We start from the raw sequence: 110,988 nt of genomic DNA on the forward strand, positions 1-110,988 counted from the left end.
AACGGCAAACCCTACAAGAACAAGGCTTCCGGAAGCTAAGTCCGGAAGGGAGGGTGTGAGGGCCTATGACGTGAACACGTCCCAAAGGCGCCGGGCACCTCTTAGGGCAGGGACGGCAGTAGCTGCAGTCGAAGAAAAGAGAAAGGCTAGAGCAGAAAGGGGAAAAGAGAAGGAAAGAGTAGGTCCTTAGAGGTCGTCTGAAAAGTGTGAAGCCAAACTAACCCAAGGGACCGACAGCAAATTGTATCCCTTGCTAAGACACCTCACGGAAGCACGCCAACGTCTTTTGTAAGCCCCGCCCCTCGCCCATCTAGTCTAGTTCCGTGGTCTCATATTCAGGAAGCAGCCGGTTCCCTACATACTCCTCCCACGAGGAGCGGTCGCCCCTACTGGGTCCCGCGCTTTCTCCTCCCCTCAAACCCCTCGCGCACTTTCTCCCGCCCGTCTGTCAATCACCGCGCTCAGCTGTCCAGTAAGCTGGCCAAGAGGGCTGGGCCGTCAGGGCTGTCCCGTGACGTCCGTAATCCGCCGGTCGCGGAGCGGGGAGATGCGTGACGAAGGCGGCGCGTGACGGAGAAGCGGTTAGCCGACGCTGCGGCGGCAGTCCGTGTAAACAAGGCCTCGCGCCGCTGCTGGTCCTGCGACTGCTTCTCGCTGGTGGGTGGTCTCGCGCGTGGCGGTAACCGCAAGCTCTGTGGGAGGTGCTTCTCGGCTTCCTCCCTGCCTGCCCCCGCTTAGCGTACACACCCCCGGAACACCACGTGGGCGTGAGGCAAAGGGGGGGGGGTGTTAGGCCGAATTTTAACCTCATTGGTTGTTGCTGCCACCGGCTTTCGCAAGGGAGTGCTCTAATTGGCCGGCAAGGGGGGCGTCGAGGGGGTCTCTGAGTTCTAAAGCTTCTGATTGGCTAGATGGGTAAGCTAATGAGGCGCCTTTCCTTCCGCGAGGTGTTTTGATTGGTTCGCCAGAGAGGTTACCTGGGAATCCACCCCCACCCCAGGGACTTTGATAGGTGAGTTTGAGGTGGAAAACTGAGAAATTCCTGTTCAAAGGATTTTCACTAGTGAGCTAGGGTCAAGCCCTAGGTTTCACTCTGCTTATTTTGCTTCACAGGATTGGGAAAGGTTTGTGTTCCCGAAGCCTTGGGAGTTGTTACAGGCTGAGGAGAAGGGATCTCAATACCTAGGAAGGGTCGCCCTCCTAGAGATAGCTACTATCGATCTCAGGAAACTCTGGTGTTTCTAGAGCAGGCTTTGCTTTCACCAAACCCAAGGAGGTGACAGGAGGAGTCCCCATACAGGACTTAAGGATGCTGTGACCAGAAGATGGGATCACGGAATAGTAGCAGCGCAGGAACTGGGTCTGGAGACCCCTCCGAGGGCTTGCCCCGAAGAGGGGCTGGCCTGCGTAGGAGTGAGGAGGAGGAAGAGGAGGATGAAGATGTGGATCTGGCCCAGGTACTGGCCTATCTCCTACGCAGGTAACTTACCCCTTGGTGTGTCCCCACCAGGCGCCACCACAGTCCCTTGATACCAGCTGCTGTCGGGGAAGTTACAGAGAACAGGGAATGGGATCAGCCCAGGACAGCTGTTCTGTTTGAGCAGAACAGCCTTCTCTGCTGGACACTGGCAGCACCCGCCTAGGCAGGGTCAACAGGATGATTTGCTTTTGTGTTGAGGGGACTATTCAAGGGAGTCTAGCTATGACTACATACATGTAACCTATTTTCCAAGTAAAAGAAAAAAAGAGGGAGGTGGGAAGGAAGTGCTATGAGGGGTGAAGAAAAGAGTTGGGGATGTGGGTGTTGAATTTAAGTGAAGTCATTGACACATAATATGAGGCCATTTGGATTTACTTGAAAAACAAGTTTAAATTAACCTAACTCTAATCCTGTTCCTGAAGAAAGAATGCTTTGAGGGAAGTGACTACCAGCAATTGACTGGAAAGGGGGTGCAACTGGCTTTGGTTCTTAGCTATGGCTCCTTGAGGGAGAAGACAGGCTTGAGAATCCCTTCAGAAAACCATGTCCTATGCTAGACTCCTTGGGCAGAGAGACTCAGAAGGAAATGCTCTCAGAATTTCTAACTCTCTGGAAAGTCAACTTAGTAGATCAGTCAACATCCATGCAATGCTGGGGTTTTCTACTCCTCTTGTAAGAGTGAAAATTAGCCTCCTGGTGTGTCTTATAGGAGACAAAATAACAGCCATGGTCTAGTCAGCCTCAAACCTCAATATGGGAACAGTACAGGGGTTTGAGGACAAGGTGGTCTATGAACTACATAACCATTGACTCTGAATTTGGTTGGTCTGGGGAAGGGATCCTCCCCTTTATCATGGGGGGTGGGGCTCTCTCCACAGAGGCCAAGTGAGGTTGGTGCAGGGAGGAGGTGCAGCAAATTTGCAGCTCATCCAGGCCCTCTCGGACTCCGAGGAAGAGCATGACAGTGCCTGGGATGGTCGTCTTGGAGATCGATACAATCCACCGGGTAAGAGGAAAGGCAGACAGAGACCCTAATATCAAAGGATTTCCACTACAAAAGTTTTTAAAAAATTAATTTCGGCAAAAATTGAAAGAAAAAGATGAGATAATTCAGGGAATGAGGGAGTCTTTGCAGCCCCAGTATATTCAGCCATATTGAGAAGGCTGAGCACAGCCTTGCTAACTGTCTGCTGGGGCTGGAAAAGACCTAGGATGAAACTTCTCTTTGGTGCTCACAGTGGATGCAACCCCTGACACCCGAGAGCTGGAATGCAGTGAGATCAAGACACAAGTGGAATTGGCCACGGGGCGGCTGGGGCTTAGGCGGGCAGCCCGGGAGCTCAGCTTTCCTCAAATGCTGCACCAGGTAGGCCTCTCCTCATCCAGCCAGTCTAGCCGCAGGACTATCAGTGCAGCCAGAAGCCACAATCCCAGAGAAAAGGGAAGTAAACTTTCCAAGGAAGCCTCAAGTGCTGGGGCTGGAGAGCTCTCAACCAGCCTGAGTGGTCATTTGGTGGGACATATTACTATGTGCTGGGTTCGTTCCTGTAGCAAGAGCAATATTTTTGGAGGAGGGGGCTTGGTGTGGCTGAGGTGGCCCTCTGTTTCCGCTAGCAATATTCCCCAATCCCTTCCTTTAGAGAGAACGGGGCCTCTGCCACCAGGGAAGCTTCTCCCTTGGAGAACGGTCTCGAGTGATGTCTCAGTGAGTATGGGGCTTGGTGGAGAGATTCCAAGGGCCAGATAAGTCTAAACTTTCTTAAACTTTGAAAGGATGAGTGTTAAAGGATTCTCAGGGATATTAAAGTTAGGTTATGTGGGGTTGAGGCTTTGAGGATGAGCAAAGGGGAAAAGTATAGCAAGTGAGAGGATGATAGAATGAATCAAAGACAAAGGCTTATACCCAAAGCTGGGAATAATGCCCCTGTATTCACATCCAGCTCTGTTAGGATGCTGCTAACTGGGACAGGAACCATCCTGAGCTCCTCTTACCCTCACTTTCTTTCTGCTTCCCCAGCTTCTTGCCCAATGATCTGGGCTTCACTGATACCTACTCTCAGAAGGCTTTCTGTGGCATCTACAGCAAAGATGGTCAAATCTTCATGTCTGCCTGTCAAGGTACCATACCCTAGTCCTACCAACTGCCTTAGAATAAGAGATGTTCCTCTGACTGATGCTAGAAAGCCCCATCCAGGGAGCTCAGACCCTGGCTTAAGGATGCTTAGCTAGAACACATGTTTTGTCCCATGATCAAGGGAACATTCCACAGATCAGTGGTGAGTGAGAGAGGTCTGATCTAGGGAGGATTCCAGGAGGCTGTTTTCTAATTCTGCCTGATCGCCACTCACACAGACCAGACAATCCGACTATATGACTGCCGGTATGGCCGCTTTCGTAAATTCAAGAGCATCAAAGCCCGGGATGTCGGCTGGAGCGTCTTGGATGTGGCCTTCACCCCTGATGGGAATCATTTCCTTTACTCCAGCTGGTCTGATTACAGTGAGTGTGCCCCAGACCTCCATCTCCTCCGTGCCATGACTCCATGCCTTTTCCTGGACAAATTACTCCCTGGGTCCAACTTCCTTCCCATTTGTTCTGTCTCTTCCTGGCTCTACCCTCCTTAACTCAGCCCTGAAAGATTCTTGTTTCTCTTGCTTCTCTTAGTTCATATCTGCAACATCTACGGGGAGGGAGACACACACACTGCCCTGGATCTAAGGTACTGGCTTCCCTTCCTGGTCAGACTCATCAGAAACTACTCAAGAAAGGCTCTCTAGGAGCACACCACTTGAACTGGAATTCCTGCTTAGAGGGGAAAGTACACTGCTTGCAAGTTTCTCTGTGTGGACTTCTGGGAGAGAACCACCCAGCCTGTCAGCCAGAGGACCAGGAACAAATAGATGGCTGCAGGATTCTTCTTGGTTCCTCACTGAGGTGCCCCACATTCTGGCATGTGTGCTGGCGGGATTTCTTTTCCCCTCAGCAGTGTGCCTCACGGCCCCTGTCACATTCTGTGTGGATTAATCAGGGCTGAAGGGAAGTTCACTTAATGCAACTCCTCCTCGTCTCTTTTCAGGCCAGATGAACGTCGCTTCGCTGTGTTCTCCATCGCTGTCTCCTCAGATGGACGAGAAGTGCTAGGAGGGTGAGTGTTTGTGGGGATGCCTCCAGAACTTAATGAGATAGAAATTCTCCCAGAAACGGGCTCTACCATTACAGAGACTACAGCAGATACCCGTATCCAGGCAGCTGTGGAGAACAACCAGGGCTTGTCCAGGGCCAAGATTTACGAGTGGCTTCACTTCTCAAGCACCATTTCTCCAGCACGAGATGGGAGGTCACAGCTAACTCTTCTCCCACCTCCTGTATAAGAAGACACAAGGGCTTGCCCCTTAGCGGGACTTCGAGACACAGTGTCTCCAGAGCACACGTAGCATGGGTCCTCTCGGTCCTGGCTCCAAAGCCCTCTTTATCCCCTCCCCTTCAGGGCCAATGATGGCTGCCTGTACGTCTTTGATCGAGAACAGAACCGGCGGACCCTTCAGGTATTGCTGCCAAGATTTCAAGCCTCTGCCTCCCAGTCCTTGGCTTGTTGGAAGACCTAGAAAGAGGTTGTAAACATCCTGGCCTCTTTCTCCCCTAGATTGAGTCCCATGAGGATGATGTGAACGCGGTGGCCTTTGCTGACGTCAGCTCCCAAATCCTGTTCTCCGGGGGTGACGATGCCATCTGCAAAGTGTGGGATCGACGCACCATGAGGGAAGATGACCCCAAGCCTGTGGGCGCGCTCGCTGGGCATCAGGACGGCATCACTTTCATTGACAGTAAGGTGGGTGCAAAGGCAGGACTGCACAGCCAGGCGACTGAGTTGTGGTATCAAAGCAAACAGGTGTGGCAACTCGCCAAGCTCCTCCTTTAGCCACGGTTTGCAAGATCGGCACCACTCCACAAGGAGCAGGGCTTTCTGTACAAGAAGAGTAGAAGACAATCTGATCCAAGGTAGAACAGGAGCCAGCCAGTGTGCTGGACAAAGAAGGGGAAACCTAGCCAGGGTGTGTGGCTCGTGGTAGGAGACCAATGGTGAGGCCCACCTGGGTGAAGAAAGAGGCGAGCAAAGAGCAGCCTGCGTTCATACCCCTCAACTGAGAGAGGGGGGCTCTGATCCTCCTTATCCATCCTGGGATTCACAGGGTGATGCCCGATATCTCATCTCCAACTCCAAAGACCAGACCATCAAGCTCTGGGATATCCGACGTTTTTCTAGCCGGGAAGGCATGGAAGCCTCTCGCCAGGCTGCCACACAGCAAAACTGGGACTACCGCTGGCAGCAGGTGCCCAAAAAAGGTGAGAGCAGTAGAACCTGAGACCTGGAGAGTGAAGAGTCAGGAGTGGTAGTTAAAATATTTAACCTGTGGTAAGGCCCAGCATGGGCATGGTGGATGAAGCTGGGACCCCTCTCCTGACTCCCCCTTGCCAGGCATTAACTCTTTGTTTGCTGAACTAAGGGAAAGTCAGGGGTTACCAATGTGGGAACTGGGGATCACTCACTCCAAGCCAATGGATACCAAAGTACTGCAGCATCTTGACAATCAGCAGAGCCATACTGGCGTATATCAGCTGACTGTTTGGTGGGAAAAGAGACACCAGTTGGGGATTGGAAAGATGACTGTCTGTGAGCATCAGTGTTTGTTGAGGACAGGTGATACAGGAGAATCCAGACTCCCTAACCCCGGGTTTGCCCTGCATCCCTCCCCAGCCTGGCGGAAGTTGAAGCTCCCAGGGGACAGCTCCTTGATGACCTACCGGGGCCACGGGGTGCTGCACACCCTCATCCGTTGCCGATTCTCCCCCACTCACAGCACCGGCCAGCAGTTCATCTACAGTGGCTGCTCCACTGGCAAAGTGGTCGGTAAGGACTGTGTCAGACCATGGAGTCTCAGGAAGGGCAGGAATGTTCCCCTGGCATTCTACCTGTAACCACCAGTGAGCACCTTAAGAAATCCAGTGAGAACTATAATGAAATTTCATTTAGCCTGAAGCGGGGCGGCTTAAACAGAGAAAGAGAAAACATTCTATTCATTAGCATTTTAAATTAAGAAAGGAACACAGAATTCTAGTCAGTAAATATACTAGATCACCAAAAATATACACGGTTCTGTTTTTTAATCAGTCAGGGAAGAGATTACAGATGAAAGGTAGGAGGGAACAGAGACAGAAAGAAAGACACAAAAAGCAGCAAGTCGTAAAGGATGCACAGCCACTGAAGCAGGAGGAATGCATGAAAAGGAACACAGACACAGATGGATGGAGCTGAAGATAGACCTAGGGAGGTGCTGAGATGAAGGCCCATCCAGGGAGAGAGGAAGGTGCACCCGAGTCCAGAAGAGGAGCAGCAGGTTCACAAGTCTATGGAGACAAGCCCGTGTTCACCTTTGTGGTGTCTCCCGTATCTTGTGAGCTTTCAAAAAAATTGCTGCTTTAAAGCCACATTTCATTTTCTTAACTGTTGACCCTGTAACAGTTAGCTAAGGGCCAGAGATACCCAAGCTCTGCTAGATCATACTCTCAACCTGAGGTAGGGAAAAGAAACTAACAGCATCCCTAGATGTGGGCTTTGTTCCTCTGGGAAGGTGGGAGGTTGCCTGAGAGGCAGGGAGAGATGAGGGATGGCTGGAAGGTCTTCTGGCTGCCCTTCTCCACTCTGGCCTTCCCCGGACAGTGTACGACCTCCTCAGTGGCCACATCGTGAAGAAGCTGACCACCCACAAGGCCTGTGTGCGTGACGTCAGCTGGCACCCCTTTGAGGAGAAGATTGTCAGCAGTTCGGTGAGGATGCTAGAGTGAGGGTGGCCAGTGTGTGTCCGGGACCAGGTGAGGGCAGCGTCCCCTGATTACTTGCCACCTTCTACCCTGCAGTGGGACGGGAATCTGCGTCTGTGGCAGTACCGCCAGGCTGAGTACTTCCAGGATGACATGCCAGAGTCGGAGGAGCACCCCAGCACCCCTGCCCCAGTGTCCCACCCCTCTACAGCCTTTTCCTCACCCCAGTAGATCTGACCTCCAGGCCCAGTCATGGGTGAGCCTCTTCACCAGCTCTCCACCTTCTCCTCCCTTTCTCCCCTATGGGGGAATCTTTGGGGACTCACTGGCACTGGCTGGGGAGAAACAGAAGCCCAGGCTTTGGGCCCCTAGCTGACCCCTGGGAGATCCTCCCCTTGGGGTAGTGTGGTCCTCTCACATGCTCACACCCAATCATCTTGGACCTCTGTCTCGGGCCGGGGTCTGGCAGGACTGCCATTATCTGATCAGCAGGAGAACTGTCCTGAGTGTTTTTAATCATGTTTGGATGTTAAGTGTTAGCTCCTAGAGTAGATGCCTGGGGCCAGGTCTGAACTGTGCCATCAGCAAGGCCCATTGCCCAGGCCTTCACATTGAGGATTAGACTGGTCAGTCAGAGGGCCAGGAGTGCTGGCCTTTGTTCCAGAGGTCCTAATGGCTAGAGCTCTAGCCCCTCAGGGAGAGGGGGATGGATAAGCACCCTCCCATGGCGGGAATTATGTCTTCTCTCTCATGCATCTGGGTCTTTGGGGTGGGCAGGCTATGGTGTGAGAGGCTCTGTGTGGCCCCACACAGGGCAGGTCCTCCCCCTCCCAGAATGTTCCATCATGCCAGAGGCCAGCAGCTTCAAGGAGGGATGCTGAAGTAGGACTCCTTTGTCCTATCACTGGCTTTGGCTCCCTCAATAAACTCTGTGGGAACCTGGCTCAGCATCCGCTTGTCTCTCTCTTTATCCTATTGCAGATCTTTTATCCTCTCACTTTAAGAAAATGGTTTCAGCAAAGCTTTCAGATATATTCCTCTGTTAGAGAAATCACTGCTTTGATGCCCGAAGATGAAGGGGAATACCAAAATCATTTGTTAACTGAGCTTTGCAACAGGGCATCCCTCACCGACCTCAGAAACTTCTCAGCAAATGGAAATTGAGATAATAGGAAGGAAACACGTTTTAGATGAGAACCCAGAACACCCACATCAGCTCTGCCCTGGAGCTGGTCCAGTCTATGGAAAGAAGTAGCCCAGAGCCAGAGATCACCTGCTGAGCACTGACGGCAGGCCCCATCTGGGCACTTCACACTCAGGACCTCACCCATTCTCACAGCACCCTTTTTTCCAGGTGAGGAAATGGAGGCAGGCAGAGGTCAGCCACCATGCCTCAGGGGAGACCATGGTGTGGACAATAGGGGAGCAGCTTGGCCTGACCTTCCCCATTATCTCTAAGGCAGTTCTGGAACCAGAATGCACACCTCCAAGGGGTTTTAGAGACACAGCAAGGGGTTAAGAGATGTACCTGTTCAATAGCAAAACACTTTTAAAAGAATAAATTGTCCAGATGCTTGGCCTCCAGGTGATTTTCCTCCAATTGATCTGCCTGCATGAAACCATCACATGGATCTTCCCTACTGGCTCCTTTCATTCCCGCCTCTGCCTCTTCTCCAAGGAGGGACTCCCTGTTGCAAAGCTTAGTTAACAAATGATACCTATCTCTACCCCCTAACACCCAGAGATGCCACCCATCTCACCCAGAACTGTTTTACCTCCAGGATGCTAGAAGGAGATGCCAACTAAAATGATTAGTGTCCTCAAATCCTCATTCAATCAAGGCCCCAAGGGCCATCTATTCTCATTAAGAGATGCATTTCCGATACAATCTTATTGTATTATCAAACTCTGTGAAAGGTTTGTTGTACAAATAATATATTTTGTGCTACTAACAATTTTGAAATTTGTACTAATTTATATGGAAATTCCAGAGAAGGCAATGGCACCCCACTCCAGTACTCTTGCCTGGAAAATCCCATGGATGGAGGAGCCTGGTAGGCTGAAGTCCATGGGGTCGCTAAGAGTCGGACACGACTGAGCGACTTCACTTTCACTTCTTACTTTCATGCATTGGAGAAGGAAATGGCAACCCACTCCAGTGTTCTTGCCTGGAGAATCCCAGGAACTGGGGAGCCTGGAAGGCTGCCGTCTCTGGGGTCGCACAGAGTCGGACACGACTGACGCGACTTAGCAGCATATGGAAATTCAATGCAGAAGAAAAAAATTCAACTTAACGGTCACAGGAAATGTGTAAAAATTGTTTCAAATCATCTACTCTCTTTTTTTGGCAGAGACTTATGTATGATCAATGAAAGATTTTCAGGCATAAAAACATATTAGGATAAATTCTGTAGGGAGAATAGAATGGAAATATAATTTCTGTTAAGATCTTGTCACATTTTTAAAATGAAAAATGGTGAGGTATATAATCACTAGTGTTGTGAAAGTGTTAGTCACATGGTCGTGTCCAACTCTCTGCAACCCCATGGACTGTAGCCCACCAGGCTTCTCTGTCCATGGGGTTCTCTAGGCAAGAACACTGAGTGGGTAGCCATTTCCTTCTCTAGGGGATCGTCCCAACCCAAGGATCAAACCCTGGTCTTATTTGTTGTAGGCAGATTCTTTACCGTCTGAGCCACCAGGGAAAGAGTTATATAGATAGCTTTATTTTTGAAAAGTAAGTATATATAATATACTAGATGTTTTGTCCTTTGCAACTATTTAAAATTACAATGAAAAATTCTGTGTCAGCTTAAACATGTGTGAGTGCTTCTGGAGGTCTTCAGGTATAGAGTCCCTGAGCATGTGCTATGTCGAGGTATGGGCAATGGAATCTGGAAGGATCCTAATTGGTTAATCCATCTTGCTCAGTTTGCAGATGATGGCACTGAGGACCAAGGAGGGTTAGTTTATTTTCTCAAAGTCACAGAGTTGGGCCAGAATGCAGGTACACTTTCTTGTTCATTCCTTTCACTACTTCATGAGCCTCCACAAAGGTAGCCCCTGAAATCTCATTTTGAGAAATGAGAAGACAAATAGGGATCTCAAAACAGTTACTGAATGAATAACAGGGACTTCCCTTGGGTAAGTTGCTCACCGCCCTATGGCTCCAGCCTCAGTGGTCAGGCTCGGAGGCCACATTCTATGTGTAGCCAAGCCCCAAAGTAATTGAGGAGCACAACCCCAAGGATTCGATGGACTCCAGACTGGGATTTTCCTCCTAGGGTCTCCTCCACCCCCTATCATGTGGGAGTGAACTTGATCTTTGGGGCTCTGAGAGTCCAACCTGTGTGGGGTGGGGGTGACTTTGGCTGACCAAATAGGGACAAACAGACCCAAGCAAGCTGTGGACAAAAACAGCTCTGAACCACAGGAGTGGCCCTAAAACATGAACATGGTTTGACCTAGAGACATAGGACCTAAAGTCAAGGGACACAGGACTAACAGGGAAGGAACGAGACCGTTGTCAGGAAACACACCCAAAGTGAGAACCCTGCTGACGTGGCAACCCTCAGCCCTGGCCCCTCACTGCCCCCCGCCCCTCTCCCCCGCCTGCCAGCTGCCAACAGGGCTCTGCCCTGTGTCTGCCACACCTGTCACTGCCTGTCCTTGTCCAGGGGGGGCCCCATCAGCCCCTCCTCAGCTGCTCAGCAGAGCAAGCAGTTAGCGGGGAGGGGAGGGAACATGGAGCGGGGGCCGGTGGTGGGGGCAGGGCGGGGGGCTGGGGCCCGGATCCGGGCCCTGCTGGGCGGCCTGGTCAGGGTGCTGCTCTGGGTGGCCTCTGCCTTGCTGTACTTTGGAAGCGAACAGGCTGCCCGCCTCCTGGGCAGCCCCTGCTTACGGCGCCTCTACCATGCCTGGTTGGCAGCAGTGGTCATCTTCGGGCCCCTTCTGCAGTTCCACGTCAACCCTCGGACCATCTTCGCCAGCCACGGCAACTTCTTCAACATGTGAGTCCACTCAAGGCTGGGGGCGCTGGCTGCCTGGGCTCAGGGATCCCGGCTCCCTCCAGGTTTCTGTCCTCCTGCCAGTGTGAGACACTAAAAATAGACTAGGAGGTTGAGGACAAAGTCAGAGGGGGGAGGGGAACAGAGCCGGGGGGGTACAGGAGCAGGGCTGAAGAAGAAACATGGACCCTAGAAGACTGAATGGACCTCCAAGGAGATGGCCAAGTTCAAGTGGCTGTGGGAGAAGCGGGGCAGAGGGCACAGAAAACAACAGGGGTGACATGTGCGACTGGAGACAGAGCCAGGCTGGGAACACACAGGGAGCAATGGGGCTGAGGGGCCTCAATAGCCTTTCCTCTTTTCTGCCCACAGAAAGTTTGTGAATTCAGCGTGGGGCTGGACCTGCACGTTCCTGGGGGGCTTTGTGCTGCTGGTGGTCTTCCTGGCTACACGGCGCGTGGCAGTGACTGCCCGGCACCTGAGCCGGCTGGTGGTGGGGGCAGCCGTGTGGCGGGGGGCCGGCCGGGCCTTCCTGCTCATCGAGGACCTGACCGGCTCCTGCTTCGAGCCTCTGCCCCAGGGCCTGCTGCTCCACGAGTTACCGGATCGCCGCAGCTGCCTGGCGGCTGGCCACCAGTGGCGGGGATACACGGTCTCCTCCCACACCTTCCTGCTCACCTTCTGCTGCCTGCTCATGGCCGAGGAAGCAGCAGTGTTCGCCAAGTATCTGGCCCATGGGCTGCCTGCCGGCGCACCCCTGCGCCTTGTCTTCCTGCTCAACGTGCTGCTGCTGGGCCTCTGGAACTTCTTGCTGCTCTGCACCGTCATCTATTTCCACCAGTATACTCACAAGGTGGTGGGGGCCGCGGTGGGTACCTTTGCCTGGTACCTCACCTATGGCAGCTGGTATCATCAGCCCTGGTCTCCAGGGAGCCCCGGCCATGGGCTCTTCCCTCACCCCAACTCCATCCACAAGCATAACTGAAAGGAATAAAGGCACGTCAGACCTAGCTCCGACTGCTCATCACTGGGTTGGCAGGACCTGTAAAGGGTGGGTAGGGTAAGAAGAGAGTATAATAGTCGCCAGGGTTCCCCAGTCATTCCTTGCTGTCACTGACCTTAAATGTCCTTATGCTTGACCCCTATCCCTCCCATTGTCCTTTCAGTCTCCTGGTCTCTGCAGACGTCAAGCTATCTGGGGCTCTGATGTCAAAGACTGGCACTGCCAGGGCAGGTAACTGTCCTCAGGGATAGGCAGCATTCCCGCTAAGCAGATGCTCCATCTCCAGCTTGGTTGATCTGTTTTTCCTGCCTCCAGCACTGAATCCCTCCTCACCATCCTCAGGGGCCTTTCTATCTGGGCACCCTACTCAGTCACCCTTTCTACCCTGTCTTTCCAAAGAGGGTCTATACGTGCTCATTTTCTTAAAAGATGTTCATTGAGCCAAGCATAGTTCTTTGCCACGTGAATAAGAAAGACAAAGTTTTTGCTGTTTGGGGGCCCGTGGGTTACTGCCTGATGATAAACTCACAAATAATAATACTATTGTGCTTACTCTGTGTCAGGCACCATTCTAAGTATCTATAAATTCTTTATATAAATTCACATATTTAGCCCTCACAACACCATGAGGTAGTAGTGTTCCCACTGTACATTTGTGAAAATGGAGGTGCAGAGCTAAGTAAGTTTTTCACAACTAGTAAATATTGGAGCTAGAATTATTAACCCAGGCAGTATGGATCCGTTGTTTGTGCTCTAAAACAGAGATCAGCAAGCAACAGTTCTATGGCCAGTGTTTATATGGCCTGAGAGCTAAGAAATGATTTTACATTTTTTAATGGTTGAAAAAAAAGAATATTTCTTAACAGGTGAAAATTACATGAAATTGAAATGCCACTGTCCATAAATAAAATTTTAGGGTAACTAGCCACACTAATTCATTTAAGTATATAGCTGGTTTCCTGCTACAATGGCAGAGTTGAGTAGTTGCTACAGGTACTACAAAGCCTAAAATATTTACTATATGGTCTTTGACAGAAAAAGTTTGCCAACCCCTGCTCTAAACCACAGTATCCTCAAAAAAGAAACCAACTTCATAGAGATAGTGCGTGAAGGTACTAAAACAGGCTACTTTCTAATAGACTCGGAGGGAGTTACTTTATAGGCAGAGTTCTTTCTGAAGAAGTGATATCTAAGCTGAGAACAGAATGACATCCTGACGCAGGGTAGGTTGTGTCAGGCAAAGGGATTAGCAAGAGCAAAGACCTTGAGGCAGGAATGAACAACGGTGGCAGGTTTGAGAAACAACTGGAAAGTCCAGGTATTTATAACTGAAAAGAGGGAGAAAACTGGAAAGCAAAGTTGAAGGGGAACAGGTGCCAGATAGGCCTTTTGGACCAGGAAAGTCCTTTGGATTCTAAGGTCAACAGGAAGTTGAGAAAGTTTTAAGCAAGAGCAAGGTGGAATCCTGCTGCTGCGTGGTGAGTGGGTTACAGAGGAATGGAGTCCACAAGGGTCTTAAGAGAGCTGACCGGGTCCTCTGATGGGATGATGCCAGAGTCTGAACGTCACTGCGTGGGCCAGACGATGCCCGTGGAGCCAGGGGTCCACGCTGGCAGAGCAAAGGAAAGGAGGCCAAGTCTTGCTTCACTACCCAGAAAAGAAGAGAGGCAGGTAAGGCTAATCACTGTCCCAGGCGGTGCTGGGAAGAGAGCCCGACATCTGGAGCAGGGGGCGGGAGGGGCGGGGAGTCCAGAGGCGGGCCCCGGCCCAGTGGCCGGGGAGGCGGGGCGTCAAGGGCAAGGCGGGGAGGGTGGGGCAGGTGGGCGGGGATGTGGGCGGGGAATCGAAAGACCCGCAGCTATGGGGATGCGCGGAGGCGGAAAGGCGCCTCTCCGACTCTAGGGGGAGCCCCGGCAGGGCTGCCTCCCGGCACTCCTCAGCTCCTCGCCTCTCTGGTCTGTCCCCGCCTCCTCTAGTACCTCCACTCCCACTACCCAGGAAGGCCGTGCGGGGAGCGAGCGCTGCTTTCACTTTCCCTTCCCCGTGCCCACTCCTCGCTCCTCGTGCGGCGTAGGCCCCTACCCCGGCCATGGCCACGCTCAGGGTCCTGCCCGAAGCCCAAGCCAAGGTGAGCGCTGCGGGTTCTAGGAAGGGTCTATCAGGGAGGCGTGCCTCCGAGACGTTGAAGGAGTCCGTGACCCGCCCCCCAGCCCCTCGAGTAGGGGTCAGTCATCCGAACACTCATGGGCCCCTTACCCAGAGCACCTGAGCCCCGGGAGCCCCGCCAGGTCTGCCTGCGGGAGGAGAGGCGAGGCGGCCGAGGTTCAGCGGGGTGAGGTGAAGCGGAGCCCTGGCGTGGAGGGGAAATCTGCTGGCCCGGAGCCCGGGCCCACACACAGACTGGGTTCGGGCCCTGTCCTGCCACCATGGGAGGCCCCGCTCCCATTCCACAGGGCACTCCGACCCTGCCCCAGTCGCAGCAGCTCTCTTACATCCCTCCTCCCACTGCCCACCGAGGGATCTGTTCCCTCTTGAATCCTTCGCCCTTCCCTTCCAGGAATGTTATTCCCCAAATCCCACCCAACCCAAGTCAGACCCCATGCAACCCTAAGGGTTCTCGAATAAACTGGCCATGAAGCCAGATGTCTGAAGGGCTGCTTGTGTTCCACAGGTGGATGTGTTCCGTGAAGACCTATGTACTAAGGTAAGACCTGCGTGGTCATCACCCCACCCCTCCCTAAGCCCGCTGCTCAGCCCTCCCTTGCTAGGCAGCGGCAGCCCTTCCTTTACTGCCTAGGAAGGGAATTTGATTCTGACCCCCATCCTCCCTTACCGTTACCCTACACACAGACAGAGAACCTGCTCGGGAGCTATTTTCCCAAGAAGATTTCTGAGTTGGATGCATTTTTAAAGGTACTGGGGATGGGCAGGGAGTAGAGGCCAAAGGGAGAGCTTCAGGGGCTGTGAGAGTGAGGAGGTGAGAGCTCGCCCCTGCCTCCAGCCCTTCTCCCACCCTGCACCAGGAGCCAGATCTCAATGAAGCCAACCTGAGCAATCTGAAGGCCCCATTGGACATCCCAGTGCCTGATCCAGTCAAGGAGAAAGAGAAGGAGGAGCGGAGGAAACAGCAGGAGGCAAGATGGGAATTCCTGGGAGGAGGGACCCAACCGGGGGAAAAATCAGCCTCAGGCCTGACTCCAAAGAGCCTCCCTTTCCCTGCAGAAGGAAGACAAGGATGAAAAGAAGAAAGGGGAAGATGAAGACAAAGGTATCGCTATGGTGGAAGGGACTTGTGTCTCACTTCCCAGGAGCTCCTCCCTAAGGATGCCTTTTCCTTGCCTGGCACAGTCCCAGTCATGTGCCTGACCCAGCGCCCACCTCCTAGGTCCTCCATGTGGCCCAGTGAGCTGCAATGAGAAGATTGTGGTCCTCCTGAAGCGGGTAAAGCCTGAGATCAAGGATGTCATTGAGAAGCTCAACCTGGTGAGTCCTCCCACTTCCATCCACACACTTCAGGTCAAACCCTGTCCCTACCAGTTGGGCATGGCACCTGCCAGGTCTTAGCAGAGAGGGCACAACAAGTAAAGCCAGAATTCCAGGCCATGGCATTTAGGACAGACCTGACACACTCCCATTCACTGTGAACAAGGGAACAGGATAGGAAACTGGGAATTGGGTTTGGGACTGATGGGGCTTCATTGCCATTCCCTCCTCCCAGGTCACCACCTGGCTGCAGCTGCAAATACCTCGGATTGAGGATGGGAATAATTTTGGAGTGGCTGTCCAGGTGAGAGCACTGCCCCACTCCTCTGCCATCCTTATCTCTCCAGTCCTTGCTACTTTCCACATTCCCTCCTGCTTTCTTTCCCCAGGAGAAGGTGTTTGAGCTGATGACTGCTCTTCACACCAAGCTGGAAGGCTTCCACACTCAAATTTCCAAGTGAGTCGTTGCCCACTGCTCTGCCTCTGGTGGAGACTGAGGCCTCTGCTCCCTCCTCCTCCTGCTCCATACCCTTCTGCTTCCCACAGGTATTTCTCTGAGCGCGGTGATGCTGTAACCAAAGCAGCCAAGCAGCCCCATGTGGTAGGTGAGGCCTCAGTCTGGGTGCAAGGGAGGAGGGACACCCTTGAAGTCAGGCCTGATCCAAGTCTCCCACAGGGTGATTATCGGCAACTGGTACACGAGCTGGATGAGGCAGAGTACCGGGATATCCGGCTGATGGTCATGGAGATCCGCAATGCTTACGTGAGGAGGCGGGGGTGGGCCGAGGCAGCTTTCCACACCCACTCCCTGACCCTGTAGGCTGGGGGTGAAGGGTTACAAAGTTCAACCTCTCCACAAGGCTAGAAATGGGGTACAGAGCCACTGGGGGCTGGTGGCTGACTCCTACTCCTCCCTGGCCCCATAGGCTGTGTTATATGACATCATCCTGAAGAACTTCGAGAAGCTCAAGAAGCCCAGGGGAGAAACAAAGGGAATGATCTATTGAGACCCTCCTCTCATTCTGTGATGGCTCCAACAGAGACCTTCTGACTTTTACAGGGGACTCCAGACTTTCCCCACCTTCTGCCTGTTGGTTTCTCCCTCACCTTGCCTCCCAGGCACAATAAATATAGTCATACCATTGCCCAACAACCCAAGTCTCTTTATTGGATCCTGAGCCTCCCCTCTGGCCCTGGCTCAGGTATTTCCATTTGCGGGACCAACCCACTGAGTGATTTGGGCGTTGAGCTGCTGGTTGGTCCAATCCTCTCGGATGTCGTCAAGGTGGCAGTCAAAGTCCACAAGGTGCTGGTGGGCCCGGCCCTCTAGTAATGCTCCCACCATCTGCCGTGACTCTTCCCAGTCCCTCCACATCACTCTGAAATAATAACCCCCATGGCAGTCAAACTCAGCAAGGAGTGGGGCCAGGTTAGGGTCTAGAGAAGGACCCTTGGGACAGAACCAACAACAGAGGAGGCTCAGGAGCTGTGGGCTTCCAAGAAGAGGTGGAAGGAGAGGGGCACTCACAAGTTCTTGTCCTTGGGGACCCAGCGGAGACCGTGGTTCTCCAGGACGATAACTGGGGGCACGTGAGGCTGGGGTACCAGTTTCTGATTATCCAACTGTGTGGACAAGGAAGGGCTGGTAAGGGTTTCAAGGGTTCCCCCTTCCTACTTTCTTTCCAACTCCCCATTCCGAAAACCAAGCCTCACCATAATAAGTACTGCATCAGGGAAGAATTCAGCAATCCGCCCAGCGATTTTCAAGGCCAGGGGCCCAGGGCTGTGTGGAGGGAAGATCAGAGGTGTGAGGAGCATACTGTGGGCAGACCGCATCCATCTGAGCTGGGCCTCCCAGGTCTCAAAGACGTGGATGCAGCGATGGCCTTTCCCTGTATCTGGCCTGGGGGCGCCAGGCCTACTTGATGCTTCACACATGACTGCCTGATGCTTGAGTGCTGTGGCAAACAGGTGCTCAGACACTGCTGGTGAGAGTGGAAATCTAAGATGGTCTTTTTGGAGAGTAATTTGGCATAACCATCCAAACTTATATTGTATACTATACATATGCTGGCCCAGAAATTCTACTTATAAAGAATTTACTGTGTTAATAGGACAGTGTGTAATAACAACAAAAAAAAATGGAAACAACCTCAATGTTTACTGTAAAGCATTAAATAAATTATGGTACACCCATATCGTACTATATAGCTATTAGGGTAAGGTAGCTATTAGTGTAGAGATGGAAAGATGTCAGATATTTATTAAGGTGGGAAAATCAACTTACAAAACAGTATAGTCTGATCCGAATACTCGATTATAACTAGATAGCTTTTTCTATATATAGTTGACCCTTGAACAATGATGGGGTTAGGGGCAAAGAGCCTTCGGCAGCTGAAAATCTGCAGATAACTTTACAGTGGGCCTTCCCTATTCTGGATTCCACATTGGAATTCAACCATTGGGTCCTGTTGTATTGCAGTACTTAGTGAAAAACTTTTGCCTGTTTGTGGCCCCAGGTAGTTCAAGCCCGTGTCCTTAAATGGTGAACTGTATACATAAAAAGAAACTTCCTTTTAAAAAAAAGTTTCCAGTTGAGCTTTCTTTGTGTTTTCAGCACTTGTTGGGGCGGGACGGGGCGGGGGTATCTCAGTTACAGCAGGTGTCAGACTGATATTGTCCTACCCACCCCCACCTACCTCCTTCAGAAAAATACGTTTCTATTTCCTCACTGCGTACGCAGCCTAGTGCCTGCTTTACAGTGCCTAAGGCTTGAATGAAGGGAAGATGGAAGGAACGACCAAGAGAGGTTCTCTTTACACCCCCCACCCCATAACCCTTAGCCTTCTGCCTCTGGCTACCCCACTCACCTCTGGTCGTCCAAAGCTGCATTGGCATGGTAGTACCCTGCCACTACCAGCCCGGCCTGCGCGCCCCACACATCCACCTGCCATGGGAAAGGGGCCATCAGTAACTAAATCGTGCCGCCCGCCCTGTGGGTGCGCACTACTGCCAAGAGACCAGGGATGGACTTGGGCTAGGGGTGTTAGGGGATTTCGCGGTGGTCGATGGGCGTCCGGCGGCGGCACCTGGTTGAGTGCGACCTCCAGCATGACAGACAGGGCCAGGTGGCTGTGGAACAGGGGCACACAGTCGGTGAGGCACAGGCATTCTCCCGACCGCGGCGCCGGCGCCGGCGCCAGCAACAGCCCGTTGACAGCGGCGTGCGGATACCGGGCGGCGTGCAGGCTCATCTTCACGTAGGCCCGGGCCGAGATCTCCACCTCCCCCATGGCGAGCGGAGCCCCCTCCAGAGCCCCAGAGCCCTCCTGGGCCCTTCCCCGTGCCCCCTCACTTAGGTTCGACGGTGACGCTGACTCGACTCGAAGGCAGCCAGTCAGCTCAGGCCGACCTCGGCCCGGCGCCCGGCCCCTTCTTGGCCCGGAATGCAGGCAGCCGAAACTGCATGTTGCAGCACCGAGCTCCGCCTCTCCCGCCCCCAAGCGGCGCAGCCTCCCACACGCAAAACCCGGGCTCCGTGTCCGAGCAGCTTCTGGAGTCACGCCCACATGGTACTCTGATAGGCTTAGAGGGTCTCGTTTGCCCAATCACCGGCAGTATCCAACCTTGCCCCGCCTTTGACTGGAAACTAAAGAGAGTTGTCCGCGGGCTGATTGGCTAAGCTGTCCCACTTCGGTTCTTGATTGCAAGATGGTTGCGTCTGTTATCTCTGCTTCCCGTTCGTACAGGCTCTGTTGAGCCCTCTGGGTGGAGCCCGCACCCAAGTCGGGAGTCTACAGGAGCCGTGGAGTCTCGAACTTGGGTATATAGCGGACAGCATGGTTCCTACTATGAAATTAGTGGGTCTATATTCTAGAGTGGTTCTGCCACTTACTAAGCCGTGTTACTTTCGCACTTCAGGTTATATGGCCCTTGGTTTCCTCGGGGAAGTAATTGCAGAAAGGAGGAGGTAAAGGTCAAAAAGAATTTTATTGACCTATCCTTCCCATAATGTCCTGTGGTATAATTTCCTTCGCCTTAATGCCTTGGGAGTGTTTTTTACCCTCCCAACCCTTGAGAAGAAGCCCAACCATCTACCCATAATTTTCGCAGTAAAACCTCATTCTCCCTCTGGGCTTCCCCTGAGCTGATGACAAGGGTTGTACCTTTCTTCATTCCCTGACCTCAGCCACAGAGCCTCCCAAAGCCTGATTATTCTTGTAAGGGCTCTGCCCAAATGCCATCTCTCCCAGGAAGCACTCAAGAGACCTCCAGATGGAAATGATCTTACGAAAGTCCCAAATACAGATTATCTTCATGGCTGTCATGGCATGTAACAGCCCCCACCCTGTTCTTTAGGATGACTTCCTAAGAATAGGATGGATCTCTAATTCATCTTTGTCTTCCTGGCACCGCTGCCTTTCCTATCACCACATCATTCACATTTAGTGTCTGGACACAGGTGACACTTGAAAGTAAAAGTGTAATTGCTCAGTCGTGTCCAACTGTCTGTGACCCCATGGACTGTAGCCCACCAGTCTCCTCTGTCCATGTAATTCTCTAGGCAAGAATACTGGAGTGTTGTGGTCACCAAGCACCTGGTCGCCTGAGCTGCTCAGACCTGGGAAGGGCACAAAGCGCAGGCCCAACCGAGACTGTGCCTTTGTGGAGTACCCGAGAAACTGAACCTGAGCAGCTTAGACCTGGGAAGTGCATACAACCCAAGGCCCACTTTAGACAGTTCCCCTGCAGAGCAACCTGAAGCCTGAGCAGTGTAGACCCGGAAAGCACACACGCCGTGAGCTGGGACAAACCCAGTGTGGCCCAGACACTGTGAGCGCTCCCCACACACACCAGTGATATTTGTTTGCAGTGTTCCTCCCTCCCCACAGCACGACTGAACAAGTAAGCCTAAAAAAGTGTCCACCACCACCCCCTTGCGTCAGGGTGGAAATCAGATACTGAAGAGACTTGCAAACAGAGGAAGCCAAAATAAAGAAGAGGGAATGGTTTTGGAAGTGACAGGTGCAACAGATTAAAACCCAGTAGTTAGCATTGACTACATCAGAAGGGGCCTATAGACCTTGAGAAGTATAAGCTAGAACAAGGAACTATCTGAAACTGAACTGACCCCACACTGCCCTCAACAGCTCCAGAGAAATTCCTAGATATATTTTACTATTATCATTTTTTTAATTTTTAAAAAAATTAAGTTATTACTCCTTTAATTTTCATTAAAAAAAACCTATTAGCTTGCAAAAAAAGACCCTATTTTAAAGCATATTTTGTATATATATTTTTAATAATTTTTGCGATTTTTTTTTTAATATTGTATTTCTGAGAGTCTAACCTCTACTCTAGATTTTTAATCTTTGCTTTTTGGTATTTGTTATCAATTTTGTACCTTTAAGAATCCAATCTTCAGTACCCATTTTTTACTTAGGAGTGTGATTACTGGCTTGGTTGCTCTCTCCCCTTTTGACTCTTCTTTTTCTCCTCCAGGTCACCTCTATCTCCTCCCTCCCCCTTCTCTTCTCTACTTAACTCTTGTGAATCTCTTTGGGTGTTCCGGGCTGTGGAGAACACTTAGGGAACTGATTACTGGCTAGACTGGTCTCTCTCCTTTTGACTCCCCCTGCTCTCCTGGTCACCTCTATCTCTTTCCTCCCTCCTCTCTTCTCTGTGTAACTCCGTGAACCTCTCTGAGTGTTCCAGACTGTGGAAAGCAGAAAGGGAATTGATTACTGGCTAGATTGCGCTCTCCCCTTTTGATTCCCCCTCTTCTCCTGGTCACCTCTATCTCCCTCCTCCCTCTTCTCTTCTCCATGTAACTCTGTGAACCTCTCTAGGTGTCCCTCACTGTGGAGAATCTTTTCATCATTAACCTAGATATTTTATCATCAGTGCTGTATGGATGGAGAAGTCTTGAGGCTACTGTAAGAGTACTGGAGTGGATTGCCATTTCCTTCTCCAGGGGGTCTTCCTGACCCAGGGATCAAACCTGGGTCTCCTACATTGCAGGGAGATTCTTTACCATCTGAGCCCCAAGAGAAGCCCAGGTGACAGTACATGTTTTTTGAATGAAAGACACACACCAGAGGTTATCTACACAAAGTATAGGTCATTTATTTCCCTTCTAACCCTGGGCTCAGTACATAGATGGCTTCTCTTCACCCTTTGGGTTGACAATTTTCTCCAGGTTGCTGCTGATAATATGGTAAAGCTCAGCCTGGAAGAAGGCCAGAGGACAACAGTCAGTTTCTTGGCCTTTCCCCTGCCTCCCTCATCCACCTCCCTTAAGGGCTTACTCCAGACTCACATAGAAAGCTCTCAGGTCCAGCACCATGGCCCTGAGGTCCCCATAGACTGCCTCATCTCGTTCGTGCACCAGGGCCCGGTAGTCCATCTGGGATGTGAGAAGCAAAGCTGAGTCAGCCCCATAGAAGGGTGGGATATTAGTCTCATTTGCTCATATAGGGAATAGGTAACTTGAAGAATGAACCCCTTCTCAGCCAAGATATGGGATCACACAGGATCAGAGAAAGGGGTCAAGGTTTGTGAAGCCCAAATCAGTTTTCCTGGCTTAATATACTCCACATTGGAAAGGTCATAAACAAGACAAAGAGGACCTCTATCCCCACTTCCTCATCCGGCCCCACCCCAGCCAGCCTCAGCTAAAAGGCAGGTAGACTATGTACTTACTACATGGGTCTCCTTAGATGCCTTGGCCACAGCATCCCCACGTTCTGAGAAGTACCTGCCAGAAGCAAGAGGAATAACCACAGGAATGACTATTCTGAGAGAGAGAGAGAGAGAGTCCCTCAGACCCTTCCCAAAGCCCTGCTACATCCCAGTGGGCATGCTCAGCTTTGGGCATGTCCAAATAAATGTCCTTGCAGACCCCCATACTAGCCCTCCAACTGTTCTCACTTGGAAATAGTCGTCTGGAAGGCTTCCACTTTGGTCTTGACTGCATTTACCCTCTCCAACACCTTTTCCTGTGGTGACAAAAGAGATGGGAGGCAAAGAAAACACTTCATCTCCCTCCTTCGCTCACTATCTCCCACCTCCTCCTGGTTCATGTCCAGCTCCTGTCCCTTTCTCTCCAAGTCTCTCCCTGCTTTCAGCATCCTCACATACCCTTTCTTACCTGGATTGCCACCCCAAAGTCATTTCCATCCTCAATTTTGGGGATCAGGTGCTGGATCCATGTGATCACCTACATTAAAAGATATCATGTAGGAATCATTCAACAAACTCTCTGTTCTTATTACTGCTACTTCCTAATAAACCTACATTTAACTGAGTACTTATTATATGCCAGGCACTGTGCTATGTATTATATATCTCATTTAATCTTCACAACAAACTTTCAAGGTAAATATTCTTATTGTACCCACTCAACAGATGAAAAAACTGAGTCACAGGATGTCTAAGTGACTTACTTTAAGTAACCAGCTAGGTAAGTGATAGAGTCAGGATTTGAACCAAGGCAGTCTCCCTCTAGTGCCTAAGTTCTTAAACCAGCTCACTATATCATAGCACCTGTGCTGCATACCTGGTACAGCAGTAGGTTCAGAGGTTATGGAGGTGGATACAGCACCATCTGACTTGGGGATGTGATCAACATTGTGATAAACAAAAGGTATCTAAACACAAGGCACAGAAGGAAGCTTCCTAATTGGGGAATAAGTTCCTGAATGAAGGACTTGAGTATCTAGGGCCTGGCCTTGCTTGTCTTCTCTATGTCCCCCAGTTCCCAGGCTTACCAGAATGCATTTTTCTTTGAGAGTCCAGACTTCTGGCTTAACCAGGGCAAGCAAGGCCAGAACCTTCTCATTCCCAGGGAGAAAGCCGCACTTAGGGACTGTGAGAAAGAGGGGATTTAGACCCTTTCTCATCCAGCAGTCAATGTGCCATTTCCCTTTCCCTAGCCACCTCTTCCTCTTTTACCTTCTTTCTTCTCCTGCTTATCTGTTTCCATCTAAGGGAAAAAGGGGAAAAGTAGCGGAGGTTGGAGGGCCATCATTTACACAGCGTTTATAGCCAGAGCCCTACACCCTGAGTGCCTCACCTCATCATCCTTGGGTGGGGGGTCTGGAATCGGGATGTCCAGTGGGGCCCGGAGAGAATTCAGGTCAGTCACATTGAAAGAGTCCTCCTGCATAGAGCTCATTGTCAGGGGCTGCCCAGCCTCTTCCCCCTCAACCTGGGTCACAGACTTCCCTTCATACATCACACCCACCCTCTGCCTCGGAACCTAGGCTCAGGCTTCATGTTATTCTAATGTTCCCAGTCTACCACTTACAACTGTATTCTGCATTCAGAATGCAGTTGTTAGCTAGAGAGAGTGGATGAAGAGGAGAGAGGCCTTGGGATGGGCAGGAGGAGTTCACACTACTTACTTGCAAGAGCTGATTAAGGTATATGATTTTCTGAGGCAAGAATCTGTAGAGGAATTCCTCAGCCTGTGGGTTATATTGCAACGGTCAGAATCACAGAAGACATTCAGTGAGATGTCTGAGAAGTGGGACTGGAAGGGCCCTTGGAAATCATTGACTCTAACATTTACAAATGAGGGAACTGAAGCCCTGAAAAGTGAAGGGACTTGCCCAAGCTGGGACGCAGCAGAATCAAGAATTGTGGTATTCATTCCTACTTTGGGGCCATGGCTTTTCCCTCCACACCAAAAGAAGGGAGAGGAAGTGACGGAACTGAGGACGGTTTTAAGAGAGGTCAAAGTAAAAGTAGAGATCAACAATTAAGAGCTTATCTTGGGTGAAGGTTTGATAAAGTAGGGCACGGGGCGAGGGTGGGTTTGGGGACCAGTCTGAGAAGTTGCAACCCTCAAGTATTGGCTTTAGATTCTGGGTTAAATCGCTTGAATCCTGAAGATTTACTTACCTCCTGGAAAAGATTTTGCCTGAAGACGTCCACCTGCACAGAGAGCAGTACCCGGATGTCGGTTAAGGGTCTCGGTTGTCCAGAGTAAGATCCCACCCTCAATGGGATGCCCTCCAACTTGGCTCAGTTCTTTCGCACCACAAGCCAAATTTCCCTGGAAACCTATGCTCAGTGCAGAGATAGTCCAGAGAGCAGGTGGTATCTGTAATCCCCCGGGGCAGAAGTGAAAGCACTTAGAGAGCTTGGGAGATTTCTCTGGTGCGGCCTCGTTCCCCCGGAGCACCCAGTCCGGCCTCCGTTCAGAGGGGCTCCTCGGCCCCTTCCTGGCCTCCCGGCCCGCCGTTACCTGTTTGAGGGCTTCCCCGCTCAGGCGCACCCCGCAAGGTTTGGCCATGCTGCTCCAGTTGCTGCTAGATCTCCGGTCCCCCAGTTCGCCGCCTGGGCTTTCGCTTTCACTCCCGACGTCCAGGCCCGCCCCCCTCAGCCCCGCCCCTTTCCTTCTTTTCCCCCTCCCCCTGGAAGGCAGCAAACCGTAGGGAGCCCCTCTGCCATTCTCAGCCTGTGCGAGTAGGAGAGGCGGTGCCGACTGGTCACAAGCCCAGGGGCTGCCCGGGGGAGGGGCTAGGACAAGTGGAACAGGCGGAGATTGAACAGGGGCTGTCTCTCGAAGGGGAGAGGCTTAGAGGGAAGGGAAAGGACCGCCCAAGAATAGTCAGGGTTGGTGTAGGGATGAGAAGGGTGGGAGAGTGGGAAAGGGGGTGCTCAGTGGTGTGGCTCCCCCAGGAAGGCTCGACTGCGGGCAAGGGTCAGAGAGGGATCAGAGTGAGTGGGAGAAGTAGTAGGAGGGAGACAGGATAGAGGATATGGAAGAAGGAGAGGGGGCTTCCTCCTGAAGGGCCCTGTATCTTCAAGACTGACAGAGGGGCTTGACGGGCTCAGGCTGGCCAGAGTTGAGTCCCCAGCTGAGTGGGATTTCCTCAGTGGGGTGCGGATAGAGAGGAGGACTTTGAGGGGAATAAAGTAACCCCGCACCGGGAGCTACCCGGAGAAGGGTGGAACCAGCCTGGACCAAAGAGGGGAAGCGACCTAGAACGAGGTTTATTGCCTAGGCGCTCTGGAGGAGGAGCCAGGGACTATTTACCATTATAATTGGCTGGGTCTTCATGGTCACGCCCCCTGACTTCCTGGCCCCACCCCATCTGAAGTTTAAACCCCTCCCGTTCCCCTGAATTTGGGTCTCAATCCCGCCCTCTTTCCTAGTACTTCCTGTTCCCGCTAACCCTGGCATGGGGCCCGGGGCCGAAGAGTGACCGTGGTCTGAGTGACCCGGGGCGTCCGCACCGACCAGGGTTGGGCGGGGAAGCCAGACCCCAGACGCTCCGGGCGGTGCTCGGGCCGTGCACAGCCTGCGCCCGGTCCAGTTTGGCAGCGGGCCGGGGCTGACTCCTGTCTCAGGATGCCGGGGGAGGAGGAGAAGCGGGCCTTCCTGGAGGCCCGCGAGGAGCTGGCGAGCGCCCTGAGGAGGGATTCCGGGCAGGCCTTTACGCAGGAGCAGCTCTGGCCGCTACTGGGCACCTCTCTGCCGCCAGAAGCCCGTTACCTGCAGCTGGATGCTGCACGCCTGGTCCGCTGCAACGCTCATGGGGAGGTGAGGCCCGCCCCGGCTCGGGAGGAGGACAGAGGACCTGAGGCTGGGCCGGGGCTCACAGCTCTCTGCTCTCTGACTGCTCCCAGCCCCGAAACTACCTCAACACTCTCTCCACGGCCCTGAATATCCTGGAGAAATATGGCCGCAACCTCCTAAGCCCTCAGAGGCCTCGGTACTGGCGCGGGGTCAAGTTTAATAACCCTGTCTTTCGTTCTACGGTGGATGCTGTGCAGGTGAAGCCCCTGAGCCCCTAATGGGAGTAGGACTAATGGGACTTAGCCTTGGCTGGGAGTTGGCTAGAAGTCCCAGCCCTATTGGGAAGGGGGCCTGCTGGGCGGTAACTGGTTTGCCTGTGTGGTAGGGGGGCCGGGATGTTCTGCGATTGTATGGCTACACAGAGGAGCAGCCAGATGGGTTGAGCTTTCCTGAAAGGCAGGAGGAGCCGGATCAGCGGCAAGTTGCTACAGTCACACTGGAAGTACTGCTGCTTCGGACAGAGCTCAATCTGTTGTTACAGGTAAGGTATCTCTGGTCCTGAGGACTTAAGCACCAGAGCTGGGGAGACTAGCCTAACAACAAAGCCAGTCTGGGGACTCTCATACTGCTGAATCACAGGCATAGTCCCCACGGTAACTTGGGATCTCTCTGTTCTTTTCACTCTGAATGTTGGGAGACCAGGGCTTTGAGGGAGGGTCTTGTTCTAAGGCTATAGGTGGGAACTCTTCTCATCTTGTTTGCAGAATGCTCATCCAAAACCGCAAGCACTGGAGCAGCTGCTGAAAGACAAGGTTGAAGATGATGTAAGGAAGGCAGGAATGGGGCTTTGGGGCCTGATGAACAAAGGAAACCTGTTGTGGGCCTGTGTCCCCAAGCCCTTACTCATTCCCTGTCCTTTTTCCACAGCTACTGCAGCTCTCAGAGTTTGCCCCCTTACTGAGAGAGATTGCTCCCAGCCCCCTCACCATACCCTCTGCTGCAGGTATTATTGTTATGTATTAGGGGGAAGGAGTGCTAGTAGATCATGTTGATAGAAATTTCCTCTTTCTTCTTGATTATCTCCCTTTCTTTTAAAAAAGAGATTAAGATTGTTTCTTTGGGTAGAAAGATGTGTTGAAAAGTAGTCTGTGATTTGTTTCCCTCCACAGCTGATTCAAATGTAACCTGGTCTTTTTTAGAAAGATACTCTGTTCTTTGTCTCCCATTCTCCAGGCTCCACTCCTGCTCCCTGCTTCCTCTGTGGTTCTGCCCCAGGCACGCTCCACTGCTCAGCCTGTAAACAGGCCTTGTGTCTAACTTGTGATCGCCTCTTCCACGGACACCCAGAACGTGCACATCACCATCGCCAGACCCTGCATGGAGCCCCTCAGGCCGTCCACCCCAGGTGCGAGAGAGATCTTCTTTTCTGAGTGGGAGCAAAATTGAGAGAACTTAATATTCCTTGAATCTACTGTGTGCTGGATTTTGTGCTAAAGACTGTTTCATAGATGCCAAGCAGCTGGCTCCTGCCCTTCAGGAGATCATAGACATGCATACCAAGCAAGATATACATACCAGTCATAGCAAAATAGATTGTCATGGTGTGCGAATAGGTAGTGGGAGGATGCACCCTCGTCAGAAGGATCAGCTCAATCAGTTGGCAGTATTTTAAGTGTCTAATAGGGGTGAGGCTGAGATATTTACCAGGCAGACCTGAACTTTAAGCTGTCATTTCACTGATGAATAGGCTATGAGTGTGCGAATGTTCCAGGCAGAGAGGATAACATGTGCAAAGGCCAGAGCCATGTGCTGTCCTGCAGGGTATGAGGGGGGCCCATGGGTAAGAGGCCTAGGCAACCCCCTCAGCAGGCCATGTCTATTTATCCATTACAGCCTACCTGCCTCAGCTCCACCACGGCCTCAGCCAGCCTCCGGGCCGACCCTGGGAGACAGCTCTTTTTCTCCCCCCGATCCTGCAAGTGCCCGTCTGCTCTGGCCCTGTTCTGCTTGTGCCCTATTAAATGAACCTTGGGCAGTACTTTGTGTGGCCTGTGATCGGCCCCGAGGCTGTAAGGGTTTGGGTCCGGGAATCGAGGGTCCCCAAGGAACTGGGGGCCTAGAACCTGAGCTTTCTCGGGGTCACTGGGCCTGCCAGAGCTGCACCTTTGAGAACGAGGCTGCGGCCGTGCTGTGTGCCATATGTGAGCGACCTCGGCTGGCTCAGCCTCCCAGCTTGGTGGTGGATTCTCAGGATTCCGGCATTTGCCTGAAGCCCCTTCAGGTATCTTGTTCCTGGCCTTCTCATCTCTTTATTTACATCTGTTACCACAGGCCATTCTCTAACTTCTTCATCCTCTGTTTTCCCTTAGTTCCCCGGTATCTTCCCCCAAGCTTCCTATATTTCCATTTTGAGCCTTAGCCACCCTTTGATAGGATAATTCTTTCTGCCTTTCCAGCAGGGGGATACTGTGCTTTCCCCTGTCCAGACTCCAGCGTGGTACTGTATTCACTGTACCTTCTGCAACTCGGGCCCTGGCTGGGTATGTGCTATGTGCAACCGGACCAGCAGCCCCGTCCCAGTACAGCAGACCCCCCAGCCCCATGCCAGCTCTTTGGAAGAGCGACACCCTGAACCAGGGCCTCCACGACCCCTCCATGCCCCCGTGACTAGTTCCTGTGGGGACCTTGAGAAGCAGCGCCAAGACAAGATGAGGGAAGAAGGACTCCAGCTGGTGCTCAAGATCCGGGTGAGGACGTGGGCCTGGGATGAGCTTGTCGGGGAAGGGAAAGGCTGCAGTTGATTGATGGGCGTTCTCAAAACCTGTCATTGTCAGCAGCAGCTGCCTGAACCCTTCCCCCACGGCAGGTATCAGACTGTGCACTGCTCACATGATCCATCGTCTCAAGCACTGTCAGCATTTTGTTTCAGGCTAAGGGGGGGATGGGCTTCCCTGGTGGTTCAGACGGTAAAGCGTCTGTCTACAATGCGGGAGATCCGGGTTCGATCCCTAGGTTGGGAAGATCCCCTGGAGAAGGCAATGGCAACCCACTCCAGTACTCTTGCCTGGAAAATCCCATGGACCGAGGAGCCTGGTAGGCTACAGTCCATGGGGTCACAAAGAGTAGGACATGACTGAGCAACTTTACTTCTTCAAGGGGGGGATGGAGTGTGCCCTTCCTGATGGGCTCTCTATCTGAGCGGGGCTGTTTCTTAGGAAGGGGAAGCTGGAGGCGCCTGTCCAGAGGAGGTCTTCTCGGCTCTACAGTACTCGGGCACCGAAGTGCCCCTGCAGTGGCTGCGCTCAGAGCTGCCGTACGTGCTGGAGATGGTGGCTGAGCTGGCTGGACAGCAGGACCCGGGGCTGGGCGCCTTTTCCTGTCAGGAGGCCCGGAAGGCCTGGCTGGATCGTCATGGCAACCTGGATGAAGCTGTGGAAGAGTGTGTGAGGACCCGGCGGAGGAAGGTATAGCAGCCCTACTGGAGGTGAGGCAGGGTTGAGGGCTGTGGATCTAAGAGCCTCTCACGCTCTGATTCACTGCTTCTCGCCCCTCCCAACTCACAGGTGCAGGAGCTCCGGTCCCTGGGCTTCGAGCCTGAGGAAGGGTCTCTTCAAGCCTTATTCCAACATGGGGGTGATGTGGCACGAGCCCTGACTGAGCTACAGCGCCAGCGCCTGGAGCCCTTCCATCAGCGCCTCTGGGACAGTGGCCCTGAGCCCACCCCTTCCTGGGATGGGCCAGATAAGCAGGTGCTGGAAGGAGGTGAAGAGCCCACTTAGTAGGGCTGAGGGCAGGCTGAAGGGTAGGCTCCCTGGGGTCTGACAGCCACTTCTTCCCTTTCCGCCTGAATCGCCTTGCAGAGCCTGGTCAGACGGCTTTTGGCAGTCCACTCACTCCCCAGCTGGGGCCGGGCAGAGCTGGCGCTGGCGCTGCTGCAGGAAACACCTAGAAACTATGAGTTGGGGGACGTGGTGGAGGCTGTGAGGCAGAGCCAGGACCGGGCCTTCCTGCGCCGCTTGCTTGCCCAGGAGTGTGCCGTGTGCAGCTGGGCCCTGCCCCGCAACCGGGTGAGTCTCCACTGCCTCCAGCCTTAGAATCGCTCTGTTCCCTTTGGGCCTCCCCTCTACCCCGGGTCCTGTCTCTCATGTTGTCTTTTGCTCTGCAGTTGCCCATGTGCCCCTGAAGGCTTCTGGGAAGGGGAGAGCAGGAATAGGCCACCTCTCTCTCTTTTTCTTTTTAATGTTCTATTATGGGAAATTTCAAGTATGCAATAGTAGAGAAAATTGTATAAGAAATTCAGCCTCCCTCCCTCCACTATGTATTCATCATCACGCTTCAACCATTATTAATGTATGGCCAATCTTTACTTATCTACACAGGATTATTTTGAAGCAAATCTCAGACATCAGATAGTTCACCTGTAATATTTTCATATCTATCTCTAAAAGATAAAACTCTGTGAAAATACAAGCACAAATGCCACTGTCACGCCAACAAAAATTACCAGTAATTCTTTAATGTCCTGATCAAATACCCGTTTGGTAGGGATAGGCCCCTCTTATCTCCTGAGCCCCTTCTAACTTAACTCTAGGTCAGAAGTGGCAGTTCTTTGGCCAAATACAGCCCAGGTTAGTTAGGCTGGCTCTGTGTTTTTGTTTGTTTTTACTTTTTATTTTAAAATAATTGTAGGCTCACAGAAAGTTGTAAAAATAGTACAGTCGTGTGTGCTCTACCCACCTCCCAATGGTAATATCTTATACAATTGTAGTGTAGTGTCAGGACCAAGAAATAAATATTGGTACAACGTTAGCTAGACTGCAGACCTTGTTCATTTTGTTCGTGGACGTGGATGTTTGTTATTCAGTCACCAAGTTGTGTCCAACTCTTTGCAACCCCCTGGGCTACGGCACACCATGCCTCCCCGTCCCTCACCCATCTCCCAGAGTTCGCCCAAGTTCATGTCCATTGAATCAGTGACGCTATCCAACCATCTCATCCTCTGTCATCCTCTTCTCCTTCTGCCTTCAATCTTTCCCAGCATCAAGGTCTTTTCCAATGAATCTGCTGTTCACATCAGGTGGCCAAAGTATTGGAGCTTCAGCTTTAGCATCAGTCCTTCCATTGAGTATTCAGGATTGATTTCCTTTAAGATTGACTGCTTTGATCTCCTTGCTGTCCAAGGGACCCACCCTCAAGAGTCTTCTCTAGCACCACAGTTTGAAAACATCAATTCTTTGGTGCTCAGCCTTCTTTATGGTCCAGCTCATATCTGTACACGACTACTGGAAAGACTATAGCTTTGACTATACAGACCTTCGTTGGCAAAGTGATGTCTTCGCTTTTTAATACACTGTCTAGGTTTTTCATAGACAGAGAAGCAATCATCTTCTAATTTCATGGCTGTGGTCACCATCCACACTGATTTTCGAACCCAAGAAGAGGAAATCTGTTACTGCTTCCACCTTTTCCCCTTCTATTTGCCATGAAGTGATGCGACCGAATGCCATGATCTTAGTTTTTTTAATATTGCGTTTTAAGCTGGCTTTTTCACTCCCCTCTTTCACTCATGAAAAGGCTCTCTAGTTCCTCTTCACTTTCTGCCATTAAAGAGGTATCATCTGCATATCTGAGGTTGTTGACATTTCTTCTGGTTTATGTGTGTACTTGTGTGCAATTTTATCTCACATGTAGATTCATGTAACCACCACTACAATCAAGATATCACAAAAGAACCCCCTTGTGCTACAGCTTTATAGTTGTAACCTTCTTCCCCTCCTCCTGTCATATAGCAACCACTAGTCTGTTCTCCCGGAGAAGGCAATGGCACCCCACTCCAGTATTCTTGCCTGGAAAATCCCATGGATGGAGGAGCCTGGTGGGCTGCAGTCCATGGGGTCGCTAAGAGTTGGACACAACTGAGCGACTTCCCTTTCACTTTTCACTTTCATACATTGGAGAAGGAAATGGCAACCCACTCCAGTGTTCTTGCCTGGAGAATCCCAGGAATGAGGGAGCCTGGTGGGCTGCCATCTGTGGGGTCGCACAGAGTCAGACATGACTGAAGCGACTTAGCAGCAGCAGCAGCAGCAGCAGCAGTCTGTTCTCCATTGCTATAGTTTTATCATTTCAAGGATGTTTGTATGTTTGCTTTTTGTGGCCATGCCACATGGCTTATAGGATCTCAGTTCCCCAACCAGGAATTGAACCCAGGTGCTCAGCAGTGGAAGTGTGGAATCCTAACCACTGGACCACCAGGGAATACCCCCCCTCCCTTTTTTCCTTTTTAATTAATGTTTGGGTTTTTTTAAATTTTATTTTCTATTGGAGTGTGGTTGTTTTACAATGTTGTGCTAGTTTCAGGTGTACAGCACAGAAGAGTGATTCAGTTATCATGTGTTTGCTTTTAATTGACTGAGGATGCCTTTAGAGTGTCTTCTTCCATTTACATTAGGTCTCACCATTGTCTGCTTTTTTTCCATCTGAAGGTCTTCAGACATTTAGGTTGCCTGACCAGTTGTAGCAGACACCAGGCCACTGCCCCTCCCACCGGCTGGCAGCTGTAGCTTCTGACCCCTCCCCTCCCATCCTCTCCCCTCCACCAGATGCAGTCCCTGACCTCCTGTGAGTGCACCATCTGCCCCGACTGCTTCCGCCAGCACTTCACCATCGCCTTGAAGGAGAAGCACATTACAGATATGGCGTGCCCTGGATGTGGCCGCCCCGACCTCACCGATGACACCCAGCTGCTCGGCTACTTCTCCACCCTCGACATCCAGGTAGGGCAGTCCCTCGGACTCCGGGTGCCCTGGGCTTTGAACAGGAGCCTTGCCCACCCGCCACTTTGGCATCCTGTCCCCAGCTTCGAGAGAGCCTAGAGCCAGATGCCTATGCACTATTCCACAAGAAGCTGACGGAGGGCGTGCTCATGCGGGACCCCAAGTTCTTGTGGTGTGCCCAGGTCAGTGGGCTGCCCAGAGTTGCTGACCGGAAGGAGGGGTGGGGAGTAGCACGCGGTCAGGCCTTAGATAGCTTTATGCTCTTGCACCCACAGTGTTCCTTTGGCTTCATATACGAGCGTGAGCAGCTGGAAGCAACATGTCCCCAGTGTCAACAGACCTTCTGTGTGCGCTGTAAGCGCCAGGTGAGGCACGTCTAACCTTTTGGAATACCTGCTGAGCCACTGCAGGTGCTGTGTTAGGCTCGGGGTTTGCTACAGAACAGAACAGACAAGCTCTCTGGTCTCAAAGAGCTTACAGACTAGCAAGGGAGGGAGGGGGCAAGGTTGAGGAAGGGAGTGAGAACAGAAGTATATACATCACCTTGTGTTCTATGAAGAAAACAAATAGGAGTCTGAGGTCAGGAATAACAGGGTGGACCTACCTGGTACATGGGATTGGGAGGTTAGATAAGTCTTCTCTAAAATGGCTTGATTTAGGAAATTCCCTGGTGGTCCAGTGGTTAAGAATCCGCCCTGCAATCAGGGGTTCAGTCTCTGGTCGGGGGACTAAGATCCCACATGCTTTGAGGCATCTGAGCCTATGCGCCACAATTAGAGCCCCAGTGGCTTGCCACAACTAAGACCCATCAAAGCCAAAAGTAAATCAATATTTAGAAATAAATGAAATGGCTTAATTTAAGCTCAGGCCTGAAAATTTAAAAGTCAACTATGCAAAAAGTATTCGAGAGAGAAAGAACAAAACACAGAAAGGCCAAAATCCAAAAAAGTGTTGTATGTCTGGAGCCTCAAGAGCAAGGGCGAGAGTGCCAGGTGGTCCCAGAGGAGCTGGCTGCCAGGTCAGGAGAGGTCATGATGAGGCCGAGTGAGGAGGGCATTGGCCTTTCATTCTCTGTTTTGGCTGTGCCATGGGTCATGTAAGATCTTAGTTCCCCAGTTAGGCATCGAACTTGCACCCTGTGCAGTAGAAGTGTGGAGTCTGAAGCACCGGACCACCAGGGAAGTCTCAGGTCCTTTCATTCTAAGACTGAACAAGGGGTTGTGCGCTCTCATGTACCTTTAAAATGTTGAATATTTGAATGGATTCCTGGTCTGAGTGATCCCAATAAAATTGGCTGTTTATTCTTCATAAAAAAGGTTAAATATTTGATACCAAAAATTTGCGTCTGTCTTATGAAACACAATAATAAAGTGAACACCTGCCACCCTACCTCCAAACTTCCAAGCTAGAACACTCCCAGTGCAGTTGAAGCTGCCTGATGTGTGCATTCAGAGGCACACTGGCTGCCGGGTGGAGGCTGAACCACAGCGGAGCAGGAGTGGAGGCAGAGAGACTGGTCATCAAGGCAAGCAATCAAGGCGAGACCTGACCTGGCCTGGAGTAAAGGTGGTCAGAGTAGGGATAAAGAAAAGGGGAGCTGGGCTGGAGTGACAGAAATGAGACTTGCTGGTGAATGTGTCAGGTGTAAAGAGATGAGAGAACCAAGGCTGGCCCTGCAGTTTGGTGTTGGAGCACAGGGTGGATGGCAGAGCTGTACACTGAGTCAGGGCCCTCTGGATCTGAGTGGGGTGGCCAGCAAGAAGGGCCTGGCATGGAGCTTTCATGGGAAGCTTGCTTCCTTCTGGCAGTGGGAGGAGCAGCACCGAGGCCGGAGCTGTGAAGATTTCCAGAACTGGAAACGCACCAATGACCCAGAATACCAAGCCCAGGGCTTGGCGATGTACCTTCAGGAAAATGGCATAGGTAAGGTGCCCAGTAATCTCTCATTGCGTAGAATGACACTCTTCCTGGGGCCTGAGGAGCAGCCCCGACCCTGACCTGCTGACCCTTGCAGACTGCCCCAAGTGCAAGTTCTCGTACGCACTGGCCCGGGGAGGCTGCATGCACTTTCACTGCACCCAGTGCCGCCACCAGTTCTGCAGTGGCTGCTACAGTGCCTTTTACGCCAAGAATGTGAGCCCCCAGGACTGGGATGGAAGGGGTAGCAGGGTGGGGCTCCCATGAGGAGGGGTGGAGGCAGTGGAGGAGCAGCCCAGGGGAAGAGGAGACCAGGGCGGGTGAGGTCAAGGACCTCTCTCTGTCCCCTCCCCGCTTCTGCTTGCTCCAGACCCTCCAATGTCTCCATCTCCCCCACCCCTATACCCCTCATGCAGGGGTTCCTGAGAGGCCAGGACCCCAACAGTTTCCAACTGCCCCTCTCCTATCTGGGTTTCCACCAGAAATGTCCAGACCCTAACTGCAGGGTGAAGAAGTCCCTGCACGGCCACCACCCCCGAGACTGCCTCTTCTACCTGCGGGACTGGTCTGCTGTCCGGCTGCAAAAGCTACTTCAGGTCGGGTGGCCAACTTGGCTGGTTTGCCAGCTGCCCAGGAGAGGAGGCAGGGTGTAGGGTGGCAGGAAGGGAAAGGTCAGACGTGGAGAAATCAGCAGGTTGGCATCCAGGGAAACTAACTCCCATCCTTCTGTCCTCAGGACAATAATGTCATGTTCAACACAGAACCCCCAGTGGGGGCCCGGGCAGTGCCCGGAGGTGAGTGTCGGGACAGGCCTGGGAGGAGGGGCTGGCTCCCGCAGTGTGATGGATGAAGGGGGGCTTGGGTGTGGGGTTGAACCAGGATGCAGAGCCCGTCCTGTGCCTGCTTGCTGTGTCCTCTGGTGAGTCAGCCTCCCTGGGCTTGCTTCTTCCTCTGTGAAGCGGGCTCGTGTCCAACGTACAGCCCAGCTGTTTTATGTAAGGCCACATTCAAGCACCTGGTACCTTGATGCTAATTTTATTCTCCCATTCCCAAAGGATAGTGATTCATTAATTAACTCAATGCCTATTTAATGAGACTTACTAGTTGCACTGTTTTAGGTTCTGTGAGGACAACAGAAAAGATGTTACATGTGATTCTAATGTATCCCACTTCTCACCATCTACATGGAGTGAGACTTTCACAGAATAAGCTAACCTTGTAAGAGCTTAGCTAAACGCAAGGACAGCAGATCCCTGCTTCTGTATCACAAGTGGTCTGCATAGTGGCATCTGTTTCCCAACGCCCCCCCTGCCCCGCCCCCGTTAGAGCAGGGACTCCTCTCCTCAGTCCTCTTCCAGAGGCCGCCTCCCACGTTCTCCTGGGCCTTTGTGGTCAGTGGCCTCTTCCAGGCAAAGGGTCCCTTCCCTTTTCCCTAGGTGGCTGTCGAGTGATGGAGCAGAAGGAAGTTCCCAACGGGTTCCGGGACGAAGCCTGTGGCAAGGAGACTCCCGCTGGCTATGCTGGCCTCTGCCAGTGAGTGCCAGGCGGGGCATGGAGCTTGGTGTTGCGGGGAGAACTGGGGGTGTGCCTGGGCAGAGAAGTGGGCCTCTGGGAGTAGTGCGTCCTGTGAGAAGTGGGAGGGAGGGGGCCCTCCAGGCAAGGGCACGGCAGGCAGCACGCACAGGTTGGCAAGTGCCTACAAGAGCAACAGGTGAGGGGCGTCCATCTGGTTCTTCTGAGTACGCTAGTGCCCAGCATGGTGCTCAGCTCACTCAGTTAAAATCAGCCAAACAGAACAAATGTTCTACCCTTTCATCTCCCCAGGGCGCACTACAAAGAGTATCTTGTGAGCCTCATCAACGCCCATTCACTGGACCCAGCCACCCTGTATGAACTGGAAGAACTGGAGACAGCTGCCGAGCGCTACCTGCACGTGCGCCCCCAGGCGCTGCCCGGGGAGGACGCCCCCACCTACCACGCCCGCCTGTTACAGGTGAAGCCTCCCCACCAGCCTTGCCTCTGACTCCACTCTCTAGGAGTCCCCTTTCCAGCCTGTGTCTGAGTCCCAGGCTTCCAGCATCATCGTCTTCTCTCTCTTTCTGCAGAAGCTGATAGAAGAGGTGCCCTTGGGACAGAGTATCCCCCGCAGGAGGAAGTAGCTGAGGGCGAGGGTCCCAAAGAGGGGCCTGTGGTTCGACTCCCACAGGAACAACTCCAGCACCAATAAAGAGGCATTTCCTTGCCCAGGCTTCTTAGTAGTCCTTCTTCCTTCCTGACCTAACCATCCTGGGGCACCAGGGAAAGGGGAATGGGGTGAACACAGCTTTGTTAAAACTTGTGGGTAGCCAAGGGCAACCTCCCCATCCAGCCACCTGGCCTGGGCTTCTTCCTTCCCTGCCTCCTTTGTTTCTTTCATTGAATTCAGCTGATATCTAGGGTCACCTAGTAGGTACCAAGCAGGCACCATGGGGGGAATATAGATGGGCAAGTGGTACAGAGCTATACAGAGGCCCCAGGCCAGACTCCAGGACACTGCAGCCTCCCAGGGGAAGCAGCAGTGTCATAAAGACGTCAGATACAAGCAAAGGGAATCTTAAGGGAGGAAAGGGAAGGAGCCTGAAGCAGGAGAGGCCTTCCTCCACCTTCCGACAGCAGGATTCTAAATATAAGGTTCTCAGATGTTGCTTCCCCCTGGTGGTAACCAGTTGCCCTGCAACTCTGAGACCACGTGATTTCAGGGAAAGGGCCCTCCCTGGAGGAGAACTGAAACTTAGGGTGGGGACTGTAGGAAGGGGTGGAGAGATACAGAAGCTGCCCAGCTGGGAGCTGAGCTGAGCTGGGCTGAGCTGAGGTCGGCTGAGACCTGGAACTGCCTGCACAGCAGCTCAGGTAAGATTAACCAAAAATGGGTATCAGCTTGGGCCTAGGTTTGGAAAGCCCGGCCAGACTGGAGGTGGTGGTAGGGGCTTCTGGGGACGCCTCTGCTAGACTGAGGGATAGAGAGCAGAAGGCCTGTGAGCTAGGGAGCTAGAAGTTTGGCCTGAGTGAAAGACTGATCCGGGGCCAGTGTCCCAAGCCCTACAGGCCAAGGGCAGGTGGACCTGCTATGGGGCTGTTTGGGGAAGAAGATAGCCCCCATCTCCTGATTGTTTTCTTGCCTTCTGGCCCTGCCCACTTCCGCCCCAGCTCTGCCCCAGCCCCCAGCTCCCTGCCCAACCTGCTCCTGGGACAAGCACAGAGGAAGTTTGGGAAACATCAAAGGAGTTGTGGGTGGTGGGTGAAGAGGGTTCAGAAGCAGCTACTGTAAACACTGGGGATCTAGACAGGACATCTCACCTGGAGCAGGACACCAGGGGAATTCTCTTCCAAACAGTAGATTCCTGAAAAATATCAAGACCAATGCCTAGGATTTCCCTCCAGACGTCACAGCTTGGGATGTTAAAAAGAAAGCATTTTTGGTACTTGCTAGTGATGGCAGAAATGAAACAATTCAGCCTTAGAATTTTGAGATACGTCTGGAGGCAAAATATAAATGGGATCTCCAGGGGCCCTGGCCAGAAGCCAACCCCAAGGGCCAGGGTCTCACTCTTCCCAAAGTGTCAGTTCCCCTGACACTTCTGTTGCTCTTATCCCCAGGATGGCATCAGGCAGGACGCGCTGCACCCGAAAGCTCCGGAACTGGGTGGTGGAGCAAGTGGAGAGCGGGCAGTTCCCAGGAGTGTGCTGGGAGGATGCGGCCAAGACCATGTTCCGGATCCCCTGGAAGCACGCAGGCAAGCAGGACTTCCGGGAGGACCAGGATGCCGCCTTCTTCAAGGTGAAGCCTGGAAACTGGCCTCTCGGAGGGAGGGGTGGAGCACACGCTGGCACTGTCACCCTGTAGGGTGACAGATAAACGGGCGATTGGAGGGTAGGACCAGCCCCACGCAAGATGGAAAGGCAAAACTCAGCAAGGATCTCGCGGTGGCAACAACTGAGCATAAACCTAGCTCGAGCCCTTCTGTGCGAGCGCTCAGGCTGTACATCCATGAAGCCAGGCGGGTCAGTGGTCCATTACCAGCGATCTCTTCTTTACTGCTGCTGTCTTCTAGGCCTGGGCGATATACAAGGGGAAGTACAGGGAGGGGAGCTCGGAAGGCCCTGCCATCTGGAAGACTCGTTTGCGCTGTGCTCTCAACAAAAGTTGTGAATTTGAGGAGGTTCCTGAGATCGGCCACAGGGATGGCGCTGAGCCCTACAAGGTGTACCGACTGCTGCCACCAGGAACTGTCCCCGGTGGGTGTCCCTGTGCCCCACCACTCTTAAAATCAGCAGCTGGGGGTGGAGTGTGGGGGAAGGATGGAGTTCTGCGCCTCCCAGGAGGGTGGTGGGCCTCCCTCCAGGCCCCTGGCTCAGAGATCTGCCCTGTCCTTGGGAAGGAGGTTCCCTGCCCAGTCCTGCCAGTGCTTTCACTGCCTCCTGTCTTTCCCCTTCCTTCTGTGCCCACTTAAGGCTCTGACGTTTGCCTCCCTCTCAACGTTCCACAGCTCAATCAGGGACCCAGAAATTACCATCAAAGCGACCCCACAGTTCTGCATCCTCTGAGAAGAAAGAGGAAGAAGTTACCGCAAAGAACTGCATACTCAGCCCCTCGTTGCTCCAGGAGCCCCCTCAGAATGTGAGAGCTGGGGAGGGAACCGGATGGGTCTGAGGGCAGAGCAGTGACTGGGGGCGAGGTGGGCCAACCACAGGAACTGTGTCTGCAGGAGATGGTGGAGACCAATGGGGGAGCTGGCCGTTTAGACTTTGGGAGCACCGGAAGCAGCAGTAGCAGCAGCAGCAGCAGCGGAAGCAGCAGCAGCAACAGCCCTGAGCCTCAGGAAGGTACTGAGTGCCCTGCCTTTTTTGTCATCCTCCACACCACACCCTATGGCCCTTGGACTCCCCGGTCCACTCTGAATGACCAGTACCTCTGCCTCCCTTCCAGGTAGGGACACAGCTGAGGCTCTTTTCCAGGGAGAACTGCTGTCCCTGGAGGTTCTGCCCCCTCCAGATTCAGGTACTTGGCGTTTCTGACTCACCCCTGTCCCTGTCTCCCTTCATCGTCCTAAGGCCATGCATGTGTTATCTAATCTGTCAGGGCTTGCAGCAGGCTCCCTGACCCAGAGGCACTGGTTTCTAGGCAGCATGCCTGCCAGATTCCAGACTCCACACAGCTCACTTCTCAAAAATACCCCCTACACATTCTCTAACCTGGAAATCCACTTTGAGATGTTGATTCTGTGGGTTAAGTAGAGGCCTGATCTCAGGGACCCTCTTGTAAACTGTAAGACCCTGAGCATTAAGGCCTCAGTGGAAACCTATGTATTAGCTCCTCTCCTGAGTGCTGGGAGCCAGGGAATTCCCATGGTGTAGTGGTAAAGAATCTGCCTGGAATGCAGGAGACCTGGGTTTGATCCCTGGATCGGGAAGATGCCCTGGAGAAGAAAATGGCAACCCACTCCAGTATTCTTGCCTGGAAAATCCCATGGACAGAGGAGCCTGGCAGGCTACAGTCCATGGAGTTGCAGAGAGTCAGACCCATACGTAAGGGCTGGGAAAGCATGAGTGGAAGACCCGCCCGCCCCCTGCCCCGCCCCCGGCTGCTGAGGTTTGGGGGATGAGGAGAGGAAAGGCAAGGGTCTTCTCTGTCCTCAGAAGGTACAGCTGCTGCCCCCGCCTCGCAGCCTGCCTGGTGCTTACCAGCCCTCATTTGGTCTCTGTGAGGCCCACCTTCCTCACCAGCAAAATGAGGATATTGGATTCGCAAGGTGTCCCTCTTCATTTCTCCAGAACTTCCTGCCAGTTAGTGGGCCCCCTGGAGGGCACTGGTGCAGCTGGCCTTTCTCTGTCTGCAGACTACTCTCTGCTGCTCACCTTCATCTACAACGGGCGTGTGGTGGGTGAGGCCCAGGTGCAGAGCCTGGACTGCCGCCTCGTGGCTGAGCCCTCAAGCTCCCAGTGCAGCATGGAGCAGGTGATCTTTCCCAAACCCGACCCACGCGAGCCCGCCCACCGTCTGCTGAACCAGCTCCAGAGAGGGGTCCTGCTGGCCAGCAACTCCCGGGGCCTCTTTGTGCAGCGCCTCTGCCCCATTCCCATCTCCTGGAACGCGCCCCAGATGCCACCTGGCCCGGGTCCGCACCTGCTGCCCACCAACGAGTGCGTGGAGCTCTTCAGAACCAGCTACTTCTGCAGAGGTGAGGCTGCTCCAGCCAAGCACCTGAGCCCCTTCCCCCACCTCCACTCCCCACCTGTAGGCCGGCCGTCACCCTGTGCTCCCTCCAGCCAATCCCCCAGCACAGTCCAGGCCTGGCCCCTGCACTTGTGTGGTGCACATCCCAGGGCTCAGCCCTGGCAGCCCTCCTTCCTGGGCCAAGGCCACAGAAGGTGAGGCCCAGGTGGAGCTCACCACCATAATATTGCATCTCAGGAGCGCCACCACATGGGAGCGTACAGTAATTACAAGAAGGTGTGCTTTGCACCACACCCCTCTCCCCCGCCAGACACACTCGCACAACAACCATCCACACTTGTGAGAGCTGTGCATGTCACATGTTCTCACCCACTGCTCGAGCTGCCCTGGGGTTCCCCCTCTCCCAACCATGCTGAGAATTCTACTTCCTGCCTCCATTCAGCTCTCAACGGGACCTTGGGACTGGGGCCAGGAATATAGGGGATGCAGAGCGTGAGTGTGGAAGGGAGTGAACAGGCAACCAAGGTGTGGCATGGCTGTGTCAGCAGCCAGGGCTGCTGCCAAGCGGACCCTGAGCTCCCCCAGCAGAGGGGTTTCAGGGTGTGTGACGATCGGCTACCCCTAAAGGGGCCCTTTCCCTGTTGTCCTCAGGTGAGTAGCAGTTTAGCTCCTAGCACGAGACAGCGGTCCCACCACCCCCGGCTCCTGCTCTAGCCTTGGCCTCCGAGTGGCCCCATCACCACCCCTCTTCCTCCCTTATGGGTTCCTCCTTCGTCCCTCCCTGCCTGGGGCCTTCTGTCTTCTCTTTCTTCCAACTCCTGGCCTTTTCTCTCTCAGACTTGGCCAGGTACTTCCAGGGCCTGGGGCCCCCACCCAAGTTTCAAGTGACACTGAACTTCTGGGAGGAGAACCCTGACCCCAGCCACACCTCACAGAGTCTGATTGCGGTGCAGGTGAGTCAGCAGAGCCTGCCTGCGCGGGGGTGGTATGTTCCAGAGAAGGCATCCTGGGGAAGAAGGCCCGGGGTATAGCATCTGGCCCTGTGGTGCTCAGGGACCCCTCTCCCACCTCTCCGCACAGATGGAGCAGGCCTTTGCCCGACGTATGCTGAAGGAGACCCCAGAGGAGCAGGCGGCCACCCTGTCTCTGCTGCAGAGCCTGCAGGACCCGGTGCCTCCTCTCCTCTCTATCCCGCCCGTCTTCTTTGAGACAGCCTCAGCCTCCTTGCTGTCAACCTGCCTCCCACAGTGAGCGTTCTCATTGGTGGTCTGTGATGACTTTGTCCCTCAACTCCTCATGGACACTGATTGGTGGGAAACTCAAGAATGACTTTTTTTTTCCCAATTTTGAGATAAACCGTCTTTCATCTCTGAGGAACTGAACAGGGCAAGTCCAAATGGTGTGAACGCAGTGGGCCTTTCCCTCTGCCCCCAACCCTAAAACCTAGCACTTTATATTTTTGTCTTAGATCTTCACTAAGGATTTAAAATAAAATGTTACTGAAAAAGGACTCCGCATCGGATTCATTGAGAGAAGAAGGCAGCGGGATCACAGGGAGATGATGGAGATGTCACCTGAGAGCAGGGTTCCCAGGGTTTCTTACTGCTGGTGTCTCTGGGCCCCTCTCCCCTCCTCCACCCACAGGTTCTGGTGAGGGAGTTGTCCAGGCTCTGTGGGTTCTGGGCCCAGCTCTCTGTGTCCTCTGGGCAACCAGGACTGGAGGGAGGGTTGGGGTCAGCCACCAAGAAGGGCTCCAAGCCACCTTCTCTCATGGGAAAGTCCAGTGTCCACAGCCCGTGGCTAGAGGCCTCTGATTCAGCCCAGGGTTGAACTCCTACCTGGAAGCCTCAATGAACAGACCTGAAACCATGAGCTCGAGGCCCTGGGGCCTGGCATGGGAGGACATCAGAGGGATGAGGGGTTGAGCCTCCCGTGCCCGAGGCGGATCAGGTCCTGGAGCCTCTCTCCCAGGGTCTGGGGCACTGTCACCCTCACTGAAGGGTGCTCCCATGCTGGTCTCCTTGCTCCGCCAGAGCCCCACGACAAACAGCCTAACCTAGACTGCCCCGTCAGCAGCACTGTGTTTGTGGGGATCCCAGGGGCCCAAATCCACCAACACCTCTCTTACTTTGTGTTTATCTTGCTCCCAAATTGGAAGTTCTTCCCAAGGACGACTTGCCAGCGGGCCTCCTACCTCTCTGGACGTTCACCTTCACCAAACTAGTTCACCACTTACCAAACTGCCATAGCCTCCAGCTCCCCCCTCCCCATACAGGACACCAGATGGACAGAGAAGGAACCTCCCAAACCAGCTCCTTCCTGTGATGCCACTTATATAAGCTTTGAGTGGTTCAGCTACATCATTAAGTCTAGACAGACGTCTGGCTTCTTGAGGAAGTCCTTACTGTCTCACCTGACAAATGTCAGCGCTGCTTTGGCGCCTTCCTGCCTCCTTGGACCTTCCTTGTCCCTCCCGAGACAGGCCCTGCATAGGCAGTGAGGAAGTCGGGTGCTGAGTGCGCAGGGGCACAGGCCCTTTACTTCCTGTTCTGTCATACCCCACCTCCAACCCATCAGCTGGTTCTAGCATCCCTTTCAGAATTCTCTCCAGAATCTGGCCTCTGCTTCCCTCGCTAAGACTGATTGTTCAACCAGTTATCTCCCACACCTCTTCTTTCTGCTTCCTTCCACATCTTTTCTGCTTCTACTCTTGTTCACCATCAGTCCATTCTCAACACAGAAGAGATCCTCTTAACACATAAATCTCATCGCGTCACTCCTCTGCTCAAAGCTCTCCAATAGTTTTCTGTTCACTCAGGGAGGAGCCCAAATCCTCTCCTTGGCCTCCAAGGGGATGTGACTCCTATCCACCTTTCTAACCTCACCTCTTGCCATACTTCTCCTTAGTCACTTTGCTCTAGGCTCCTTGAACCTGCCAAACACATTTCTGCCTCAGGACCTCATTGCTTCTTGTTAAGTTTTTTTTTTTTTTTGTCAAAAACACTCTTCTTTCAGGTAAGCACTTTGACTTGCCCCCCTTCTCTTCAGAGAGCTTCCCTGAGCACCTGACCCAAATAGCACCCCTCACTCCTCTATTCTGTTACGCTGCCTCATTTTTCTTCACAGCACAGATTATGACCTCATACATTTCTGTTTGTCTATTTGATTATCATCACTCCTTTCCTATTCCTTGAGAACAGGGACTTATTTTGTTCATTGCTACACCCCCAGTGCCTGGAGGACTGCCTGATACATGGTAGGCATTTAATAAATATTTGTTAAATGAATGAACGAATTACTGTATCCCTTATCTCTTAAACTAGGTTATAAGTGCCTTAAAGGCAGATGCCCCCAACTTTATCATATGTGTGCCCCAGTGTGAACCCTTAGGAACATTGGCAACAATATATGATCAAAACAATTTGTAAGTATCATGAAGAAACCAGTTTAGCCAGGCACCATGGAAGGATTGGGAACACTGGAATTCAAAAGAGTTGAGTTCCCAACCAGGCTGCCACTGCAGAGCCGTGTGGTCTGGCAGAAACAGTCTGTATGGGCCTCTCTTTTCTCACCATGAAGGCAAGTCTTGGACTAGATTTTGGAATCCCATTCACCCTTAATATTCAGTGGTTGTAAATTTAGGGCAATTGTACATTCATTTGACAAATATTTGCTAAGTTTCAGGCACTAAAGGAAAAAACAAGACCCCAATCTTTTTTTTTTTTCCCCAAGACCCCAATCTTAAGAGCCCCTGGATTGAAGGAGCAAAATAAAATAGGGTTAGTTTGGCTCTAATAAGAGCTGAGGTGTTGTTTTTTTTTTTTTTTAATTGAACTACAGTTGATTATTGTTTTAGTTTCAAAAGTACTAAACAAGGTTATGTACATTTTTTTCAGATTCTTTTTCCACTATAGATTATTGCAAGATACTGAATATAGTTCTGTTATACAGTAGGTCCTTGTTTCTTTTAAATATAGTGGTGTGTATCTGTTAATCCCACAATCCTAACTCATCCCTTCCTCCCCTTCTCTCTTTGGTAACCATAAGTTTGTTTTCTATGTCTGTGAGTCTATTCCTGTTTTGTAAATAAGTTCATTTGTATTCTTTTTTAGGTTCCACATATAAGTGATAGCATATCATTGTATTTTTTTTACTTCACTTAGATAATTTCTAGGTCCATCCATGTTGCTGCAAAAGGCATTTTTCATTCTTTTTTATGGCTGAGTAATATATTCCATTGTATATGTGTATATATATAAATATATACCCCACATCTTCATCTGTTGATGGACACTTAGATTGCTTCCATGTCTTGCCTATTGAAAATAATGCTATGAACATTGAGGTATGTGTCTTTTCAAATTAAACTTTTTGTCTTTTTTGGAAATATGCTTAGGAGTGGGATTGCTGGATCATATGGTAACTATTTTTAGTTTTAATCACCATACTGTTTTCCACTATGGCTGCACCAATTTACATTCCCACCAATAGTGTAGGAGGGTTCCCTATACTCTACACCTTCTCCAGCACTTATTATTTGTAGACTTTTCAGTTATGGCCATTCTGATTGATGTAAGGTGATACTTCACGGTGGTTTTGATGTGCGTTTCTCTAATAATGTTGAGCATATTTTTATGTGCCTGTTAGCCATCAGTATATCTTCTTTAGAGAAATGTCTATTTAGATCTGCCCACTTAAAAAATATTTTTAAATTTGTATTTTTTTTTTTGGCTGTGCTGGGCCTTATTGCTGCGAATAGGCTTTCTCTAGTTGCAGTGAGCGGGGAGCTACTCTTTACAGTGCATGGGCTTCTCGGTGCAGTGACTTCTCTTGTTGCAGGGCATGGTTCTAGGGCTCGTCGGCTCAGTAGTGGCGCGTGGGCTCAGTAGTTGTGGCGCATGGGCTTAGATGCTCCACAGCATGTGGGATCTTTCCAGAGCAAGGATGGAATGCGTGTACCCTGACCACTGGACCACCGGGGAAGTCCCCTTTTGCCCATTTTTTTGATTGGATTGTTTGTTTTTCTGATACTGAATTGTATGAGCTGTTGTATACTTTGGAAATTACGCCTGGGTTAGTCACATCATTTGCAAATATTTTCCCCCATTCTGTAGGCTTTTCCCCTTTTGTTTATGGTTTCCTTTGCTATTCAGAAGCTTCTAAGTTCCATTAGGTTCCATTTATTTTGGAGTTTAATTTCTTTTGCCTTAGAAGACTGATCTAAGAAAATATTGCTCCAATTTATATCTGACAATGTTTTGCCTCTCTTCTCTTCTAGGAGTTTTATGGTGTCATGTCTTATTTAAGTCTTTAAGCCACTTTGAGTTTATTTTTGTGTATGGTGTGAAAAGCTGAGTCTTAGAGACAGAAGCACGCCCTGGAGTCAAGGGTGAAAAGTGCACTCTAGACCAAACAAATGACTATGCAGGAGGCATGAGGAAAGGAATATTTGCAACTACAGCCACACAATTTATAGCACATAAACAGTTGTTTGAGACAAACAGCTTTTGCTATGCTGATAAATACGCCCTACATCCAACAAAACTAAGGTCTCAGCCAGGAGAACATTCACACCTGGGAAACAGCCAGGAGAGGAATGCCTACAACCTAAGCTGTTCAAGTTTAGGAAGTGACTTGGCAAGTCCCTCACTGCTTGTGAGATCTTTCTTCCCCATCGACCTGTGGTGGCTCCAAGGCCACCTCACACCCGTTCACCATAGGCCTTAAGCTGGGCACAAAAGTAGACCAACCACTTGCTGCTCCGTGGGATTCGGAAAAAGGCTTAGGTCTAACTGCAAGTCAGGCGCCCTAAACAGGGCCTGGCGATTGCCCTTGTCATGACGCAACCTCCTCTGCTAGTTGAAGCACCCTTGTTACCAGGCTCGGTGCTCGGAGTCTCCTCCCCACTCATTGGTCCACGGGGAAGCACCTCTGAGGAACCTCTGTTACCCGGGCGAGGATGAGAGCCCATTGGTCCAGACACCTCACAATCCCTCCAACCTCCCCCCACCGCCTGCAGGGTTCGTCCCATTGGTTCGCTGCCTGCCTCGGGAGCCCCCTGTTGCCTTGGACTAGACTACTTAGCGCCCCGAACGAGCGCCCCCAAGTTGACCCTGTTCCCCATTGGCTGCTCTGGAGACCGCGCCATCTAATGAGGAGCAAAGTGCAAAGCACCAGAGCACGCGCTCCCCGCGGCGGGATCTAGGCTGCAGGAGCGGACCGGCGGCGGCCGAAGCTGCGCAACAGTCAGCTGCCGGGCCTATCTGCAGAGGACACCCGTTCTCCTTCGGACCGGGCCTGGGCTGTAGCTCGGACCCTCTTCCTTCGCGAATCTTGGCATCTCCAACCTGGAACCCAATCTGCAAGGCTCCCGTTAAGTTCGAAGCACCCACGTGGTGTGCAGACTGGCTCAGGGCTGACGTATATCCAGTCTGTGTCTCCATTTACTTATCCCCTTAATCATTTATCCACCCATACATAGTTCATCGGTTCCTTTATTTGGCATTCTGGGTCCACCTGCCACGCTACTTGTCCACATCCTTCTCTCCAACGGTTTGGGAAATTTTGTACCCTGAAGAATTTGGATTGACATCTGAACGGAAGTGGTGTAGACGAGGGTGAAACCCTGGAGGGACCATGTTCTATTATCCCAATGTGCTTCAGCGCCACACCGGCTGCTTCGCCACCATCTGGTAAGGGCGGGCCCGGCCAGGGTAGGTGCTCTGGGAGGGACACCCAGGGGTCCCAACCTGAGGGCTCCCCCTCCCTCTACACCCCTCATTCTTCTTCCAGGCTGGCAGCGACGCGAGGCTGCCGGTTGGTGAAGCGCGAATACCTGAACGTGAATGTGGTGAAGACCTGGTAAGGTCCATAAAGAGTGGCCCAGGGCTGGGGTGGGTTAGCAGATGGACTGGGCTGGGCAAGGCTGTAGGTCTTTGGTGCAGCAGTGATGGCGGGCATTGTTCCCCCAGCGAGGAAATCCTCAATTACGTGCTGGTGCGAGTTCAGCCCCCGCTGCCGGGTGCACCGCGGCCCCGCTTCTCGCTCTACCTCTCAGCGCAGCTCCAGATTGGCGTCATCCGGGTCTACTCTCAACAATGCCAGTACCTTGTAGGTAAGGCTGGAAGGCTTGGATGTAGGGCAGTGCCGAGTGGTCCTCCCCTGGGCGGGCACTGTAGCTTGCCCTCCCTCACCACAGAAGACATCCAGCATATCCTGGAGCGCCTGCACCGGGCACAGCTGCAGATCCGCATTGATATGGTGGAGACTGAACTGTGAGTGCATCCCTGGGGCTGGGACCACCCGGTCTTTGGAAGGGAACTTGGCCTCAGTCCTTGACAGCCCACGGTCTCCCTCAGACCCAGCCTGCTGCTGCCTGACCACCTGGCCAGGATGGAGACTCTGGAAGATGCTCCAGACCCCTTTTTTGGGATGATGTCTGTGGCTCCCATGCTGCCTGATCCCTTTGATATCCCTCAGGTAGGTCTCCTCCCCCTCGGACAGCTCAGACTGATGAGCTGACAGTGCAGAGGGGCATGCTATTTCTGTGCCGGTCCAGCACCAGGGTTGGGGGGTAGCCTGCTCCAGCTCTGCCCCACAGGAGTCAGTGCAGGGCAGCTGTCATGGTGGGCCTATCCAGACAAGCCTGCTACACTTACCTATTCAGGACCAACCTAGAGGCAGCTTTGTCTTCACACCATTCCTCCAGGCCCTCAGTGTCCCTCGGCACTGGGTTTTCCATGTCCTTGTCCATCCACTCCTAACACCCCTACAGCTTAGACCAGCTTTTATTGAAGTGCAGTTGATTTACAGCGTTGTGCTAGTTTCAGCAGCACAGCATTCTTTGTGCTGGCTTTTGCTGGGGTCATACACAAACTTATCTCCCCACTAGACAATATCCTCAAGGTCAAGGATCTTTTGTTTCCTCTGTCCCTGACAACACTTGACCCCAGGATGCAGTACTTCTTTCACAAAGTGACCCAGGCTAGATGATTGGGCGGGGGCAGGAATGGAAGGGGAGCTGGATGGTGAGTGGGTTCAGCCTGCATGCTGCTGTTAGTGCCACAGGATTAGGCATAAAGGGGTGTCACTGTCCATTGTCTGAATAAGGTTGTAAAAGTGGGGGAGCAGGGCACTGAAGCTGAATCCCGTCTTTTGTTCCCATCCCTTCCCAAAGGTTCGACACCTTCTAGAGGCTGTGACCCCAGAGAAAGTTCCTGAAGAGATCCCTCCTGAAGTCCCCGTAGAGCCTCGGAAGCCAGGTGAGCAGAGACCCTTCTTTCTGGTGAGAGACAGAGGAGCGCCCAAGGGCCGAAGAAATAACTGTTTTTGAGCTTCTTTCAGGAGCAAGGCCTTGGGAGGGGCACTACAAGATTCTTACAAGATTGGAATTATTATGCCCATTTTACAGACGAGGAAAGTGAAGTCCATAGTAGTTAAGCAATATGCCTTGGGTCAGACTGCCAGTGACTGGCCAGGGCCTGACTAGAACCCAGGTTGGCTTGACTCTAGAGTCCGTTTTTGCCTTACGTACATGGGTGTGGGGACTTGAAAAGAAACAGAGGCTGTGTGACTTCCCTCCCCCTCCAGAAAGGATTCGGGTCACCCCCGAAGCCATCACGATCCAGGAGGCGGAGCCCATACGTATGCTGCGGATCGAGGTGAGCTGTCCCCCTGCACACAGAGTCCAAGGCCTGAGTCCTGCGTCTGATGGCCCAGGCCCCCTGTACCCGCTCCTTCTGCCTCCAGAGTCCTGCCTTCTTGCCTCCATTTCTCTACCCCTTCCCTCGATGCCTGAGTACCCATAGGCTTCCTCAGCCTGGCCTGGCCTGGCCCTGTGGCATGTCTCTCAGACAGAAATGAAATTGTCACCTCTCCTGACAGGGTGAACTGGACCTCCCAGAAGTCAGCCGCCGAGAATTGGACCTGCTGATTGCTGAGGAGGATGAAGCCATCTTGTTAGAGGAACGTCGGCTAGGTAGGACCCGCCTGGCAGTGGACGGTCAGACCCCAGGCACTGGCCATCTGGGCCGGGCAATGTTCACATCTCTTCTGTGTCCTAAGCTTGATCCTCTCTTCACAGAATTAAAAGAGGAGCCCTGGGCCCCAGAGCGGGAGATCACAGTACCCCCGCCCTCGCCTTTAGCTCTTGTAGGGTAAGGGCAGGAGCCCCGGGCCAGGTAGGGGTCAGCGCTGGGAGGGTGTTTTCATCCTCTTGCCCATTTCCCCTCAGGGTGGAGGAGGCAGCAGAGCCACTTCCCAGGGAGGTCCTGGCCCCAGAGGAGCTGAAGCCGGAGGTCCCACTTCCCGGTGAGTACCCACTAAACCAGGGTCCTTCCTGGGGGTCCTGGCACAGCTGCTGCAGACAATGCCCTGTAACCCAACTTGCTGAAGGGAGGACCCTCTAGCTTCTCACCTGGGTGGCTTTGAGGGCAAAAGGTGTGGACCTAGACTGTTGTTGCAGAGGTGACACCCCCGCTGGAGCTGCGTCCGCCACCCATCCCAGTCAGCCCTGAGGTGAGTGGTGCCCCTCCACACTGCCTCCTCTGCCAGAGCTCCTCACCCATTTTCAGTTTCCTCAAGGCCCCTGCTGGCTTCCACAGGCCTTTGTCCAAGTTTGTACAAGGTAGCCTGGTCCACACCCCATTTTATCCAGCCTAAACTTCCCAGATGGGAACCTCATACAGTGGGGGCTGCACCCCCCGAGTCCCCACCCAAGCCCTTCACCAGGGCACCTCTAGGGATTGGGAGTGTGGGGCCTATTTACAGTCCACCAGGACCTCAGGAAAAAGAGTAATGGGTAGCCTTGCCCCCACCTCCCCTCCCCATTCAGTGGAGGAGGCCCCCAGTCCCCCCACCTCCCAGGGGCCCACCAGCTCGCCGTCGCCGCCGCCAGTTGTTATTCTGGGACGAAGAGACTCAGATCTCCCGGAAGGAATTCCAGGAACAACTGCAAACCAGAGCCCACTGCAGGGAGTGTGTGAGTACACCCCAGCCTCTGGAGGGATGGAGGGAGGCAGGTGCATGCTGGGCCATCTAAACTCCTGGGGGAATCTTGAGAACAGTCCCCAAAACGCATGGGTTGGGGAGCTGCCCATGCAGCACTTCATGACCCTACCTAGCACATCCAAGGGCATCAATTGAAAAATCATTTTAACAATCAGCAGAGCAGGCAGGTGCACGAGCCTGGAAGAGCTGGAAGGCCAGAGGCCTTGGAACGAGGCATTACAGGTGAAGGGCCACAGCTCCTTCCTAACTGGTTTTCTGGCCTTCTCTGCACACAGCCAATGGTCCAGCCTCCTGAGAGGATGATCAGGACCCCTGTGGAGCTGTTCCGAAACCCGACTTACTGTGAGGAGTGATGGGAGCTGGTGTAGGGGATCCTCCACACCCCTATTCCTCACACCTCAACCCCCTCCCTGCTGCCCCTCTCCTCAGCTGGCTGGCTACCCCCAGAACTGCTGGCTTTCTGGACCCACTGTGCCCAGCCACCTCCAAGGGCACTAAGGCGAAGGCTGCCTGAGGAGCTAGAAGAGGCTGAGAGGGAGGCAGCGGCTGAGGAGGAAAGGAGAAAGGCTGAGACTCCGAGCGATATTGAGGTAGCGGCCCCCTCAGTCCTTCCTGGAGCCCCGTCTGCTCTGACTAAAGTCCCACAGGCCGCCTTCTGCCCACATGAGCCAACAGGCCTGCCTTACCCCTGCCCCAGGTGCGATGCTTGGGGCCTTAGCTCTCTTTCTTTCATCCCCAGGTCCTGAGGGAGGCCCAGGAGCCCAGTGGGCCCCTCATGGTATCTTCTGGTAAGTACCTGGAGAAGGGGCAACGGAAACCACCACTCTAACCACTGTCCCGGGAAAGTGGAGCCTCAACTGCTGACAGTTCTTGTCAGTGCATTTAACATAAGGACTCACAGACTGATTATCTTCATTCCCCTCCCTGCCAAGTGCCGTTAGCAAGTCACTGCCCACTGTGGCACCCAGTTGAGCCAGGTGACCCCAAATCCTGACTGCTCAGATGCACACAGATAAGCTCAAGACACTCCCCTTTCCCTGACAGAGCTCTCCCTGGAAGTAGCTGAGGAGGAGAAGACCCGCATCAGCCTCGTGCCCCCGGAAGAGCGGTGGTGAGCAGCAGCCTGCCCGCAGCCCTGGCCAGGAGGGGCAAGCAGTGGGACGGGCCTGTCACCGCTGCCTCCTCCCCTGCTCCGCCCAACTCGTGTGTTCTTCTAGGGCCTGGGTGGAGGCGGAGCAGCCAGAGGCCCCTGTGCTGCCTGTGGTGCCTGAGCTCCCAGAGGTGCCCGTGGAGCTGCCCGTGGAGCTGCCCCCAGAGCCCGAGCTGCTCTCGCTGGAGGCTGTGCACAGGTACCAGGAAGGACGTCCCTCCACGGGTGGCCGGGCTGCGGCCTCACCTGACGGTTCTTGGTTCTTAACCACAGGGCAGTGGCGCGGGAGCTGCAGGCCGACAGGGAGCCCGACTTCAGCAGCCTGGTGCCACCTCTCAGCCCCCGCAGGATGGCCGCCCGCGTCTTCTACCTGCTCCTGGGTGAGTGAGGAGCGTGTGCGCCCACGCGGAGGGTGGGGAGCGGACACACGGGCCAGAGGCTGTGGTAGCGACTCCTCTGACCGCCCCCTCCTCCTCTGTTGACCAGTGCTTGCCGCACAGCAGATCCTTCGTGTGAAACAAGAAGAGCCATATGGGCGCCTCCTGATCCAGCCAGGGCCCCGATTCCACGACAGTTAAGAGCCAATTTACAAAGCTGCCAGGCAACCAACTACATTACACTGTGTCCTTCTGAACGTGTATCTCTGTCCTTCCTGCTCCTAGAGCTACCGTTCAAGAAGAAAATAAATGCCTTTATTACAGAATGGTGTCACGACTCTGTATTGTCCCACAGCTCCAGCCCTAGGGGACACCCCCGTAAGGCAGCAAGTAAGGCTGGGACTCCAAGTGGGTATGAGGCCCAGGCCCAGAATCTTTGGTAAGGCTTGAGCTGGAACTGGGCTGAGAGCTGGTCTTGGGCATGGGCAGGCTTTGTTCTCTCCAGCCCAGCTGCAGCCCACAGTCTAGGTGAGGCCCAGGACGGCCTGGAGCTCCTGAGCCTTGTCGCCAGGCAGGGAGCCCAGTGCTGAATGGAAGCTGTCGGTGTGCTGTTTGGCCAAGAATGTGAGGAGAAGCAGCAGCGCCGCCTTGGTGTCTGAGTGGAGAGTGAAGAGGGAGACGTCTGGGGAGGACTGGCCCCCAACCCTAGCTGCCCCAGGCCCTCCGAGCCCTGCTGCTCCCTGCCTCCCCCCAGCCCTGCCCACAACTGCCATCCTCACCTGATGGGATCTTGTTCTCGGCCTGGATGAGGCTGTAAATACGAAGGAGCTCTGGAGCCACGTCTACAACCTGTGGGAAAAGATGGGCCAACTAAGGGGAAGGAGAACCTCTGGGCCCCAGCACTGGGGTGGGCAGCAGGAGCCCCGGAGAGGCAGCCTCCCACCTGAGCTGTTTGAGCCTGACACTGATTAACAGACATCCCAAACAACTGTGAACCCTGAGAAGGACCCATGAAACAGGGTAGTAGTAATTCTGCAGGGGGATGAGGGGTGGCGGGAGGATGGGATTGTGACCACAGATAATTGACATCCTGGCCTCAAGACCAACAGGAGCTCAGACACTCAGGAGCTCCACCAACACAGTCTCTGAAGGTGCAAGGCAGGGGTGATAGATGGGAGCACTGGGGCGTGGTTCCAGAGCTAGCCACTTGGTTCAGGCAAGTTGTATTCAGAAAGCAGAGCTGCTCTGATTAGAATAGGAGGCAGGGTGGCCCAGAGGAACCAGGCTTCATGGAGCACAGTCTGAAAGAGCCCTGGTCTAGGAAATCAGTTTATGAAAGCTGGGATTTCTGGCTCAGAACAGAGGGTGGAAACGAAGGCTCCCTGAGGAAAAATGCTACGTGGTAAGAGGAAGCCCATTCTCTCATATTAAAGTCCTGGCTGCCAATCCTGCCATACTAATGAGAAAGCTGAGAAGGGCAGCTTCAACTGACGCTAACTCTGCCCATCAATGAGACTGGAGCATCAAGCCCCTTGCAAGGGCTCCAATATCGGGGTTACCTGGTCAGGGCTGCTCTGGTACAGGAAGCTGAAGAGATGCCCCATGGTGACCCACTCCTCCAGGTCTTCCTTCAGTGGCAGGGCATGCAGCAGGGGGGCCAGCACCTGGACACACAGAAGACTTTGGCCCCTGGCCCCACACGCTCTGCAGCAGGGTCCATGGCCTTGCCTGATGCCCCCCAACCTTACCTGGGGCTCCGGTTTCCTCGTGGGACTGGCTATCAGCAGGCGGGCAAGCGCCCCACAGATGTTGTCATGGACACGATCATGGCGTTCTCGCGCCAGGAGGGGCAGCAGGAGCCCCAGCAGTTTGGGGAAGTGTCTGGTCCAAAGTCAAGGAACAGGCACAGGGGCAGACCGCTCTCCTCCCGAACCCCGGGGCCACGCTCCCAACCGCATTCAGGCCCCCCCTCCTGCAAACTGAGGATACTCCTGGGCAGGGCGACCCCCGTGCTCTGCCAGCACACCCAGTCCAAAGATGGCATTACTTCGTACCTCGGGGTCTGCCTCCCGGGAGGCACTCAATAGCACGGGGAACAGCCGGGACACAAACTGGGCCGACGCGGCACCCAGGCCTTGAATGGACTCCGCCAGTGTTCCCACTGCAAAAGACTTCTCTGCCACTGTGCAGCCCTGCTTCTGGTAAGGGGAAGAGTGCAAGTCAGCCCGGGACGGGGACAGATAGGGGAGGAGGGCACTGGGGCCCGGGAGGAACAGGGTTGGAAGAGAACAGAGCACTCACCGTCTTGCAGAGCAGTAATGGCAGGAAGCCAGCAAAGAAGGGGGCAAAGGCATCTCCCCCAGCCGCAGCTGCCAGGGCAGGGATGGCCTCGCCAGCATGCTCCAGCAACATGGCATCGTATTCAGCCTATGGAGCCAGGTCAGACACTGGAGTGCCAGGGCCAGCTCTGAGCCTGGGACCAGCTCCCATCGCGCTCCTCCGCAACTGCAGGTGGTCTCCCCTGAGGGCTGCCCTTGGTCGACAGGACTGGGGGCCCCTCCCAAGCTAGGCTGGTTTGCAGCTCAGCCTTTCCTCTTTCCTGGTTCTCCTATCCCCGTCCATTGATCCAAGCTGCCCCAAATCCCCGCCGCCAGGAAGCCTTCCCTGAATCCCCACTGCCTCGGTGGGGGCGGGGTTGGTTGTTCAGAGCCACCAGCAATCTTTGAGCAGCCCCTGTACCCCCAGGCCAAGGCCAAGTGCACTGTCCACCCTGCCCCGTGGAGATGACCTGGTCCCAGTGTGCACCCGAAGCTCTCACCTGGTCCTCCTCCTCCTCCTCGTCCTCCTCATCAGCGTCCTGACAGGCTGTCTGCGGGAAAGGGCGCTCAGCTCGGTCTGGGCTCTCCAGCCCCTTCCCGGCTCCATGGGGTGGAAGGAGGGGGATGTCTCTGACTAGCCCCACCCGGGGCGGGGCCACCTCCTCACCGTGCAGCCTGCTGCCCTCCTCACCTTCCTTTGCAGCACAGCTTTGAGCACCTGGCAAAGCTCAGCAAGCCGCCCAGGGGGCTGCAGTGCCAGACCCCCACAGCTGTGCAATACCGCCGTCAGGGCCTCCAGCACGGCCATCACCACCTGGCGCTCTCGCTCCCCGTTCACCGCCTGCAGGTAGGATGGCACCACCCGGGCCAGGGCGGCCTGCAGAGCTGGGGACACGATTGGCTGAAGCCCTGGTCAGACCCTGCCCCTTTCCCCACCCACCCCGTTTCCTGGCCTCCCCTTCTCACCAGCAGTGTTGGATTCCGAGGGGCAGCTTTGACAGGCTTTGTGCAGTGCACAGCAGAACTGACCCAGGGCCTCGTGGGCTGCCTTCCGCACGTTCAGGTGAGGGCACTGCAGCATGAGGAGGGGCAGGTCGTGCACGCTGTGTGCAGGGCCCACCCGAGCCCTCTGGCCCTGCTCACCGGCCCACTGGCCCACTCACCTCCAGCAGTTTGAACACTTCTTCAAAGACAGTCTCCATGTAGGGAAGGAAGGCAACGCTGTGACAGACAGACAGACACACCATGGAGAAGAGGGTCCCAGGAGGGGTTCCCAGTGCTGGGGAAGGGCTGATGCCCACCTGGTATTCACAGAGATCTCCCCCAGGGCAGCACAGGTGTCTTCCTTCTCATCAAAAAAGGCATTTCCCACACTGTATCTAGAGAAAGGCGGGCAGGCAGCAGCAATCAATGCCAGGAAGAGCAGAGCTGGCCCTGGGCCCGTCTGCGCCAGGACCCCCGGCCCAGAAGGGCAGCCGCCTCACCCTGAGATCTCTGAGTCATCCTCTTCTTCGTCATCCTCCTCCATGAGCTCCTCCTCTTCCTCACCACTGCTCTCATCGTCAAAAAGAAGGAATGAGCGGCTTCCATCATACTGAGGCTGGAAGGGGAGGCCCAGCAGGGACTTCAGCTCAGCTGGGCCCTGGAGAGAGCTCCCATCCCAGGGGTGGCCTTCCCCCACGGGCCCACACCCTCCCCCTGACCTTCCACTCACCACAATGCCCTCAGTGGAACGCAGAGACAGCAGCATGAGTGTGGTGATCTGTGGCAGGTGGGGAGCCAGGCTCTCACCCATTAGCCCTGATAAGGCTGCAAACAGGCTGTACCTGGGAGAGGCAGGTGGAAGCTGTATAGTCCTGCTTGCTGTAGCCAGGCTGGATGGGGGAGCCCGGGGAACCCATGGTCCAGAACAGGAGGTCTGGGGTCTGGGTGGGGGCAGGGTGACGGCTCACTCACGTGCAGCGCCGCAAGTCAGGATCGTCTACCTGGTCGCACAGGCCCAGCCCCAGCTGGCAGCATTCCTCAGCCAGGGGCCTCATGGGCTCTCCTACTGCCCGCACCAGCACCCCAAGCGTCTCTGCGGAGGCAAGGGCATGGTTAGCACAAGGAGCTCTAGGCTAGAGATGTGCAGGACCGAGGCTTGGGGAACTAGAGGTAGCTGAGGGGGATTCAGAAACCCTCCCACCCCTGGGTACAGTGCGAGGGAAGGAAGACACCTGTGCTGCCCCGGAGCCCATCTCTGTGAACATCAGGTGAGCACTGGCCCTTCCCTGGCCCCGGGAAACCTGCCAGGAGCCCCTCACTCACCCAGGCTCTGGATCCGAACAGGTTGCAGGTCCTCGTGGCTCGTCAACAGGAACTCCCGCAGGTGCGCCATGATGGTGGGGAAGTAGGGCAGCATGGAGGCCTGGGCAGCCGTGGCTATGGATGGAAGGACAGACTCAGAGCCGGCGGGTGAGCCGGGATACCTGCCACAGGCACGGCAAGTGAGTGAACGGTGAGTGAACCCTGGGCGCCCACCTCCTGCCTCGGACTCACCAATGGCTCCCAGGGCGCTCACAGCCAGCTCCTTGGACCGGGAGCTGCTGGGGGTCCTCAGAGGCTGCAACATACACTCCATAAGCTCCGGAAGGTAGGGCTGCACTTTAGGCCCTGTGGGAAAGGGCACCCCTCCAGCAACCAAGGTTCTCATGCCTGCCTCCAGGCCAATCCGCCTTGTGGCCCCACCGCGCCTGTCTCCCTGCCACACCTGTCCCCACCACGGGCAGTGGTTTATGGAGCTGCACATCCTTGCCCTTTCGGCCAAAACCACAGCCCCATCCGCTCCCTCACACCCCCAAATGCCCTCACTACCTAGGTTCTCCACGAAGTTCTCCAGGGCATAGCAGGCCTTGGCCAGGTGATGTGTGTGCCCAGGAGGCACTGACTTTAGATAGGAGAGGAGCAGTGGCATCACATCCCCAGAATAGCTGCTGATGTGAGGCTGTGGGGAGGAGAAAGGGGGTCTGAGTCAGCTTAGCTGCAGGGCACGCGTCTAAGTGCTGAGGGCAACAGGTATACAGAGGGATGAGCTGAGGGGAGGCTGGTTCCTGGGACGGGGCAGGGGGTTGGGGGAGCGGTGGGAACTCTGGAATGGTGGCTGCCCCCTGCGGCCTTGCTGACCTGTAGGTTCTCTGAGAACTGGCCCAGGGCAAAGAGTGCGGCATTGCGCACAACCTGCGACGGGTCCTCCAGGCTCTTGCACACAATCTGCAGCAGTGGGGGCAGCAGTCTGGATGGGGCAGGACAAGACAATGGAGTCTGAGGGGCAGGCCCTGAGATCCCTGGGCTGAGCCAGGCTGCTATCTCCCCTGGGAAAACCAAGCTTTCTGTCACCAGACGGTAAGCACCGGCCTCTGGGGTATGGACATTGATCTGCCAGATCAGGACGTTTGAGAGGAAGGGCAGATGCTACTGATGATGAGGCTGAAGCACAAGCGCAGCCCAGGACTGCCATGGGCGGTGTGGTCCTCCTCACCATGGCCCACCCTCACTCCAAGACAGGGGAACAAACACCTCTGCCTGATGTGGTCGCCAGCTCCATCGGAGAGTACCGCCAATACCAGGAGCCCAGCCTTGCGCTGGTATGGGCTCTGGCTCCGCAAGGCCTCTTCCAGCATGGGCATCTAGGGGAGCAGATGGCAGTCTCCTGAGACCCCAGCAAGAGCCTGCCACGCCTACCAGAGCCCAAACATCCTCAGCCTCGGAGGGACTAGGCAAACCTGGGCTTAGGAGCACTGGAAGGACAGAGCCACACTTACCAGCAGGGGACAGAGCTTCTCAGGAGGCAAATGGAGTGCCAGCATGTCCACGACCTGGAACAAGACAGGAAGACCCAGCCGGACTCCATCTCTGTTCCGCAACCTTCTCCAACCACCTCACAGCCCAGCCACTGGACCCTCCACATTTATCGCACCTGAACAGCAAAGTGCTTGGGGGTCTCCCCCACCAGCCCAGGATCCAGCTCTTCCTCCTCCACATCCTGGTCCTCAGGATCCAGCTGGCCCAGGGGGGGCTCAGCAGCCATGATGGGGAAAAGGGTGTGCAGCAAGGGTGGCAAGAAGCGATTCTTCAGCAAGGCCTGAAGGGGAAGGATGGAAGGGTGTCCTGAGAATCTGCTCCCAAGATGGGCTCACATTTAAAATTCTAGCCTTCCAGGCTACAACGGGTCCAGCAGGAGATTCCCAGTCCCCAAGCCAAGAGCTGGGCTGAGTCCAGGCCAAATCTGGAACACCTTAGCTATGGTATTTTATATATCCCCAGAAGGACAGCAAGCCCCAGGAGTGAGGCAGAGGAGGAGATGGGGGTGGGTTGATGTGTGTCAGAAGGCAACTCACCTTGCTCTTGACTTTGACCAAGAAAGTGAGGCAGCAAAGAATACGCACACGTATTGCATCACCCAGGGCCACGTTTTTAGCCACCTGCCCAGAGACCAGCTCAAGTCAGAAACAGGCAAGGAAGCTCCCAGCAGAACAAGCAGCGAGGACAGTGCTGACCCCAGGCTCACCTCCAGGCAGAATGTGAGGACCTCTGAGAGGTGTGAGGTGATGATGGGCACCTCTGACTCCAGCAATTCATCCAAGGCCTCCATGGCCTCACAGGCTTTTGCCTACCAAACAGAGAAGTCACAGGCCTATTATGCTCTTCTTTAGTGGATCAGGCTGAACACTCCTGCAACCTTCCTCCTTCCAACAGAGCTCCCACCCAAATGTCCTTACTTCATCTATGGGGATCAGAGTTTGCACGGCCACGATGAGCTTGGGCACCAACATCCGCGCAAGAGGCTGGAGGACACAAGATGAGATGAATCACAGACAGCATGACACAGCCTAATCTCCAGCCCGAGAAACTGGCAGCTTCCTCAAAGTCTGGACATAGGAGGAGTCCAGGGACAGCCACCCACAGGATCCCCTCTCAACTGTTAGGCAGAACAAAAACCAGGGAAAGAATCTCAAGTAGATCTGCGTCCACTAGGGGAAGGACACGAAAGCCCGAGGACAGGAACCAAGGAAGGTAAGGGCCCACATCTCACCACATCATCAATGCCGAGGTAAGGGGCCATGGTAGTCAGAGTGCGCAGGGAATAGAAGAGGAGCCCAGGAGAGCCCACCTCACCAAGGGTCTCATTCAGAAGTCGAAGAAGCTCCCGGTGGTGGGGTCGGAAGGCCTCGGGTCGGGAGGTCACCACCACACTTAGAAGCAAAAGCCCCATCTGCTCAGGAAGAAGGGTTGAGAGGGAAAAGCTTAGAGTCTATCCAGCCTCTGGGTCTCTTCCTCCCACCAACCATGTGACAGTACCTCTCTCTCCGGGATGTGGGGGCTGTGTGTGCTGTGCTGAAGAAGCTGCAGGAGCTGAGGCCAGGCCTCCAGGCCTTCTTTTCGGAAAATGGCAGCTGAGAGCTGGGCCAGGCTAAGACTCACAGAATGCCTGCAAACAGGAGAGATTCCCCACCCTATATCACCCAACTCCCCTTCTGTACACAATGGCTCTGTCTCCCTAGGATGGCCAGAAGAGAAACCTCCAGGTGTGTGCACATGGTCTCTGCCAAGTTGGGACACAGAAGATGGCAACTCAGAAACAAGAAGCGTGGTGGGCTGTTTATAATAGCCAGGACATGGAAGCAACCTAGATGCCCATCAGCAGATGAGTGGATAAGAAAGCTGTGGTACATATACACAATGGAGTATTACTCAGCCATTAAAAAGAATACATTTGAATCAGTTCTAATGAGGTGGATGAAACTGGAACCTATTATACAGAGTGAAGTAAGCCAGAAAGAAAAACACCAATACAGTATACCAACGCATATATATGGAATTTAGAAAGATGGTAACCATAACCCTGTGTACGAGACAGCAAAAGAGACACTGATGTATAGATCAGTCTTATGGACTCTGTGGGAGAGGGAGAGGGTGGGGAGATTTGGGAGAATGGCATTGAAACATGTATAATATCATGTATGAAACGAGTCGCCAGTCCAGGTTCGATGCACGATACTGGATGCTTGGGGCTGGTGCACTGGGACGACCCAGAGGGATGGTATCGGGAGGGAGGAGGGAGGAGGGTTCAGGATGGGGAACACAGGTATACCTGTGGCGGATTCATTTCGATATTTGGCAAAACTAATACAATATTGTAAAGTTTAAAAATAAAATAAAATTTAAAAACAAACAAACAAAAAAAAAAGAAGCGTGGTGGGGTTGACCTCATATTGAATTTCAGTTCCATTCTCTGACTCGAGTTTGCCAGACCATCACAGCCCACTCTCAAGAACTTTAGTCTTTAATACATCCTGAGAAAAATTCTTCCTCCACCCTTGATCTAGAACCAAAGTCCCTGCCCCCCAAGACCCAGCCTAGAGCTGAAAAAGAAGTTACAAACCCGGAGGTCTCAGCCTGGAGTCTGTTAGAACCCCGGGAGGTGGCAGGTAGGCACTTACTCTGTCTCTCTCTGGAGGACCGTCAGGACCAAGGACTTGATGCTGGAACACAGGTGGCAGAAGATTGGTACCCAGGAGCCGCCTCAGTCTGGCCCCGCCCCGCCCCTGGCCCAACCCACCTCTCCCGTTGCTCTGCCGCCAGCCGACGCCAGCGGGTGCTCAGTCGTCTGCGGGTCAGCACGGCCGCGAACTGGCGGATCTGGGACAAGGAAGCAGATACGTGAGGGGCCGGGACGAGGAAGCAGGCGTTTGGGGGTCCGGGGAAGGACGAGGAAGCGGGCGTGTGAGGACCGGGGCACGAAGATGCTGAGCGGATGGCCGAGGGCAGGAGCTAGGACTTGACATGTGGCTCACTATAGCTCAGCGGGAAGGGCCAGAAGCCTCACCTGAGGGTCGCCCCCTGAGGCCAGCAGGTCGCAGAGCGCGGACAGGGAGGCGGGGTCCCGAAGAGCGATCTGGAGCTGCTCGGTGGCCTGGGAAGAGCCTGAGGGTCAGAGTCGGGCCGTTCCCGCAATCCCCTACTCGCCCTGGCCCGGTCCCGTCTGCCCCGTACCCGACGGATGCGCTCGGTGTCCGGCAGCAGCAGCTCCCGCAGGATCTGTTCCAGGCCAGCGGGCTCCATGGCAGCAGCGGAGCCGCGGCTGCGGACCGGGAGGGGGGAGGGACAGCACGTGGAGGCTCTGAAACCCGCTTCCGGCGGAAAGGGCGTTACTCCGCGCCCCTCCCGTCACCAGGGTGATTCAACTCGCTTCCAGCGGAGTTCGGGCTCCACCACTTCCGTTGGGCCGAGCGCCGGCTGAGCCGCGGAAACAGGGCCCTGGTAATATAAGTTCCCCCAGCAGACAGTTCCAAAGCTCCGCGGAGAATTCCAGTTCCGTGCATTTCGCGGCCGACCCGGCTTCCTACGGGACATTGCCCTTAACGGCAGGGCATGAGTTCCTATAGCCAGACCAAACCTTTTTCTTAATAAATTTTATTTTGGTATTGTAAAAAGAAAAATCAGGCCCAAAACTAAAAGCAACTTAAAAAATTCAAATATATACTCCTTATAATAATAGAGATTTATAATTTCCAGGCCCTCTGGTGAAGGGAGACCCAAAGGGCAAAGGGGAAGGCAACAAAACCACCACACAAGTCAGTCACTCAATCGAAGAGATGTTGGTATGAATGGAGGGGCAGCATGAAGAAAGGGAAAGAGCAATAGTTTTGCCACCCAAAACTCAGTCCATCTTGAGGTTAACATAGATATAACGGATGAACTTTAGGGAAGATAAAAAGGAGATGGTGCCCAGCATGAGGAAGAAGACGTATCCAGTGAGTAAGGAGTAGCCAAAGAACTCTACTGTCTGTACCGTCCCTGACATGTTGGAGCGACGGGCATAATAGAAAACTGAGTAGAGGAAGATGAAGAGCCCAGTGGAGCCAACACTCAGCACAGATCGCCACCACCAGCGGTAATCCTCTCCAGACAACTGGAAGTAGGTGAGTGCGATGGAGATGCAAGCCCCCACACTCAACAGGATGGCGAAGACGAAGAAGAGGATGCCGTACAAAGTGTACTGCTCCCGACCCCATACTGTGGCAAAGATGTAGTACAGCTCCACAGAGATGGCACTGTGAAGAGAAGAGATGGTAGACAGCAGTTAAAGGACTGTGTGCATTGCCAGCGCAGCGGCCAGGCCAAATCCAGCCACCACCCTTCCGTGTTACCGGGTCACTGTGGAAAGTGGGCCCTCGCCTCTTCCTGCCCTGGAGTTCCTGGCTTGATGGGGATTGTTTTTAACCTATGATTAGCTGCTTTCGTTTCAAGAACATCTTTGGTAGGTTGAGAGCAGAGATTTTGTCTGTTCTGTTTTGCACTGTATTTGCCTGGCATGAAAAGGTACTCAACAAATTGAATGAGTAATCAAAAGGGTTTTAAGCCCCACATGGTGTCACTAAGGTCAGAAACTAGGAAGACAGTGAAAGGAGCAATGTCTCTGGAGAGCTTTTCAAATTAAGACACCCTCATACTTGAAATGATTCTCCTGCTTGGAGAAAGGAGGAACCACTTAGTGATCTCTTAATGGTACAGCTGAACCAGGGACCATCACTGACATTGGGTTAGGGTACTGGTGGGTAGGGAAGGGGAAAGTTAAGGTCAGGATCCTGAGAGTGATGGCCACAGAATAAAGGGAGGATACCTGAAAGGTAGGAAGCCACCAACAGTCATGTGGACGAGCGTAGACTTGTACCAGGGCTGGGGCGGGATTTCCCGGGCGATGTTCTTGGTGCGACAAGGTGCATCAAAGGGGCTAGCGTTGTTCTTCCCGAAGATGCCTCCAATGACAGTGAGGGGAAAGCCCACCAGCAGCCAAACCGTTAGAAGCAGAAGGATGGTAGTGGCTGGCAGAGCCTGTGTTGAACCATTGGCCCAATGCACGGAGTTCACCACACTCCACGTCAGGAAGAAAGGCACTGCAGGGATGGGCCCCCAGAGGGAGGGTCAGCACTAGGAGCTACATCCCTGGGAGCACCAATCAGACTGGACCTAAAGGGGTGAGGAGTGAAACATCCTGCTCCCAGGCTGACTCCACCCTTTTCATGTCTTGTTCTTTGTTCCCTGGCTTACCAACACTCCCTCCACTACCCATTATCATTAAGGATCAAGGCAAGCCCGTTACATAATGATCTACAAATGACAAATCCACCTGCCTCCAAGGACTTGTCCTGCCATAGCACTGGCTGACTCCTAGTATGAGACATTCCTTTGAATTAAGGCCCTGTTTTCAGAAAGCTTTGGTTCAAATGTAAATGTGATGGAACAAAAATCAGACACTTGATTTGGAAACACAAAAGGTTCAGAATGCAAATTACTGTCTTTGAAAGGACAAGCTGGCTTGAAAGGCTGGAGTGGGGTAGCCCACTTCCAAATTTAAAAAGCTTCAGGAAAAAGAAAGGGAGTATCAAAAGATAAATTAAAAAATGTTATTTCAGTGGAATGGTTGAGAATACAGGCTCTAGAATTTGCCTAGTTATGAAACCTGCTTTTTAGAAGTATAATCTCAGGCAAGTTACCCAACCAGCCTTAAGCTGAAGTTCCTCATCTGTAAAATGGGAACAAGAGTACCAACTTCATAAAGTCAGTAATGAGGATTAAATGAGATGAAGGCATGTCAAGTGCTTATCATGCTGCTTAGAACATTTAAAGGGCTTAATCATTTTTAACTATGGAAAAAAATGCATTTTTGTCTTTTGAATAGTTTTTTTAGTGTTTTGCCTATTTTCATTCCCTTAAAGCCTTACTTGGACTCTATCTCAGGTTCCACAATGTGTTCTAAGTTCCTAAATTGGCCCACCAGGAAACAGGCAGTCATACCAGAGAAGAGACTGGTGGTGAGAATGATGTTCCACACCCAGCGCTCGCCTCCAATCTGCCGGTAGAAGTGGCTGGACACGTAGCCAGAGATGCAGCAAGTCAGGGCATACAACAAGATGGCTGCTGAATTAATAGCCCCATGACGGTGCACGTTGAACATGCCCAACAGCGCCATGACAATAATGCCTGCAGGGTGGTAGTGGAAAGCCTGTGTTAGATCTCATTTATCCCACTTCAGAGGGATCAGCCAGCCCCCTTTCTCCCAGACCCAGGGCTTCCAATATCCCCCAGTTCTGTTGTCCAGAAAACCCACAACAGAATATATGCATCCTCGCTAGAGCCATCCCACCCCTTAGGTCTGCCCCTCAACTTGAACAGAAAAGATCTGATCTTTTTTCTGAACAAACCACCTACTTAGTGCTACCCCTTGAAAGAAATCCCTGATTAATTGTTATCACCTCACCAGTGCCAAGGGCCAGGAACTGGGCACCCACACCAAGCACAGCACAGAGCAGACCACGGTATGGAGGGAAGCGGAAGACATCTGTATGGATAATTTTCCAGCCATTGTCACTTTGGTCAAAGTCATCACCAGAACCTGCAGAGGTTGTCTCTTCATCTAAGTTGTACCGAGCCAGGTCATTTCGAAGCACACGCATGAGAATAACAGCCACAAAACCCACCAGTAAAAACACAAGCACCATGGAATTGATGATGGACAACCAATGGATTTCCAGTGTTCGGGGAAAGAAACCACCATCATCACCACGGCGCCTGTCACTCCGACGCTCAACTGATGTCTCAGACCAGCGCACACTGTAGGTGTGGGTGAGGCCTAGAAACTCATCAGGCCGTAGCCCATCTAAACTGTGGGGCTTGACGTCCCGCACTGAGACATTGGCAAATATAATTCGATCTCCATGGAATTCTAGATGGAAGTCCAAATGGGTCCAGAGTCCTATCTTGTGGCTGTGAGGCAGGAAGCCACTCTCCTCCATGTAGCCCACAAAGCCACGGATTGGCAAGTCGTCCACCACAAATTCAAAGTAATATAGTTCCTCAATGGCCTGGCGTAGCTGTTCCACCTACAGAGAGCAAGTCAGGAGTCAGACAAGGCCTCCCCAAGCAATGGATTAGAGCAGGATTTCAGCCTCAGCACTAATGACATTTTGGGCTAGATGATTCTTTGTTGTTGGGGGGCTACGCATTGTAAGATGCTCCATCCCTGGCTTCTCACTAAATGTCAGCAGCAGCCCCCAATCCCGACAATCAAAAATATCTCCAGACATTGCCAAATGTCCCTTGAGAGACAAAAACCCTCTGCTGAGAGCCACTGGATCAGACCCTAGTATGTTGTGATTCTCCTAAATGAACAAGTATGATTTGTCAGGATGAAGGCCTTAGAAGGAGAGGGAGAAGGTGTAGGAAGGCCTAGAGTAGACCAAGGGAAAATGCCCTAAGATAGGAATCGCTGAAGAAAACAGCATGACAGGCAAAACAGAGTGTAAAGGAGCCAGTTAACATAGCTGAGAGGTAGGAATGGAAAAAAATGACTACGTAGGAGTTGGGACCTTATGATCAACAGAGAAGCTTCGAGTCAGGAGCCCTGGGCTCTCATATCAACTCTGCAATCCACCATCTATGTAGTCTCGAAAAAAGTTACTTCTGAGCAAGGATGTTTCTGTATCAACCAACTGTCCTGCCTGTCACATAAAGTTGTAGTTAGAATCAAATCAGATCATTTCCATAAAGGTGCTTTGAAAACCATAAACTCAAGGTCCTGGGAGGGTGGGCTGAGTCCCAGTCACTGTGGAGAGGCTGACCTGTGCGGAACTGAGCTGCATGTGGCACAGAACTCTCTTCTCCACATTCTCCCGAAAGCGGATCTCGTACAGAGACTCTGCCATTCGGTCCCCATCCAGCACTTCGCCCAGGCTGAGGCTTTTGTGGCGTATCTTCTCAGGGCAACAGACTGGAAGCTGATAGTAGTGGTAAGTCTCCTGAGGATTATGGTAAGGTCCCACTTTGTTGACATACAGAATGACGGGGTCGCCGGCCTTGTAGTGTGTCACACCTTCCACCCCTGGCTCACGGCCTGTGAGCAGCAGCAGCAGCAGGAGCGGCCACCACCGGCAGCTCCAACTTCGAGGGTGCCCTAGGACTGTCATCCTTAAGGCAGCGGAACCTGTTCGAGGGAGTCCTGCAGTTATGGGAACCAGGGATCAAATGACGCCCCAGGTCAGGTTCTTCGAACTGAAGCCGATAGCTCCAATTCCTCCCCTTGGCCTTTCCTCCCATCCCTCGGGAGACCACCACCCCCCGTCCCCACCGCCACACCACACCAAGTCTCTCTAGCCCCAACATTAAGTTCCGCCTCTGCTCTTGTAGTCTTCTGAACCTGGGGTCCCCCCTCCAGCAGCCCTCCTGCCTGGGACCTCCCCGCGAGCCCCAGCCCATTTCCATGGCAACGCCACGCGGCCCCGCACCTCCGGCACCTTCCCGCTGTAGCCCCGGGGTGCTCTCCGCGCGGGAAGGGCTGGCCGAGGAGGCCTCTGCGGCCCCGTAGCCGCTCCTGCGCTCCAGCCGGGGTCTCCCCCAAAGCGGCGCGCTAGCGGGGGGCCTGGAGAGGACTTGACGACCGACCTCCACGGGGCTGGCCGCCGCGGTGCCTGATCACAGCGGCTGCGGCCGCACCGCAAAACATCGCGCTCGGCTCACCTCAGTGCTGCCGGAGGAACTTTCTACGGCTGGAGGCTCGGCCCACCTCTGCAGACCCAGCGACTCTCCGCTAGTGCGTCGCCCGGCGCAGGGCCCTCCCGGCAATCGAAAGGGCAGCTCGGGACACGTCAATCTTACCCCTTCCGCCTTCGCCCGCAGGGACCTCAGCCCCGCGGAAAACTCCTTTCCTGGAGCTTGGAGGGAGCCACGCCCCCCGGCTGAAGCCGATGCTACGCGATCCTGTTTGCACTGGAGGGGTTGCGGTTGAGACCTCGCTAAGAGGACACAAACACCTTTTTTTGGATAAGAGTCGCCGACAGTCCGTCCCCTCTCCTCGGGAAGTTTGGGATTGGACGCCTAAGAGCAGTGCCCGCCGCGCGCACCGAGTGACCGTCCGGATCCCGGGGGCGGCTAGCCCACGCCTAGTGGATGCCCGAAGCGTTTGCCGGCTGAACCAACGGGACTCGCCGCCGAGTGCTTAGGCCGAGTCCCGAGAGGTGGTTCAAGGTTCCCACCGAGGACGAGGATGAGGCTTTGGGCGCTGCTGTGCTAGGACAGCGAGGACACAGCCCGTACAACGGCCCTGGAGTCGGATCTCACCTCACGGCTGCTCTGCCAACAGTCATAAATGGCCTCTCGCCAAAAACCAAATACGTAAATAAAAGTATCTTTCCGAGGCTGTACTGGAGGCCTCCTTGACTGTATAGTGACCGTCCTGTGTCCGACGATAGGCAGGCCTGGGCCAGGTCTGGTGCAGAAGCAGGCAAAGAGATCGGGTTTTTTACCCCGTGAGTTGGGCAGCCTGATGCTTATTATTAATTGCAGGTAAAGCATCTTAACATGCCTTGATCGCTGTTTTTATTTTTATTTACCTGTGTGTATGTGTTTGTTGTAGTTTAGTCGCTCAGTCGTGTATGACTCTTTGCGAACCCATGACTGCAGCACTCCAGGCTTCCCTGTCCTTCACCGTCTACCGGAGCTTACTCAAACTCATGTCCGTTGAGTCAGTGATGCCATCCAACCATCTCATCTTCTGTCAGCCCCTTCTCCTCCTGCCTTCAATCTTTCCCAGCATCAAGGTCTTTTCTAATGAGTTAGCCCTTCTCATCAGGTGGCCAAAGTATTGGAGCTTCAGCTTCAGCATCAGTCCTTCCAATGAGTATCAGGATTGATATTCCTCAGGATTGACTGGCTTGATCTCCTTGCAACCCAAGGGACTCTAAAGAGTCTTCTCCAACACCACAGTTCAAAAGCATCAATTCTTAGGCACTCAGCCTTCTTTATAGTCCAACTCTCACATCCATACATGACCACTGGAAAAATCATAGCTTTGACTAGACGGGCCTTTGTCAGCAAACTAATGTCTCTGCTTTTTAATATGCTGTCTAGGTTGGTCATAACTTTTCTTCCAAGGAGCAAGCATCTTTTAATTTCATAGCTGCAGTCACCATCTGCAGTGATTTTGGAGCCCAAGAAAATAAAGTCTGTCACTGTTCCATTGTTTCCCCATCTATTTGCCATGAAGTGATGGGACCAGATGCCATGATCTTAGTTTTCTGAATGTTGAGTTTTAAGCCAGCTTTTTCACTCTCTTCTTTCACCTTCATCAAGAGGCTCTTTAGTTCCTCTTCGCTTTCTGCCATAAGGGTGGTGTCATCTGCATATCTGAAGCTATTGATATTTCTCCCAGCAATCTTGAATCCAGCTTGTGTTTCATCCAGCCCGGCATTTCGCATGAAGTACTCTGCATATAAGGTAAATAAGCAGGGTGACAATATACAGCCTTGATGTACTCCTTTCCCAGTTTGGAACCAGTCTGTTGTTCCATGTCCAGTTCTAACTGTTGCTTCTGACCTACATACAGGCTTCTTAGGAGGCAGGTAAGGTGGTCTGGTATTCCCATCTCTTGAAGAATTTTCCACAGTTTGTTGTGATGCACAGTCAGAGGCTTTAGAGTAGTCAATGAAGCAAGAAGTAGATGTTCTTCTGGAATTCTCTTGCTTTTTCTATGATCCAGCAGATGTTGGCAATTTGATCTCTGGTTCCTCTGCCTTTTCTAAATTCAGCTTGAACATCTGGAAGTTCTTGGTATGTGTTTGAGCATCTTTTTAATTTTGTATTGCAGATTATTCTGGAAAAGTTTATTCTGTCAAGGGGATCTGTCATTAGGGAAGTTCCTATGGAGATCAGACCTAGGGTCGGTGACTTTGGTCACTTGGGAACAACTTAAGGTTCCTTTTACTGGAGTAAATAAAGTGGAAAGTGTTAAGTAACTTCTGGCTTGAGAAGTCCTTCATTTACTCCCTCCCTCCCTGCAGGAGGAGGTGAGGTTCCAGGATGTAGGGGTTCAGATTTTTAGACAGTGAGTTTTATAACTAGAAAAGTAACTTAGAGTGGCTTTGGAATAATCTTTTATGTGACAACCCCCTGGTCTCTAAACCTGGGCCTCTTTCACAGTTAACAGTCACTCCCTCCTCCCCCCCAATAAGATCAGTGCCACCAGGATTCCTCTGCTTTTCTCTCGAGTATCTTCCAAATTGCTTTCCATGCTGCCTTGGTGCTGGCCCTATCCCCTCAACTAAGTTGACAGCCACCTTGCTTCTCTCTTGGTCATCTCTCCCCTTGTATCTATTTTCCACACTGTTGCTGCAAGTTTTTTTTCTTTCTTTAATCTTAAAGATGTCCTATTTCCAGCACCCATGATTCTTTTTTTAAAAAAATTTAATATGATGTTTAAAGGTTTCTTTCCATTTAGTTATTACAGAATATTGTCTGTATTCCCCATGTCGTACATCCTTGAGCGTATCTTACATGCAGTAATTTGTATCTTCCATTCCCCCACCCCTGTATTGTCCCTCTCTCCCTCCTCACTGGTAACCACTAGTTTGTTTTTTTATCTGTGAGTCTGCTTATTTTTGTTAAATTCACCAGTTTGGGACTTCCCTGGCAGTCCAGTGGTTGAGACTCCTTGCTTCCAATGCCTGGAACGTGGTTGGGGAACTAGGATCCCACATGCCTCGAAGTGCGACCAAAAAAAAAAGTAAATTCACTAGTTTGCAACAACGGTTCTTAAATCTCAGTATGCATCAGGTTCAGCTAGAAACTTATTATAAACAGAGATACCTGGGTCCCCTCCCAAATCAGGATCTTGGGGAGGACATTACTGGGCATCAGTATTTTTTAACAAGCTCTGATTTTGATGCATACCAAACTTTAACCATGAGTACATAGGACAGAGAAAAAAAAAAACAAAAAAACTTGGCATATTAGGCCTCTCAGACCTGGATCTAAATTACTTCTCCGGGTACATTCCCCTCTGGAACCCTATCCTGTATTTAAATTGAAATCTTGAATGTCATATTTTCTCAGGCCTGCAAGCTTCATATGGTTCCTTCTGCCTATACTGTTCAATCCAGCATTCCCTGCTTACCTTTCTTTTGAACAGTACAAATGCCGCCTTCTCTATAAAGCCTTCCCTTGCATCTCCTTTCAGACTTTGTTTATAGAACTTTATCTCACTGTACTATTTCGTTAACTTCTTTTTTTTTTTTTAATTTTTATTTAAAATTAAAAAAATAATAATAAAAAAAATTATTTATTTATACCTGTGGCGGATTCATTTTGATTTCGTTAACTTCTTATGTGTCGGTCTCCCTTGCTAATTGCTAACTCCTCACAGGGGGATTATAATTTATCCATTTTGGTATCTTTAGCAAAGGATAAATCCTTAGCAAGCACAACCTAGCAGTGTTTTTGTATACAGTAGGCAGCTTAATGGAAACAGTGACAGACTTTATTATCTTGGGCTCCCAAATCACTACAGATGGTGACTGCAGCCATGAAATTAAGGAGCCATGAAATTGCTCCTTGGAAGAAAAGCTATGACAAACCTAGATAGCATATTTTAAAAAGCAGAGACATTACTTTGCCAACAAAGGTCCATCTAGTCAAAGCTATGGTTTTCCAGTAGTCATGTATGGATGTGAGGGTTGGACCATAAAAAAAGCTGAGCACCGAAGAATAGATTCTTTTGAACTGTGGTGTTGGAGAAGACTCGTGAGAGTCCCTTGGACAGCAAGGAGATCAAACCAGTGAATCCTAAAGGAAATCAGTCCTGAATATTCTTTGGAAGGACTGATGTTGAAGCTGAAGCTCCAATACTTTGGCCACCTGATGTGAAGAGCTGACTCATTAGAAAAGACCCTGATGCTGGAAAAGATTGAAGGCAGGAGGAGAAGGGGCTGACAGAGGATGAGATGGTTAGATGGCATCACTGACTCAATGCACATGAGTTTGAGCAAGCTCTGGGAGTTGATGATGGACAGGGAAGCCTGGAGTGCTGCAGTCATGGGGTTGCAAAGAGTCAGACACGACTGAGCAACTGAGGCAGCTTAATACGCATTCTGTGCATGAACTGATTTACCTGCTATACATGATGAGAACAGAGGTGCCACCAAGTTGCCTATCCAGGGGAGCAGAAGACAGGCGGGGCTGGGTGCGCCTTCTTCCCATGGTGTGTCCTGGACAGCTGCTCGTTTTGATAGACTGAGGATGTAGATCTGACTCCAACAGGACTTTCAGCCACCCTGCCAGCAGGATTATCAATAAATGAGAATTTACCAGTAGCCTATGGCATAATCTGTTGAAAGTTTTGTTTTGGAGGATGGAAGATAAAAGAAAATTTGATTCTTCCCTTGTTATTCCTTGTGTGCCATCCCCACCCCCCCACCCCATCATCTTAAATCCAGATAACCTCTCTTCCTCCGTCTTTCCCACCAGACTCGTTTCATTTCACAGAGACCTGCAACCCCTCCCCCTGCCCTTTGGCCTTTTTCTTGCTTGTCTTCCTAACCCACGCAGCTTGGGTCTTTAGCCACCTTCTTGCCTGAGTTCTTGATTATCCTTTCACTGCAGCTGCCAAGTGAAATCTTAATCTTGGGTCAGTTTGTCTGTTAATGTTCAAGCACCAATATCCAGGATGCTAAAAGAATCTTAACACTACACTGTGTTAAGATTGTGTCCATAAGCTGGGTTTTCCAGTCTCAGTGGGACCGTCAGTGCTGCCCAGTGTTCATTTTCCCAGTCAGCTCCCTCCCATTCTCCACAAGCCTTTCTTCTCAGATCTTTGACTTCATACCCCTTCTCTCATCAGTTGACCTTCCTTACAGCCTAGTGGGAGATGCAAGCAGGAAAAACAACAGACACTACATTAGACAAAGTATTGGAGCTGTGGGAGCACTCAGGAGGGAGGGACATCTGATTTGGACCTGAGCAGTCAAAGGCTTCCTTAAAATAGCACATCAGCTAAGCCCTGAAGAGAGTCACAGTCTGCCAGAACAGAGGGAACAACGAAGGAAAAGCAGTTGTTTGGCTGGAGCATTACATGTATGTTACAACAGAAAATTGGAGAGGTAAGTGGGGTCAAATTTGAAGTCACATAAAAGAATTTCGAGTTGATCCTAAGGAGAATGGGGAGGCACTGAACTATTGTGGGAACAAAATCATTTATTCCTGGATTTCACGGTGAACACACCAAGGGGAGAGGAGCAGAAGGCTTGCTGGAGTCATCAGTGAAGAAATGAAGGGTCTTGATGAGATCCTTAGGAAGGATGTAAAGGTCAGAGGAAATAAGGCTTGTAACAGAACCTTATTTCTATTAGTAACAGAGGGAGAAATAACAGAAATAAGGTTCTGTTACAGGGATGGATGGTGGGAGAGGCTTCAGTGAATCCTGGGGAATGGCTGGCTGGATGTAAGGAAAAGTGGAGTCCAGGGTCATGGAAGGCAAGATAAGTGTGCATTTCAAGGTTAAGAAGCATGTCCATCCCCACCCCCATACATCCGAGTGATCCTTGTACCTGTCTTTATTCATATAAAGGTACGGAAGTGATGTTTTTTGATTTTGGACCCTAGGTCTCAATTGGTCATGCAGCTTCCGATTTTTTTTTTTTTTTTCCACTTGGAATTCAGTGCAAAGTATGTAAGGCAACTTGAGCTAGTCTACTGAATAATGACATGATATGCAGCTCAGTTGGTAAAGAATCCGCCTGCAATGCAGGAGACCCCAGTTCAATTCCTCAGTGGGGGAGATCCCTGGAGAAGGGATAGGCTACCCACTCCAGTATTCTTGGGCTTCCCTTGTGGCTCAGCTGGTAAAGAATCTGCCTGCAATGTGGGAGACCTGGGTTTGGGTTGGGAAGATCCCCTGGAGAAGGGAAAGGCTACCTACTCCAGTACAGTCCATGGGATCACAAAGAGTAGGGCACGACTGAGCAACTTTCACTTCACTTCACTTATGCAGAAACAAACCAGCCTAGCTGAGATGATGTCACCAGATGAACTACTCAAGTGAGTCCAGCTCAATCTGTTCAAAAAAAAAAAGCCACCTCCACAAAAAGAATATTTTAGACTCCTTAGAACATGCTTCTGCAATACCTTACCATTCCCTGTAATATTCTCACACTCAGGTGTTTCTCATGCTGGATTATAAACACTAGTAGCATAGGGTCTCTATTGGTCTTACTGGTAATTTTCTTACGGGATGCCACACACTGCCTGGCACATAGCAGGTACTCAATAAACATGATTGGTTGAAAGGACCAGATCCATGGAATGAGTCTCACCAGATTACAAAGGGATAATTTCCAGCAATGAAACTGCATTTCCTCTCAAGCCTTGTGGCCAGTGGTAGATAGAAGGTGAATTATGATGTGTGCAGAACATGGGACCTTGGGGAGTTCCGTAACCAAGAAGAGAAAGAAGTAACAACAGCCAGTGTAGACAAAAGAACTGCTTCTCCCTTCTTCCCCCTCCAAGTTCCTAGTGGAGAGCTGAGCCCAGCATCCCAGATTGCATAGGCAAGCTTTTGGAGACTTTAACTTCACTTTAAAGTTACCTAGCCTACAGCAGCTTAAGGTGTTGGCTTTCTAGGCAGACAGGAGGCTTTTAAGTAGCAAAGCTCTCTGCACTCAGCAAGCCCAACACCATGGGGAAGGGAGACATGGAAGCACCACCCACCTCGGCCTACCGCTCTGTCATGGAGGAGTATGGTTACGAAGTGGGCAAAGTCATTGGCAATGGCTCCTACGGGACAGTGTATGAGGCTTACTACACAAAGCAGAAGGTCATGGTGGCCGTCAAGATCATCTCGAAGAAGAAGGCCTCTGAGGACTATCTTAACAAGTTCCTGCCCCGTGAGATACAGGTTGGAAAGGGGTCTAGAAGAGGGAACTGATACCAAGATACTTAATGGTTCTCAAAAGGGGTACGGTTAGGAGGGGGTGGAGCCAGAAACCACTAAACCACGACTGAATGGCTCACTAGGCAGCTAGGAAAATTTAAGTTTCTTTCCACCTCACCTTCAGACCCTCCAAAAGTAAAAGTACAAAACAGGGTTTGTCCACAGGCCACCAGCCCTCTGGGGTTTGATTCTGTTGCAGAGTTCTAAAAAAGCAGCAGTGGGAGAGGAGGAGGGCTGGAGCACAGCTCCCTGCCTGGGTTTGATGGGTCCCTCTTCTGGAGCCAGGTGATGAAGGTCCTGCGGCACAAGTATCTCATCAACTTCTATCAGGCCATCGAGACCACATCCCGGGTCTACATCATTCTGGAGCTGGCTCAGGGTGGTGACGTTCTTGAGTGGATCCAGCGCTACGGGGCCTGCTCTGAGCCCCTTGCTGGAAAGTGGTTCTCCCAGCTGACCCTGGGCATCGCCTACCTGCACAGCAAAGGCATCGTGCACCGGTGAGGGCGCTGCCACTCAGACTGGGGCCTTTGGGCTCCAGGGGGTTTTATGCACATCTACTTTCTGCTCTCTTTCCCTCACCCTCCCCTCCTTGATCTCCCTCCTGAGTATCTAGGCCCATCCATCCACTTTAATCGTCTGCTCAAGAACACATATTAAGTGCCCCCTGTGAGCAGAGCACTTAATGAAAAGTGATGTTAAGCTCCCAGTAGTCCTTAGCTGCCATCCTCTCCCCTTTGGGTTCTGCTCACAACTCCCTGGCTTTCCTTCCTCTCTGCCCTGTGTCCTCATAATGGCATCTCTCTCCCTTTGCCTTTCCTCATCTCTAGCCTCTGACCCCTGGCCCTTCAGCTCCCAGTCTAATACTAAGCCCTCTCCTGACCCCCAGCCTTTCTGCTGCTGGTAGGGACTTAAAGTTGGAGAACCTGCTGCTGGACAAGCGGGAGAACGTGAAGATATCGGACTTTGGCTTCGCCAAGATGGTGCCTTCCAACCAGTCTGTGCGGAATAGCCCTTCCTACCGCCAAATGAACTGCTTCAGCCACCTCAGCCAGACCTACTGTGGCAGCTTTGCTTATGCCTGCCCAGAGATCTTGCTAGGCTTGCCCTACAACCCCTTCCTGTCTGACACCTGGAGCATGGGCGTCATCCTCTACACTCTGGTGGTCGCCCGTCTACCCTTTGATGACACCAATCTTAAGAAGCTGCTGAAAGAGACTCAGAAGGAGGTCACTTTTCCACCTAACTATGCCATCTCCCAGGAGTGCAAGGTGCTGGCTCCCCTAGGAGGGCTGAAGCCTTGGGTGCCCCGTAGGGAGGGAACACCCAACCTAGACCTCCCGATCCAGGGGAAGGCTCCCCGCCACCAGGGCTATCTCACGCCCACCCTCTGCCCTAGAATGGCAGGGAGGGCTTAAAGGGCCAACCCCTGGGCTTGCACCTGGGATGAGTGATGAGCAGGTTTTAGTCTCTATCTCTAGGCCAGAAGGGGATTCTGCAAGGTTCCCCTCAAGATATTGGCTTTCTGAGCAGACAGGAGGCTTTTAAGGGTAAAGTCAGGGCCATACTCCCTTTCACCAGAGTGGTGTGATGGGCTATCCTGCTTCTTCCTTAGGTCCAGCTGCTCATTGCCTGTGTGGCACAGTAGGGGGCCAGCTCAGCCAAGACCTCTCTCTCCCCTGCCCTAGAACCTGATCCTCCAGACGCTACGCCAAGCCCCCAAGCGTGCCACCATCCTGGACATCATCAAGGATCCCTGGGTGCTGAAGTTCCAGCCTGAGCAACCCACCCATGAGATCAGGCTACTCGAGGCCATGTGCCAGCCCCCCAGCACCACTAATCGTCACCAGTCCTTGGAAATCAGTACCTGAAAGTGGCAGAGGGGGGAGGGGGGTTGAAAGAGGAGCAAAGCAGGAGGGTCTGGGGATAAAAATCTTTTATACCAAAAATAAATAAATCTAATTCTGTTTTAGTTTCATTAGCTGGAGTCACATTCTTTCCTCAGGGGACCCTTAGCAGGGAACAGTGCTGAGGGTGAGAGGTGGATTTCTGCCCAGAGCCTGTAACCAGTCATCCTGACACCAGTTAAGTCTAGATTGTAATTTACAGTGTAGCTCTTCTGTGGTTCTGAAGGTGGGCTGGGCGAGATGGGAGGAACACCTGCTTCAGAGACGCTTCACTGTTCTGGCTGAGGACATGCTCGCTGCTGTGTGTCTCCATGCACTCCACATGTTCAAGTAGTGGGGCAGAACTTGCTCTACCCTGGTTGCTCTGTTTGTCTACAGTCCAAAGGGACAGCATTGTTCATTCTTTTAGAAACCAGTATCAGGAGGTGGGCAATATTTTGGTTCCTTCCTCCTCCAAATGCCACCTTAACCACCACTGAAACAGTCCCAGGAGTTAGGGTCCCTCATTATTGTTCCTACACGTGGAAGTAACAGTTTCAAACCAAGCCTATTCACTACGCGTTCTGGAGAAAGCAAACCTATTTACCCCGTCATCCGTGTATTTCTCCTTTCCTATCTGTGAACGGGCTTAGTAAAAGGAATATGGGTAGTAAATCATGCGGCTCTCTTTGCAGTGGCACAATTGGGTAAAAAGGGATGAGGGAAGACTTAGGGGCGGCCCCACATGATTCTGGGATAATACTAGACGGCAGTTTCCTTACGCTCAGCACTAGGCATCCCTAGGACAAACCAGCTTGAGAGATGGAACAATATCTGCCTGGAACACACCAGGTTAAGATACTGGAAGCTCCATTTGTTCTACGCTACAGCTCCCCTTTCTCACTCTCATTGTCACTCATTTCTTGATACAAAGCTCCAAGAACCAGGAGATGAGTTTCAGTGGTAGACAAGGCAGCATAAGCACTAGGGTTCCGTCCACCCAGTTTTATTGGGGATGAGGGCACTGTAATGCTATCCATGGGAGCCCAGGGGCTCTTCCCGTACCAATCCTTCTTCATAGTTGAGCCAGGGAAGGGAGGGCCACAGACCCTTTTCTCAGGCAGGGTCACACCACCACCCTCAGCAGGACCTACCAACAAGGCCATGTTCCTTTAGCTCAGCATTTGGCACTTAAGGAAAAGAGAGCAACAAAGGCAGCGTCAGGCTGACAACCCCAGACTCATCAGGACACCCACTCAGCCAGCTGCTTTAGTTCCGCTTCATCTTCATCCGCTTTGGGAGCTTTGGAGACAAGGACACCCAGAGAAAGACAAGTGTTAAGGTCTCAGCAACTTCCAACCATCCCCTTCTGTAACACTAGGAACCTGCTGAATGCTCTCTCCCAGCAAAGAACCTAAGGGTATGGTCTTGCTTGCTGGGCTGCTGCTAATTCCCATAGCACCTTTGTGCAAATCAGAAGGTGCTCATTTCTCCCAGCATTTGCATCCCTAAACCAGGATACATGGTTTGTGGGGTGAAGGACAAGCTGGATCTCAGTCCCCATTCCCCTTCAGCCAGGTACCCTTATGCAGTCAACAACCTATGCAACTGTAGCAGTAACCCTCTCTGCCTGGATCCTTTGAGGCAGGATGGATGAGGAATAATTTCCCCCCTGTCTATCCCACCCTCTCAAGTCCTTGAGATGACAGAAGAGCCCTGGGCACCTGGCTCCGCAGGCAGATGTGTAGAGGGTGCACTGGGCAGTGTGACCGGGGGCTCCTCCTCCTCGTCACCCACGTGTAACAACTCTCGGGCCAATTCCTCCTGCTCCAGCTCCTCTAGCTCCTCCAACAGTTCATCCTGGATACGGGAGGACAAGGCCACTCAGAACAAAGGAAAATTCTATTTCCAAAAACATACTTTTGGAGTTCCCCCCAAACCTGCCCCACAATTCTCTTGGGCATTCCTTCTGGCTGGTCCCATGCCTTCAATATTCCCTGACCCCTCTCGCCCAGTCACCTCATCCACGTCATCTCCAAAGCCCACAGGCCGAGAAATGGCATCTGAGATCTGCTGGGCCACCTCCTGTTGTTCTGTGATGTCAGCCATCAGTTCATCCACCTTGTCAATGTCCCTGAGAACAAGATACACAGCCCAGAAATCAGGTGACAATCCCCTTCATTTTTTAATCTCACATGAATGACGTCCCTCCTGCCTGTGGCTTCAGACTGACAAATCCAGGGCTACCAGGTAAAAGAGACCCCTGGAAAAGTATAAAGAGGCAAACATGGGCTGAGAAATGACATGAAGCCACAGTGGGGAAGACTGGTTGCTCTCTCTGAAGGGTCTTAAAAAATGAGAAAAATTGGGACTTCCCTGTGGTTCAGTGGTTAAGACTCCTCACTTCCACTGCTGGGGGCCCAGGTTCAAACCCTGATTGGGGAACTAAGATCCCATAGTTGCTCGGCACAGCCAAAAAGAAAAAAAAAAAAACCAGGAAATCATATTTCCTCCCTAGAATGTCCCAGCCAGCAGAGATCATCTTGTAGTAAGCAAGAAGGCTGACAGAGGTCTAGCCATCACAGGCGTCTCTACTCTAAATTCACATCTGGAGAGGTTTTAAGAGTCACAGCACAAAACCAAGCTACTCTCCCCAGTGCCTGGGTCCCCTCCTCCCCTCCCCCCATACCCACATGTCCTGGTAGGCCTTCTTCAAGCCTTGGGCAGCAAGCTCCATGGTACGAAGCACTTCTGCATTGGTGGTGGCATTCTCAATGGCCTCACGCTGAAATTCCAGGGTGGATAATGTCCCGTCGGTTTGTGCCAGCTGCTGTTCCAACCTTTTCTTCCTCCGCAAAGCCTGTAGGGCAGCTGATCCAGCCCACACCCTGAACATCAGAGCCAGAAGCCCTTGCCTCCCCCGGGCCCTCCCTGGTGGCACCTTTCCCTCCCCATTACCTCTCTTGTTCTTGGTCCCATGCTTCTTGGCAGCTTGTAGCTCCTGTTCAATCTTCTGCTCCAGAAATTCCTGTTTCTTGATCAATATCTTCTCCGTCTCCTTCAGTTTCTGTATTGCCTCTTCAGGGGTTGGCCCCTTCTCCTTCTTTCCTGGAATCCAATGGAGCAGCCCACATTGTGTGAAAGAAAAATATTAGCCAACGATTAAATGGCAACCCACTCCAGTGTTCGTGCCTGGAGAATCCCAGGGACGGGGGAGCCTGGTGGGCTGCCGTTTATGGGGTCTCACAGAGTCCGACACGACTGAAGCGACTTAGCAGCGTGGAGTGCATGGTATGTGCCAGGCACTTAATAGTGTTGTTTTTAATCCCCAAATGACCTTCTATAATGAATGTACTAACTCCAGTTTACAAATGTGAAAACAGGCACAAAGAGGTTAACATTTTGATCTAAAATCACAACTACTGTAGTAAGAGACTGCAAGGGAACTGAAATGTGACAGTATGAATTCCAAAGCCAGTATCCTTTTTATTCCTAGCTACATTTCAAGTCATTTCCAATCTTTTTTTTTTCTTTTTTTTAGAACAATTTTGGATTTACAGCAAACTGAGCAAGTGGAAGGTAGAAAGACTTCCCGTGTGCCGCCGGCACCCACACATGCATAACCTCCTCATTATCTCGTTCCCCACCAGAGTTCAATCATGTTTTATAATCAGTGTTCCACTTGTTATCCTAGAAGATACTCAAGGTCCTGACTCCACAGCATCAAAGTGAACAGAGCATAGAGGCTAAAGAAAAAAAGTCTGATCTCAATTTTCCCCTGTATCTTCTGCACTTCTAACAGACTTATTTTTTAAAAAATAAAAAAGCTGAAGGCCTGAACCTGCTTAAGATCCTTCTATACTCTCCACTGCCTACAGAATAAAATCCAAAAAAGGTTTTTTAACAAGATACACAGGGTCCTTCACACACACACACACACACACACACCCACCCACACACACACCCATACTCAGAGGTCAGAACTTCTTTTCCCTAAATATACCACACTTTTCCCTGCCTCTGTTTTGCACAGTTACCTTTTCCTAGAGAACCTCAACCACCCTCCCACCCCCGCCACCCTCCACCCACCCCTCCACCCACCCACCCGCCGCTTGGCATACTGCTAGACTCCGGATCACCCCCTGGCTTTCGGGAAAATCTCCATCACGGAGTTGCCACACCACACCGTAAATGCCAGATTTTGCCTGTCTCCCCCACCTCAGAGGAGCTCAAGAGGGCTAACTTTCTTGGGTCACCTCAGATTGCCTCCGGCCCAGCATGAAGGAAGCACCAGTGCTTTGGAAAGGACTGCATGCCAAGAAACTCGTCCCCAAAGCCTCAACAGTGGGAGCCAGCACAGTAGCCACGCCCTCCACTCGCGCCCCCTCCAGGGCCTCAGGCTCTTCCCTCCCAGGAAGGCAGCTGGAACCGCGCACGCAGACAAGGCGGCGGTGCTGGCTCGGGAGAAGGCCGGGCTATAGGGGTTTTCCAGACAGCGTCTCCTGCTCTCCCCGCCTCCAGCCCCCTGCGGCCAGCACCTCCCGGGGACCAGTCTTGCCCGGGCTCACCCCTCCCGAACAGCCGGCCAAGCCCACTCATCGCGACCCTCGCCTCTCCCGCCTCCGCCCCACGGTATCCCGTGCGCTTCCGCCTTGCTCCCGAGTAGGTGCCGTACGCCTCACTCCGAGACCGGCCTCGGCCAATCCCTCCTTAGGGCACCGCGGCGACATCATCAACAGGCGCCAGTGAGACCACTGCTATCACGTGAGCCAACACACCAGCCCCAAACCCACGCGCTCCTCTCAAAGCGGCCGCTTAGTTTCCCGCTGAATAAAAAGGCCGCCCCACTCCAACCCGCAAACAAACTCTTTGTTTCCTGGAAAGAAATGTGCAGGGTAATGCACCCTACTACTTGGGGCCAGTGCAAGAGTTTTTTACGCCCTTGACAGAGCTCGGGAGAGGGGTGGGAATGGGGAGCGCACAAGGAGATCGTAGTCGGTTTGCCGCAAGTTCATAAGGCGGATCCAGTGCCTCACGTTCTGGTCTTTGCACCTCCGGATGGCCCACCCCAGGTCAAAACAGAAACAACCCACACAGGGTAAGATCTCTTCTGCCGCACACAAATACACTTTAATAATTTACAAATGCACCTGAAAATGCCCTCCTGATTTCCTTTCAGTTCTGTGCCTCAAATGACTGGACCTCAGAGTCCAGCTTGGGCCTTTGTGAATGCATCTAATCCTTGAGTTAGGGTTTGAAGGCTCATTCCATGCTGGACATGAATGCAGGTAACACCTAGAAAGAAAAGAAGCCACATTTCATCAGGCCTTCAGGGCTCCCAGTTAGGACTCTCGCCTTTTTGGGGGCATCACCTGCATGCAGACTATCCTGTACATACCTCCCAACCCTTTCCCTCTTAGGAAGCCTTTCTCCTCATTCCCCAAATGGCTAGCCTCACCACTTAGTACCCAATTTGCTGACATCTACGATGTTCCTCTTCTCATCATCAAAGAAGATCATCTGAGAGAAAGGAACTCCAGTCTTCCGCTGCAACCTGTGCAAGACACGCTGGGAGTGACCACGCTGGCTTCTTAGCCCCTCCAGTCTCCCTGGTCTTCTCTCTCCCTGCTTCACCATTTATCGCTTCATACCTCTCAAAGTGCGTGACTTTGCTGCCTGGATAGATTTCCCGATGAACAAAGTATCTGACAAGGTCAAAGAGCTCCAGCAGCTGGTTGGCTCCTTCAACCTCACCTGTCCTGAAAAAAGGTGTAGTAGATGGGGAGAATGGAGGGCCAAGGCTGCAAGTGAAGTTAATGTGTAACCAGGGGGAAATCAACTTCTTGTTTGTCCGGGATGGGCAAGCATCTTCCGTCCAGCTTCAATTCCATATCCTTCCTGCCTAATACGGGTACCACTGAGCCAATGTTTATAAAGTTACAAAATGCACAGCAGAGGGTACAATTCGAAAATGTACAAATACCTGCAAATTTGCGCGGCCTAAATTTTTGCAGCCAAAGGGTTACACGTAAGTCTCCTCATGCACACATCTCTCAACATTAGACCGACTCAGCCCCTCTTCTTACCGTGAAGCGGCCGCGATGGGTACTCCCAGGCCCCGCAATCGTTCCAGGACCTCAGGCACCTCAGGGTACAGTTGGATGCTCTGGCCCCGCCTATCTCGTACAGTTCCGTCACTGGAGACGGCGAGAGTGCGCTCAGCTCCCGCGGAGCCCCGCCTGGCCCCAGGCCTCCCCAGCCCTGCCTCACCTGCTCTTGTGGAACGGGGGGTCTACGTGCGTGTCCACCCAGAACGGCCAGAGCGTGTAATCTGCGAGAAGGAGAAGATGAGGGTGTCTCAGCCTGCGAGGGCGCAGGGCCTCGAGAGCAGCTACTGGGCTTTGGAGAAATACTGTGCCTTACGAAACTTTCCCCAACCCGGTCCCTCACCTAGATCGAAGACTGCGAGTTTGGGGAGTCGCGCCATGACCCGTGCCCGCAGGCTGTGCGCACGGAGGCAGGCCTTGCTCTCACAGCTCAGTGGCCGCCGGCGGGCCTCAGAGAAACGGCGACTAGAGCGTCGCCAAGCCGAGCTGGGAAGGTCGGTCCCAAGACCGCACAAGGGCGCCCTCTGGTGGTGGAGGAGGGGAAGGACCTCAGCAAAGTACCGTCGCCGACAGCTCCTATGACCCTCAGGTCTCTGCAAGGTCTTGTTTCTCCATCCAACCCAGGCTCACCATATGCTACTGAACTAGAGGAGCCAAGGAAGGGAAGCCCTTTCTTCTAGTACCCCTCTCTCATTTTATCTCACCGAGACCTAAAGTGATCCATCATAGCTCATCACTCCTCATCCTATCTCAATATCAGCCTCTCCATGGTATAGAAACCTAAGCCCTCAGCAATATTCCAGCCATAAAAGAATGTAGTGTTGATTAAGCTCTTGAGGGCTTTTCTTGAACCAGGCCCAAATGCCCTGTAGCATCTCAATGGGGGAGAACTCACTCTCCTGGTTTCTACCACCCACATCAGTAGTATGCTGAAAGAGATTTAACAACCAGTTTGGGGGGAAGGACTGATTTGTATTGTCAATTTCTGTAAATACTCTTGACCATGGCCAATTTCAAGCTACCAACATGAAGTAAGTTAATATGGGGCTGGGAAAGATGCCAACGATTAGCTCTGGCACAAGTAACAGTTGGCTCTAGCACACTCCTGAGTATACACTTACAGTTTGAGAATTCCTCTAAGGGTATGTTCCTTTCCATTGTCACAGTCCTTCAACCTGGTGTAACTGGGTGTGCACTGGGTCCGTTCTGGGTTTTTTTGGCCACACCCAAAACTAAGATCCCACCCGTTTTGTGGGATCTTAGTTCCCCAACCAGGGACTTAACTCCAGCCCTTAGCAGTGAAAACAGGGAATCGTAACCACTGAACCACTGGGGAATTCCCTGGGTCCACTTTGATTTCAGTCACATTTGTGCAATAGAAGAAAGATTCCAGGAGGTCAAGAAATATTTTATTGAGAACCAGGGACACAGCCATAAGAGAGGGAAGCACACAGGACTGCAAACTAAAACCCAATAGCCAGCAAGGGCCCTTTGGGCCAGGAACACTGCCTCCTGGGGTCCTCACAATCTCCCACCAACAGACACACAAGACTGGGCATCCAGGGGAGGGGGTAGTGGCTCTGGTGTCCCACAGAGTGAGAGGATATATGATGCCTCATTATGAGTGACAGGGCAGGGAGGTAAAATGGAGCAGAGTCCGTCACTGCCTAAGACCACCTCCTCCTCTCAGAGCCAACACCAGATGGAGGACTGAACCACCTAATATCTTGTAATCAGCTGCTGTCTTCTCATCATTCCTACAGGAAGAGGCAAAAAAGAAAAAAAAAAGGTATTAGCAATACCCTTTAGAGTGGCGTTCTTAACCTGGGTTTCACGGATCTCTGGAGATCTATGAATGCATATGAGAAAAAAAATTACATCTTTTATATTTTTACTAATCCCCAACTGTAACTTGATATTTCTTTCAATTTTGAACACAGACAAAAGCCCACAGGGGTATTAGCAATATGGGTAACCTGTTAACAAGAGAAATTAGAGATATTTTCAGACTTCCCTGGTGGCTGAGTGGTAAAGAATCGACCTGCCAATGCTGGAGACAGAGGTTCAATCCCTGATCTGGAAAGATCCCACATGCCGAGAAACAACTAAACCCATGTACCACAACTGTTGAGCCTGTGCTCTAGATCCTGGGAGTTGAAACTACTGAAGCCCACATGCCCTGTAGCTGGTGCTCTGCAACAAGAGAAATCACGGCGTTGAGAATCCCATGCACTTCAACTACAGCAAAGGCAGCACAGCAAAGACCCAGCATAGCCAAGAAAAAAAACCCATCAGCATACTTTCATTTCCATTCCATACTTACATCTGTTTGCCACTGTAGATGAGCCGCTGCTGCTGTGGTGGAATTCCCTCTTTCTCCTCCACACGCTCCTTAATTCGTTCCACCTTTAGGGGTACAAGTAGTCAGGGGCTGCTCAGGGGGAGGGACCATGGAAGTGGAAAGAACAAGAGCTATGCAGATAGCATGAGAGCAAAAGGACTAAGTTCATCAGCATACCCAGGCAAAGGTACATGTAGGGAGACAGGCTTGGAGAGGTACTGGGCATACATTACCTTGTCCGTGGGTTCAATGTCAATCTCAATCTCCTTTCCGGTCAGCGTCTGAAATAGGCAAGGGTTTCCTGAGTCTTATAGTTCAGTATACAATTTGTCTCCTAGGTAAAACATCCTGGCCTAGCCTTGGGGGATCGACTTCCTTTTGAGAAATGCACACTCTCAGCAAAGTTGATTTGAAGTGTCAGGAGTATTTGCTCATACCCAATTTCAGACATTTTTAGGCTGTGAACAACTTTGACAGGGGAAGAGTCTGTAAACCATTTGACCTCTTAATCTCACAGGTCATCTCATCCCCCACCCAATTAGAATCCATGAGGATACTATAACTCCTTTGGATAAGACGTCAATGAGAGTTGTCCTAAGGAGAGTATTCCTTTGAAAAGGACCTTGTTTTATGTACTAATGCTAGAAATTAACACTCAGATAATTCAAAGCATTCTCAAGGACACTAGAGATCACCTCTGACCAGCTTTTTAAGCCATACTAGAACTCAACATTCTATTCTTCTGTATCTTCTCCAGATTTTCACCTAAATCCTAAAATTGCAGCTCTGGTCTTCTTGACTTCTTCCATAGGCTAAAGGTTGCTGATACCCAAAACACAACTGTACACTTACAAATACTGTGCTTCATCCTATCTTATCTCCCATCCATCCTTGCTCTTAAAGTTCCACCTGCATCAGTCTACAGTAATCTAGACTACAAATGGACGGTCTAATTTAGGGGCATTTTCTTTGCTTCTACTGTTTTCCTTGTTGCCATCCCCTCTTCCACTCCTTCTCAAACCTTTAAGGGACCCTTTAAGATTGATGGCTTGTCACCAATGCACTTTAATAGATATTACAGCTAGTTAAGTGTCAAACTCTCCAATTTATACTCCAACTTCTTAAAGGACAGAGACTGTTCAATCTTCCCAGTCTAAGCACAAAGTATGGTGTTTGACATATAAGCAGTCAATAAATAATAATGGAAAGGCTAAATACACTGGTGGCTCAGACGGTAAAGCGTCTGCCTACAACGCAGGAGACCCAGGTTCAATCCCTGGGTCAGGAAGATCTCCTGGAGAAGGAAATGGCAACCCACTCCAGTATTCTTGCCCGGAAAATCCCATGGACGGAGGACCCACAGTCCATGGGGTCACAAAGAGTCGGACACAACTGAGCAACTTCACTCACTAAATACACTGAAGATCATGTTATGATCACAGCCAACACTTACTGAACACTTTCTAAGAGTCAGAAACTATACCAAGTGTCTTAAATGCATCAATATTTAATCCTTGCAAGTAACTTGAGATATGTACTATTCCTATAACCATTTATAGATCAGGAAAATGGGGTTTGGACAGGTTAAAAAGCATGCCTATGATGTCAAAAGGACAGTGTGGATCCAAACACAAATTCGCTGGCCCCAGAACCAGAGCTTTTAGCTCCATATTCAGCACTGCCTGAGTCTGGCTGATCTAGTGCATGCGTGCTCAGTTGCCAAGTCGCATCTGACTCTTTATGACCCTGTGGACTGTAGTGCGCCAGGCTTCTCTGTCCATGGGACTTTCCAGACAAGAATACTGGACGAGGTTGCCATTTCCTTCTCCAGGGGATCTTCCTGACCCAGGGATCGAACCTGCATCTCCAACTCCTTCCTTGGCAGGTGGATTCTTTACCACTGAGCCACCTGGGAAGCCCAGGTGACCTAGTATTGGGACTCGATGTACACTCCTGTGGCAGATAACAAAATAACATATGGTTCCCACTTATGGGGCCAGAATGAAGAAAGGACATAAGACCTAATTTCTCAACCATGACAATGGCTCAGTACTAAGGATATTAAAAAAAAAAAAAAATGCAGGAGTAACTCCCTTGGATTGACCTGTTTGGATACAAAATAATAAATTACAATAGTGATTCTTAAGTTTCCACCCCAAACCAAGCTGGGCTATATGAAAATTCAATAGTCTATGTTAAAATGAGAAAAGGAATAGCAACAGTGAGATTTTCATGAAGCTAAATATGTGCATGCGTTCTCGATTGTGTCTGACTCTTTGTGACCCCGTGGACGGTAGCCCGCCACACTCCTCTGATTTTCTGCAAAAATACAGGAGCAGGTTGCCATTTCCTACCCCAGAGAACCTTCCCAACCCAAGGATCGAACCTGTGTCTCTTGCATCTCCTGCACTGGCAGGCAGATTCTTTACTACTGTGCCACCTGGGAAGCCCTGAAACTAAATATATTCAGCTGTTAAAAATCCTTTTATGAAATGACAGTGACAATATACGGTATTTTTTTTAGGCTCTTTCCTGACCAAATGAAAAGTATACAATTCTGCGTTGTCCACAAATATTTCACTTTATTGTTCTTAATGCAAAGACTCTTTAACCAGACAATTCTATCTTTAGGTAACTAACCTAAAGGAAAAACTTGAAATTTCAGTACATATTCAAAGAGGAACATATAAAGTATACTGTAACACACATTGGAGAAGGAAATGGCAACCGATTCCAGCGTTCTTGCCTGGAGAATCCCAGGGACGGGGGAGCCTGGTGGGCTGCCGTCTATGGGGTCGCACAGAGTCGGACACGACTGAAGTGACTTAGCAGTAGCAGTAACACCTTTTATAAAAGCAAAACACTAGAAATAGCTTGCTGCTGCTGCTGCTGCTGCTAAGTCGCTTCAGTCGTGTCCGACTCTGTGCGACCCCACAGACAGCAGCCCACCAGGCTCCCCTGTCCCTGGGATTCTCCAGGCAAGAACACTGGAGTGGGCTGCCATTTCCTTCTCCAATGCATGAAAGTGAAAAGTGAAAGTGAAGTCGCTCAGTCCTGTCCGACTCTTAGCGACCCCATGGACTGCAGCCTACCAGGCTCCTCTGTCCATGGGATTTTCCAGGCAAGAGTACTGGAGTGGGGCACCACTGCCCTCTCCGAGAAATAGCCTAATGCCTATTAATAAGAAAACAAACTATGGTACATCCATAAAATGATATATTTATTATGCAACAGCTTATACACGGACATGGAAAGATCTAAAAGAATATACGATTAGTATCACTTTCTACATGTAGATATATACATACATACATAAAAAGGATTAAAAGTATACATATCTCTTAAAATGATGATTATCCTTGAGAAGAGGAGTAGGACTGAGCACAGGGTTTACCAAACCTGACTCTCCCTTTATCTGTACTATTTACATTTCTAATAAAAATATATTCCTTTATCATATGGATATTAATAAATATTCATTCTGATTTAATAATAACAATTTTTAAAGAGTACAAAAAACTCTAACAGGAGGCCTAGAACTGCCCTCCCAAGAGTTGGATGCTTGTGCTTTACAAGGTTTGAAAAAAATTACTGGTTTATAAATTCTAAAAGTCTAGGACTGGTTCTCTTGTTTCTGAGATTGACTACAAAAGCCTATGAATGTATCCAGACAGCATTCTGGCATATGGCATCCCAGCAACAACGCTTCTGGGAAAATAATATGTCCAAAAATATATCTATGATAATGGGACTGCAACCTTTTGAAACTGCAAAACTAGAAAGAGCAATTTAAGGTTAAATTGAAGGTTAAATAAATTATGGTACAGACACAGGGGGAAAATCACAGACTCCTCAAATTGTGTTTAGATTAATAGTATAATTCTAATTTTGTAAATAAATAAATCAACATATGTATTTATATGCTTTCAAAAAAGTTTGAAAGGATATACACATCAGTGCTTTTGAGTTGTGAGATTATGGCTGACTTAAATTACTTTTTTTGTGCTTTTTTGTATTTTCCTTTTTTAAAAACCATGAACACTCTGGAATTAAAAAAAAAAATTAAAATAATGTCCTTGATGAGAGTAAAGTAGCATCGTCTACTAGAGATAGAAACTTAGTAACAGCCACATATACAATATTAAATATTCTAGTAGCCACATTTTTTAAGGTGCAATTTTAATATTCTGAAACCCAATATATGCAAATTATTAATATATTTTACATTCTTTTTTCTAACTAAATCTCCAAAATCCTGTGTGCATTTCATACTTACAGCACACTTCAATGCAGATGGTAAGTTTTCATCTCAAATACTTGATCTGTATTTAAATTTCATAATTTACAGTTGATGAGACTTCCCTGGTGGTCCAATGGTTAAGAATCCACCTTGCAACGCAGGGGATCAGGGTTCGATCCCTGGTAGGGGAACTAAGATCCCACATGCCAAGGAGCAACTAAGCCGGAGTGCCACAACTACTGAGCCGGAGTCCATGTGCCACAACAAAAGATCCCACATGATGCAACCAAGACCCAATGCAGCCACATAAATAAGTATTAAAAAGATTAAAATTTTTTTCATAATTTACAGTTGAAAAAGATTTACATTCCCAACTTGTTCCAAACAAGTTAAAAGGTTTCCCAGCAATGGCACCCCACTCCAGTACTCTTGCCTGGAAAATCCCATGGACAGAGGAGCCTGGTAGGCTGAAGTCCATGGGGTCTCTAAGAGTCGGACAGGACTGAGCGACTTCACTTTCACTTTTCACTTTCATGCATTGGAGAAGGAAATGGCAACCCACTCCAGTGTTCTTGCCTGGAGAATCCCAGGGACGGGGGAGCCTGATGGGCTGCCGTCTATGGGGTTGCACAGAGTTGGACACGACTGAAGTGACTTAGCAGCAGCAGTAGCAAGGGCTGAATAAAGTTTTAGTTCTTATATTTAACTAAAATGAAATACAAATAAAATAAATAACTGAAATAAAACTTCCAATTCCTCAGTCTCACTGGCCACATTTCAAGTGCTTGATAGCCCACGAGGGCTAATGGGCACTGTGCTGGACACGGCTCAGCATTCCAGCTTATGTAGGAAGCAACAATAAAATCAGAATATCCCCATTTTGTAAACTCCAATGCAATAATAGATCTAGGCAACTACTAACATCACAGAAAGCAAAACCACCTGACAGAAGTAAATGTCACAAAACCACCCCTGAATTATTCTCATATGAACAGACAAACAGGACTACCTGAGCCTCTAGATCTTATTATCAATTGACAGGAAATAAAGAGGAAAGAGATATATTAAAAGACTACATGGGGATGTAGTCAGCAAAATCCAAAACATAGGAAACTCTATGGGGCCAATAATCTAGGTTATTAAACAAGAAAAAATCAGGGAAATGTAGAATTACAATTTTAAAGAGGCCTAAAATACTTACCAACCAAGCACAATGTATGAATTTTAATTGGATCCAGATTCAAACAAATTGTAAAAAATAAATAAGACAATGATAGTGAGGAGTTATCATTGATTTTTGAGGTGTAATAATTATGGTTATGTTAGGAAAAAAATTCTTTTTTACAGATAAATACTGAAATATGTACAAATAATACATGGTACACTATCTGGGGTTTGCTTCTTAAAATATCAAGTAAGAAAAGTAGTCAGTATAAATAAAATAGGATTGGCCATGAGATGATAGTTTTGAAACTGTGTATAGGGTGCTTTGGGCTTCCCTGGTGGCTCAGTGGTAAAGAATCCGCCTGCCAATGCAGGAGACGGGTTTGATCCCTGGGTCCAATCCTTGGGCTGGGAAGATGCCCTGGAGAAGGAAATGGCAACACACTCCAGTATTCTTGACTAGGAAATCCCATGGACCTAGAGGAGCCTGGTGGACTACAGTCCATGGGATCACAAAAGAGCTGGACATGACTTAGTGACTAAACAACAACATAGGGTGCATTATTCCTTCTCTTTGCTGTTTATATGTTTGAAATTGTCCATAAATTAAAACTGTTTAAAACTGAACAATTAAAAATAAATAAATAAAACCAAACAATTTTAAAAGATCACGTCATACTGGGTTTCTTCCCTCAAATCTGATCATTGTGACCTAGGAATACATCTAATGGTATTCAACTGAACTATGATGAAGCTAAACTTAACATTCTGCTCTAAGCACTGGAGGGGATACAAAAGAAATTAAGTGACTCAGCCTCTGTCAACAATCTTTTTCAAATGAAGATTTACAGTCAACAGACAATGAGACATACAATTAATAAAACAAACCAACATACAAGGAAATGCCATACTGATTATTATTGTCCAAATACAAAAGTTCAATGACAAAATGCTGTGGTGGGGGAAGACCAACAGTGATTAATATAAACCTGACTGAAGTAACATTTCACTGCCTTATAACAGCTAAAATAAAGACGGGTGCAGAGCAGCTAGAATGCTTACTCATTGCAGGTGGGGATGTAAAATGGTGCCACATTTTGGAGAACTGTTTGGCAGTTTCTTTTAAAGTTATACATGACCTAGTAATTCCATTCCTTGGTATTTATCCAAAGGAAATGAAAATATGTGGTTTAGTTGCTAAGTCGTGTCCAACTCTTGTGACCCCCATGGACTGCAGCCTGCCAAGCTCCTCTGTCCATGGGATTCTCCAGGAAAGAATACTGAAGTGGGTTGCCATTTCCTTCTCCAGGGGATCTATCTTCCTGACCCAGGAATCGAACCCAAGTCTCCTGCACTGTAGGCAGATTCTTTACTGACTGAGCTATAAGCTGTAAGTCATTATTCAAATTTTAAAAAACAATGACCTTTAAAATACTGCTTGGCCCCAATCCCTAGCTAAGAGGTAGTTCAGAAGAGCTAAAGATGTTAATTGCTATTATGCGTGGTAAATACACTAAGGAGCAGACGCAGTAACGACAGACTTACTTAGCAGTTAAAAAAAAAGTTTAACGTTGCACTGCACCAATTGTTAGTTTTTGTCCCTCCGTCTTAAGGCACAAAGGAGGAAACTGCAGGTAGGGCTAATGAGGGTTGGGAATTAGTGAAGAACCATGGGAGGCGGGATGGAGATCGCGTACTAGGATACTGATAACTTGCCTCAGTCAAGGAACTGAGGCTAGTCCAGGATGCTGGCTCAGAAAGGCAGGCGCTGACTGAACACGCTCCCACCTTTGGTTCCTGAAGGAAGGCTGAGATACTACATCTTGGCAACAACTAGCCAAGGCTTACAGTCTAGTTTCTGGGAGGCCCCATTTCCCACAAAAGGCTAACGCTTTTGTGCTGTGCTGTACTCGGAGTAGCCTACGTTAGGCGCTGGGAGAACCGGGTAACTTGGGATGAAGGATGGGGAACAGAGCTCATTCCAAAAAAACCGAGAGATAAGGAGGCCAAGATGCTGCTAGGCCTTCTCTAAGACCGCGGGGGTGCATACAAACAGCGAGACTTCGGACAAAGGCGGCCCTGAAGTAAAAGCAGGTAAGGAAAAGTCTCCTGACGGGGCCAGCCCCCTGCTCTCAAAGTCCTCTTGGGCCTCCCCCCTACCTCCCGGCACCCCTCGCGCGGAGCCCCGAAGCTGTCAACCCCCTCCAGGCTCGGGAAAGGCGTGGTTTTCCTTCCCGGTTTCTCCCTTAAGGCACAGCGGCCAGCCCAGTACCACTGCGTCTTGGCAAGGCTGGTGGTGCTCCCACCTTCACTTTAATTAGCATCTTCTTCTCAGTTTGGGGCTGCACACAGACAAATTGCTGCTTCTGCCGCTACGGTCGCCGATGCCTCTCCCCAGCACTCCGCCGGCAGGAATCACTTCTACTTCCGGGTCACAGCCAGGCTCCACCCCTGCCTCGCATTCCCCCTCTCCCTTCTTTCCAAGGGGTTCCGGAAAGGCTCAGGAATATTTCTGCGTTTCGTTTCGGTAGCGTAGTGAAAGAAAAAAAAGAAAGTAAAAAGGCAGCCAGCTTAGTCACAGCAGAGATGACAATTCTGAGAGTCCCCAGTGAGTTGGGGCTAGTAATAAGAGGGCACGGAACGAACTACTCCTCCCATCATGCCAGGGGGCAGCTCCGCGCGTCTCACTCTGGGAGTTGTAGTCCCCTGTCCCTCGGATCCGACGGCATCCTCAGTGTGTGAACTCTGTTATCCAGAAGGCCTTGCACGGCTGCCACCGAAGCCGGAATTCCTCGGCTGCTAGTTCTCTGCGGCAAATTAGCCCAACCTGTTATCCCACAAGGCTCAGCGGGGCTGCGCGAGGCTGTGGTTAAGCGAGAGAAGCGTTGGTCAACTGCCACTCGAATCACGGAGACAGGAAGTGAGTACCCCTATCCCGGAAGCTGGTTTATGAGAAACCCACCACTCCTCGCTTCCAAATCTGCCCCTTACCCCAGATTGGTCTTTGTAAGGGTGGCAGAAAGAAGAGTGGTGGGGGTAAAGAATGCACCATTTTAGGGTCACTCACGACTCCATCCCAGTTCTCCCCAACAAATAGTACTATTTGTTGAAGACACCGAGAGAAAGTGAAACCGCATGGGTCTGAAGTGACATTCTTCAGGGACTGTACCTCAGTCAATGCTCAGACTTTCCACGATTTAAGCTAGGAGAGAGATAAGCCACCCAGCCCTAACAGGGCATTAAGAGCTAAAGGGAAGTTGACTCAGCTACCCTCTCCTAGACTTTTCCTACCTTCCAACCCTCAGATTCATTGCTATCTTAAGGTCCCTGCCATGCCTCACATCGACAACGACGTCAAACTGGATTTCAAGGATGTCCTGTTGAGGCCCAAACGCAGTACCCTTAAGTCTCGAAGTGAGGTGAGCCTGCTTTCCTAGTTGCTCTTTCTTGATTCCAAGCTCCTTGGAGGGCCTGAACTGGGAAAGATTCCTGGCTTTTGCTCTCCTGCAGTACTTGTTTTTGGATGAGTGAAACGCTCAGTTTCCTGTTCGCATCTGCAGGTGGATCTCACAAGATCCTTTGCCTTTCGGAACTCAAAGCAGATGTACACTGGGATCCCCATTATTGCTGCCAATATGGATACTGTGGGCACCTTTGAGATGGCCAAGGTCCTCTGTAAGGTAGGACTTCCCTCATGCCCCTTCCTCATGGTGTTTTGTGGGCTGACTGCATAGGTATCTGCATCCCCACTCCCATCCCAGGTCAGCTCTGGCAATTAACAGGATGCTTGATTTACTGCTTTCTGCAATAGTACTAAGGCCTCTTTATCTGATAACTTTAAATGGCCATCTGACTTAGGGAGATTCAAAGCTAAGTTTTGCACCCATTTTAACGAAACTTCCCTCTTCTCCTGTCCAGCATTTTAAACATCCTGCCAATTTTTCCCACTACCCAGATCACCCTCTACAAACCACATGCATCTCTCTTTACACTACTGTTAGGATACTCAGCATTCACTGTTTTAGTCCAGAAACTAAATATAGTTTGAGCATTCAAAAATTCCCAACTAGAAAATCCTATCGAGAAGAAATTTAGTTTCTTTCATGCCTGCTATATATATATATATATATATATTTTTTTTTTTTAATCTTCCTTTTAAGTCCTAGGTTCCTGAGTGTTCTGGGATGTGCCCAAAATGGAATGTTTTTCTTATTCAGGTTATTGCTTGTTTTCAAAATGGAAGATGCTGCTCCTGTCAGTTATATTACTTGCTTCTATACTTGTAGCTGAGAAAGCAGATAGTTACTTTGGGTATCCTGAGGACGTATACACTCTTCTGGTTATCCATGTAGCCCTGGTTGATGGATTCTGCTGCTGCTTGTGGCTCTGCTATCCTTAAGGACTTCGTCTTCCTTTCTGTTTCTGATTGCTAGAAGTCTTTCTGGAATGTATGCTGTCATTTCTCTGAGGTTCATAGTTACGCAGCTTTGGTACCATATTTCTGTTGCCATTCAATATCTGCTTAGCAATCCCACTGTTGCCTGTTGTCCACCTGGCCTGTCCAGTAGAGTTAAGCAGCAATGGTGAATCTGACTTCAGTGTTAACAGATGTCCTACAACGTATGGACCTTGCTGGGACTTTCTTGAGCTTTATGTTGAGACTGGCTTTTTGTTTCTGCTGATGAATGTTTAAGAAGTCAGATTTTAGAGATACAGGCAAGTCTCAGTAATAATTAAAAGGTTGGGTGCAAGCAAGGACCTTTTTCTAGATCTCTAGCTTGGTATGTAATTGGATGTATTCATCATGCCACCCTATGCCAAGATATCTCCCAGGTGTGATGACTTCCTAGAGTGATTTTTCTTTGTTAGTGGCAGTGTTCTGAGAAAGCAGAATTCAGTAGCAGCTTTGGCTGGGCAATGTTGATGATGTCTGAGTATAGCATGCGCACTTCCTTACTGCCGGCTAATCCCTTGGATCTCATCAGTTGCAAGATTTGTGCTTTCTCAACTGCTGCCTTGTTTATTCACATGTCTGCAGTTTTAAAGCACAAACACCAGCATTCACAGTGGCCTTTGTATTGGGATGTTGTCTGCAATTTTTTGAGCTAGGGAACATAAGTCTGATGAGTCATTCTAGCCTTGAACTTGGTTAACCAAAACAGGCTGAATGAAACAGACTTTTCAGGTTGGTCCATGACTTAAGAAAATCTGTCCATTACTTTTTTTGGGGGGGGGTGGGTTCCATGTGTTGAAGCATGTGGCACCAGGGATCGAACCCACCCCCTGCATGGGAAGTGAGTCTCAACCACTGGCCCACCGACAAAGTCCCTTTTGTCCACTACTTTAGCAGAGATGGAGAAAGGGTAGTACCTTATTGGCTGTTAACCTTAAGGCTTTACCTCTTTTGATTTTGTGAGCATTTAGGCTCACTGAATTACTGCTGATAAATGGAACAGAAAATACCAAAAATAGGTTAGTTCTGTACTAGGTTGTCATTGGAGGAGCTGAGTCAGTGCAGGCAGACACTGTCTCTGTACAGCCTTTTCATGGTTCTCTCTTGTCTGCTGCTTATCCCACTGCACCAACAGCTTGTCCTTGTCACCTTTTAAGTCAGAAGCACTGCACACGCTGGCAGGTAAAGTCCAATCCAAATGACTTAGTGCTTTGGTGGGAGTGTTGGGCAGGTACTGGCTTATGTGGAAAAGCCCGATTGCATTTGTAGGGAGAATAATGGTGGAACTGAGGTCTCAGCTCAACCACTGACATCTTCAAGTTGCTTTTTCCAGACTTCAGTCCTTTTGTCCCTCAGATAGGATAATATAAAGGTCTGTTTCCAGAGAAAGCGGTTCTAACAAGTTCTTTCCTTTTTAACGCTTTCTTCTCCCCAGTTCTCCCTCTTCACTGCTGTCCATAAACACTACAGCCTCGAGCAGTGGAAAGAGTTTGCCAGCCAGAATCCTGACTGTCTTGAGGTAACACCGGTCCTCCCGACCCCTGCCTTAGCCGTCTTCCGACAATCCCTTTTGCTTGTCTTCCAACCCTGACCTCCCCACTCCCCTTGGCTAACCAGCCATGTTGTTGCCTCTGACATGCTCATGGCCCTGTTTCTCTCACAGCATCTGGCTGCCAGCTCAGGCACAGGCTCTTCGGACTTTGAGCAGCTGGAACAGATCCTGAACGCTATTCCCCAGGTGAAGTATGTATGCCTGGACGTGGCCAATGGCTACTCTGAACACTTTGTGGAATTTGTGAAGGATGTGCGGAAGCGCTTCCCTGCACACACCATCATGGTATGTCTGTTGCCCTCTAGTGGGTCCGTTCCTCTCCTTCCTCCACTCTTCCTGCCACTCGGTTTTGTTATAAGTTCCTTTCTCCTCTACTGCATTTCCTAGTCCACTTAATCATGGCACTGGGTGGTTATCCACGGTTCCCCATTTTAGATGTTTGTTTACTGGCCAGTGCTGTTTTCTCTGACCCTTGATACACGGTCTTGTAAATCCAGTACCCGATGTCACTCACCAAACCACAATGGAACACTTATGCATTGTACATATCTCTGGTACATACACACCTGCCCAAAGACATGGACAGACACTACGGTCTTACATTAAAGGGGTTGCATGAAATGCAGTTTTATTTTTTACAAGCTCAGGGGAGTGATGACAAGGCCTTGTTTTCTTCACAGCATTGTGGGGTCTCTCTGTCCTGTTCATCAAAAGCAAATACAGCTGGGTAGGTGGGTACTGAGCCTACATTACCATGTCCTCCCACTTCCCCTGAAGCCAGAGAGGTCTCATGACGTAACAATTTAAGGACAGGATATGTTTGGGTGTCTTGGTCGGGAGGGAGAGAAATCTACTGTAAATCCAGTGTGATCTTATTCCAGCTAGACCCCACTTTACCCTAGTACAACCGTAACACTGGCTACTCACCCCCTTAGCTCAGCTTGGGAAGCAGGGTCCTCTGAAGTGACTCATCTAAAAGGGGAACCCAGCAACTCTTCTTCGTAATAATGTTGACTCTTTCTGACCCTGAGCATGCTGTTTTGATGGTTCTGTCCCAGGCAGGGAATGTGGTAACAGGAGAAATGGTGGAAGAGCTGATCCTCTCTGGGGCTGACATCATCAAAGTGGGAATTGGACCAGGTAAGCTGGTTCACTGGGGGCCACTGGCCACCCCTCCAGTGGCAGACACCTGTGAACAACTTCATCCTCATTCTTGTCACATTCTTCTCAGGCTCCGTGTGTACCACCCGGAAGAAAACTGGAGTGGGGTATCCACAGCTAAGTGCAGTGATGGAGTGTGCAGATGCTGCTCACGGCCTCAAAGGCCACATCATTTCAGTAAGGTCAAGGGCAGGATAGAGTATGAAGCTGCCAAACATCTGGGTTCTCACCCACGTCTGGAGGTTCTGGTAGAGTTTGGATTAGGGTTCCTGGGTCCCTGTCAGCATTGAGCTGGGCCGCTGGGACCTCCTAGAGGGCTTGGGGCATCCATGCTGTCTCTTCACAGTGCTCCTTACTTTGCAGGATGGAGGCTGCAGCTGTCCTGGGGATGTGGCCAAGGCTTTCGGTAAGGAGGGCACGTAAGGAGGATCCTGTAGAAGAGGATGAGTCACCTCTGAGGGTCTAGGATCAGGCTGCTGCTGCTGAGTTGCCTCAGTCGTGTCCAACCGTGTGCGACCCCATAGACGGCAGCCCACCAGGCTCCCCCGTCCCTGGGATTCTCCAGGCAAGAACACTGGAGCGGGTTGAGGATCAGGCTAGGGAAGTCCAAGAAAGCTGTTCTTTAATAATATGACTAGGGACCCAGAAGTCTATGGTGTCACCTGGGGCAGCCAGCAGGGGACATCCTGAAACTCTAATACAGACTCTCCAAATGTGGGCCAGGACCATCTGCACCATCGCCTGGACAACTGGATGGAGTAGAGGTCCGAGCCCCACACCACATCCACAGGATCTAGTTCTGGGGAGTAGGGCTGCAGATCTGTACTTTCCCAGCTTCCTGGGTCATCCTTGCTCACACTCAAGTTGGAGACCTTTGCTCTTGAGACACTTGAAGTGAGTCTTGGCTGGGCACAGTAAAAAGAGGCAGATGGCAAAAGCAACAAAAAGCAGAGAGCAGAAGCCTGGCAGAGACTCTTTTTGAAATTCTTGGAAAAGTCAGGCCTACTGAGGAATAGAGTCAGGGCAGAGCAGGCCTGTGTGCTTGGGTTATGGGCCAGCTAAGGAAACAAAACCAGGAAGATGCCAGAATCATTGTGAGGCCTGAAAACTTGGTGTGAGTTGCTTCTGAGGGTGACAGTTTGGGCACCTGGGCCAGTTTCATCTCTTACCCTCTCGCTGGTGCTGGCAGGGGCAGGGGCTGACTTCGTGATGCTGGGCGGCATGCTGGCTGGGCACAGTGAGTCAGGTGGTGAGCTCATCGAGAGGAATGGCAGGAAGTACAAGCTCTTCTACGGCATGAGTTCCGAAATGGCCATGAAGAAGTATGCCGGGGGTGTGGCTGAGTACAGGTAGGTGTGGTGGCCAGAGGCCAAGGGTTCTTGGAAAGCATGACTTTCCTAGAAGGGTGATGGCAGAACTCATGGTTGCTGGGAGATGGATGGTACAGTTCTTGGAAGAAAAGTGATGAACAGGGAAGGACTAAATGCTAGAGACCAGGGTAAGGAATCCAGCGAGAAAAGGTAAGAAAGCTTTTCTTCTTCTAAGGGCCTCAGAAGGAAAGACAGTGGAGGTGCCCTTTAAAGGGGATGTGGAACATACCATCCGAGACATTCTTGGAGGCATCCGCTCCACCTGCACTTACGTGGGAGCAGCTAAGCTGAAGGAGCTGAGCCGGAGAACTACCTTCATCCGTGTCACCCAGCAGGTGAATCCGATCTTCAGTGACGAGAGCTAGACCTGAGCAGTTCTGCCCTCCCAGGGCTCTAGCATCCACCACAGGGCTCCCAAGTGGGCCCCTCTCTCGTCCCAGCTACTTAGGCTATTACTTGGTCATTTCCTATCCTCTCCTGACGGTTCCTGCAGTAATCCTGTACTTCTCTATTTGCACATGCAAAATGCCGACGGCACTTAGTGGGGAGGAAGCAAGGCAGGCAGGCTGAGAAAAGGAAGCTGAGAGAATCAAGTGGGAATCTGGGGACCCAGCATTCTGAAGAGGATTGAAAAGAGAGGCTGATTCATACATAAATGTTTTATGTGGCCTTGGTTCTGGTAGAGGTAGGCTTTTAGAATCATGTTTTGTTAATCGGATTCATTAAATAGACCTCTGAATATCTACAAAGCGTGGAAGTATTTACATAATTTAAATACCTCAATAAAGAGAGATCCCAATGACTTTGAGATTCTGGGATTTTCTGCATAAGGCTGGCATCTGGGTGCTACCCCAGGGCAAGTGGAGTAGAGTCAGGGACAGTGAGTACCCTTCCCGTGAAATATCTCCATTCTAGAGCCACTACCTGCAACGAACCTGGCAGCATGAGAATTTACAAAGTATATTCTGGCATCGGACCACAGAGTATTTTCAGAATAGCAAAAGGAAATTTTTCTTACAGGCTCTCAGCCCTGGTAATTGGACATGTCTGAACAACACTCTCCAAGGGAAGTAAAATGGCAAAAGGATCAGTTCCAGCCCCAGAGAGGCTGGTTATGTTTCTCAAGAATGACCTACCTAGACCTTAGAGAAGGCTTCATTCCCCTTCCTTGCATCAAGACAGTGTTTAACAAATCCAAAATTTAATTATCAAGCATTACAAAGTAACTTCAGCATTATAGTCGGGCAACCCAAGCCCAGGCTTTCACTTTATCCCCACTAAACTGTATGAGAGAAAGGAGACAGGCAGAATGTCGTGAGCATTTCAGTCTTATCACAGGAGTCTAGAACTGTCTGTACAGTCAGGGAAGGGGATAGACACAGTGCTGGGGCCAGAAGAGGGTAGATATTCACAGAAGGTGGGGATCAGGGTGTCAAACTTTGTCTTCTGATAGTTTTCCAGAGATTCCTGCAGAGAAGGGAGCAGGGAGATCCTATCATCATTGAAACGTGCCCTGAGCCCTCCATATCCTAGAGCATGTCACTTTCTGTCTTGTTCTGCCCACCCATCCACTTCCCAGCTTTCCTACTCACTCTTCTTTCCCTCTGGCCATCTTCTTCCTCGTCAGAGTCCAAAACCAGGTCCCCTATGGTAATGTCAGAGCTGTACAAAGATGGAGGACACACTGTAGGGAGAAAAGCAGAGTCCAGGCACTCTCCTCAGTGAACACAGATCCTCAGGAGTCCCCAGGAGGAAGGGCTGTTTGATCTGGTTCTGACTCAGGATACCTACCTGACTTCCTAGGAGGTGATAATGACAGTCTAAGTGGTTCCATGTGGCAGTCCATGTGGCAGTTCCTGAGGTGGGAGCAAGCAAAGACAGGGTGAAAGGAAAGCGGGCAGGGCACGTGCTGCTAGTAGGGAGATGCAGCTGTTCTACTCACTCCTTTTGCTCCGACGCAGATGAGTCAGTTGGATTCTCCTTCAGAGCTCTTCCTCCCAGGGTCTCAGATGGACTCTTAGACTTCCCGGTCGAGGGTGCTCTGGTGCCCACAGCACCGGCTGCATCTGCTGTATGTGTGCCATCTTTGCTCTTCCCAGGCTTAGATGTGACCTGGGCTGGTGAACCCACGTCCCTGAAGGGGAGCAGCATGACTGTGGGGCGCTCCTTATGGCCTCTGCTAGTGGGTGCCCACTGGGGCTGGATTCTTCGCCGGCCTAGAGGGGCCAGATTGAAATGGTGGCCTGTCAGAGGTTCCGGATGCTTCCTCGAGGCTGGTCCCTGAGGAAGCAGTGGGCCAGGAGAGGCTTTTGGCAGAGGGTCGTGGAGTGCTGGTCTTGGTTGCTGAGGAGGACTCTGCTCTGAGGGCTCTGTCGTGTTCACTGAATCAGTAGCAGAGTACTCTGAAGAAGAAAACAAGGCTTCTTAAAAAGCTAAAATTCGAACACATCCACTCAGCTTGGTTTCTTATACCTCAGGCCGATGTAACCCTTCCAGTGGGCTGTCTCAAAAGGTCTCAAGCTAAAACTCCACCCCCCAAATTCTTAGTTCTCCCACATGGTCCTGGTACCTGGAAGTGGCCACCCCATGTCCACACCATATTGGCTCAAGACAAAAGAAGAAGTAATAGAAACTCCAGGCTGCATCCAGCTCAGCACATCCTGAAGCTGTGAGAAGGGAGAGAGGCATGAAGACCACAGGCCTTGTTACAACCCCACCTGCCATCCCAGCATTCTGCCCTTAAGTGTTTTGCCCCAACAAAACCTGCTGTGCCTGCAGCGTAGGCAGTGCTTTTTCCAGCTGACACAAATACTCAAAAAACAGCTTTTCCATGGCTGCCATAAAAGTTTCCCCATACTCTTGTTCAAGTTCCTGCAGGAGGAAAAGCAGCAGGTCAGAGAGGGCTAGAGACAACAGCTACACCACTGCTTCCAAAGCAGCCAGTCCCACCTGCAGCTTCGAGGCCAAATCAACAGGGGCTTCTGCCAGCTGCTTCACCTGCTGGCAAAAGGTTTCCTGAGCCTCCGATATCTTCCTCAGATCCTGCTTTGTCTGTCGAGGGTAAGGAAGGCAAACAGGTTAGGGGCACCAGTATCCAGTGACCACGAAGAGAAGCAACTTTGCTGCATCAGGTATTAACCGGGGTAGGGCTCGCTTCAAGGGTTACTCACGATTTTGGGGTCCCGCACTACAGGTCCAGACTCTGGGAAGTGGTGATGTAGGGCATTTAGAACCTGGGCCCAAGGCCGGCCCTGCAGGATGAGGTCCACCACCAACTGTGGAGGGTACTGAGCTCAGAAAGCCCACGTCGGAGCAAACTGCCCTTTTCCTACCGGTTCCACCCCCAAGTAGTCGATCCCTATCCCTTCTACCAGGTCCTATTGGTTCCAATACCTTGGCCTTTAGGCCCATACACAGGCGTTCATGATGCCGGTAGCGAACCAAGCCAGGGGCAGCAGCGCGCAGGTATCGCAGAAACTCCACTACTCGGGGAAAATGCTCCACGCAGCGTCCGCGAATGACTTGCCAGCTGGCAGCAGCTACAAAGCGAAGAGCAGCGGGACCGGCCCCCGGGGGTGTGGCCATGGCAGGCGGACCCCACCCCAGGGGCCGTCTCTTTGGGTTCCTACCTCCTCGGCGCGGCTTCCCGACTCCTCCCAGGGGCGGGGCTTCCGGTGGCCCTCACTAGCTCCGCTATTTCAGTTTGCAACGGATACTTGGCTATCCGACTCTGCGCCTCCCAAGGGCCACCAGAATCCTGTTTCTCTCCAACTCGGGATGGAGCCTGAATGGAGAGGCTGGCCAGCTCCACTGGCACTAGACCGCTCTGCCTGAAACGCCGCCGCTGTCTCAAACCCGAAGTCTACCTCGCTTCCGGCTCTGCGACCAGTTCTCCTACCCGGGAAAAGGGTGGTAGTGGCGAACCAATGGGCCGCCAGACAGGGGATACGTGACGTCGCGTCACAAGGCCACGCCCGGGCAGATCCGGCGCCGCTGCTGGTCCCCGCCCTCGCTTTCGCGCACTTCCGACAGCTTCGGGGTGGACGGGGCCGCTGATCTGGGCTCCGCCCCCGACCGGTGCATTATTTCGGGGAGCCTGCAGAGAAAGCGCTTCGTTCTTTGAATTTCTAGTCTGTAAAGGGAGGTTCGTGCCAGTTTCCCTCTCCATCGTCTTCAGCCTCTCTAATCCGATTCCTTAAATCCCAGCGTCTTCAAAGCCTTCCCCGGGCGGTGCGCGGCTTCCAGTAAGGGTTCGGCTCTTTTCACAGAACAGGAGAGGGCGCCCGCCCTTAAAAAATAAAATACAAAGTTTGAAAAAAATACGTCAGATAGTTAACTTTTTTCTAGATGGTGAGACTGTAGGTAATTTTTTGTGTTTTTCTGTGTTTGATATGTTTTTTAAAGGCGTGTAGTGCTAAAAATAGTAACAGAGATTTCCCTTTTCGAATTCTGTTGTGCGCTTACTCCAGTCAGCCCCCTCATATAACTTGTCTTTCTCCTTGTCACCCTTCCTGGAGTCTCTCCTTATTTCCAGGGACAGAACCTTGACACACAGTGTGTATTCTTTGTTTTCTGAATTAATTATCTGCTCTGACCGCCTTACAGCGATTTAGTGAAACTACCCTTTCCATGGGCCATCTCCTTAGAGATAATGGCCCCTATACTCCTCCCTGCAGAGCCGTATTCGACTGCCCGCGGGACATCTAGCTGGAAGTTCTAAAGTACTCAAATCGGACATCTATGAAATTCTAGTTACCCGACTTTTTAATTTTATCTTTATTCTTTTCCCTAAAGTTCTGCCTTTATGTAGATCTGAGTTTCTGGCCTATGTCGTTTTCCTTCTTTTCTGAAGAATTTCTTGTAGCATATCTTGCAAGTTAGATCTTCTGGCTGCAAACTCCCTCAATTTTTGTTTGCCTGAAAAAGTGTTACTCCTTCACTTTTGAGAGAGAATCTTGTTGGATACAGAAGTCTAGGTTGATGGACTTTTTTTTCCTTCAACACTTTAGACATTTTACTGTGCTCTCTTCTTGGTTTCTGAAGAAGTCTGATGTAATTATTATTATTTTGGCCTCCCCGCATGGGTTGCAGGGTCTTAGTTCCCCAACCAGGGATTGAACCTGGCCCTGACAGTGAAAGCACATGGTCCTAATCACCGGACCACCAGGAAATTCCCCCAATGTAATTCTTATCCTTGCTCCTCTATAAATAAGATGTACCCACTTCTACCCCTCAGGCTTCCTTCAAGATTTTCTCTTGGTTTTTGATTTTCTGTTCATCCTACTTGTAAGGACAGAAGTGAGAAGAACTTCTAAGCTCCTTATATGCCAGACTGAAAACTGAAAATTATCTTCTATTTTAAATTCTGTTCTTTCTCCTGGCCTCTGTATTTCTGTGCATGACATGTTTCTTTACCCGTGACTCAGAAAACAAGACCATTGCCCTTAAGTTTGTCCTCTCTGTTCTCCAAATCTAATCCCTCACCAAGTCTAATCAATTCTACTTCTAATGGAACCTTCAAACTTACCCCCTCTTTTTTTCATGCTCACAGTCTGTATCTTATATCAGGTTCCCTGTCTCTCACATTGAGAAGACTCTAGTTTCCCTACCTCCAGCCCAACTCCTAATTTCTTTTCCATGTTGCTTTCATCATAAATCTGGTGAAATGCAAAATTGATCACATCATCCCTAACTGAAAGCTCCCCCTTATTAATATGGCAAAAGGATTTTTAATGATCTGAATAAATTTACCTCTTCTAACACATTCCTTGCCACTTTGCACTTATCATGCACCTATAAGCCAATCCTCTTCAAACTGCTTGCATTTCCAGATATACTGAGTTGTCTCATATTTTGTGCTTTGCACATACTGGGTGAGTCCTTTGTCCTTGCCTCGTGGACTTGACTTTCATCTTCTGTGGCTCATGTGTTGACTACCTCCACAAAAGCCCTCATAGTTATCTCCCCAAGCCTCCCTCAGCAAATTCTAGCAGATTTCTTTTTACATTTTTTTAAAAATTTTATTTTGGGCTGTACTGGGTCTTCACTGCTATGTGTGGACTTTCTCTAGTTGTGGCGAACAGAGCCTCCCCTCTGGTTGCGGTGTTTGAGCTTCTCACTGCCGTGACTTTTCTTGCTGTAGAGTACTGGCTCTAGAGCTCAGGCTCAGTAGTTGTGGTGCATGAGCTTAGTTGCTCCGAGGCATGTGGGATTTTCCCGGATTAGGGATTCAACCTGTGTCTCCTGCATTGGCAGGTGGATTCTTTACCACTGAGCCACCAAGGAAGTCTTCTAGTGAATTTCTTAAAACTAAGAATACATCTTTAATTTTTTAAGGAAGGCGTTCTGTTAGATAAAGGAGGATGTAAAGGAAATAATCATATAAAATGTAAATGGTATTAAATAGGTTTCCCTAGTACTTTTGCTGAGGTACAATCCCAGTAAGAGTTTTGCTCGACTGGTCATTACTCAGCTCTCCCTGAGTACCCAATTATCTCTTCCCAGAGCTGGACTAGTTATCACTCATGCATTCTTCCCACAAATGCTCCAAAACATAATCCTCCACTGCACTCCTAAGCCTCCAGACTCTCCATCACCCTCCAATTTAGTTCATTTTCCATTCAACAGATATTTGATGAACACCTAGTATGTCACAGGCTATGAATCAGCGTGAGTAACAGAGATAAGGTCCTTGCCCTTCCGTTCTAGTAGGAGGAGAGCCAGAGGCCTAAGAACAAATTAAACTGGGACAATAGGGATTCTGATGCTCACCCCCAGAAAATAAAAGGAGATGATCCCCATAAAGCACCCAGTTTGAGCTTAACTCGTAGTAGGAGCTCAACATATATTCATTTCTTTCCCTCTAGCTGTTTGGGGAATAACATTGCCTTCCCGTTTTTTTGTTGTTGTTTTTCTTTTTCTTTTTGAGGATTTCAAGCATTTTTGAGTTCTGATACATGCAGAGGACCAGGATGAAGTGAATAAATGTGAAGCAAGTTACAAAGTTGTTAGAAATCTTAAGCTCTCACATTTTCCCCCAAGTTCAATAAAAAGAGATACTGATGTATTTCTGGAAACTAATAAAGTATATTGAACCACCTTAAATGTGCTCAATCTTGTTTACATAATAATTCTCACTCTGGGGGTTATCTTAAGGAAATAATTTAAAATGAACCCAAAGATTTATTTTCTTGTACAAGGATATTTATTACAGCTCTATTTAGAATAGCAAAACTTTTGGAGGGGAGGGGAGGGATGGACTGAGGTTTGGGGGTTAGCAATGGCACCCTACTCCAGTACTCTTGCCTGGAAAATCCCATGGACCTCCTACCTACCTCCTGGTAGGCTGCAGTCCATGGGATCGTTAAAAGTCAGACATGACTGAGCAACTTCACTTTCACTTTTCACTTTCATGCATTGGAGAAGGAAATGGCAACCCACTCCAGTGTTCTTGCCTGGAGAACCCCAGGGACAGGGGAGCCTGGTGGGCTGCCATCTATGGGGTCGCACAGGGTTGAACACGACTGAAGCGACTTAGCAGCAGCAGCAGCAGATGCACTAGTATATATAGAACAGATAAATAACAAAGCCCTACTGTATAGCACAGGGAACTATATATTCAATATCCTATGATAAACTATAATGGAAAATATTTTAAAAGAATGTACATATACACGTATAATGGTTGACTTTGTTGCACAGTAGAAATTAACACTAAATCAACTATACTTCAATTTTTTAAATGTATTATTATTTTTTAATTTATCTGGCTGCACTTGGTCTTAGTTGTGACATGCAGAACTCTCAGTTGTGGCATGCGGGATCTAGTTCCCTGAGTAGGGATCGAACCCAAGCCCCCTGCATTAGGAATGCAGTCTAAGCCACTGGCCCACCAGGGAAGTCTCCAATTTTTTTTAAATTGAGAAAAAAATTAAATAGTAAAACTTTGGGAAGACTTAAATTTCTAGGAATGAGAGATTAATCAAGTAAATCACATCATTTTTATTTAAAAACAGTACAACTATTGGAGTTTGCTCCACACATTCAAGGAACAATGATAAGTTACATCTTGCAAATTGTTGCTTTTAAGTGTGTAAGTAGCAAACACTTCTGCAGCTCTGTGCTCGACCCTGTTCTGGGTCCTGGGTGTGAACAGACAGGCTCTTAAGGAGCTTACATTTTAGAGAAAAGAGACAGAATTTAATGAACAAACAAGCACACTGATGTTAAACAATAAGTGCTAAGTAGGATACGAAATAAAATAGGGTGATATACTTAAGAGGCTGGCGGTAACCAATGAATCAGATTGATGGATAGAGAAGAGTTCAATGGGGAGGCGACATCTTTTTTTAAAAAATTCATTTATTTTTTAATTGAAGGATAATTGCTTTGCAGAATTTTGTTGTTTTCTGTCAAACCTCAACATGAATCAGCCATAGGTATACATATATCCCCTCTCTTTTGAGGGAGGTGACATCTGAGTTGAGACCTGAAGAATGAGGGGCAGCCATGCCATGCGGAAGAGTGTTCCTCCAGAAGGAAGAACAGATGCCAAGGTTTAGGTAGAAGGTTGGTGAATTTGAGAAGCAGAAGGACTGTGGGGCTGAGGCAGCAGGGTCAGGGGCAAGTGGTGGAGTTGAGGTTAGAGACGGCTGCAAGGCCAAATAGATGAGGGCAGCACTTTGCATGGTTCTAAGGGTGTTGGGAAAGCACTGGAAGTGTAGCCATAAGATAAGCTGCTCCAGCAGCACAGATTTTAAAACTTACCTGCATCTTCGCTCCCTACTGACCCTGGCCGGTCTTAGAGCTTTTAGATAATGACTAGTTGAGTGGGAGACAATCTTGCTTGCTTAAGAATCCCAGGGACTGGCCTTAAGAATATGGGAGCAGACCGAGCCTGGAGTAGAAGACTAAATGCACATAAACCCTTCTAGATGGTGCTGACCAGAACACCACATGGCCAATTTATTATTATTATTGGAGCTGACTTTGCTCTTCTGCACATAGCCCCATCTCGAACACCCCTGAAACTCCAATTTATAACGCTTTGTCCTGTAACCGGCAACTTGGAGATGGTTTGGGGACATTAGTCCACCATCTTCTGAGGTTGATGTCCTCCTGAATAATGCAGCTAGTCCTTCCCACCAACAGGTGTCTCTTGAGTATTGGCTTTCAAGAAGCAAACAAATGAATTTGGGTTCAGTACCAGCCCTGTCTGGTTTTAAGCAGGAGAGTGCCAGGATTTAATTTAGAGCTTCGAAAGCTCACTGGCTGTGTAGAAATTGGATTATTCAGAAACAAGAGTGGAAAAACATCAGGAGGCTATGGCAGTTCCATAGGGAAAGAGCACAGTGACAGTGTAAGTGGAGAGGACAGACTCGGATATATTTTGGACATAGAACTGATAAGAAATCCTGCTGGAGTGAACCTTGGGAGAGAGAATAGGGAGGAATCAAGGGTGATTTGTAGGTTTTTGGCTGGAACAACTAGATGATCATAGTAACAATGAGATGGGAAAAACTAGGGGAAGAAGAGTTTGAGGGTGAAATTAAGAACTCTGTGGGGCCACTTTCAATCTCAGATAAAATGCAGGCTGTGGAGCCAGACTGCCCAGGTTCCCATCCTATTCCAGACTGCTTAATGATTTTTGACAGGTACCCTAGCCCCTTGCCTCAGTTTCTTCATCTGTAGAGGGGGAATTACAATCCAACTACCTTAAGCGGTTGTTGTGAAGATGACAGTCATTCTTATACATAAGTAAAGTCGCCCAATCATGTCCGATTCTTTGTGACCCCGTGGACTGTAACCTACCAGGCTCCTCCATCCATGGGATTTTCCAGGCAAGAATACTGGAGTGGGTTGCCATTTCCTTCTCCAGGGGATCTTCCCAACCCAGGGATCAAACCTGGGTCTCCCGCACTACAGTTAGACTCTTTACCGTCTGAGCCACCAGGAAAGCCATAGGTTAGTACCAAATTCTTCTTCACTCAGCAAGTATTCACTGAGTATTTCCATGCACTAACTTCTGAGCATATAACAAAGACAAAATCAGACAAAAATCACTGCTTATATTACACTGTTTATAAATATAAAAATCACTGTTTTATATTACAGTTGGGGCAGGAGAGACACAATAAATAAATGCATTGTTAAAATATTGACTATGTTGGATGTAGATAGGTGTTATGGAGAAAAATAAGGCAAGGAAAAGTGGTCGTGAGAAGAGTGGGTTGCAATTTAAAATAGTGTGGCCAGGGACTTCCCTGGTGGCTCAGTAGTAATGTGCCTGCCAATGCAGGAGACGATTGAGTTCGATTGAGACGACTGTGGGTTCGATCCCTGATCCAGAAAGATCCCACATGCCTTGGAGCAGCTAAGCTTGTGCACCACAGCTACTGAGCCTGTGCTCTAGAGCCTGGGAGCCGCAACTACTGAAGCCAGCGTGCTTAGAGCCTATGCTCCGTAATGAGAAGCTACTGCAGTGAGAAGCCCTCCCTTGAATCACAACTAGAGAGTAGCCCGTGCAGCAGTGAAGACCTGGCACAGAGAAAAATAAATACAAAATAAAATTGGGTGGCCAGAAAAGGTTCCATTAAGACAGTGATATTCGAGGACAGACTTCAAAGGAAGGTACCTGCCACCTGGATAGCAGGGGAATGATGTGCCAGGCAGGGAAAACCATCAGTCGGAAGGCCATGATGTCAAGACTTTGAGAAACAAGAAAGGTGAAGTAGCCATAGCTGTCATTCTGTGAGAGGTGAGGAACCACTGGGGAGTGTGAGCAGACTGGTAACATAATCTGATTGACATTTAAAAGCATCCCCTGGATGCCAAGTTGAGAATAGACAGGGAAGGGCAAAGTCTTGCGGGAGAACTGGAACTTTGATCCAAGTGATGGAGCATGGTGGATTGCACTAGGATGGGGCAGTAGGCAATGGCACCCCACTCCAGTACTCTTGCCTGGAAAATCCCATGGACAGAGGAGCCTGGTAGGCTGCAGTCCATAGGGTCTCGAAGAGTCGGACACGAATGAGCGACTTCACTTTCACTTTTCACTTTCATGCATTGGAGAAGGAAATGGCAACCCACTCCAGTGTTCTTGCCTGGAGAATCCCAGGGACGGGGCAGCCTGGTGGGCTACCGTCTCTGGGGTCGCACAGAGTCAGACACGACTGAAGCGACTTAGTAGTAGAAGTAGTAGTAGGGGCAGTAGTGGTAAAGAGAATTAGAGAATAAACAAACGATACAAAAATTCAATATAAGAACATCACATGGTAACATGCACTCTGGAGAAAAGTAAAGAACAAGGGGGGACAGCAAACATGGAAGGTGCTGCAATTTTAAAATAGAATGGGGGACTCTCTCTCCCGAGTGCATGTGCGCTCATGCGCCCATGCACTCTCTCTCGCTCTCTGGCGCTTGCTCTCTCTTTCTCTCCCCCTCCCCTCGCACTCCTCCACTCTCTTCTCTTTGAGTCTTGGATTCTCCTGCTATCTTCTAAATAAAATAGAGCTGTGACACTGATTTGCCTAAGAGCTGTAGCACGGTTTTTCCAAGACCCGAGAGCTGTGACGTGCCAAGGGCTTTAATGTCCGTTGCTCCAAATCTTTGTTGTGACGAGACAAAGAACCGGGAAACATACACTCGCGTGACAAAACCATACTGAAAAATCTTTATTCTTCAGAAAAAATGCCAGTAACACCTTACTTAGAAATACAGCTAAGAAATTTATTGATGTTTGTGAATATATAGCAAGAATAATTTGAAATTTTAAATATTTATTTACTGTGCATATATATTCACTTTTTAGAAAAAAAATCTTTGCGAATAGTTTTAACA

The 110,988-nt window shown here is 50.8% G+C and overlaps 15 protein-coding genes and 1 long non-coding RNA gene across 76 annotated transcripts; 8 read left to right on the forward strand and 8 right to left on the reverse strand.

Annotated features, from left to right (window-relative positions):
• The first annotated feature begins 500 nt into the window (after positions 1 to 500).
• Positions 501 to 12,317, forward strand: DCAF11 (DDB1 and CUL4 associated factor 11). Of its 19 annotated transcripts, none has more exons than XR_015135195.1 (19): positions 501 to 657; positions 948 to 1,012; positions 1,114 to 1,480; positions 2,359 to 2,486; positions 2,719 to 2,846; positions 3,121 to 3,185; positions 3,498 to 3,598; positions 3,833 to 3,979; positions 4,145 to 4,199; positions 4,557 to 4,625; positions 4,968 to 5,025; positions 5,124 to 5,309; positions 5,671 to 5,824; positions 6,237 to 6,389; positions 7,200 to 7,306; positions 7,397 to 7,556; positions 10,232 to 10,307; positions 11,232 to 11,310; positions 11,680 to 12,317. XR_015135195.1 is itself a non-coding variant. In XM_086322509.1 (17 exons), exons 3-16 carry the CDS (start codon positions 1,326 to 1,328, stop codon positions 7,529 to 7,531), a joined length of 1,641 nt encoding a protein of 546 aa, XP_086178635.1. In that variant the 5' UTR covers positions 501 to 657; positions 948 to 1,012; positions 1,114 to 1,325; the 3' UTR covers positions 7,532 to 7,556; positions 10,232 to 10,729. The 19 variants fall into 19 exon arrangements, 13 of the variants coding, with proteins under 13 accessions (XP_086178635.1, XP_086178625.1, XP_086178632.1 ...); XR_015135198.1 differs by having other exon boundaries at positions 1,301 to 1,480; XR_015135194.1 differs by lacking the exon at positions 10,232 to 10,307 and having other exon boundaries at positions 11,229 to 11,310.
• On the reverse strand, positions 3,378 to 5,702 carry LOC147365167 (uncharacterized). The gene is made up of 2 exons (XR_015135213.1): positions 5,572 to 5,702; positions 3,378 to 5,444 (listed from the first exon to the last, which is right to left on the reverse strand). It is a non-coding gene; the product is annotated as an uncharacterized LOC147365167 (long non-coding RNA).
• FITM1 (fat storage inducing transmembrane protein 1) lies at positions 11,013 to 12,317 on the forward strand. Its single transcript, XM_086322537.1, has 2 exons — positions 11,013 to 11,310; positions 11,680 to 12,317. The coding sequence occupies exons 1-2, from the start codon at positions 11,045 to 11,047 to the stop codon at positions 12,290 to 12,292; spliced, it is 879 nt and encodes a 292-aa protein (XP_086178663.1). The 5' UTR covers positions 11,013 to 11,044; the 3' UTR covers positions 12,293 to 12,317.
• A 1,967-nt stretch (positions 12,318 to 14,284) lies between these two features.
• PSME1 (proteasome activator subunit 1) lies at positions 14,285 to 16,937 on the forward strand. Its single transcript, XM_086322538.1, has 11 exons — positions 14,285 to 14,438; positions 14,982 to 15,014; positions 15,161 to 15,223; positions 15,334 to 15,444; positions 15,533 to 15,578; positions 15,696 to 15,793; positions 16,029 to 16,097; positions 16,183 to 16,250; positions 16,340 to 16,394; positions 16,470 to 16,556; positions 16,720 to 16,937. Exons 1-11 carry the CDS (start codon positions 14,400 to 14,402, stop codon positions 16,798 to 16,800), a joined length of 750 nt encoding a protein of 249 aa, XP_086178664.1. The 5' UTR covers positions 14,285 to 14,399; the 3' UTR covers positions 16,801 to 16,937.
• On the reverse strand, positions 16,936 to 19,448 carry EMC9 (ER membrane protein complex subunit 9). 2 transcript variants are annotated; one of them, XM_086322545.1, is made up of 5 exons: positions 18,883 to 19,448; positions 18,664 to 18,740; positions 17,507 to 17,576; positions 17,322 to 17,416; positions 16,936 to 17,172 (listed from the first exon to the last, which is right to left on the reverse strand). In XM_086322545.1, the coding sequence occupies exons 1-5, from the start codon at positions 19,084 to 19,086 to the stop codon at positions 16,992 to 16,994; spliced, it is 627 nt and encodes a 208-aa protein (XP_086178671.1). In that variant the 5' UTR covers positions 19,087 to 19,448; the 3' UTR covers positions 16,936 to 16,991. The 2 variants fall into 2 exon arrangements, with proteins under 2 accessions (XP_086178671.1, XP_086178670.1); XM_086322544.1 differs by lacking the exons at positions 18,664 to 18,740; positions 18,883 to 19,448 and having other exon boundaries at positions 17,507 to 18,641.
• Positions 19,449 to 21,894: 2,446 nt separating this feature from the next.
• PSME2 (proteasome activator subunit 2) lies at positions 21,895 to 25,170 on the reverse strand. Its single transcript, XM_086322539.1, has 11 exons — positions 25,044 to 25,170; positions 24,698 to 24,730; positions 24,199 to 24,261; positions 23,868 to 23,954; positions 23,747 to 23,777; positions 23,563 to 23,660; positions 22,944 to 23,012; positions 22,724 to 22,791; positions 22,496 to 22,550; positions 22,113 to 22,199; positions 21,895 to 22,022 (listed from the first exon to the last, which is right to left on the reverse strand). The coding sequence occupies exons 1-11, from the start codon at positions 25,089 to 25,091 to the stop codon at positions 21,942 to 21,944; spliced, it is 720 nt and encodes a 239-aa protein (XP_086178665.1). The 5' UTR covers positions 25,092 to 25,170; the 3' UTR covers positions 21,895 to 21,941.
• An 813-nt stretch (positions 25,171 to 25,983) lies between these two features.
• RNF31 (ring finger protein 31) lies at positions 25,984 to 37,263 on the forward strand. Its single transcript, XM_086322487.1, has 21 exons — positions 25,984 to 26,345; positions 26,432 to 26,578; positions 26,707 to 26,862; positions 27,086 to 27,145; positions 27,249 to 27,324; positions 27,555 to 27,726; positions 28,215 to 28,602; positions 28,778 to 29,068; positions 29,537 to 29,785; positions 29,885 to 30,070; positions 30,182 to 30,388; positions 32,924 to 33,097; positions 33,181 to 33,279; positions 33,373 to 33,462; positions 34,906 to 35,020; positions 35,112 to 35,230; positions 35,497 to 35,610; positions 35,751 to 35,808; positions 36,451 to 36,547; positions 36,839 to 37,007; positions 37,120 to 37,263. Exons 1-21 carry the CDS (start codon positions 26,154 to 26,156, stop codon positions 37,171 to 37,173), a joined length of 3,213 nt encoding a protein of 1,070 aa, XP_086178613.1. The 5' UTR covers positions 25,984 to 26,153; the 3' UTR covers positions 37,174 to 37,263.
• Positions 37,264 to 37,831: 568 nt separating this feature from the next.
• Positions 37,832 to 42,738, forward strand: IRF9 (interferon regulatory factor 9). 6 transcript variants are annotated; one of them, XM_086322523.1, is made up of 10 exons: positions 37,832 to 37,903; positions 38,651 to 38,831; positions 39,106 to 39,289; positions 39,541 to 39,671; positions 39,760 to 39,877; positions 39,981 to 40,052; positions 40,435 to 40,579; positions 40,891 to 41,232; positions 42,066 to 42,181; positions 42,309 to 42,738. In XM_086322523.1, the coding sequence occupies exons 7-10, from the start codon at positions 40,483 to 40,485 to the stop codon at positions 42,477 to 42,479; spliced, it is 726 nt and encodes a 241-aa protein (XP_086178649.1). In that variant the 5' UTR covers positions 37,832 to 37,903; positions 38,651 to 38,831; positions 39,106 to 39,289; positions 39,541 to 39,671; positions 39,760 to 39,877; positions 39,981 to 40,052; positions 40,435 to 40,482; the 3' UTR covers positions 42,480 to 42,738. The 6 variants fall into 6 exon arrangements, with proteins under 6 accessions (XP_086178649.1, XP_086178651.1, XP_086178647.1 ...); XM_086322525.1 differs by having other exon boundaries at positions 38,651 to 38,787; XM_086322524.1 differs by lacking the exon at positions 37,832 to 37,903 and adding an exon at positions 38,251 to 38,472.
• A 3,768-nt stretch (positions 42,739 to 46,506) lies between these two features.
• On the forward strand, positions 46,507 to 53,086 carry REC8 (REC8 meiotic recombination protein). Of its 3 annotated transcripts, XM_086322490.1 has the most exons (19): positions 46,507 to 47,920; positions 48,021 to 48,089; positions 48,200 to 48,342; positions 48,427 to 48,502; positions 48,587 to 48,707; positions 49,405 to 49,489; positions 49,818 to 49,888; positions 50,112 to 50,205; positions 50,311 to 50,383; positions 50,461 to 50,537; positions 50,692 to 50,744; positions 51,061 to 51,207; positions 51,512 to 51,578; positions 51,666 to 51,826; positions 51,976 to 52,024; positions 52,281 to 52,347; positions 52,454 to 52,585; positions 52,660 to 52,766; positions 52,873 to 53,086. In XM_086322490.1, exons 1-19 carry the CDS (start codon positions 47,865 to 47,867, stop codon positions 52,962 to 52,964), a joined length of 1,740 nt encoding a protein of 579 aa, XP_086178616.1. In that variant the 5' UTR covers positions 46,507 to 47,864; the 3' UTR covers positions 52,965 to 53,086. The 3 variants fall into 3 exon arrangements, with proteins under 3 accessions (XP_086178616.1, XP_086178615.1, XP_086178614.1); XM_086322489.1 differs by having other exon boundaries at positions 52,454 to 52,766; XM_086322488.1 differs by having other exon boundaries at positions 47,302 to 47,920; positions 48,200 to 48,502; positions 50,112 to 50,383.
• Positions 53,087 to 53,089: 3 nt separating this feature from the next.
• On the reverse strand, positions 53,090 to 62,205 carry IPO4 (importin 4). Of its 2 annotated transcripts, XM_086322485.1 has the most exons (30): positions 62,114 to 62,205; positions 61,947 to 62,033; positions 61,680 to 61,759; positions 61,561 to 61,602; positions 60,419 to 60,548; positions 60,153 to 60,332; positions 59,839 to 59,904; positions 59,628 to 59,729; positions 59,458 to 59,541; positions 59,037 to 59,201; positions 58,882 to 58,935; positions 58,637 to 58,746; positions 58,244 to 58,352; positions 57,935 to 58,064; positions 57,620 to 57,733; positions 57,389 to 57,502; positions 57,038 to 57,158; positions 56,796 to 56,907; positions 56,566 to 56,681; positions 56,383 to 56,460; positions 56,245 to 56,302; positions 56,048 to 56,153; positions 55,773 to 55,966; positions 55,582 to 55,632; positions 55,065 to 55,190; positions 54,753 to 54,961; positions 54,512 to 54,644; positions 54,323 to 54,427; positions 53,543 to 53,612; positions 53,090 to 53,418 (listed from the first exon to the last, which is right to left on the reverse strand). In XM_086322485.1, the coding sequence occupies exons 1-30, from the start codon at positions 62,180 to 62,182 to the stop codon at positions 53,288 to 53,290; spliced, it is 3,246 nt and encodes a 1,081-aa protein (XP_086178611.1). In that variant the 5' UTR covers positions 62,183 to 62,205; the 3' UTR covers positions 53,090 to 53,287. The 2 variants fall into 2 exon arrangements, with proteins under 2 accessions (XP_086178611.1, XP_086178612.1); XM_086322486.1 differs by lacking the exon at positions 59,458 to 59,541.
• A 312-nt stretch (positions 62,206 to 62,517) lies between these two features.
• TM9SF1 (transmembrane 9 superfamily member 1) lies at positions 62,518 to 68,384 on the reverse strand. Of its 6 annotated transcripts, none has more exons than XR_015135193.1 (6): positions 67,405 to 67,525; positions 66,742 to 67,103; positions 65,382 to 66,003; positions 64,919 to 65,104; positions 63,744 to 64,090; positions 62,518 to 63,174 (listed from the first exon to the last, which is right to left on the reverse strand). XR_015135193.1 is itself a non-coding variant. In XM_086322498.1 (6 exons), the coding sequence occupies exons 2-6, from the start codon at positions 67,084 to 67,086 to the stop codon at positions 62,781 to 62,783; spliced, it is 1,821 nt and encodes a 606-aa protein (XP_086178624.1). In that variant the 5' UTR covers positions 67,087 to 67,103; positions 67,637 to 68,384; the 3' UTR covers positions 62,518 to 62,780. The 6 variants fall into 6 exon arrangements, 4 of the variants coding, with proteins under 4 accessions (XP_086178624.1, XP_086178622.1, XP_086178621.1 ...); XR_015135192.1 differs by having other exon boundaries at positions 66,742 to 67,118; XM_086322498.1 differs by lacking the exon at positions 67,405 to 67,525 and adding an exon at positions 67,637 to 68,384 and having other exon boundaries at positions 63,744 to 64,017.
• On the forward strand, positions 68,167 to 76,854 carry TSSK4 (testis specific serine kinase 4). 9 transcript variants are annotated; one of them, XM_086322536.1, is made up of 5 exons: positions 68,167 to 68,300; positions 72,941 to 73,047; positions 75,162 to 75,376; positions 75,766 to 76,147; positions 76,492 to 76,854. In XM_086322536.1, exons 2-5 carry the CDS (start codon positions 73,024 to 73,026, stop codon positions 76,522 to 76,524), a joined length of 654 nt encoding a protein of 217 aa, XP_086178662.1. In that variant the 5' UTR covers positions 68,167 to 68,300; positions 72,941 to 73,023; the 3' UTR covers positions 76,525 to 76,854. The 9 variants fall into 9 exon arrangements, with proteins under 9 accessions (XP_086178662.1, XP_086178659.1, XP_086178660.1 ...); XM_086322533.1 differs by having other exon boundaries at positions 76,565 to 76,854; XM_086322534.1 differs by having other exon boundaries at positions 75,784 to 76,147; positions 76,565 to 76,854.
• An 898-nt stretch (positions 76,855 to 77,752) lies between these two features.
• Positions 77,753 to 83,667, reverse strand: LOC147365178 (charged multivesicular body protein 4a). 11 transcript variants are annotated; one of them, XR_015135212.1, is made up of 11 exons: positions 83,213 to 83,384; positions 83,033 to 83,093; positions 82,849 to 82,959; positions 82,414 to 82,521; positions 82,221 to 82,316; positions 81,913 to 82,057; positions 79,721 to 79,870; positions 79,456 to 79,633; positions 78,782 to 78,896; positions 78,487 to 78,622; positions 77,753 to 78,064 (listed from the first exon to the last, which is right to left on the reverse strand). XR_015135212.1 is itself a non-coding variant. In XM_086322540.1 (6 exons), exons 1-6 carry the CDS (start codon positions 81,359 to 81,361, stop codon positions 78,006 to 78,008), a joined length of 669 nt encoding a protein of 222 aa, XP_086178666.1. In that variant the 5' UTR covers positions 81,362 to 81,433; the 3' UTR covers positions 77,753 to 78,005. The 11 variants fall into 11 exon arrangements, 4 of the variants coding, with proteins under 4 accessions (XP_086178666.1, XP_086178668.1, XP_086178669.1 ...); XR_015135206.1 differs by having other exon boundaries at positions 79,452 to 79,633; positions 83,213 to 83,381; XR_015135207.1 differs by lacking the exons at positions 77,753 to 78,064; positions 78,487 to 78,622; positions 78,782 to 78,896; positions 79,456 to 79,633 and having other exon boundaries at positions 79,827 to 79,870; positions 82,231 to 82,316; positions 83,213 to 83,667.
• Positions 83,668 to 84,256: 589 nt separating this feature from the next.
• On the reverse strand, positions 84,257 to 93,037 carry NEDD8 (NEDD8 ubiquitin like modifier). Its single transcript, XM_086322546.1, has 4 exons — positions 92,921 to 93,037; positions 85,444 to 85,491; positions 85,193 to 85,275; positions 84,257 to 84,626 (listed from the first exon to the last, which is right to left on the reverse strand). The coding sequence occupies exons 1-4, from the start codon at positions 92,936 to 92,938 to the stop codon at positions 84,530 to 84,532; spliced, it is 246 nt and encodes an 81-aa protein (XP_086178672.1). The 5' UTR covers positions 92,939 to 93,037; the 3' UTR covers positions 84,257 to 84,529.
• Positions 93,038 to 93,453: 416 nt separating this feature from the next.
• On the forward strand, positions 93,454 to 99,952 carry GMPR2 (guanosine monophosphate reductase 2). 3 transcript variants are annotated; one of them, XM_086322527.1, is made up of 10 exons: positions 93,454 to 93,534; positions 93,920 to 94,033; positions 94,175 to 94,294; positions 96,503 to 96,586; positions 96,731 to 96,904; positions 97,678 to 97,759; positions 97,851 to 97,957; positions 98,144 to 98,186; positions 98,970 to 99,129; positions 99,326 to 99,952. In XM_086322527.1, exons 2-10 carry the CDS (start codon positions 93,947 to 93,949, stop codon positions 99,513 to 99,515), a joined length of 1,047 nt encoding a protein of 348 aa, XP_086178653.1. In that variant the 5' UTR covers positions 93,454 to 93,534; positions 93,920 to 93,946; the 3' UTR covers positions 99,516 to 99,952. The 3 variants fall into 3 exon arrangements, 2 of the variants coding, with proteins under 2 accessions (XP_086178653.1, XP_086178652.1); XM_086322526.1 differs by having other exon boundaries at positions 93,938 to 94,033; XR_015135204.1 differs by having other exon boundaries at positions 93,938 to 94,033; positions 97,678 to 97,957; positions 98,144 to 98,345.
• Positions 97,217 to 103,061, reverse strand: TINF2 (TERF1 interacting nuclear factor 2). 9 transcript variants are annotated; one of them, XR_015135202.1, is made up of 11 exons: positions 102,780 to 103,061; positions 102,544 to 102,689; positions 102,321 to 102,425; positions 102,100 to 102,201; positions 101,914 to 102,021; positions 101,720 to 101,816; positions 101,093 to 101,552; positions 100,942 to 101,006; positions 100,743 to 100,834; positions 98,950 to 100,617; positions 97,217 to 98,211 (listed from the first exon to the last, which is right to left on the reverse strand). XR_015135202.1 is itself a non-coding variant. In XM_086322519.1 (10 exons), exons 2-10 carry the CDS (start codon positions 102,559 to 102,561, stop codon positions 98,041 to 98,043), a joined length of 1,218 nt encoding a protein of 405 aa, XP_086178645.1. In that variant the 5' UTR covers positions 102,562 to 102,689; positions 102,780 to 103,061; the 3' UTR covers positions 97,217 to 98,040. The 9 variants fall into 9 exon arrangements, 6 of the variants coding, with proteins under 6 accessions (XP_086178645.1, XP_086178643.1, XP_086178642.1 ...); XR_015135200.1 differs by having other exon boundaries at positions 102,544 to 103,061; XM_086322519.1 differs by lacking the exon at positions 98,950 to 100,617.
• Between the last annotated feature and the right edge of the window lie 7,927 nt (positions 103,062 to 110,988).

The sequence above is a fragment of the Bos grunniens genome, chromosome 10, assembly GCF_055505025.1.
Source record: "Bos grunniens cultivar Pamir isolate PY7600 chromosome 10, Bosgru_T2T1.0, whole genome shotgun sequence".
Taxonomy (NCBI): Eukaryota; Metazoa; Chordata; class Mammalia; order Artiodactyla; family Bovidae; genus Bos; species Bos grunniens.

Coding starts and splice junctions, on each gene's coding strand:
- TM9SF1 (XM_086322498.1), bottom strand. CDS start 67,086: ATGACAGTCCTAGGGCACCCTCGAAGTTGGAGCTGCCGGTGGTGGCCG. Junction 65,105..65,381: donor GTTCCTGGCCCTTGGCACTG/GTGAGGTGATAA, acceptor ACCACCCTGCAG/GCATTATTGTCATGGCGCTG. Junction 64,018..64,918: donor CACCACCAGTCTCTTCTCTG/GTATGACTGCCT, acceptor CCATCCCTGCAG/TGCCTTTCTTCCTGACGTGG.
- PSME2 (XM_086322539.1), bottom strand. CDS start 25,091: ATGGCCAAACCTTGCGGGGTGCGCCTGAGCGGGGAAGCCCTCAAACAG. Junction 24,262..24,697: donor GGCAAAATCTTTTCCAGGAG/GTAAGTAAATCT, acceptor TATAACCCACAG/GCTGAGGAATTCCTCTACAG. Junction 23,661..23,746: donor TAAGCAGGAGAAGAAAGAAG/GTAAAAGAGGAA, acceptor TCTTTCTCACAG/TCCCTAAGTGCGGCTTTCTC.
- REC8 (XM_086322488.1), top strand. CDS start 47,865: ATGTTCTATTATCCCAATGTGCTTCAGCGCCACACCGGCTGCTTCGCC. Junction 48,503..48,586: donor GATATGGTGGAGACTGAACT/GTGAGTGCATCC, acceptor GGTCTCCCTCAG/ACCCAGCCTGCTGCTGCCTG. Junction 52,767..52,872: donor CGTCTTCTACCTGCTCCTGG/GTGAGTGAGGAG, acceptor TCTGTTGACCAG/TGCTTGCCGCACAGCAGATC.
- RNF31 (XM_086322487.1), top strand. CDS start 26,154: ATGCCGGGGGAGGAGGAGAAGCGGGCCTTCCTGGAGGCCCGCGAGGAG. Junction 27,146..27,248: donor AAGACAAGGTTGAAGATGAT/GTAAGGAAGGCA, acceptor CTTTTTCCACAG/CTACTGCAGCTCTCAGAGTT. Junction 35,809..36,450: donor GGCCCGGGCAGTGCCCGGAG/GTGAGTGTCGGG, acceptor CCTTTTCCCTAG/GTGGCTGTCGAGTGATGGAG.
- IPO4 (XM_086322485.1), bottom strand. CDS start 62,182: ATGGAGCCCGCTGGCCTGGAACAGATCCTGCGGGAGCTGCTGCTGCCG. Junction 60,549..61,560: donor GTCCTCCAGAGAGAGACAGA/GTAAGTGCCTAC, acceptor TCCTGTTTGCAG/GCATTCTGTGAGTCTTAGCC. Junction 58,747..58,881: donor AGAAGCTCTGTCCCCTGCTG/GTAAGTGTGGCT, acceptor CTGCTCCCCTAG/ATGCCCATGCTGGAAGAGGC.
- PSME1 (XM_086322538.1), top strand. CDS start 14,400: ATGGCCACGCTCAGGGTCCTGCCCGAAGCCCAAGCCAAG. Junction 15,579..15,695: donor AGGGGAAGATGAAGACAAAG/GTATCGCTATGG, acceptor CCCACCTCCTAG/GTCCTCCATGTGGCCCAGTG. Junction 16,557..16,719: donor TGGAGATCCGCAATGCTTAC/GTGAGGAGGCGG, acceptor CTGGCCCCATAG/GCTGTGTTATATGACATCAT.
- FITM1 (XM_086322537.1), top strand. CDS start 11,045: ATGGAGCGGGGGCCGGTGGTGGGGGCAGGGCGGGGGGCTGGGGCCCGG. Junction 11,311..11,679: donor CACGGCAACTTCTTCAACAT/GTGAGTCCACTC, acceptor TTCTGCCCACAG/AAAGTTTGTGAATTCAGCGT.
- TSSK4 (XM_086322528.1), top strand. CDS start 74,622: ATGGGGAAGGGAGACATGGAAGCACCACCCACCTCGGCCTACCGCTCT. Junction 74,841..75,161: donor TCCTGCCCCGTGAGATACAG/GTTGGAAAGGGG, acceptor TTCTGGAGCCAG/GTGATGAAGGTCCTGCGGCA. Junction 75,377..75,765: donor AGCAAAGGCATCGTGCACCG/GTGAGGGCGCTG, acceptor CCTGACCCCCAG/CCTTTCTGCTGCTGGTAGGG.
- GMPR2 (XM_086322527.1), top strand. CDS start 93,947: ATGCCTCACATCGACAACGACGTCAAACTGGATTTCAAGGATGTCCTG. Junction 97,958..98,143: donor TCAAAGGCCACATCATTTCA/GTAAGGTCAAGG, acceptor CTTACTTTGCAG/GATGGAGGCTGCAGCTGTCC. Junction 98,187..98,969: donor GGATGTGGCCAAGGCTTTCG/GTAAGGAGGGCA, acceptor TGGTGCTGGCAG/GGGCAGGGGCTGACTTCGTG.
- NEDD8 (XM_086322546.1), bottom strand. Junction 85,276..85,443: donor ACATTGAACCCACGGACAAG/GTAATGTATGCC, acceptor GTACCCCTAAAG/GTGGAACGAATTAAGGAGCG. Junction 84,627..85,192: donor ATCTACAGTGGCAAACAGAT/GTAAGTATGGAA, acceptor CTCTTCCTGTAG/GAATGATGAGAAGACAGCAG.
- TINF2 (XM_086322514.1), bottom strand. CDS start 102,735: ATGGCCACACCCCCGGGGGCCGGTCCCGCTGCTCTTCGCTTTGTAGCT. Junction 102,022..102,099: donor ATTTGGCCTCGAAGCTGCAG/GTGGGACTGGCT, acceptor TTCCTCCTGCAG/GAACTTGAACAAGAGTATGG. Junction 101,817..101,913: donor CTACGCTGCAGGCACAGCAG/GTTTTGTTGGGG, acceptor CCCTTCTCACAG/CTTCAGGATGTGCTGAGCTG.
- DCAF11 (XM_086322509.1), top strand. CDS start 1,326: ATGGGATCACGGAATAGTAGCAGCGCAGGAACTGGGTCTGGAGACCCC. Junction 1,481..2,358: donor CTGGCCTATCTCCTACGCAG/GTAACTTACCCC, acceptor CTCTCTCCACAG/AGGCCAAGTGAGGTTGGTGC. Junction 5,825..6,236: donor GCAGCAGGTGCCCAAAAAAG/GTGAGAGCAGTA, acceptor ATCCCTCCCCAG/CCTGGCGGAAGTTGAAGCTC.
- EMC9 (XM_086322544.1), bottom strand. CDS start 17,860: ATGTATAGTATACAATATAAGTTTGGATGGTTATGCCAAATTACTCTC. Junction 17,417..17,506: donor CTGATGCAGTACTTATTATG/GTGAGGCTTGGT, acceptor TTGTCCACACAG/TTGGATAATCAGAAACTGGT. Junction 17,173..17,321: donor GTCCCCAAGGACAAGAACTT/GTGAGTGCCCCT, acceptor TTATTATTTCAG/AGTGATGTGGAGGGACTGGG.
- IRF9 (XM_086322520.1), top strand. CDS start 38,414: ATGCCTAGGATTTCCCTCCAGACGTCACAGCTTGGGATGTTAAAAAGA. Junction 38,832..39,105: donor AGGATGCCGCCTTCTTCAAG/GTGAAGCCTGGA, acceptor GCTGTCTTCTAG/GCCTGGGCGATATACAAGGG. Junction 39,878..39,980: donor CAGCCCTGAGCCTCAGGAAG/GTACTGAGTGCC, acceptor CCTCCCTTCCAG/GTAGGGACACAGCTGAGGCT.
- LOC147365178 (XM_086322540.1), bottom strand. CDS start 81,361: ATGAGTGGGCTTGGCCGGCTGTTCGGGAGGG. Junction 78,897..79,455: donor AAGAAGGCCTACCAGGACAT/GTGGGTATGGGG, acceptor TCTTGTTCTCAG/GGACATTGACAAGGTGGATG. Junction 78,623..78,781: donor TTGGAGATGACGTGGATGAG/GTGACTGGGCGA, acceptor TCCCGTATCCAG/GATGAACTGTTGGAGGAGCT.